The sequence below is a fragment of the Leptodactylus fuscus genome, chromosome 2, assembly GCF_031893055.1.
Source record: "Leptodactylus fuscus isolate aLepFus1 chromosome 2, aLepFus1.hap2, whole genome shotgun sequence".
Lineage (NCBI taxonomy): Eukaryota > Metazoa > Chordata > Amphibia > Anura > Leptodactylidae > Leptodactylus > Leptodactylus fuscus.
The window spans coordinates 222748645-222876085 of NC_134266.1; the positions used below are offsets into that span (position 1 = coordinate 222748645).

Here is a 127441-nt window from a genome sequence, read left to right on the forward strand (position 1 = left end):
CATAAAGATGGTACCTGAAGCCAAATCTGGCGATGGTTTGTCCAATGGGGGCTGTGTAGAGAGAAAAGAGCAGGGGGCCGAGGACCGAGCCCTGAGGAACCCCAACAGCAAGGGAAAGAGGAGAGGAAACAGAGCCCGCAAATGATACACTGAAAGTGCGGCCTGAGAGATAAGAGGAGAACCAGGAGAGCGCAGTGTCATTGAGGCCAACTGAGCGGAGCATAGTGAGGAGAAGTTGATGGTCAACAGTGTCAAAAGCTGCAGAGAGGTCCAGAAGAATAAGAAGAGAGAAGTCACCATTGGATTTAGCCTTTAGTAGATCATTAGAGACTTTTGTGAGAGCTGTTTCAGTAGAGTGCAGAGCGCGGAAACCAGATTGTAAGGGGTCAAGCAGAGAGTTAGCAGAGAGATAACGGATTAACCGAGAATAAACCAGGCGTTCCAAAAGTTTAGAGATGAAGGGGAGGTTAGAGACGGGTCGATAGTTAGCAGCACAGGATGGGTCCAGGGAGGGTTTTTTCAGTAGCGGGATTATAACAGCATGCTTGAAGGAGGATGGGAAGATTCCAGAAGAGAGAGAGAGGTTAAATATTTTAGTAAGGTAAGTAGTGACAGCAGGGGACAGAGATTGGAGAAGGTGTGAGGGGAAGGGGTCACTACTGCAGGTTGTGGGGCGAGATGAAGAAAGTAGCTGGGAAACTTCCTCTTCTGTGACAGGTTCAAAAGATGAGAATGGATAGTCTAAAGTGCGGCTGGTGAGGGGATCAGTACTATCGTAGGTGTGGGAGTCCATGCCACCTGGGGCTTGGGCAGTAATTTCCTGACGGATCTTATCAATTTTATCATGGAAATACATGGCCAGGTCATCAGCACTAAGGTCTGTGAATGGCGTCTGCACCTTGGGTGTGAGTAAGGAGTGAAAGGTTTTAAAAAGCCTTTTAGGGTTGCTGGAGAGAGAAGAGATGAGGGCGGAGAAATAGTCTTGTTTGGCAAGGTAAAGGGCAGAGCTATATGTTTTAAGCATAAACTTGAAGTGGAGGAAATCTGCAGGTGAGCGTGATTTTCTCCATAGACGTTCGGCACACCTAGAGCAGCGCTGAAGAAATCGTGTCTGTGGCGTGTGCCAGGGCTGATGCCTCCTATGTGGGACTTTACGAGTGGAGGGGGGAGCAACCTCATCCAATGCATTTTTGAGGGTATCATTATAGTGACTGGTGGCCAGATTGGGACAGGAGATTGAAGAGATGGGGGACAGGGAGGACTGTAGAGTATCTGAGAGGTGCTGGGTGTCAATAGCACGCAAGTTCCTATATGTGTGATGGGTAGGGGCGTCTTGTGAAGGGGAGAGAGCACTGATGGTGAGAGATAGAAGATTGTGGTCAGAAAGCGGCAGAGAAGAGTTAGAAAATTTAGAGACTGTGAGGAGTCGATGGAAGACTAGATCAATCGTGTTACCGTCTATATGTGTGGCGGAAGAAGAACATTGTGAGAGACCAAGAGAAGTGGTTAATGAGAGAAACTGTGAGGCAGCCGGGGAGTGAGGGGGGGCAATAGGGATGTTAAAGTCACCCATGATGAGGGTAGGAATGTCACTGGATAAAAAGTGGGGAAGCCAAGAAGCAAAGTGGTCCAAAAATTGGTAGGGTGAGCCAGGTGGGCGGTAGATCACAGCTACACGTAAGGAGAGTGGCCGGAAAAGTCTGATAGCATGGACTTCAAATGAGGAGAATGTGAGTGAGGGGACCGGGGGAATGGACTGAAAAATGCACTGCGGTGACAGCAGTAATCCTACCCCACCACCCTGCCTGTTGTCAGGCCTAGAGGTATGTGAGAATTGTAGGCCACCATGAGACAGAGCAGCAGGGGAGGCAGTGTCTGCCTGCTGGATCCAAGTTTCAGTAAAGGCGAGCAGGCCGAGGGATTTACTAAGGAATAAGTCATTAATATATTCTAGTTTGTTACACACTGAGCGGGCGTTCCAGAGAGCGCAGCTAAAAGAGACAGGGGAGAGATGAGGGGAAGGAACACGGTAAATATTGATGAGGTTTGTAGGCCTTCTATGTGTGCAGGAAGAAGAGTTAGTGAAGGAAGGAGGGCCGGGGTTAGGAGAGATGTCCCCAGCAGCAAGGAGGAGTAACATGTTTGTATTCCCAATATATTCTTTGAATTCCCAGTCAGACAATGGCACTGTATACCAGTAGTAAAAATTGTGGGTGCACGTAACCCCAATATATTCTTTGAATTCCCAGTCAGACACTGGCACTATATGGCAGTAGCAAGAAATGAGGGTATTTGTATTCCCAATATATTCTTTGAATTCCCAGTCAGACAATGGCACTGTATACCAGTAGTAAAAATTGTGGGTGCACGTAACCCCAATATATTCTTTGAATTACCAGTCAGACACTGGCACTATATGGCAGTAGCAAGAAATGAGGGTATTTGTATTCCCAATATATTCTTTGAATTCCCAGTCAGACAATGGCACTGTATACCAGTAGTAAAAATTGTGGGTGCACGTAACCCCAATATATTCTTTGAATTACCAGTCAGACACTGGCACTATATGGCAGTAGCAAGAAATGAAGGTATTTGTATTCCCAATATATTCTTTGAATTCCCAGTCAGACAATGGCACTGTATACCAGTAGTAAAAATTGTGGGTGCACGTAACCCCAATATATTCTTTGAATTACCAGTCAGACACTGGCACTATATGGCAGTAGCAAGAAATGAGGGTATTTGTATTCCCAATATATTCTTTGAATTCCCAGTCAGACAATGGCACTGTATACCAGTAGTAAAAATAGTGGGTGTATATAGCCCCAATTCTATTGCTAGGGGACTTGCAGGGTATTTCTGGGGTGAAGGTGGGGGGGCACACCGTTGGAACGGGTATCGGGGTATATATCGGGTATACGGGAATACACTGACAGTGTATTCCATTCAGGATCCTGGGAAAGCTGGGTTGCGGCGATTGAGCCCGTCAGTGCCACGTTACACTGACAAGCTTCTCCCTGGAATTTAGCTCTTACAAGAGCTGTTGGTTGTCTTCTCCTTCCTATCCTAGCCTGTCCCTGCCTACCCAGAATCTAAGCCCTAGCTAGCTGGACGGAAACCTCCGTCCTCGGTGAATTGCAAGCTCAGAATGACGCGAACCTGGGCGGCGCTGTTCTTTTAAATTAGAGGTCACATGTTTTCGGCAGCCAATGGGTTTTGCCTACTTTTCTCAACGTCACCGGTGTCGTAGTTCCTGTCCCACCTACCCTGCGCTGTTATTGGAGCAAAAAAGGCGCCAGGGAAGGTGGGAGGGGAATCGAGTAATGGCGCACTTTACCACGCGGTGTTCGATTCGATTCGAACATGCCGAACAGCCTAATATCCGATCGAACATGAGTTCGATAGAACACTGTTCGCTCATCTCTAATCAGAACCCCCTGCCAGCATGGGGGGAGAGAGGAGACACGTGGCAGGCCGCGGCCAGGAGCGTCCACAGGGCCCGGGTGCCAGGAGGGGAGCCAGAGGCGTCAGCAGCAGGTGGAGGTATAGCTCGAGCCGTCGGGGAGCTGGGAGCCGTTGGTGAAGATGTTGTGCCGCGTGGTGAAGACCTGGAAGCAGCTGCCATCTTAGAAGTGGTGCCGGGGGCCGTGGGAATCTTTCAACGGAGGCGTCCCTGGAGGTCCGGGGAGGGGTGGATGTGGAGCGCTGGGCATTCCACCGGGACTTGTCACAAACTTGTCACAAACGAGCCGGTCAGCTGTGCAGCCGCAGTGATCCGGAGGCCCAGGATGGAGCTGAAGTGAGATGCGTCCTCACTCCCTGATCGCCAGGCCACGCCCCCATTTATTTATGGGACGTTTAGCACTTTGCTGCCACCTACTGACCAAAGTTAGTTTCTGCAAATAACATATGAATACTGAAGATGTATTGCTTCACATCTCGCACAGTCTCCGTGGAGAATACCTAGCAGTCACCATTATTTCTCAAGGAAACTTGTCCCTGCTTGATGGCCATGTGGAGAAAGATGCACACTTTCCTCAATACATGGAGTATCAATTATGGGAAGGGGACAATACATTAGCTGTCATGGTCCACTGGGTCAATGCTTCTCTGTTTATACCTTGTATATTTTTCCAGGTCTCTCTTCATTACTTTACTCAGTAAACGTTGCAGCAGCTGGATAGAGAATCCTGACATAAACCTTGTGATGAGCCAACCTGAAGACTCCAATATTTTAAACTGCTCTATTGCACAACAGACAGACAAAATGAGATCATTGGCAATGAGAGGTTTTACTGCTTGTATAATCAGCAGAGGAAGCACAGAATCCCCCAATCACTATGTCTATGTGATCCTATCTAATCTCTATTGAATTCAAGTACAGATCTGGTTGTGTAATTGCTTGATTCTTTAAGTTATCCTAGTCTTCTAACTATTGCTGGAATTCCTATTACATTTTCATAACTGTGCTAGTCTATGATGTCTATGATGCAGTGAGATGGATTTAGTTGCATGTAAGCCATTGCAGTTAGCAACTAAAGACTGAGAACAAATGCACAAGCTATTATATTCCATATGACATCATCACTGTAAAGTCAACTTACCACTATCACCTAGTGCTACAACATAATAGTGGCTCACTGATTATGTCATTCACACCTTTCTCCTCTGTATTTCCTGATCAAACACATGGTGGTGGCCATTTTCTAGTAGCCATGTTTGTTCTCCTAAAGTGTATCACCATTTGGCGAACAATTTGAAATATTTAAGTTGAATCCAGAATGAATTTACCCTTATATTCTTCTGGAGGAATTTTGGCCCACTCCTCTTTACAAGAATTCTTCAGTTTATTGAGGTACGTGGGCATTTGCTTATGTGCAGCTCTTTTTTTTTTATAAGAAGAATTTTTAAAACCATAAAATAGAACCAGCCATAACTAAAGGCCAGTAAAAACAGCAAAAGTAACACTGCAGAAAATCAAAGTACATGCACAGTGCACTCAATGGGAAGCTTTTTACCCTTTGATTTCAATGTGTTACACGCGACACATTGTAATCAATGGGTAAAAAAGCCTCCCATTGAGTTTAATGTGTAGTGCGAGTAAGACGGCACTACATGGGATTTATTGTTGTTACATTGTAACAGTGAATTATTTGTACTGAAAACGACAAGTTCAGAGGATTTTCAGCTTCTATTGGAATTGTGCACTGCCTCATCTCTATGCCCTGAGACCAGTCCTGAATGGGTTAACTACTCCTGAATTATTTACTGTGTCATCAGAGGTGTAGTTAGAGGTATGGTAAAAGCAGAAAAAAAAAACCTTTGAATTGAAATCCATTTTCCTCTTTACCCTACTGCTGAGATTAGACACTGCAACCTTGTGCCTTAAAAGGGGTTTTCCGGGCAAAAATATTTTTTTTATAAAAAGGTCTGTTCGTGTTATAAATGGGTTATTAGGTGCACCCATGTAACTTTAGCAGTGTTTTGAGTGATTTCTGGGTTTCTATGGAAAGGCCTAGCATCTTCTGTATTTGTTTACATGGTGTGTGTGTGTGTAGCTTCCTGCCACAATGCATTCTGGTAGTTGTAGGCTCTCACACTATCCCCAGCTCGCTCCTCCACCCCCACCCCCCCAGGCCCCTCTAACACCTATCCCTGTCTCCCTAACTGTCTCCCTAACTATTCCTCCCACTGCTGGCCTTTCCTAACTCCCAGCTTGCACAATAGAGATGTATTATCGGCTTCAGTGCATCTATTGCACGTGCGTGCACCAACATCATCATCGGAGGAGGAGCCATCCCTCAGGAAAGGAAGCCCAGACAGGCGGTCACATGGATAAATAGGCATTTTTTATTAATAATGTCATTTAGAAGTAGGAGGGGGGAGCGTGTTTAGATTAGTGCATGGTTTTAGGGTTATCCCGGATAATCCCATTAATATTGTCTCTTGCAGTCTATGCCAATTTCCGCTTTTATGCACATCCCTTGTGTGATGGTGCATTATATCATATGCATACTGTTTATTATTATATTAACTTGCTTACATGTTTCTCTTGTTTTATTGAAGACTGCGCACGAGACATAATGTATCTCTTGAAATTGATGTAATATCTATTTGTATGCTATGTGTATTTGCCATGTACCGTCTGCCACACCAAAAACTAACTACAGTGGGGGAAGTGAATTCACTCAGCTTTATATTTGACCATCTACACCTAACTCCTCGTTCACATCTGCATTTGTATTCCATTCGGGCGAGTCCACATGGGGACCCCCCGAACGGAATTCCAAACACAATTGCAAGTGGTGTACAGTGAAAGCACACAGATCCCCATAGACTATAATGGGGTCCGTGTGCTTGCCGGCAGATGTCCGCACAGAACATGCAGACAGGAAAGTCGTTCACAAACGACTTTCCTGTCCACATGATTCATGCGGGTAGCGCGTGGCCAGCACATGGACCCCATTATAGTCTATGGGGATCCGTGTGCTTTTACTGCACACTGCTTGCAATTGTGTTTGGTATTCCGTTCGGGGGGGGGGGGGGGATAAAAACGCAGATGTGAACCAACCCTTAGCTGATGTCAGCTCCCCTTAATGACCACCAGTGCAAACTAGAAGATGCACCTCTGGGATTAACCTTTGTGCCATGTCTGAATCTCCATAAGCTGCAGGGTCTACATTCTTCTCAGCTCAGTGGGAGATGGGAAGTATATCAGGTTGTCCCCCCACTTATGGATTTAAGGAGCTAACCTAGGTGGTAAAGAATAGAGTTCTGAATGTAGAACTGAAGGACAGCTGTGTTAGGGGCAGAACACAAAGGTAGACAGGTAGAAGATCCCCTGTCCTGAGAGAGAGGGATGAACTCTGAAAGAACATTTGTAGCTGTAGATGCCTGTTCTTGTCTGTTGGAGCATGGAGTAGTTTAGGAGCCTACACCCTTCCTGAGGATCCCTAAGGAGAGCTGAGGCTAATAACCAAGGGATACAGTAACCAGTGGATGAATCCCTACAGGAAAGATGAGTTGAGATTGCAGCCAGGCCTTCAGAAGGACAATGTTATGTACTGTGAGAAGGTGACAGGTAAAGTTCTGGAAGGTCACTATGTCTCCCACAGATTCCTCACTTCTGTAAGGTAAGTGAGGTTACAATACAGGTAACTGTAACAATACCTTATCTTTGAGAATGTTTCTTTCTGTTAGTATATAACCACTTGTTCTACTAGGGAGGTGCCCTCAGGTACAGGTAGGAGCTGGGCCTCGTTAAAGGCCTATAAAAGGCTGTAAAGTCCTCAGTCTTGGGCAGTTCCTGTGGAGAGAGGAGGAATTGGGTTCTGTCCCAAACTTGTCAAAACTGGTGAGACTCCAGTGTGAAATTTATTCACAGAAGACTATTGTTTCAGTTGGTGACACTCATATCAAGGACAAAAATATATATAAAAACTTCACTTTTAGGTTTGAGGGATCGGAATCTTTTCCGGCGGATTGAGGTTGGAGGATATTTCCCACAATGCTTGGCTACTGGCCAAACGTTGTAGGAACAGCTATAGTATCAGATGAGCGAGTACTATTTGAAACTCCAGTTTCGAATAGTATGCACCCATAGGAATGAATGGAAGCGGCCGGCACGCAGACTCTGCCGGTGTCCGGCCACTTAACCCCCTGCGTCCATTCATTCCTATGGGAGTGTGCTATTCGAAACGGGAGTTTCGAATAGTACTCGCTCACCTCACAGCAGCGCAGCACACAGTGATTTACCGCAGCCTGCCACTCTTCTGCCACAGCAGGCTTTCTGTACAACATTGTATCGACAGTTTTATTGATCACATCACCTGATAAAGTTAAATCCAAAAAATTAATTTGGTGAAAATGAAAATGAACTGTAAGTTAAACAAATTGTGATTTGCATCAATCCACAAAGGAAATGTCTCCTCCTTTAGATTCTTTGGAGTGGAGAAAGTTAATAAACCATGTAGAGGAGGGGATTGGCACAAAGCGCTATTAAGAAAGGAAGCAACGTGGATTCTGAAATTTAACTGTTGGGTGCCATATGGCATGAACATTAAATTGGACCTTTCCTATATTTATTAGGTTGGTATTATACCATTTAATATTTACATGTTATACATATGTTGCTATATATATTGTCTTGGCATGTGTTGATCCGGTATAACAACAGCAGTTTTGAAGTGGCACTGCTGGTGTGCCTTGGTGGAAGCATATGATGTTTATTTTTCTATAATAATTGTAACATACTATAGTTGTAGCATACTATATAGATGTAGATATATTTACATACCAGTCTATGATTGCTTCTGTACTGTAGTTTTGCATTCATATATTTCTTGGTACTTGTGGTTCATTTGCGATGTTGTTCGTGTTCAGGTACGAACGGGTTCGTGGAGTTTGGTCACGTGACTGGGTCTGGACTAGCTATTGGACATATCTGGTCATGTGGTCTTCTAATACGGAAGTATGTGGACATTGTGTCCTGCTGGTCTTCATGTTTAAAACACAATCGGCAATATGGCATGATATTTATTGTCTTTAACTGTTGTCTAATTATAAAGGTTGAATAAAATCTAATTTATGTTCACAAGTTAAGACATAGATGGGTTTAGGTTAACATCAGGGTAATGAAGTTTAAAAGCATGTTCGGAATTTAGGTACAATTGGTAAAGGGAGAAGTAACGCATCTATGTCGCAGTGTTTCTTTGTGTCAATGTGAATGAGTAGGTATTAAGATATATATAGAAGGATACAAGATAGGGTTAAAGCTCAGATGGTGACTAAATTCATTACAGGTGATTCTAATAATGTGAGTTTCTGTGGATACTACATAAAAGTGGCAAGTTTGTTCATTTGTATTTGTATGCTCTGATGAAGAGATGTAATATCTCAAAAACGTGTCTGCAGCGTTTTTTAAGGATTTTTTTTTGTTATATGTTTTTTGTCACTTTTTGATACATGGATCTTACTATGAAGAAGTAAAAGTTATATTTTAATTGAAGTGTTGCTGGATTTTTTCCATTTTTTCGCTAGTGTTAGAGATGCTGGGAGAAGGTGGGGCTTGTGGCTTACGAGAGTGTGGGCGGGTACTGGGAGGGGAAACGTGAGTGATACACTCGCATCTCCCCTCCCACAGTCTCCTAAGCCACAACAAGCCCCGCCTACTTCCATCATCTCTAACACTAGCCTATGGAAGTGGGGCGTGCACGGTGCTCTGAAGGCATGTCAATGAGAGAGGAGAGGACCGGACCGAGAAGAACGGGGAGTGGCAGAGGATCTGTGCAGGTAAGCGGACACCAGGGGGGCTAAGTAGCCTGGGGATTTTTTTTTAATCACTATTCAGCATGGAGTCCAAAAATTGAAACAATTTTTGGACTCCATGCTGTGTAGTGAATAGGATCATTTTTAAAATCCGATCTTCGATTATTAAAAAAAATCCCATTGACTTGCATTAGGATCGGAATTGGTTTCGGGATCGGGTTTGAATGGAAAATGATCGGAAATCGAATTTTAAAAGCAATCCTGAAATTTCAAGATCGGGTCAACTCTATTCACTTTTAGTAAAAAGCCAAGATAAAAAAGAGAATTCTTCTCACACAACAAACCGCCAATAAGTAAAAGTATAAGTAGACCCACCCGTCGTTGTTTTTTGTCAAAGGAAGCTGTAGTTTTACAGCAAATGATCAGGAAATCCAGTGGTGTATTCTAATCTAACCCTGCACCAATAAATAATTTCACCTCCCTCAATCACATTTGCATGTAAAAATTAACTCTGAAATGGCTCCTTTCAAAGTCTATGAGCTGATGACAAAAAAGTTTGGCAGACATCTCCTCCCGTTGCCCTGAGGCTACTGGCCTAATGCCACCCCAACAGGGCTCAGAGGAGGAAACAACTAGGAGGAAACACAAAGTCCTGCATGTCCAACTTTGTGTCTGTGCAAAAAAACAGTGGGATATACATTCTAATTTCAGGCTATATATGCTTCACCCAGGTTGTCACGGTGTGTACCCAAAAATAAACTGTGGGATATAAATTATAATTCTCTGGCTATATACGCTTCATCCAGGTTGTAATGGTGTGTACCCACGAAAAAACAGTGGGATATACATTCTAATCCTCAGGCTATATATGCTTCATCCAGGTTGTCACGGTGTGTACCCATGAAAAAACAGTGGGATATACATTCTAATTCTCAGGCTATATACGTTTCATCCAGATTGTAATGGTGTGTACCCACGAAAAAAACGTGGAATATACATTCAAATTCTCAGGCTATATACGCTTCATCCAGGTTGTCACGGTGTGTACCCACAAAAACACAGTGGGATATACATTCTAATTCTCAGGCTATAGATGATTCATCCAGGTTGTCACGGTGTGTACCCACCAAAAAACAGTGGGATATACATTCTAATTCTCAGGCTATATACGCTTCATCCAGGTTGTCACGGTGTGTACCCTCAAAAAAAACAGTGGGATATACATTGTAATTCTCAGGCTATATATGCTTCATCCAGGATGCCACCGTGTGTACCCACAAAAAAACAGTGGGATGTACATTCTAATTCTCAGGCTATAGATGATTCATCCAGGTTGTCACGGTGTGTACCCACAAAAAAACAGTGGGATGTACATTCTAATTCTCAGGCTATATACGCTTCATCCTGGTTGTCACGGTGTGTACCCACAAAAAAACAGTGGAATATACATTCTAATTCTCAGGCTATATACGCTTCATCTAGGTTGTAACAGTGTGTACCCACGAAAAAACAGTTCGATATACATTCTAATTCTCATGCTATATACGCTTCATCCAGGTTGTCATGGTGTGTACCCACAAAAACACAGTGGGATATACATTCTAATTCTCAGGCTATATACGCTTCATCCAGGTTGTCACGGTGTTTACCCACAAAAAACCAGTGGGACATACATTATAATTCTCAGGCTATATACGCTTCATCCAGGTTGTCATGGTGTGTACCCACAAAAACACAGTGGGATATACATTGTAATTCTCAGGCTATATACGCTTCATCCAGGATGCCACCGTGTGTACCCACAAAAAAACAGTGGGATATAAATTATAATTCTCTGGCTATACACGCTTCATCCAGGTTGTCACGGTGTGTACCCACAAAAACACAGTGGGATATACATTCTAATTCTCAGGCTATATACGCTTCATCCAGGTTGTCAGGTTGTGTACCCACAAACAAATTAGTGGAATATACATTCTAATTCTAAGGCTATATACGCTTCATCCAGGTTGTCACGGTGTGTACACACCAAAAAACAGTTTCTCCTGTTGATTTTGTGATGGTTGACCAGCAACCCACCCTCAGTGATGATGACGCCATCAGGGCAGCCTGTTGCCATGTGCGGTGTGCAGGAGGAGGAGGTGAGCGAGGAATTGGAAGAGGAGGTGGTGGACGACGAGAACACTGACCCGACCTTGACAGGGGGGATGTCAAGCAGGGAAAGCAGTGTCGATGTTGAGGGAGGTGCAGCACCAAAGAGGGTAGCTAGAGGCAGAGGCATGTCCAGAGGCAGAGGTCAGCTGCTTTGCCGAAGCCAGGCCACACCCAGAATGGCCCAAGATGTTCCCTATCATAGCCAGCCCAGAAAAACTCCATTGAGGACACATTCCTTGATGGTGTGGAGATTTTTCAAGGAATGCGCGGAGGACAAATATAGTGCGATTTACACAATTTGCCACTCAAAACTGAGTAGGGGCTCTGAAAAGAGCAACCTTTCAACCACTTCCATGCGCTGTCATTTGGAATCCAAGCACTGGACTCAGTGGGAGAGAGCAAACACAGGACAATCGTCGTCCGGCGTTGCCACCACTGCCTCTCCCACTGTTGCCAGTGCTGGCGCTGCAGTCCAGAGTACCAGCCAGGACACCGCAACATCTGGCTCCACCACTTTGGGGACTTCTCCCTCATGCTCGCCTGTTCCTGTCTTAGCTCCTTCTCCTGCATCATCATGCGCCTCTTCCCAGCAACCCACCATCTCTCAGACATTTGAGCGCAGGCAAAAATACAGCGCTAACCACCCACATGTACAAGCCTTGAACGCACACATCTTCAAACTCCTGGCCCAGGAGATGTTGGAGTTCCGGCTTGTGGAAACTCCGGCACTTCCGGCAAGTGCAGCACCTCGCTATCCCGTTCCTAGCCATCACTACTTCTCCTGGTGTGCAGTCCCCGCCTTGCACCAGCACGTGTGACTCAACATCAGGCGGGCCCTAAGTTCCGCGCTTTGCACAAAGCTCTACTTGACCACTGATGCGTGGACAAGTGCATGCGGACAGGGACACTACATTTCACTGACGGCACACTGGGTGAATGTAGTTGAGGCTGGGACTAGGTCACAAACTGGGCCGGTGTACCTCATCTCCCCGCCTAACATTCCTGGCAGGGGCTCTGAAACAACACCCTCCTCCTCCTCCTCCGCTGCCGTTAAATTGACTCCAGCTACGAGCTGGAAACGTTGCAGCACTGGCATGGGTAGACGTCAGCAGGCCGTGCTGAAGCTCATCAGCTTGGGGGACAGACCGCACACTGCCTCCGAGGTGAGGGGTGCCCTCCTCAATGAGACAGCAATATGGTTTGAGCCACTGTACCTGGGCCCAGGCAAGGTCATGTCAGATAACGGCAGGAACCTGGTAGCAGCTCTGGATCTTGCCAGCCTCCAACATGTTCCATGCCTGGCCCGCATCTTTAACCTAGTGGTACAACGTTTTTTTAAGACATACCCAAATGTGCACGAGCTACTGGTGAAAGTGCGGCGCTTGTTCGCCCACTTTCGCAAGTCTACAGTAGCCACTGCTAGTCTCAAAACACTCCAGCAATGCCTACTTCTGCCTGAACACCGGCTGTTGTGCGATGTCCCCACACGCTGGAACTCAACATATCATATGTTGAGCTGAGTGGTTGAGCAGTAGAGACCTTTGATGGAGTGCCATCTCCAAAACAATAGGGTGCCACAAAGTCAGCTCCCTCAGTTTCTCAACCATGAGTGGCCATGGATGGGAGACCTATGTGAAATCCTACAGGTGTTTAAGGAGTCCACCAAGAGTGTCAGCTATGATGATGCACGTAACAATCCCGTAACAATCCCGCTCTTGTGTATGATGCGAGAATCCCTCATTGCCATCAGGGATAACGCAGATCACACTGAGGAGTCAGGGATAGCAGCAGAACCGTCACAGCAGGAGAGTAGTTCCACACACCTGTCTGCTTCTCAGCGTTTAATGACAGAAGAGGAGGAGGATGAAGACGTGGCAGATGATATGATTGTGACACAGGAGGCTACCGGGGAAGTTCAATGCGACCCATTCTTGCAGCGCAGATGGGGCGAAAGGGAGGAGGAGGAAGAGGGGGAAATGGAGAGTGACCTTTCCGGTGGGGGCAGTGAAGTCATGCCAAGTAACACTCTGGCACACATGGCTGACTTCATGTTGGGGTGCTTTTCAAGTGACAAGCGTGTAGTCAAAATAATGGAGAGCAATCATTACTGGATATTTGCAATCCTTGACCCCTGGTATAAAAATAATATCTTGTATTTTATTCCGGTAGAGGGGAGGGCCAATCGCATTAATGATTGCCACAAGCAATTGGTGCAGAATGTAATGGAGATATTTCCATCAAGTGTTGTTGACGGCAGAGAGGACAGTTCCTCCATGAGGTGAACAAGTGCCGTCCGGTCCACACCCACAAGGGGTACACTGTCTAAGCTCTGAGACACGTTAATGGCACCCCCTCACCAAACTCCCGCCACTGAGGTGCCTAGTGTCACCAGGCGGGAAAAGCATAGGCGCATGTTGCGGGAATACCTGTCCGACGCCAGCCCTGTCCTGAAGCTTGAACTTGCCCTATACGCCTTGGAGGTGCTGTCCTGTCCTGCCGCCAGGGAGCTATCTGTAAGGGTCTTCAGCGCAGTCGGTGGCATCATCACGCATAAGCGCAGCCGGCTGTCAGCTGAGAATGCTGACCGGCTGACTTTCATCAAAATGAACAGCCACTGGCTAGACCCATCATTTTCGTGCCCACCAGTGTCAAGCACCCCAAACATGAATTGTCATGTCTGTGCTCAACCTCTACAATTCCTCCTCATATTCCTCCACCATCTGCGTTGCACAATTCTGATCCTTCTAGGCTCAATCCACCCTGATTTCCCCAAACTCTGCTGCTTAGAGGCTGAATCCACCCTGATTTCCCCAAACTCTGCTGGATAGAGGCTGAATCCACCCTGATTTCCCCAAACTCTGCTGGATAGAGGTTGAATCCACCCTGATTTCCCCAAACTCTGCTGGTTAGAGGCTGAATCCACCCTGATTTCCCCAAACTCTGCTGGTTAGAGGCTGAATCCACCCTGATTTCCCCAAACTCTGCTGGTTTGAGGCTCCACAACAAAAAAAAAGTGCAAAAGACTAAGCAAGCCCAAAGCTCAACTCCATTGAAGGTGCAACGTTTAGATTGGTTCTTTCCAAACCAAGGGTGATACCTTTTGGAAAGATCTGATGCATCCCAAAACTAAGTGGGATACACTCAAATTGTCAGCCTATATACCCTATACAGTGGGGCAAAAAAGTATTTAGTCAGTCACCAATAGTGCAAGTTCCACCACTTAAAAAGATGAGAGGCGTCTGTAATTTACATCATAGGTAGACCTCAACTATGAGAGACAAAATGAGAAAACAAATCCAGAAAATCACATTGTCTGATTTTGTAAGAATTTATTTGCAAATTATGGTGGAAAATAAGTATTTGGTCACCTACAAGCAATCAAGATTTCTGGCTCTCACAGACCTGTAACTTCTTCTTTAAGAGTCTCCTTTAAGAGTCTTCCTCCACTCATTACCTGTAGTAATGGCACCTGTTAAACTTGTTATCAGTATAAAAAGACACCTGTGCACACCCTCAAACAGTCAGACTCCAAACTCCACTATGGTGAAGACCAAAGAGCTGTCAAAGGACACCAGAAACAAAATTGTAGCCCTGCACCAGGCTGGGAAGACTGAATCTGCAATAGGCAACCAGCTTGGATTGAAGAAATCAACTGTGGGAGCAATAATTAGAAAATGGAAGACATACAAGACCACTGATAATCTCCCTCGATCTGGTGCTCCACGCAAAATCTCACCCCGTGGGGTCAAAATGATCACAAGAACGGTGAGCAAAAATCCCAGAACCACGCAGGGGGACCTAGTGAATGAACTGCAGAGAGCTGGGACCAATGTAACAAAGCCTACCATCAGTAACACACTACGCCGCCAGGGACTCAGATCCTGCAGTGCCAGACATGTCCCACTGCTTAAGCCAGTACATGTTCGGGCCCGTCTGAAGTTTGCTAGAGAGCATTTGGATGATCCAGAAGAGTATTTGGAGAATGTCCTATGGTCTGATGAAACCAAACTGGAACTGTTTGGTAGAAACACAACTTTTCGTGTTTGGAAGAAAAAGAATACTGAGTTGCATCCAACAAACACCATGACTATAAAAATGGTCTAGTAGAGCCTGTGGCTAACCCCCCAACCCCTTTTACCTGTACCTACCCATTAAGGACACGGACACAATGGTTGGAAGGAAAGGCCACAGCGGCATTTTATTATTACATCCCTTATATTACCATAAACCACCAAAACCAATAATACACATTTACATTAACATATTGTCATCCTGACATTTGCATATTATTAACATATCATTAACATCTCATTAACATATGTATTACCACCACCCACTACTATAACACTGGAATCCCAAACAATCATGGAAACAGAATCTCCTCCCCTCCTCAAAGGAGGGGCCTCTGAAGGCACCAACCCCAAGACACAGCCAGAACCTCCGCTTATTACCCCCGGCCGTAATGCACCTAGCCCAAGGGCACCGCCATCGGAGGGCAACTCCATCCTGTATCCCCTTACTACAGGACTTGTTCACTAAGCTGGTTTCCCAACCAGTAACCATCTTAGCGAGTGGGTGAGGATCACCCCTTAGTCCTCCACCCCCGTAGTGCCTCCAAAGACCCCTCCTGTGCACGCCGCCATGACAAATAAAACCATATTAAAGGGAGGGTGGGCGGGACAAGTTATTCCAACAGCCTCCTGTCACTAAGTGAGAGTCTGCCAGCATCTATTGTTTAGTAAACAATAACTAAACCCCACCTATTGTCCCTTTTCTGACCCCCCTCTGTCCTTTACATGAACCTGTCTGCTCTGCATTCCATTTTCTGTCATGTGCCCCCTACACTATCCCTTTGGGTCCGTTCCGTGGGCTTTCTTGACTATAAAAATGGTCTAGTAGAGCCTGTGGCTAACCCCCCAACCCCTTTTACCTGTACCTACCCATTAAGGACACGGACACAATGGTTGGAAGGAAAGGCCACAGCGGCATTTTATTATTACATCCCTTATATTACCATAAACCACCAAAACCAATAATACACATTTACATTAACATATTGTCATCCCGACATTTGCATATTATTAACATATCATTAACATCTCATTAACATATGTATTACCACCACCCACTACTATAACACTGGAATCCCAAACAATCATGGAAACAGAATCTCCTCCCCTCCTCAAAGGAGGGGCCTCTGAAGGCACCAACCCCAAGACACAGCCAGAACCTCCGCTTATTACCCCCGGCCGTAATGCACCTAGCCCAAGGGCACCGCCATCGGAGGGCAACTCCATCCTGTATCCCCTTACTACAGGACTTGTTCACTAAGCTGGTTTCCCAACCAGTAACCATCTTAGCGAGTGGGTGAGGATCACCCCTTAGTCCTCCACCCCCGTAGTGCCTCCAAAGACCCCTCCTGTGCACGCCAAGCCGAGGGCGTATGACACCTTATACGCGCTCGTCACCCCACACCCGCACAGCCCGGTCTATGCCGTCCTGAATCCCCAACAACCAAATGTCCATCCCAACCGCATTAAGATGAACACCATCAGAGCGAAAAAGCTCAGGCGAAACAGACTCCAACTCACGATGACGCACAACCAAACCCCCATTCCTAGCCACAAAACGCCCAACCCCTCTGTTAATCTTCACTCTCGCCCTATCAAGGCCCGCGACCGAACGGGCATTGCGCCAGTGCATTCTGGCCACAATGTCCGACCAGACGACAAGCAGCCCAGGCATAGACGACCACAGGCGCAGCAGATCCAGCTTAATGTCACGCATCACCTCCCTCGAGGCTCTGACACCCAAGTCATTGCCCCCTGCGTGCACAACCAAAACATCAGGGGGACGATCCATCTCGGAATAATACTGCACCTCAGAAAGAAGACGGGACCACAACATTCCCCGGACCCCCAGCCACCTGATCTGCGCCACGGACCTATCAAAACCAAGTTGCCTCCCTGAAGGACGGACAGCAGCACGCGCTCCACCCCAGTAGACGTATGAGTGGCCTACGACCCAGACCAAACATGAAGCCGGATCTGAAAAACACAAAGAAAAATACACCAAAATACAGTAGGCAGCTAAGAAGCCGAACCAATGCGCAAAGAAAAATCATCCCACCCTACAGGAGCTGAGGCCGAACGTAAATCTTAAAACGGTCCGACTCCCATCTCCCAATTCGTCGTATCACGTCTGGCGGCAATCCCCAACGCGCAGCCTCGGTCGCGGCGCCTATCCGGAATGAATGTGAGCTATAGTCCCTAGAAGGCAAACCAAGAACCTGAAGCCCCCGCCTCAACACCTGGACAAATTGAAAACGGGACAGACAAGAAGAATCAGCGTGCAATAACAGGGCAAGTCCCCCTTCTGGGCGGACCCGCAGAAACGACTCAAAGTTAGCAACCGGACAAACGGCCGACCCCGGTAGGTGTTGAAGCCGCACCAACAAACCCCTCCCCAGCTGATCCGTTTTGGATTTCCGAATGCGACACACCAACTCATCCCCGGACCTCCAACAATCAGAAAGCAATAAACCGCCGGGACGCCCTCTGCTCGGAGACACCAGTTCAGACACACGAAACGCCCCGAAAAAGGCCAAGGAGAAGGCCAAACCAAACAAAACCGCCTCGTATTCTGAACTGCACACCTGTCCCAAAGCCCCCACTAAATCCACTAAAACACGAAATGATATAGGTCGGCGAGAATCCCGAGACCCTGAACCCCTCCGAAAACCTTTAACGGCCTGTCGGACTAAAAAGGACTTAGTAAAATCCCTAAAACCCCGAAACTTGAACCAAAAGGCCAATGCAGCCAACCGCTTAGCCAGGCCCGATGGGGAAACCCCGGAACCAAAAAGAGACCCTACGAAAAACAACAACACCGATTCCCAGTCCCCAGGCACCCCATCCCCATAAACCTCCCCCACCAACTGTTCCCATTCCGTCCACACCTGACTATAACCCTCCCAAGTCGAGTCCCCTAGGGACCGCCTCACCAAAGCCATAGCCGTCCTCACACCAACGTCCACAGCTCCCCTGGACAAGGGACGCCAACCGGGTCCGCCTCTGGCGCCACCTCCCGAAACCGGTCCCACTGGAAACGAGAGATGGAATCAGCAATTACATTCTTGGTCCCCGGCAGGTGTACCGCAACAAAATGAGAATTCAGCTCCAAACCCCGCAAAACCAAGTGACGCAACAACCGTACTACCGGCGGCGAATTAGCAGTTTGGGAATTGATAGCCTGGACCACCCCCATGTTGTCACATTGAAAGCGGACCTTGCGGTTACGCAGCCGCTCACCCCAGATGACAGTAGCCGCAACAATCGGAAAGAGCTCGAGTAAAGCTAAGTTCCGTACCAAACCCTCCCGCCGCCAACTATCAGGCCACCCGCCGGAACACCATTGACCCTGAAAATAGGCCCCAAACCCAAACGACCCAGACGCATCCGTAAACAGTTCCAGATCCGAGTTGGTGACCGGCGCGGCCCGAACCAGTGATCTCCCATTATAACGCCCCAAAAATTCCCCCCAAACAACCAAATCCTCCCGCAACTCAGCACTCAAACGAATAAAGTGAAAGGGCCGCCGAACACCCGCCGTAGCCGCAGCCAGGCGACGGCAAAACACACGCCCCATGGGCATAATGTGGCACGCAAAATTAAGACGCCCCAGCAGAGATTGTAGATCCCGCAAGCGGATCTTCTTCTGCCGTGCCGCCCGCCCCACCAAATCACGCAACTCCACCAACTTGTCCTCCGGCAGCCTGCACTCCATCTGAACCGAGTCTATAACAATACCAAGGAACTTGACCACAGTAGCTGGACCCTCCGTCTTCTCCGGCGCCAACGGTACGCCGAACCAGCGACATAAATCCTCCATAGTTCGCAACAGCAAAGGACATACCCACATCCCTGGGGGGCCAATGAACAAGAAGTCATCCAGGTAGTGCAGCACCGAATCCACCTGAGCCTGCTGCCGCACTACCCACTCCAAGAAGGTGCTGAACTCCTCAAAATAAGCACAGGAGATCGAGCACCCCATGGGGAGGCACAAATCCACATAGTAACTATCCTGCCATTTGCACCCCAGTAAGTGGAAGCTATCCGGATGCACAGGGAGAAGACGGAACGCTGCCTCAATATCAGTTTTGGCCAACAAGGCCCCAGGACCATAACGCCGCACCCATGCCAGAGCCGCATCGAACGAAGCGTAAGACACCGCGCACAACTCCGGATCTATACCGTCGTTGACCGACCCCCCATGCGGATGGGAAAGATGGTGGATGAGGCGGAATTTGTTAGGCTCCTTCTTGGGCACCACCCCCAAAGGGGACACCCGCAAACCCTCCAACGGGGGCCGAACAAACGGCCCCGCCATGCGGCCCAATTCCACCTCTTTCACCAGCTTTTCCAAAACTACTTCAGGATGTGCCAACGCCGACGCCAGATTTCGCGGCTCCCCCCCAGACCCAACATTAGAACAAGGAATGCAAAACCCGTCAGAAAACCCCTGAAGTAAACGCGCCGCCGCCGCCCTATCTGGGTAAAGCCCGAGAAACTCCGCCATCCTTGCCACCCTCACCAGCGTCGCCCCTCTTTTGGTCAGCATCTCCCCCCTTTCCCTTACCTTTCTTAAAACAGCGGGTGAGGGCATGTGCCCCGCCGCATCCGGAGCACTCGTGTTTAAATTTACAGTCACTGCCGAATTTACAGTGCCCCCCATTGAATTGCCAGCAGCAACCCTTACCTCCGGAGCCCGAACGCCCAGACCCCGTGCCGCCGGCGCCATCCCGAAAGGACTGCCCAGTCGTACTCTTAGGGGCAGCCATCAGCTTCATCCATGAGCTAATGTCCTTATGGTCCCACCGCAAGGAAGGACGAACCGCCATACGCTGCCGAAAATGCTCGTCGTACCGCAGCCATGCATTACCCCCATACACACGGTACGCTTCGCCTATAGAATCTAAATAGCAGAAAAGGGCCGAACAGCTCTCCGGCGCCTTTTCACCCACGACACTGGCCAAAATGGCAAATGCCTGCAACCAATTAGAGAAGGTGCGGGGGATCAACCGATAACGGCGGCGCTCCTCCTCCTCCTTTTTGCACTCGTCCGGTTTAACCCGGTCCAAGTTAAACTTTTCCAAAGGGAGCAGGGAGAATATCTCCACGTACTCCCTCCTCCAAATCTTCTCCCGTACCTCCTGCTTTAAATGGGCACCCAAGGGGCCCTCAAAGCAAACATACACCTCGCCCTGCGCAGAATCAGCCATCCGAACGTCATCCTTAACCTTATCCGGCGCCGCAGCCTCCCCAGAACCACTCACAGGCACACTCCCAACCGCCGCAGGAACCGCTGACTGCCCACTAAGTGTCCCAGACCCAACAGACCCCTGCCCGAGGGAACCCCACACCCCAGCCGGGGAACCCCCACCACGCCCAAGCAATAAACGGACATCCCTAAGTAAAACCTGCATAGTCTCAAACAATTGTCCCCTACCCTCCCCAAAATCCTCCCTCCCAGAAGGGGTGACGTTCAACTCACCAGCTCTATGGGGTTGCGCCCCAGCAGCCGTCCCTTCACTGATGCCGCTGCCTCCAGGCAGTGGAGGAAGTCCATGGGGATCGTCGACCCGAGCCGGCATCAAGCCACTCACGGAGGCAGGAGTATGAACAGAAGAGCTGCGCCTGCACCAGGCCCGCTCCCCGGGCGTTCTCCGGCTCTGCGCAGCATCAGGATGTAGCAGGGACAGAGGCGCCGCCCCTTCCTCGTCAAGGGAACACTCATCCACGTCGCTTCCGGATCCGGGGGCGGAGCCAGGAGACGTCGGGCCCGCCCCACTGCCAGCCGCCCGAGGGGAAACCAAAGATGGCCGCCGGCCCTGTACTTCCGGTGCGGCTGCAGCGCAATCCGCATCACTGGAAGCCCGGCGCTCCGACCTAGGCGCCGGGCTGGAGCAGGCAAGAGGCTCCGGCCGACTGCCGGACCTCCGGGATCTACTGGCCCGCCCCCCGCTTGGAGCCTCAGCGGGGGAAGCGGCCGCCTCCAGGGATTCACGTCCACGTCGCCGGGGGGAAGGGGACTCGCGGCAGGACCCCCCCGGTGCCGCCCGCCTAGGCCGCGGGGCCGGATTCCTCCCAGCGTTGCCCCCAGCTGAGGAAAGGCGCCCAGCGGAAGCACGCGCTGAAGGTTCCCTTGCGGGGCTCCGTCTGCTTCTCCTAGGCGGCGGGGAGAGCTCCGGGCTCAGTCTCTCCGGCGGCCGCGCGCGTCTCCTGCGCGGCTGAAGTGCTCCATCAGATGCAGGAGGAACATCTGTACGGGCGGTCCCCAAGCATTCCTGCAGCCATCCAGGACCACGGAGCTCCGCAGCCTGCCGAACCTGCCGCAGAAGTGCATCGATATCCTCGGATAAGGACATGGTGAGTAGGAACAAGTTATTCCAACAGCCTCCTGTCACTAAGTGAGAGTCTGCCAGCATCTATTGTTTAGTAAACAATAACTAAACCCCACCTATTGTCCCTTTTCTGACCCCCCTCTGTCCTTTACATGAACCTGTCTGCTCTGCATTCCATTTTCTGTCATGTGCCCCCTACACTATCCCTTTGGGTCCGTTCCGTGGGCTTTCTTACCTACTGTAAAGCATGGGGGTGGAAACATCATGCTTTGGGGCTGTTTCTCTGCAAAGGGGCCAGGACGACTGATCCGGGTACATGAAAGAATGAATGGGGCCATGTATCGTGAGATTTTGAGTGCAAACCTCCTTCCATCAGCAAGGGCATTGAAGATGAAACGTGGCTGGGTCTTTCAACATGACAATGATCCACAGCACACCGCCAGGGTAACAAAGGAGTGGCTTTGTAAGAAGCATTTCAAGGTCCTGGAGTGGCCTAGCCAGTCTCCAGATCTCAACCCTATAGAAAACCTTTGGAGGGAGTTGAAAGTCCGTGTTGCCAACAACAGCCCCAAAACATCACTGCTCTAGAGGAGATCTGCATGGAGGAATGGGCCAACATACCAACAACAGTGTGTGCCAACCTTGTGAAGACTTACAGAAAACGTTTGACCTCTGTCATTGCCAACAAAGGATATATAACAAAGTATTGAGATGAAATTTTGTTACTGACCAAATACTTATTTTCCACCATAATTTGCAAATAAATTCTTACAAAATCAGACAATGTGATTTTCTGGATTTGTTTTCTCATTTTGTCTCTCATAGTTGAGGTCTACCTATGATGTAAATTACAGACGCCTCTCATCTTTTTAAGTGGTGGAACTTGCACTATTGGTGACTGACTAAATACTTTTTTGCCCCACTGTATGCACTGAATTCAGGTTTCACCGGTGTGTACCCACCCAAAACTAACTGTGATACACATTATTTGGCAGCCTATTGGCAGGCTTAATCCAGGTTTTAACAGTGTTTTACCCAGCCAAAACTAAGTGGGAGACACATTATTTGGCAGCCTATTGGCAGGCTTAATCCAGGTTTTAGCGGTGTGGTTTAGAGAAGCCATGATTATTTAATTCTGGGAAAAATATGCAAATGTGTTGAGGCTGGAACTGGTACACAAACTGGGCCGGTCTACCTCATCTCCCCGCCTAACATTCCTGGCAGGGGCTTTGAAACTACACCATCCTCCTCCTCCTCTGCTGCCATTAAATCGACCACAACTACGAGCTGAAAACGTTATAGCACTGGCGTGGGTAGACGTTAGCAGGCCGTGCTGAAGCTCAGCAGCTTGGGGGAATGACAATACACTGCCTCCGAGGTAAAGGATGCTCACTAATCTGGTGCAAGGCTCCACTCACAGAAAGGGCCTAATACTGTGACGGTGCAAGGCTCCACTCAAAGAAAGGGCCTAATACTCTGCTGCTGCAAGGCTCCACTCACAGAAAGGACCTAACACTCTGCTGGTGTAAGGCTCCACTCACAAAAAGGTGCAAAACTCTGCTGCTGCTGCAAGGCTCCACTCACAGAAAGGGCCTAACACTCTGCCAGTGCAAGGCTCCACTCAAATAAAGGGCCTATCACTCTGCTTCTGAAAGGCTCCACTCACAGAAAGGGCTTAATACTCTGCCGGTGCAAGGCTCCACTCAAAGAAAGGTGCAAAACTCTGATTATCCTGGTTGAACTTGTTCAGTAATGAGGCCAGCTCAGCATGAGGATCTTCTACATTAGGTTGTCCCCTTCAAACATTTCACTGTTCACTCATCTCTACTTATTACCTATTTTTTTTGGCATTATAAGGCTCTCACGTTTTTTCCATCCAAAGTGGGGAAAAAAGTCAGTGCGTCATGTAAAGCAAAGGTGTTCATGATCAAGCTGGCACTTTTGCACATTTGCCACCCACAAACCCTTATTATATTCTGGAGTCTCTTCAGACCCCAGAGTATAATGATTGGAGGCTCCAAGGAGATGTTAAAACATAATAAAGGGTCCATTCACACGGAGTAAACGCACGCTCATTTTGGCAAAATACATGTGTAAAGATAAGACTCCCATTGACTTCAATGACATGCTTTTTTTCAGTGATAAATAGGACTTTATTTTAAAGTTACTTTTATTTTTCCATGCTTTTTCTTTATTTTAATATTCCAGAAAATGTAAACAAAAATCTGTTTTTTAAAGTCCTCAGGGTTTTTATTTAGCAGCACAAGTGAAACTAAAAAAAAGTCATTTTTCCCTTTCCATAACAATGTAGGTGTAGTTATGGTGTTGCTGGTGGTGGGGCTAGTACGTATGCTTAGAGATGAGCGAGTACTATTTGAAACAAACAGTAGTTTCAATTAGCACACTCCCATAGGAATGAATGGGAGCGGCAGGCGTGCAGGGGGTTAAGCGGCAGGATGCCGGCCCCGGCTGCGTGCCGGCTGCATCCATTCATTCCTATGGGAGCTTAGAGCCTCCTCCATGTTTTACAGTAGGGGCAGTGTTCTTTTCAAGATATGCTTCATTTTTCCATCTGTGAACATAGAGCTGATGTGCATTGCCAAAAAGTTAGATTTCTGTTTCATCTATTCATAGTACTTTCTACCAGGAGCTTTGTTGCTTTTCAACAATTTTTATTCTTTACTACTGTTGTCAGATTCAAGTTATTTCTGTGACCATTGTGGGTTTTTCTTTCATTAAACGAGGAGTACCAACAATTTTGTCCATGTCTGTATATACATCATTGCAGGGTTAAGAGTGGACTGCCTGGACATAAAAAATTATAAATGCTAGGAATACAGTGTACAACTTTCAATACCAAATGAAAAGCCTTAATAATGCAAAGTTACCAAAAAAGTTCACCTAAATTCTGCTGTATTCAGCTCATATATTTGACAAGTGTCCTTTAATATCCAAGACTATTGTGATCTGGTTTCATTTGCATTCATTGTTTTTACTTCCGCTGTAGACGTCTCCTTACGGTGCACTGGCAGCCATTGTGCAGCATCTGGTAATGGTGGACGGTAACGATATCGGTATCCATAAGGCCTCAGGTGGTACACAAGGTACTCTAGAAGGTGCATATCTGGTGGAGAAATGTAATGGAAGGATATGGCCAGGTCTGAGCAGCACTGGGGACCCTGCAGAACAAATAATCACAGAAAAAATATGAGATTAAATCTTGCTAATAATATATCATACTTTGCACTTTCTTATGCTCAAAAGTTTCCTTCTGAAGATTTTCTATTGAAATAGATGGGCGTTTCCTCTGGGCCCTCTTCCAACCTGGGTGAGGTTATATGCCCTAGGGGCACTGAGGAGGCCTGTGATTGGCCATCACTAGTCACATGGGGCTAACATCATGACACTTTAATGCAAGCAGCACGATGTCGGCACACCCCATGTGACTACTACAACCCTATGTGTCATGACGTCAGCGTGCTCCATTTTATCTTTGGGTGCATGACTTCACCCAGTGGTTGTTGGCTCAATAATACCTAAACACTAATCATGTGCCTACATTAATCACACCAGTTATCCCTTTAGATGCTGTAATCCAGTGCGACCACGGCATCTAAACAGTGTCAAACCATGGGTGGTGCTTCCGCAACATTGGACTGGTTGACCCTCACCTCTAGCATCCTCAATAGATCGTAATCCTTGCTATGATGATCAAGAGACTATTGTAGTGTACAGGATCAATGGTGCCACACTTGCGGGCTGCAGGTGGAGGCCGTGACTTCATTCTGGTCAGTTATCTTTAGGTTCTGTGTTTGGGAACAACACTTCATGGTGAATGGTTGTGGCCTGATGTTTGGTGCTTTTTGTGGGGTAAGTCCATGGTACAGCGTGGATTAAACTGTTTATTCTGGCTATTATTTGCCAACATATATGTATTATATAAGCACTTTTTTTGTATATGAAATATATTACATTTCCACATTGTGCTAGATACGTCCCTCACATGTTAATTAATTAATTAATTATATAAATATACACTGCTTGTACAATTGGTAATTATATTATTTGGGATATATATATATATATATATATATATATATATATATATTTTATTTATTTTTTTGGATGATTTTTTTTTTTATTACTCCTCAATGAAAATTGTTATTGATGTATTAGTATATCATTTGGCAACTAAGAAACAATTTACACATTAGCACCTTACATTTTCATTTTATATTTAAGTGTATGACTTTTGGGTGTCGCCATGACCTCCACCTCTAATATACTTTAATTATGTTTTAATAATGGTGTGTTTAAATTATTTAATAAATGAAATCAATTATTTGATATTACATATAATGTATATACTCGAGTATAAGCCGTCCCGAATATAAGCCGAGGCTCCAAATTTTATCACAAAAAACTGGGAAAACTTATTGACTCAAGTATAAGCCGAAGGGGGGGAAATGGAGCAGCTACTGGAAAATTTCAAAAATTAAAATACACTGCTCAAAAAAATAAAGGGAACACTCAAGTAACACCTCCTTGATCTGAATAAATTAAATATTCTCATTGAATACTTTGTTCTGTACAAAGTTGAATGTGATGACAACAAAATCACATAAAAAATCATCAATGGAAATCAAATTTATTTACCAATGGAGACCTGGATTTGGAGTCATCCCCAAAGTGTGGAAAACACACTACAGGCTGATTCAACTTTGATGTAATGTGCTTAAAACATGTCAAAATGAGGCTCAGTAGTGTGTGTGGCCTCCACGTGCCTGTATGACCTCCCTACAATGCCTGGCCATGCTCCTGATGAGGTTGCGGATATCTCCTGAGGGATCTCCTCCCAGACCTGGACTAAAGCATCTGTCTTTTTCAAGCCAAATCTGATGAAATGTAAGCCCCAGGGTTTTCCAGAAAATATACACATAAATAACCAAAGTAGTGTAACAGCCCCACTTCTCGTCAAACTAAAAAGTGACAGGTGCCCCGCCCCTTTTATGATGTAACCACACCCCTTTTATTATATGACCACGCCCCCTTTTTATATGATTATTTTGACGTCACTACGGCCCATTTTATAATTAACCCCCCCTCCCCACTACCCCCACCCCACCCCTTTATTATGATGCTCTGCCCCTTTTTATATACGCTCTCCTTTTGCGCTGGCATAAATGATATTTCTTTGATAGAAAGGAATATCATTCATTTCAGCGCAAAAGTGCCCGCCCCCCCTTTTTATATATGCTTCTCCTTTTGCACTGGCATGAATGATATTTCTTTAATATTAAAGGAATATCACTCATTCCATCGCAAAAAGTGTCTATAGTTTTATTTAAGATAAATAATATACCTATTTATTGTTGATGTAACCAGCTATGTACTTCAGCACAGCTGCGTGGCGTCATGAGTCAAGCTCGTACACATCCACCCCAGAAGACGGCAAGACATATTGTGACATGTCCGTACAAAGTTCCCCTAATACAATTACGGGCCGTGCTTCTGCGCAGGCGTGTAGCGCAAAAACATGTCTTGACATGTAGAGGACCTGGCCACAATGAGCGATTGGCATGACCGCACATGTCTTTTCAGCAGGACTTACGGTACATTCTGCGTACGAGCAAAAAACCACAAACACACAGCATTTATTTTTTTTAAAAAATATATAATAATTTTATTCAGAATACCAAAAACACAGTACATATTATTATTATTACAATGTTAACCACGCCTGCTGTAATAGTGGAAAAGTTCTCACTTTAGGTAATAAAGTCGCATGGGGCAGTCCCGAGGCTGTGGGTGATGAGGGGAAAATGTGGGATCTGGACCGAGGTAGTTCTGAAGTTGAGGGGTGAGTCAAATTCATTTTTAAACGGTCCAGATTTTCCCTTCTGGTCGGATTACCCACCACACTGGAGGGTATATTTAATTTGGCCATCGAGCTGAAAAATACGTCCCAGCCGGGAGGCGTATTCTTTTTCACCAAGCTGTGACTCTGCGTGGCGTGTTTAATGAGATCCAACATATTAGATCCGGGGATCGGTTCCCCTCTGTAAATAAATTCACCTTTGTCATTCCAGGCTGTGACATCAGATTTCTGATCCATTTTGCTCAGTATAATTTCTGCTCTCCTTTTAAAGCGCGGGCTGACACTGTCCACAATTTCACGGATTGAAGCATTTTTATCAGGTAGTGTATTTGACAATTGCTGGTGGTCGGTGAGAGGAGGCACAATAAGGTTCAAACTAGATAACTCGGTCGTCTCCTGTTTTACAAGATTCAAGTACCTCGCTAGCACCTCTGTGTATCTCTTAATCTTCACATTGTCAGGGAGATCTCTACGCTGTAAAATGTTGTTAAGCTCCTCCTCAAGAGTATGCAGGGTATTTTGGCGCATAGTGGGTGCTGGTGTAATAGTCTGTTTTAGTTTGTTAAGTTCACTTTTAGGAACCAGGTACATTTTCTCTGCGTGTTCCATTATATATTAGCAATAAGTCCAGCTATTAGCGGCATAGCAAAACTCAACAGAGGTCCTATAAATCCGCCGCATTGGTTCACTATGCGCTTCTTTTTCTTTGCGTCTATATATTTATCCCCCAGCTGTCTTATAGCCTTACGCCATTTCTTGAGTATATTCTTCTGTCTTTCTTTTAGAGGAATTCTACCTTTCAAAATATTTAAAGCAATTTCACCTATGGCCAGTATTAAATCTCTACTGGCATTGCGTAAAATTGATGTCCTGAGCGGCGGGGGTGCCTTCACCAGAGTTTTTAAGAGGTGCCAGTTACGGCGTAATCTCTCAGACATCTTGTCGACACTATGCGCAGGACATAGAATGTGACTAGACCTCTAAGTTTTTGTCTTATTAACCTTTGATTTTCTTTTGAACATAGGAAACTGGTAAATCTAGTGGAAACAAACCCACTCTTAATCGCATATCCTCAGGAGTAGAACCTCTTAAGTCTACTAACAAATAACCGTAAGGGTTACGTGTCGCGTCTTCAAAAGCTTCTAAAAAGAAGCGTGTATTCCCCGGGTACATCTGCCGTGCTAATGTCATAACTCAGGAAAAATATTGTCTGGTTTTATGCATGTTGGCAAAAATTATATGATGATCTGTCTCGCACCATTCCTAACATACGTTTTATTGAAGGCCTGCCGGCAACTTTTATAGATGATGAGCTTTTTCCACCTGACAAGGTAAATTTGACAAGTACATACATCACAGAAATCTAAGCATTTTCTATTTAGTCCAGAACATATTTTGTCAGGGTAAAAAGAGTAGAACGATAGCTTTAAACACAAAGTACATGGTTCTCTTTAATAATGCTCGTGATAAATTACAAGTTATGACATTAGCACGGCAGATGTACCCGGGGAAAACACGCTTCTTTTTAGAAGCTTTTGAAGACGCGACACATAACCCTTACGGTTATTTGTTAGTAGACTTAAGAGGTTCTACTCCTGAGGATATGCGATTAAGAGCGGGTTTGTTTCCACTAGATTTACCAGTTGCCTATGTTTAAAAGAAAATCAAAGGTTAATAAGACAAAAACTTAGAGGTCTAGTCACATTCTATGTCCTGCGCATAGTGTCGACAAGATGTCTGAGAGATTACGCCGTAACTGGCACCTCTTAAAAACTCTGGTGAAGGCACCCCCGCCGCTCAGGACATCAATTTTACGCAATGCCAGTAGAGATTTAATACTGGCCATAGGTGAAATTGCTTTAAATATTTTGAAAGGTAGAATTCCTCTAAAAGAAAGACAGAAGAATATACTCAAGAAATGGCGTAAGGCTATAAGACAGCTGGGGGATAAATATATAGACGCAAAGAAAAAGAAGCGCATAGTGAACCAATGCGGCGGATTTATAGGACCTCTGTTGAGTTTTGCTATGCCGCTAATAGCTGGACTTATTGCTAATATATAATGGAACACGCAGAGAAAATGTACCTGGTTCCTAAAAGTGAACTTAACAAACTAAAACAGACTATTACACCAGCACCCACTATGCGCCAAAATACCCTGCATACTCTTGAGGAGGAGCTTAACAACATTTTACAGCGTAGAGATCTCCCTGACAATGTGAAGATTAAGAGATACACAGAGGTGCTAGCGAGGTACTTGAATCTTGTAAAACAGGAGACGACCGAGTTATCTAGTTTGAACCTTATTGTGCCTCCTCTCACCGACCACCAGCAATTGTCAAATACACTACCTGATAAAAATGCTTCAATCCGTGAAATTGTGGACAGTGTCAGCCCGCGCTTTAAAAGGAGAGCAGAAATTATACTGAGCAAAATGGATCAGAAATCTGATGTCACAGCCTGGAATGACAAAGGTGAATTTATTTACAGAGGGGAACCGATCCCCGGATCTAATATGTTGGATCTCATTAAACACGCCACGCAGAGTCACAGCTTGGTGAAAAAGAATACGCCTCCCGGCTGGGACGTATTTTTCAGCTCGATGGCCAAATTAAATATACCCTCCAGTGTGGTGGGTAATCCGACCAGAAGGGAAAATCTGGACCGTTTAAAAATGAATTTGACTCACCCCTCAACTTCAGAACTACCTCGGTCCAGAACCCACATTTTTCCCTCATCACCCACAGCCTCGGGACTGCCCCATGCGACTTTATTACCTAAAGTGAGAACTTTTCCACTATTACAGCAGGCGTGGTTAACATTGTAATAATAATATGTATTGTGTTTTTGGTATTCTGAATAAAATTATTATATATTTTTTAAAAAAATAAATGCTGTGTGTTTGTGGTTTTTTGCTCGTACGCAGAATGTACCGTAAGTCCTGCTGAAAAGACATGTGTGGTCATGCCAATCGCTCATTGTGGCCAGGTCCTCTACATGTCAAGACATGTTTTTGCGCTACACGCCTGCGCAGAAGCACGGCCCGTAATTGTATTAGGGGAACTTTGTACGGACATGTCACAATATGTCTTGCCGTCTTCTGGGGTGGATGTGTACGAGCTTGACTCATGACGCCACGCAGCTGTGCTGAAGTACATAGCTGGTTACATCAACAATAAATAGGTATATTATTTATCTTAAATAAAACTATAGACACTTTTTGCGATGGAATGAGTGATATTCCTTTAATATTAAAGAAATATCATTCATGCCAGTGCAAAAGGAGAAGCATATATAAAAAGGGGGGGCGGGCACTTTTGCGCTGAAATGAATGATATTCCTTTCTATCAAAGAAATATCATTTATGCCAGCGCAAAAGGAGAGCGTATATAAAAAGGGGCGGAGCATCATAATAAAGGGGTGGGGTGGGGATAGTGGGGAGGGGGGGTTAATTATAAAATGGGCCGTAGTGACGTCAAAATAATCATATAAAAAGGGGGCGTGGTCATATAATAAAAGGGGTGGGGTTACATCATAAAAGGGGCGGGGCACCTGTCACTTTTTAGTTTGACGAGAAGTGGGGCTGTTACACTACTAACCAATGCATTGCCTAGTGTGTTTTTGACTTCAAGGCTAAACAGTTCTGACCTTTCTTCCCTGTAGTGATCATTGAAGTCAGTGCAGTTTTTGGAACATACATGATAGAGCATACATGATCTGGTGGCTGCTCACTCATATATTCCTTTTCAGAGCGAGGAAGAACATGACTTGCAGAGACAGGTACTGTGCATACAAATGGTGTACTTTGTGTCTGACACTAATGTTGATAACTAGCCTTAAAGGGGTTGTCCAGGATAAACTAAAAATTAACCCCTAAACTAAACCCTCTCTCCTGCCTAACTTCTATTTTACTTCAATTAAAAAAAATCTATAACTGCCCACATTCCTGGAGCGGTCACGAGACTGCTCCAGGGACACTTTCTGATAATCCAGTGACGTTCTGTTTCCCCGTTTCCGAAACGGAACGTCACCATTACTCTTCCCCCTCCCTTATCCCCATCAATACTTACCAAGCCTTTCTGTGTCCGGGACAGCTCCTTCCCTCTTCCTGTCTACTAGTAGTGGGCAGAATAGGTTAGCTAGGGAGGCAAGTGGGAGGGGGCTAGTAATGGGAGTGATCACTAGGCTACAGAGAGGCAGGGGAGGGTGGGAGGGGCTAGTAATGGGTGGGATTGCTTGGTTAGTGAGACAGGGAGGGTGAGTGTAGGAGTGAGAGAGGTGTAGAAGCTACACAGGAAACTACACAGCAGAAAGCTAACTAGAGATGAGCGCATGCTCCCATAGAAATGAATAGAAGCACCTGGCACGCAGACTTTGCCGGCGGCCGGCCACTTAACCCCCCGCGTGCCGGCCGCTTCCATTCATTTCTATGGGAGCGTGCTGTGAGCGTGCTGTTCGGAACGGCTGTTCCGAACAGTGTTTGCTCATCTCTAAAGCTAACATCATGTAAACAAAGCCAAAGAATGGCAACGGCAACCAGAGGCACCCAGAAATAACTCCAAACACTGCTGAAGGTATATAGCACTAATACATCTTTAAAAAAAAAAAAAAAAAATTCTACCCAGAAAACCTCTTTAATAGACGACAATATGTGACTGTTACTGTTATGTGCAGCACTGTATTTCCTCTGATAAAGGGGGCAGTGTGTGTGGCTGTCTGTATTGAAAGGCATTATATAGCTGGACACCTCATCTACTCATCACCTAAGACCATACCTATAAGACATTTATTGCATATACTGTTACTAAGTTATGAAAGTCAAACAAACAAGGGAGTGCCCTGCAATATGGAAAGTATGTGAATAATAATAAGCAACTTCAACAATGATGCTCGGTTGCAGAAAAAAACAAGCGCTCTTTTGATTTTGCAAGTAAGAGTCATAGTCTTAGCAACTTCTGGGTGGAAGTTGCCACTTTTACTTACATTGTGATGGTTAAGGAATGAGTATAGGCCTAGCCAAGATGATGATGTTACAAATAGAAAATAATATAGTAGTTACAAATGTAATAATCTATGAAACACAAAATGGAATGAAAATAAATGAATAAAAAAGACAAAAGTAGAACAAGTGTACTATAACTTCTATGAACTTACCTCTACAATGGGATACATACAGTAGCTCCAATACCAAAAACTCTTATCAAAGTGTCCTGTAAGATGGTATCCGGTTGAAAATGGATGAAAAGTCTCCCTTTTTTCAGTGTCTCTAGAGTCTCCAGCTATCACCCCCATTTTCTCCATACATTGGCCCAGTGCCAGGTCCTCCACAGATGTTGTGTGTTTGCAGTCGCCAGTACGAAATCCTTCCACAAATCTGTTAAGAGCTTCCTTACTAAGTACATATCCAGCTCCACCACTCATGTAGCCCTGCTTGGCAAATGGCTTGAAACGTTTACCAAAATACACTGGCTGATCGGCAGTATAATTCGAGAGCAACCAACGCAAATTTTCCACTATAACATAGGTGTCATCATCTGCTTTAAAAAACCAATCGGCTTGATCATAATAGTGTTTGTGTACGTACTGAAAAGCTTTGATAGTTTTCCAGTAAAGCTGATCCCGTCCTTCCCCGGTGCCTAAACCGACAGTAGGGAAGCTGTCATTGGCGGTGGAACTCATGAAGAGAGCTACGTTGCAGTGGCGGGTCCAAGAGTACTTCACATGAATGGCTTTAGTATCCAAGTTTTGTGGTGCAGTCATGACCCAGCAAAGCACTCTGACTTTCTGTGAAAGATCATCATTAACATTGCTTCTACCTACAACAACCAGATACAAAAGATATAAAAAGTTAGAAATGGATGAGATAATTCTATCATAACGTATCTTCTGGTCTATGAGAATGAAGTAGTTTGAATTCCAAAAAGAGCTCACCCGAAAATACTTCTGATCTTAAAAGCTTCCTATGGCTCGGACCCCATCAATTGTAAAGCAGGGGTATTCCCATCTCTAGGATCATATATAGACTTGCACTTTGTGTATTTGACTACGTGCTGTATTTTGTATCTTGTACCATGTACCATGTACTTTTCAATAACAAGAGTTTTCAAACAAACATATACAGACTTGTAGCTTAGGTTAATTGATTAATGATATTTGTTCCAACTACACAATATAGAACCGCACTCCAGACCAAGGTTATACTTCAATCCTTTATTAGAACTTGGTACAACGTTTCTGGAAAAAAATCCTTCATCAGGCAAATGAATAGCGCATGAAACCGGATATCTGTAATATGGTCCCAACAAAACAATAAGATTCCACACGGTATGCCGAGCGAATCAAATTAGTACATAGTTGCAGGATCAGTATAAATGCATAAAAGTAGCATACGGGACGCAATATCTGAAAAGTGGTCCAATGGTCATCTGTATCCCACACGCAGTGGCGCAACTACCGTGGTAGCAGCTGCCAGCCACAGGGCCGGGGAAATTAGGGGGCCCGGCGACAGCCACTACCGCTGCGGTTTTTTCTGTTTTCTTAATAGGCCGTTACCTGCTGGAGTTACTCCAGCCAGTAACAGGCCCTATGTACTTACCAATGCTGGCTGGGCAAGTATAATGATCGGAGGCTGGAGAGAGGTAAGAAACATAAAAAAACATTGTTACTTACCTCTCCACGATCCGGGCAGGCTTCAGGCCTAGTTGTCTGATGTCACATGAACCTGGCCTGCGTCCCAGGTCATGTGACATCCGACATCATTGAAGAAGGACGGCAGCAGAGGACAGCAGCGAAGACAGGGGACAGGTAAGTAACAGTGTTTTTTTTAATGTTTTTATTCCCCATGGGTCTCCGGTTATTATACTCTGGGGTCTGAAAAGACCCCAGAGTATAATAATTGTTTATGGGTGTCCACAATGGAGCATAATACTGAGTGCAGGGGTGACTATGGGACATAAGTGTGTGTAGAGGCCACTAAGGGACATAATACTGTGTGCAGGGACCACTAAGGGACATAATACTGTGTGCAGGGACCACTAAGGGACATAATACTGTGTGCAGGGACCACTAAGGGACATAATACTGTGTGCAGGGACCACTAAGGGACATAATACTGTGTGCAGGGGCCACTAGGGGCATAACAGAGCGCGCAGAAATGTGGAGGAGGGGGACAGTGGAGGTCTTTGGCGTCGGTTTCGGTCGAGAGGGGGAGGCCCATGTCATAAGTGTGCCACGGGGCCCCGCCATTCCTAGTTATGCCACTGCCCACACAGTACGGCAGGCGAGACAATTAGAGTATAGCCGCTGGGTTAGAGAGGACACATTAGGTCAGCTTGTAGTGGTGTGGATGCAGAAGCAACATCTGTCATGGTGTAAAATCTCATTTTGTTAAGTTTTTTTTTTTTTTTTGCAATAGTGTGTTTGGGTTAAAGGGGCTCTATCATTGGGAAAGGTCATTTTTAGATAAGCACATCTTTGTATAGCCTTTAGAAAGGCTATTTCACACCTCCCTTTTGTATGTAAATTGCCTCAGTAGTCTTTGAATAAGTCCGTTTTTAATCATATGCTAATTAGGTTTTCCCGCTGCATCGGAAGTCTCACTGTGCACATCTCTCTGCTATTCTCTATGTGTATGTACAGCAGAGGCTGCTGTGCTGATCACTCATCTCCCTGCTAACATACACAGAGAATAGCAGACACAGACACTTCCGGTGGACGCAGAAATCTAATTAGCATATGAATAAAAACGGACTTATTCAAAGACTACTGGGAAAATTCACATACAACAGGTAGGTATGAAATAGCCTTTCTAAAGGATATGCAAGGATGTGCTTATCTAAAAATGACATTTCCCAATGATAGAGCCCCTTTATCCAATACATAAAAGGTGCCATTATTAAAGTATAAAAAGAAACAAAAAAAAACAATCTGACCCATGTAGTGTGTTGGAGGGTCTATAGTGCAAAATCTCATTTTATTAAGCAATTTTTGCAATTGTTTTTTTTTTGTTAGCCAATACAGAAAATGTGCTGTTATCACAACAGAAAAACAAGCTAACTTACAAGGTGTGTAAGGTCCAGTTCACATTAGCGTTCGAGTTTCCGTTTGGGGGGTCCCCTGCACACAGTATTGTACCCCATAGTGGCCCCTGCACACAGTATTGTACCCCATAGTGGCCCCTGCACACAGTATTATGTCCCATAGTGGCCCCTGCACACAGTATTATGTCCCATAGTGGCCCCTGCACACAGTATTATCCCCCATAGTGGCCCCTGCACACAGTATTATCCCCCATAGTGACCCCTGCACACAGTATTATGTCCCATAGTGGCCCCTGCACACAGTATTATGTCCCATAGTGGCCCCTGCACACAGTATTATGTCCCATAGTGGCCCCTGCACACAGTATTATGTCCCATAGTGGCCCCTGCACACAGTATTTTGTCCCACTGTGGACACCCATAAACAATTATTATACTCTGGGATCTTTTCAGACCCCAGAGTATAATAATCGGAGACCCAGGGGGAGAAAAACATTAAAAAAAAACTCTGTAACTCACCTATCTCCCGTCTCCTACGCTGTTGGCCTCCGAAGTAGTCCATCTTCAATGATGTCACATGACGCAGGCCGGGGTCATGAGACGTCAGATGACTAGGCCGAAGCCTGCCTGGATCGTGGAGAGGTAAGCAGTTTTTTATGCTTCTTACCTCTCCCGGGCCGCCAATCATTATACTCGGTCCGAAAAGACCCCCGAGTATAATGATAGCAGCGGTAGTATATTATATCTTATAATTTTAATTGATAGCTGGTGTGAACCCAGCCTTATTTAATCTTAAGGGGTTTTTTTATCACCATGCGGCCCCTTGCAGACGACCGTATTATTTTTCAGTGTGTTATCCGTGTTTTTTTCCAGATTGCCACTGAGCCATTAATTTCCTATAAGCCCAAGCACACTATCGTGCATTTCGGGGATCCATGTGCGGGCTGAGAGTCTGTACTGAAAAACTCAGAGCAGTTCCTATTCTCAGTGTTTGCAGCATGGACTCCCCCACAGAAACCTATGGGAGAGTAAAAAGCACCTGTGGCACATGGATGTGTATGGAACAGTTACCTAGGTACTCACAGGATTTTTTTTGCTTCAGTATGTAATCCATACTTGCGGACATATGACCCTGATGCTGAAGACACACTGATGACACATGGTCCGCAAAAACTGAGCGCTGAACATTATTACAGTATATACTCGAGTATAAGCTGACGACCCGAATATAAGCTGACCCCCCTAATTTTACCACAAAAAAACTGGGAAAACTTATTGACTCGAGTATAAGCCGAAGGGGGGGAATGCAGCAGCTACTGGAAAATTTCAAAAATTAAAATGGCCGGAATTTTTGGGTGCAGTAGATTCTGGGTGCTGGGGAAGGGGAGGGGGTGTTTTGGTTGTCTGTCTTTTCCTTCCCTGAGCTTGAGGACTGGGTTTTTCTTCCCCCACTTGGAATTCAGTCTGGCTGAATATAGGGTATCTGCAGTGCTCCTATTAACCCCTTTCCGACGGAACAGGAGCACTGCAGATACCCTACATTCAGCAGACCGGGCACTTTCAGACACAGGGATACCTAATGTGTTTGTGTTTCACAGTCATTTTCTACTTTAAGGGTGCATTCACACTAAGTATACGCTGAGCTGATTCTGAACATTAAGCACGTTCAGAATCAGCGCGTACAAAGCAGATCCTATTCATTTCAATGGGAGCCGGTATACGAGCGCTCCCCATTGAAATGAATGGGCTGCTTTTTTCCCTATTGGTTTCAATGTGATACATGCGGATCACATTGAAACCAATAGGGAAAAAAGCAGCCCATTCATTTCAATGGGGAGCGCTTGTATGTCGGCTCCCATTGAAATGAATGGGATCTGCTTTGTACGCGCTGATTCTGAACGTGCTTTATGTTCAGAATCAGCTCAGCGTATACTTAGTGTGAATACACCCTTATATGTATTCTAGGGAAAGGAGTGATTTACAACTTTTATTTTTTAATTTTTTTTTAAAGCTTCTTTTTTCCCCCACTATTTTATGGAAGATTCTATATATTGATATTGTGGCTGGTCATAGACCCCCCTACTTAAAAAAAAATAATAATTTTTTTTTGCTGACTTGAGTATAAGCCGAGGGGGGATTTTTCAGCACAAAAACTGTGTTGAAAAATTTGGCTTATACTCGAGTATATACGGTAAGCTAGATAGATACAGTATATTGAAAGATAGATGGATAACGTAGAAATATAGACTTTCTATTGAGAGGCAAATACCTGTGTAATAAGTGAATCTCTTTAGTACATCTGGCTTTAACATCATTTCTCTATTCTTCACTACTATGATGTGATGGTGTTGCCGTGTTTTAAGAGATTGATATGGGTAGATGACACCAAAGTATAGACCGATTCCAACAAGAAAGCCACAAAGAAACCTAATCTTCAGCATATTGGTGCAGATATGTATGCGTGACATTTGGACCATTTCTAAAAGGAAAATAGAAGTATAAGACATCTTACTAGTAGAACTGAGTAAATGAGAAATTCAATTCTAGATTTTGAGATAAGTTACATTTTAGAAATAGCATTGATTTTCATCATTTTATGCATGAACACTATTCTCCTCCCTACCATAGTATTTCCATCTAAACATTACCTGGAGTATTTAGGGCTTCAGTCCTTTTCTTCAGTCTCAGACTTTGTTCAGCTGCTTATTATGTATATCTGTTTCATCTCTTGATGGCCATTAAATGTTGCAACAGCTTTTATAAAAGTTGACACTCAGGTTTACTCGGCTTGTAAATGTCAAATCTCCATATGTAAGTCGTAATATGGCCGACCTTCAGTGGTGTTAGGGGATCCAGGTCTTCTTAAACCAAATGATTTCTCCTCCAGACTTGAAAGCAAGTTTAGAAGTTTTGTGTCGTAATATTATCTAGTTTACTGAAATTACCTTTACTTACACATACGATAAGGCCAGTTCTACTGGTTACACAAGTATGCCAAAGAGGCACTTGGATACACGTAAGCATGCCCAAGGCAAAGAACAAGCTCTAGGGCGTACGTATCTCATTGCATTATAAGTCGCTGATACAACATTTTTAGAGTCTGTCAGGTTCAAAATGCCTCCCAAACCAATAATAGTGACATGTAGTGGCTTTTCCACAAAATACAAGTACCAAGGATCTAGGGCAAACAAATTTCAGACACTATTAACATAAAAGGTGCCCCCCATTGAAAAAAGATAAATAAAACTTAACTTTTATTAAATATATTTTAAAAAGGTAAAGGGTCGCAGGGCCCTATATAGCCCCTAGCAAGGGTGACCCTACCTTTTTCGTCCCCCGAGGCGAAAGACAGAAAGGAGCGGAGGGGGCAGAGCGGAGCGAAGGGGGCAGAGCGGCGTTAGCAGGCAGAGAGCAGGCAGGGAGAGCGTGAGGGGAGGCCACTGAAGCAGCGCTGCGTCCACAGGGCCTCCCCAATCTTCCGCTCGGTGACGGTTGCGCTAAGCCAGTCCAGGACAGCTTGTCCTGGACTGGCTTAGGTAAGCAAAAATGCCGCCCTCCCCGGGGCCCTGGCATAGCGCCGCCTGAAGCGGTCGCTTCAGGTCGCCTCATGGGAGGTGCGGCGCTGGCCCCTAGTAGAAATAGGAAGTGTGCACCTATCTCTATTTTCAGCCACTACTGAGCTGTGTACTGTTGGTATTCCATGTTCCTGGTGATGAAAATAGGATACCAAACTATAAATCTATCAGTGCAGAGGTATGGAGGCCGATCTATGTCAGTGGTAAGTATATATCAATCTAATGGTTGTTGTTCATCACTAACATAAATATCAGCTACTCCTAACAAATACCCTGCCTACAATTTTAAAACAGCTGAGGTGGCAGTGGAATAGTATGTCAGCTGACTATGATGGCAGCCAGCTGAATAACATGTCTCAGACAACCAAAGCTACTACATACAGGACCAAGGTGCTCTAATGGTCCCGATCTGCAGCTAAAATTGTACAACATATGCCCGATTCATGGCTATTTCGGGTGTCTGACCGTATCAGTCAGCAGCTATAGCAGTACCTTAATAGCCGCCAACTACCATAATACACAGTCATTGATATCTAGTCTCTCGTCTCTACGTGTTTCTTTATGCATATAACTCATCAGGAGACTGCCAAGTAATCCTGCCTATGGTCTACAGGCTAAAGAAATTACACCTATGAAAATATTTCGGTGTGCGGTCAAAACCGCAGTTCACGGACCCGTATGGTAGGTGTCGCTACTTCCATAGAGACTGACACTGCGTTTAGTGAGCCTCGCTCCTATATAGCACCAGAGCGAAGAAGCCCACCCCCACTGGGTGAAGCGTCCAATCAGATAACCTTAAGGACGATCACATGTAGTCACATGATCAGGGGGAGGTATTGTGGGCATGGCTATGGCTCGGCAAGAAGAGGACTGCGCTTCATCCTAGAGAAGATGAATTATACAGGTAAGTATAAACACTGGCCACAAATTAATCCCCAAATTACGGTTCACTATGTAGCAACACAAAATCGGAACCAGAGTATCAACTGGATACATGGTGTCCTTTACATTACTAGGTGTACTATTACCAGAGTAGTCATAGGCTATGACTAATGGTAATGGCTATGGTAATAGTATACCTCGTAATGTAAAGGACACCATGTATCCAGTTGAAAATAGAGATAGGTGCACACTTCCTATTTCTACTAGGGGCTATATAGGGCCCTGCGACCTTTTACCTTTTTAAAATATATTTAATGAAAGTTACGTTTTATTTATCTTTTTTTAATGGGGGGCACCCTTTATGTTAATAGTGACATACTACATACTACATACTAATAGAAGCAGAAACATATAGCCACAAACCAATGAAGCAATGCAGAGATATCAGCCTGAAACTGCATCAGATTTACCAGAATATTCAGTAGTATCATTTTTGCACTGTCTTTGCCACTTTTCCATAAGTCGCCAAGTAGTGACTACCCACGCCATATTCATTAACATTCATTCCACAAAAGGGGCACAAATGCCAAGCAAGGCAGGTTTTAACAAACTGTGGCCCTGGACAAAATTAAAAGCAGGACCCCAAAAGCTGATATACCAACAACGCCATCATATTTCCAGAGCAAGCCCATTTAATAATGCCCCCTTTCTTCCCTCAAAACAGTAACAACCATCCCCTCTTATGGCCATAAACAATTCAAATAACCACCTTTGTACCGCCTAATAAAATTTTGCTCCCCCTCATCAGTTATTATAGCACCTCCTTATAAATAATAGTCCCTGCTTATAAACAGCGCCCCATCAGTAATAGTTCCCCCTTATCAGTAATAGCCCCGCTCATAAATAATAGTGCTCCAATATAAATAGTTCTTCTTATTAATAATAGCCCTGTCATAAATTGTTTACACTATCAATATTAACCCTCTTATAAATAATAGCCCTCTTATCAATAATACACCTTATAAATAATAGCCCCTTTAACAATACCCTCCTTATAAAGTTTCCCTCTTATAAATAAAAGCCACCATATTATAATGGCCGCCTCCATATACATATATAATGTCCCCCCTTATTATAGGCCTATTATAAATAGTTCTTCCATTATAAATAATAGCTCGCCTAATATCCCCCTTATGTTTGATAGTTTCCATCCTTATAAATAATAGCCCCCTTATAAATAGTTCCTCCCTTATACAGAATAGCACTTAATATATAATAGTCTCCCTCTTATAATAATCCACCTTAGGGTGCATTCACACGGAGTAACATGCCGCGTGACCTGGCACGTACTGTACCGTATACGCTCCCATTGATTTCAATGGGAGTTAGTCTCGTACACGCCGCGTTATTTTGCGGCCGTGATTTTGACTGGTCTGGGTAGGTCATTGGGCCCCAAACCTCGCTGCCATAAAGAAGGATCGGAGCAATGACTGCGTCAAATATCTTCAGCCAGACCCTCACCGGTGGTTTGAGGTGGTACAGTTGTCTTCTGATGGCGTAGAAAGTTCTGCAGGCTTTTTCTTTCAGGGTTTCTATTGCTGCTTTGAAGCTCCCTGATTGGCTGAGCTCCAGCCCCAGGTAGGTGTAGCTGTTGGTTTTCTCCAGTGTGGAGCCGTTCAGTGTGAATTGTGGGGTGGGGGCTTTGTTGTGGCCCTTCTTCTGAAATACCATGACTTTGGTCTTCTTGTGGTAGATGGGTAGAGCCCATGTGGTGCTGAATTTTTCCAGCACTGACAGGCTTTCTTGGAGGTCTTTCTCAATGGGGGACAGGAGTAGGAGGTCGTCAGTGTATAGCAGGAACTTCACCTCTCGATTGTTCAGGGTGAGACCTGGGGTTGGTGAGGCCTCCAGGGCTGTAGCCAGTTCATTGATGTAGATGTTGAAGAGCGTTGGGCTCAGGCTACAGCCTTGTCTGACCCCTTGGGCCTGTTGGAAGTATGCTGTCCTTTTCCCATTCACCTTCACACTGCAATGGTTTCCGGTGTAGGAGCTCTTGATGACGTCATACGTTCTTCCTCCTATTCCACTCTCTAGGAGTTTCAGGAGCAGGCCTGGGTGCCATACTGAATCAAACGCCTTCTTAAAGTCCATGAAGCAGGTGAATATCTTGCCTCTTCTGGTGTTGTGGACGTGCGTCTTGATGAGGCTGTGCAGGGTGTAGATATGGTCTGTGGTGCGGTGGTTTGGCATGAACCCTGCTTGGCACTTGCTGAGGATCCTGTGTTGTGTGAGGAAGGTGAGGATTCTGTTATTGATGATGCTGTTGAACAGTTTTCCCAGCTATGTGCTGCTGACACAGATCCCTCCGTAGTTGTTGGGGTCATATTGGTCCCCATTCTTGTAGATGGGGGTTATGAGGCCTTTGTTCCAGTCTTCGGGGAAGTGTCCAGCATTGAGCACGAGGGTGAATAGTTTTGCCAGTGCCACGTGTATTGCTGGAGGGCTGTATTTGATCATCTCTGGTAGGATACCGTCAGTGCCACTGGCCTTTTTGCCTTTCAGCAGGGCAATTCTTTCCTGTATATCTTTTATGGTGATTGGTGAGTCCAGAGGGTTCTGGAAGTCTTCGATGACTTTCTCCATGTCCCTCAGTTTGGTGGTTATCTAATACTATTCTGGGGTTAGTTCTTCTTCTGGGATGTTTTGGTAGAGACCTCTGAAGTAGTTGAGCCAGATATTGCCATTTTGGATGTGGAGGGAGTTTTTCTTGGGCTTTGTGCCCATGTGGTGCCAGGTCTCCCAGAATGAGCTGTCCTGGAGGGAGTCCTCGAGTTCCTCTTTGTGGGAGAGGTACCTCTGTTTCTTCTCTCTGAGGATGCCTTTGTATTGCTTGCATAGATTGTTGTAGGCTTCCCTCGTCTCTCTGTTGTTGGGGTCTCTGTGTTTCTGGTTGGAGGCTGCCCTTAGAGAATGGTGTAGAGCCTTGCAGTCGCTGTCAAACCATTTGTGAGAATGTTTGTTAGTCGGTCTCTTGGGCTTTGTCTGTTTCAGGCCTGCTAGTTCTGCTGTGGTGTACAGGATGTTACTAAAGTCCTTCACTGCTCGGGTGACCCCTGGCTGGTAGGAACTCATATAGAAGTTTGTGAGCAGTTCCTTGATTTCAGGTCGGTTAGCCGCGTTGGTGTATTCAGTGGCTCGGTGACTGGTCCATTTAAAGGATGGTGGCAGGTTGTAGAGACCAATCTGGTGGGGCTGCTGAGTGAGTGGCTTGTCAGTGGATCTCATGTACAGCAGGATCTGGTTGTGGTCTGACAGGTGTGTCTCAGGGGTGACTATGAGAGCATCGATGTCTGCTGGGTCTGCGTCTGTGATGACATAGTCCTCCACGCTGTTGCCCACGTGGGAGTTTAGTGTGAAGCGTCCCTGAGAGTCCCCTCTGGTATGCCCGTTCATTATGTACAGTCCCAGACTCAGGCACATGTTCAGCAGCTGTCTCCCGCTCTTGTTGACGACTATGTCATAGCTATTTCTTCTTCTCTGTGCAGACTCCAGGTGGTGGAAACCTACACATCCCGGTAGGCGAGGTCCATCAGAGGACAGGAAGTCTTTCTCTGTGCCAGTCCTGGCGTTTAGGTCGCCGCAGATCAGCACTCTGCCTTGGGACTGGAACTGGGCAGATTCCCTTTGTAGGACCTCATAGATGTCTGGGTTGTGGTAGGGGGACTCTGATGGGGGGATGTATACTGCACAGAGATAGATGTCATGTTGGCCATTAAGGATGGAGTTGCTTATTTTTATCCACATGTGGTTGTCACCGCGTTTAATGGCTTTCACATGTTCTTTAAGCTCATCCTTGAACCATATTAGTATGCCTCCTGAGTGGCGGCCTAGTTTGGTGGTCTTGCTTTTCCAGGCAGCGACAGAGAATTCCTTGTAGCCCATGGGTGTTAGGGATTCATCTTCTGCCCGGGTCCATGTCTCTAGGAGGATTTGCATGTCGATATTTTTTAGTGTGTCTATAAAGTCTGGATCATTTGGTTTGGATCCAAAGGCTGAGGCATTCAGCCCTTGGATATTCCAGCTACTGATACAACACATTTATATAACAGAAAAACAAGGTGCAGATTTTCTTGTGCAAAGTAGAACAAGTTTAAAATGGCGTACACTTATGAATTACTTTTTTGTGTACATATTTTGCATTAACTATTTGTCTCATGGGGAAGCTCGACTCTTGTAGTGAGGTGGTGTTTGAATGAGAATTTTGGAGCTTCTAGAAACCCTCCATATTTATGAAGTTCGTACGACAGATTCATAAATACAGTTTAACACTCTTGATAAATGTGCCGCACTGTGTGCAATGTATGGCAGCTATTCTCTTCTCCTTCCACCTGCTCAGAGAGAAACGCAAACTACACGCATAGAAAACTGGAGAATATTAGTCATATAATAACCAGAAATACTGTTAATCCTCGTGTAAACACAGTTCATCTTGAGAAATCAGATGATACGCTTTGCCCAGAACTCAGATTCCAGACCAGACTCCTCCCTCCCAATACTGATCCATATACTCTTGTGGCCCACAACATTGTCTCCAGCAGGTCCCAGAATGAAGGAACAATGACAGGCGAGTTAAGCTTAAAAACAAAGGCCCAGATAGTTTTGCCTTGCACAACAGTTTTCCAGCATACAAGACATAGAACGTTGGCATGATTTATTATCAGTTATGCAAGTCAAGCGTAAGTATAAATATGCCCCATTGTATTCCCTGTGCTTCTGGGGAGCCTTTATGCAGACATATGATATATCAAACTTTGAATCTCTATGCAACATTCGTCATGCTAAATGCTGGTGAATAGGAGCAGGGTGGCAGGCAGCACCATTGTTGAGTGGATGGAGCCTTCAACTTCCTTCTCTGTCCCCTGTATTATACTGTATGAGGCTACTAAAAGGTATTATACTGGGTGGGGCACTAAAAGAAGATTATACTGTGTGGGTGAACTAAGGGGACATTATACTGTATGGGGGTTACTAAAAGCCAGTATACTGTGTGAGGGCATGAAGGGGCATTGAATCCTCCTCATGTCTCTGTTCAATCAGATGTTTGGCTTTTTGACAAAAAATAAATAAAAAAAATAGCCCAGGCAGCTATGTCCTTTTTTACATGAAATTAATACAAGAAAAATACCAAAATATCTTGTCCCAGCCCTGAACATGCTTTTATCTATTCTACGATTGGCAAGTACACTCAGATCCTTCTGAACAAGGGACTCTCCCAGTTTTACTCCTCTAGTAAATATGGGACATACAGATTATTTTTGACCCAGATGCATAACTTTCCATTTATAATAGTATGCTTGTAAGCTATGTACATACCATAATAGTTGACCCAGCACTGTAACCTTGTACAAAACTTATATTCGGGGACTACTGTGAGTAGGAATCGACTGTAATGTTCAGGATATGATCCTTCAACCATTTTCAGTCCAATTACAAAGTAGATGTTCTCAGCCAAAGAACCTGATTTTTCACCATTGAACAATTATAGGGGAGATTGTCGAACACTTTTTATTTTTGCCTATCTACACCTCTAACAGTCTTAACTGGACCACTCAAACTATTCAACCTAATAAACCAACCCCTATCCAACTTACCAGTCTTTGACTTCCTCAATCACATTATCACATAAGTAGGCAAAACTGCACAAATTCTGGACAATTCAAACAACACTGAAGTCCTGTGCCTGGTCTGGGCGCATGCGCAGTAGCCGTAGTAGAAGCTGCATGCTACTGCGCATGCGCCCAGGCCATTTTTTTTAAGCAATGCCAGTTCGCGAGCGCCGGAGGAGGACGGGAACGGAGGACATCGGAGGAAGAGGAGGCATGGATGAAGAAGATGGCGCACCCTGAATGCCCGCCCAGCGTGCACGTTCGGTAAGTTTATCACATTCTGTTTTAGGGTTTTATTTTAAAACAGGGGGGTAGTTTAATATAACTTTTACGGTGCCTGAATAGCCTTTTTAAAGGCTATTCACACATATGTGGGGCTGTATCAGCATGATTTTGCTGATAGAGCCCCTTTAATCCCATAGAAAACTTATGGAGGGAGCTGAAGCTCCAAGTTGCCAAGTGACAGCCTCAAAATCTTAATAATTTAGAGATGGTCTGCAAAGAGGAGTGGACCAAAATTCCTCCTGACGTGCGCAAACCTCACCATCAACTACAAAAAGCGTCTGACCGCTGTGCGCGCCAGCAAGGGATTTTCCACCGAATAATAAGTCTTGTTTGCTGGAGGGATCAAATACTTATTTCTCTATGCAAAATGTTAATACATTTATAAAACTTATACAATGCGATTTTCTGGCTTTTATGTTTGATATTCTATCTCTCACTGTTAAAATTAACCTACCCTTAACATTATAGACCATTCATGTCTTTACCAGTGGGCAAACTTACAAAATCAGCAAGGGATCAAATACTTATTTCCTTCACTGTACACACAAAAAGGTTAAGACTGCACACCCCAGTGTGAACAGGTGCTCACTGCGAAGTAATATAGAAAAAAATACAAAATGCAGCACACTCCACACACAGCAGAAGGGCATAAGAAAACCCTAAAGGGCAATACAGATGTAAATAAAAACACCTAATATGATATAAATTTAGAGATTCTTTGTTATACACATTTAATCAAACAGTAAGAAGCCCTGTACCTGCCACGACAAGGCGACCTCATTGATGGGAACCTACACTAGATAAAATACTTCTCTTGGACTTGGGGTTTTCTTCTGTCCTTGTGCTGTGTGCGGAGTGCCCTGTATTTTTGTATGTTTTTATATATTACTTCACAGTGAGCACTTGCTCATACTGGGATGTGCAGTCTATGGGAGCCTGCACACGGTTTATGCTCACTCATTCTGAAAATAAAACTCATTCATAGTGAGCGGCGTAAAGAACAGAACCCATTGACTTGAATCAGTGTCGGCATACGCGCGCTCCCCATTGAAATCAATGGGAGGCTTTTTTACCTGTTGCTTTCAATGTGATACGCGCAAATGCCGGCACCCATTCAAGTCAATTGGTTCTGTTTTTTATGCTGTTCACTCTGAACGAGTTTTACGTTCAGAATGAGCGAGCGTAAACTCCGTGTGCAGGCTCCCTAACCCCTTATTCACATCTATGTTGGTATTCAGTTCGGGTTCCGATCCAAAAACCGGGTAGCCACGACTGAAAGCCGGTGCACTGCATCGGCATCCAGCCGTGTATTCTTCTCCAGATTAGGCCCAATGACTGGGCCTAGTCTGGAGGAGGGAGTTTCTTCTGGCTAAATCGCAAGGAGACTCCGCCTGAAGAATGAACATCTCACTTTTTTCCGGGAGCCGGAAAAAAGACCTGAGCGGTTCCAATTGATTTCAATGGGAGCTGTCTTTTTAGTCAGAACAAAAAACTCTGTGTGAACTTACCCTTAGGGTTTTCATATGGCCTTGTGCTGTGTGCGGAGTACCCTGTATTTTTATATTTATATATTTAGTTATATATATATATATATATATATATATATATATATATATATATATATATATATAGTTTAGGATTGCCTAACAAATATTTAGAACCATGGTTATTGCATTACACATATTTATTTTATAAAACACTTGAAAATTGTACAAAAATAAGCAAACAATCAAATAAATAATTCCCTTCAGGCATGGGTTGGTTGTCTTTCATTTGCTGGAAACAGGTGCAGTGGTTTTACTAGAACATTGTTACTGAAAAGCAAAATTGTACAGTATTTGTGGTACGTACACCAGCAGTTCTGGATAAGGCCTTATTCAGGCAACCAAGTGTCATCCAAGTATGGATCCCGTCATGTAGTCCAAGCTTAAAAGTCTAAACTCAGATTGCACATAGATCCATTGATTTCCATAGAGCCATAGCCATAGAGCCATAGAGCTTCTGTTTTCAGATTAAAAACCACGTCCTATTCAGATCCTGAGAATAGCACATTTTAACATGCAGTCCAACACTTCCTTAAAAAGTACACTGAAGAACATGTGGACCTGCTTCCCTTTCTTTTTTGTCCTCCGTGGTTTTATACAATTCTGACCACATGAATAGTGCCTATGTAGTTGACCATTTGGGCAAAAAGCAATGATTTGCATAGCTCTACCCACTTTCCTGATAAAAAGACTGTTTTACAATTTGTGATTATGTGTAAATACAATACTAAACTGCTAAAATATAATAGAGGAAGAAAGCTTATCTCTGTGATATATAAGTTTATATTATTTTCAGCACAATTCCTGACCATAAAGTAGAGTAAATCCTAACAGGACTCCTAGGATACATAGTGAGAGTCCTGCTTGCTCCCAAACACACTGTGATTGATAGACTTCTGGTGTGTGGACAAGCTAAGCAGGACTCTCCTAGAAGACCTATCAGAATTTACTCTAAAGGGAGTCTATCATTGTCTACATAGTTTTTTTACTAAGCGTATCTTTACATAGCCTTTAGCAAGGCTATTCTAGGCATACCTGTCTTTCCTTGATCCTCGCAGCCATTTTTGAATTAAACCAATTTTCTTCATATGCAAATGACGCAGGGGTGCTCGGAGCACAGGGATAATGCCCCCTATGCTCCCTAAAGATTAATTTGTATATGAAGAAAACCGATTTCATTCATATGAAGGAGGATCAAGGAAAGACAGGTATGCCTAGAATAGAATTTCTAAAGGTTATGTAAAGATACACTTAGTTAAAAAACGATCTAGGCAATGATAGACTCCCTCTAAATATCACAGATCTCGACTTCTCTTCCCCTATAGTATTTTGTTCTCAGACAGGGAAATGAAAATCACGTGGCTGGTTCACGTAAAGCTTTTATACCATATCCACAGGATATGCCATAACAGCACGGTCGTCTGCATTCCTTTTAGTCTATACCTATCAATGGCTAACAGAATAGCATAAGATGAAGATACATTACACAGAACCCTCCACACTATATTATAAGTGGTAGATACTGAGTGTTGTCTGTACCATAGGTACAAAGTTCACATGTGTAAAATTTAGCAAATGCTGGTCACATGGAATAAGTTCTATTACTTATGTATACTAAGGCACCGTCTGGGGTTTTATATCAACCCATATTGTTACTTAAGGAGTTCATTTGACATTATACAAACATGACTTATTAACTTTTAAAGTGCATTCATGTCTTGCATAAGTATATTATATTTGTGCAACCTGCAATTATACATTGTCCAAGATGGATTATCTTCGAGATGTCTTTAGCAGATTCTACCTCTCCCCTTCTGTGATTATGTAAAATGGAAGTCACTGTTAAGTGCTTAAAGGAAATTGGTAAAATTTGGCCACAAACACATTTCTTTATCAAAGTTTAGTAAGCCAATTTTTAGATTAGCTGTAGAAGTCTTCCATCTTGATTCCAAGCAGTATAAGCTTCATTGTACATATCACAGGTACAGTATACAGTCCAGTTTTCAAAGCAAAAATCTGAAACGTAATAAATTAATCTGATGAGTTTTACAAATTCCCTAGAAAAATTTGACCCAAATTCTTCTGTGCAGTAGTTCACAAAGAAAACAAAATACCTTTAAGGTAAAGGTAATTCTTAAACGTCAATAGTCGTCTTTTCTATAAATGACACCTTCAGCCTAAGGTGAACTTGTGTTATTTGCTTTCAATGGTTTTATTTCAGCTGCGGGCTTCTGCTCATGGTGCACTGGGAGTCGCCCAGCTGCCTCCGGTAACTCCGGCTGGTATCGATGCTGGTATCCATATGCCCTCAGATGGTACACAAGATATTCCAGAATATGCATCAATGAAGGATCAACATAGTGGAAGGAGATGGCCAGGTCTGAGCAGCACTGGGGCCCCTGTAAAAGAAATAATCCCAAACATGAGATAAAATCGTATTCCTAATTAATCCTTTAATTAAAAACACAGTAAATTATTCCTAACTACTTCCTAATTCCTAGGTTTTCCTCAGTCAAGTACTTAAAGAGGACCTGTCATATCCTTGGGCACATGCGGTTTTATATATCGCCAGAAAGCCGACAGTGTGCTGAATTCAGCGCCATCAGCATTCCCGTTATGTGCGGGGGGAGAAATATCTGTGCATTTACCAATATCTCTTCACTGTCAGAAGAACATTCCTGACAGTTGACCTGGGCTGTGAGGAACAATCCCCCCCCCCCTTCCCGACAGTACTGTCCGTAGATTTGTAATATCTGAGGGGGCGTTCCTTACCACATAGCCATGAAACTGAGCGATGAGGAACACTCCCCCAGTACTAGTCTATGGGCGAGTAGTGTCAGGAGGGGGAAGGGGGCCTTCCTCACCCCTCAGCGTCATCGCTAGGTGGTAAGGAATGCCCCTTCTGGCAGAATAGCGCTATGGACTCTACTGTCAGGAAGGGTGTTCCCAGCTAGACTGTCAGGAACGCCCTTCTGACAGTGAAAAGGTATCAGTAAATGCAATGATATCTCTTTCACCAGGGCACATAACGGGAAAGCCGACAGTGCCCAAGGACAATAAAGATCCTCTTTAATACATTTCTAGCTCAGATTTGTATTGCTACTTTTAGTAGTCCTTGTTTTAGGACTAAATGTTGAATACAAGTTCAATAAAGATGTTACTAAAAGAAAGTAGGTAACAGAAATAAACCATGAACCCATTATGTATGGTCATTTTTGGACTTTTATCTGTTTTCTATATAGAGAATAATGAATGAAGAATATATATCAGATATGTAACCCAACTTTCTGTCTTTTTATATTATTTGTTATTCTAGAAGCAAAACCTCCATGAACTTACCTCTACAATGGGATACATACAGTAGCTCCAATACCAAAAACTCTTATCAAAGTGTCCTGTAAGATGGGATTCAGGTGGAAATGGATGAAAAGTCTCCCTTTTTTCAGTGTCTCTAGAGTCTCCAGCTATCACCCCCATTTTCTCCATACACTGGCCCAGTGCCAGGTCCTCCACAGATGTTGTGTGTTTGCAGTCGCCAGTACGAAATCCTTCCACAAATCTGTTAAGAGCTTCCTTACTAAGTACATATCCAGCTCCACCACTCATGTAGCCCTGCTTGGCAAATGGTTTGAAGCGCTTGCCAAAATAGACTGGCTGATCGGCAGTATAATTCGAGAGCATCCAACGCAAATTTTCCACCACAACATAGGTGTCATCATCTGCTTTAAAAAACCAATCGGCTTGATCATAATAGTGTTTGTGTACGTACTGAAAAGCTTTGATAGTTTTCCAGTAAAGCTGATCCCGTCCTTCCCCAGTGCCTAAACCGACAGTAGGGAAGCTGTCATTGGCGGTGGAACTCATGAAGAGAGCTACGTTGCAGTGGCGGGTCCAAGAGTACTTCAGATGAATGGCTTTACTATCCAAGTTCTTTGGTCCAGTCATGATCCAGCAAAGAATTCTCACTTTCTGTGAAAGCTCATCGCTGACTTTGCTGCTGCCTAAAACAACCAGATAAAGGATACATTGTAAAAAATGAAATGGAGCCATGTTAGAAGATATCATCAGTGGAGGTAAGTAATCTAACAAAACACATAGCACATGGTAAAATGCAGTATTTTCCATTTACATTTTTGGAAGTATTGCTGATTTCAGATTAAATCAATGTACAAGTATATCAGACACACATACGTCAGTGGGGCAGATTCACTAATCCTGTCTAGAACAGCCATAATATAAATCAGATTTATCACAGATTCTGATACCGGGTGATAAATTGATAAACCTCTGGCATCTTTAGACTGTTTACTTCAATTTTGTAACTCCTACTAGTTCTCTTACTATGCAACAGAAATGTGCACCAGAATTTGGTACAATTCTGGCACCAGTATTGCACCTTGTGCCACATGACCTTTAGGGCACATTTCACCAATTCACTAATAATCTCTGTCCCTTAGTAGACAAGGTGAAAAAAGGGACTAAGGCTAAGGCCCCACGTTGTGGAAAAAAGTTGCCTTTTTTGTTGCAATTTTTGTTGCGTAAACGAAGCTCTAAGCATTCACACGATGTAATGCGGCACTGATTCTGGCACGATAACTCGAGTAAGGATCAGTGCTGCATAACAGAATCCCATTGAGTTCAATGGGTTTTGTTTAACGCGTGTAACACATTGAAATCAATGGGAGGCTTTTTAACCCATTGATTTCAATGTGTTACGCACGTTAAACGGAACCCATTGAACTCAAAGGGATTCTGTTTTGCAGTGGAGATTCTCACGCGAGTTATTGTGCCAGTGCTGCGTTACATCGCGTGAATGCCCTGTTATACTTCTCCCTTCTACCCAATCCTCTCATGGCTTTGGCTCAAAAAACAAAGTATAATCTGCAACAAAAAAAGATTTTCCGCAACGTGGGGCCTCAGCCTTAAATATAATAAATGTGGAACTTATTAATCAAAACATAAATATTAACAATTGAAAACACCCCCAAAGGAAATAAACAACAAAGAAAAATTGTCAACGTTGAAATTGCAGCATCAAGAAGACAAATTCTTGGAATTGATAGACATCTTTGTGATAAGCAAATAATAAGAAAATGGAAATAAAATATTCAAAACATCTCAATTTATTCAGTATCAAGTTTGAGTCCCATTTGTAGAAATACACACACTTACACTCCTTGGCATACTATCATTGAGATTGTCTGAGGAATGTTATGTGAGAGTAAATGCACTTGGGTATACAAATCATTCTGACTGGCTGCTGGTGGTTATCTTTGCAATTGTCAACCAATGATGTCCCAGAGATTCTAGATGGGAGACAAGTCTGGAGATGCTGCAAGTTATGGTAGCATGTTTTGGCTATACAGGCTGCTTACAGTAGCACGAGCAACATGCGGCCTGGTGTTGTCCTGTTGAAAGACAGCTCCTGGGACATCTTTGAAGTTACCGCACATTATGCAGCTTCACCCTACACCATAATTCTGGGAGTGGGAACGGTATGACATTCCTTTGTGAAGGTCTCTTTATAGTATTGCTCATATGGTCTCCAGACCAATCTCCTGTTATCAATGCGTCTGAGACAAAAGTGGGGCTCATTTCTGAAGACAATAAACCTCCATTCCAATCTCCATTGGTGTCGTGCTGTGCACCGTAATAGCCTTTGAGAGCACTGATGGGAGGTATATGGAAACCTGTAGCTGGATGTCTGGCTTGTAGGCCAATGTTGTACCAATTAGAGATGAGCGAACACTAAAATGTTCGAGGTTCGAAATTCGATTCGAACAGCCGCTCAATGTTCGTGTGTTCGAACGGGTTTCGAACCCCATTATAGTCTATGGGGAACAGATACTCGTTAAGGGGGAAACCCAAATCCGTGTCTGGAGGGTCACCAAGTCCACTATGACACCCCAGGAAATGATGCCAACACCTCTGGAATGACACTGGGACAGCAGGGGAAGCATGTCTGGGGGCATCTAACACACCAAAGACCCTCTATTACCCCAACATCACAGCCTAACAACTACACACTTTACACACTCAATACCACCTCTCTGACAGTAGGAAAACACCTTGAAACATGTGTATTTGGCACTTGCAGTGAGGAGAGCATGTCATCAGCAGTGAATTTGGCCCTTGTAGTAAGTTGAGGTTGGCACCAACATTTGTTTTGAAAATCAGGGTGGATTGAGCCTCTAACCAGCAGAGTTTGGGCAAATTCATGGTGGAGGGAGCCTCTAAACACCCCAGTTTGGGCAAATTCATGGTGGAGGGAGCCTCTAAAAACCCCAGTTTGGACCAATTCATGGTGGAGGGAGCCTCTAACCAGCCCAGTTTGGGCAAATTCATGGTGGAGGGAGCCTCTAACCAGCCCAGTTTGGACCAATTAATGGTGGAGGGAGCCTCTAACCAGCCCAGTTTGGACCAATTAATGGTGGAGGGAGCCTCTAACCAGCCCAGTTTGGACCAATTAATGGTGGAGGGAGCCTCTAAACAGCCAAGTTTGGACCAATTCATGGTGGAGGGAGCCTCTAAAAACCCCAGTTTGGACCAATTCATGGTGGAGGGAGCCTCTAAACAGCCCAGTTTGGGCAAATTCATGGTGGAGGGAGCCTCTAACCAGCCCAGTTTGGACCAATTAATGGTGGAGGGAGCCGCTAAACAGCCCAGTTTGGACCAATTCATGGTGGAGGGAGCCTCTAAAAACCCCAGTTTGGACCAATTCATGGTGGAGGGAGCCTCTAAAAAACCCAGTTTGGACCAATTCATGGTGGAGGGAGCCTCTAACCAGCCCAGTTTGGACCAATTAATGGTGGAGGGAGCCTCTAAACAGCCAAGTTTGGACCAATTCATGGTGGAGGGAGCCTCTAAAAACCCCAGTTTGGACCAATTCATGGTGGAGGGAGCCTCTAACCAGCCCAGTTTGGACCAATTAATGGTGGAGGGAGCCTCTAACCAGCCCAGTTTGGACCAATTAATGGTGGAGGGAGCCTCTAACCACCCCAGTTTGGACCAATTCATGGTGGAGGGAGCCTCTAAACAGCCAAGTTTGGACCAATTCATGGTGGAGGGAGCCTCTAAAAACCCCAGTTTGGACCAATTCATGGTGGAGGGAGCCTCTAACCAGCCCAGTTTGGGCAAATTCATGGTGGAGGGAGCCTCTAAACAGCCCAGTTTGGGCAAATTCATGGTGGAGGGAGCCTCTAACCAGCCCAGTTTGGACCAATTAATGGTGGAGGGAGCCGCTAAACAGCCCAGTTTGGGCAAATTCATGGTGGAGGGAGCCTCTAAACAGCCCAGTTTGGACCAATTCATGGTGGAGGGAGCCTCTAAAAAACCCAGTTTGGACCAATTCATGGTGGAGGGAGCCTCTAAACAGCCCAGTTTGGGCAAATTCATGGTGGAGGGAGCCTCTAACCAGCCCAGTTTGGACCAATTAATGGTGGAGGGAGCCTCTAAACAGCCAAGTTTTGGGAAATTCATGGTGGAGGGAGCCTCTAACCAGCCCAGTTTGGACCAATTAATGGTGGAGGGAGCCTCTAAACAGCCCAGTTTGGACCAATTCATGGTGGAGGGAGCCTCTAAACAGCCCAGTTTGGGCAAATTCATGGTGGAGGGAGCCTCTAAAAAACCCAGTTTGGACCAATTCATGGTGGAGGGAGCCTCTAACCAGCCCAGTTTGGGCAAATTCATGGTGGAGGGAGCCTCTAAACAGCCCAGTTTGGGCAAATTCATGGTGGAGGGAGCCTCTAACCAGCCCAGTTTGGACCAATTAATGGTGGAGGGAGCCGCTAAACAGCCCAGTTTGGGCAAATTCATGGTGGAGGGAGCCTCTAAACAGCCCAGTTTGGACCAATTCATGGTGGAGGGAGCCTCTAAAAAACCCAGTTTGGACCAATTCATGGTGGAGGGAGCCTCTAAACAGCCCAGTTTGGGCAAATTCATGGTGGAGGGAGCCTCTAACCAGCAGAGTTGTGGGAAAGCAGGGTGGAGGGAGCCTCTAACCAGCAGAGTTGGTGGAAATCAGGGTGGAGGGAGCCTCTAACCAGCAGAGTTGGGGGAAATCATGTTGGAGGGAGCCTAGTATTAGCAGAATTGTGCAACGCTTATGGTGGATGAGTATGAGGATGCGGAGGAATTGGAGAGGTTGAGTACAGACATGGAGTTTCATGTTGGGGTGCTTTACACAGGTGGGCACAAAAATGAAGGCTCTATCCAGTGGTGGTTCATTTTTATCAAAGTGAGCCGGTCGGCACTCTCAGCTGACAGACGGGTGCGCTTGTCAGTGATGATGCCACCGGCTGCACTGAACACCCTCTCAGATAGGACGCTGGCGGCAGGACAGGACAGCACCTCCAAGGCATATAGGGCAAGTTCAAGCCACAGGTCCAACTTCGACACCCAATACGTGTAGGGCGCAGAGGGGTCGGAGAGGACAGGGCTGTGGTCGGAAAGGTATTCCCGCAACATGCGCCTATACTTCTCACGCCTGGTGACACTAGGACCCTCCGTGGCGGCACTTTGGCGAGGGGGTGCCATCAAGGTGTCCCAGACCTTAGACAGTGTGCCAGCACATGCGCCGCACTTTCACCAGTAGCTCTGGAACATTGGGGTAGCTCTTTAGGAAACGTTGCACCACTAGGTTGAAGACGTGGGCCAGGCATGGAACATGTTGGAGTCCGGCAAGCTCCAGAGCTGCTACCAGGTTCTGGCCGTTATCACAAACGACCATGCCTGGGCCCAGGTGCAGCGGCTCAAACCATATTGCCGTCTCATCGAGGAGGGCATCCCTCACCTCGGAGGCAGTGTGCTGTCTGTCCCCCAAGCTGATCAGCTTCAGCACAGCCTGCTGACGTCTACCAACGCCAGTGCTGCAACGTTTCCAACTCGTAGCTGGGGTCAATCTAACAGCGGAGGAGGAGGCGGTGGCGGAGGAGGAGGCGGTGGCGGAGGAGGAGGCGGTAGAGGAGGAGGAGGAGGGGGGTGTTCTTCTCGTGTCCCTGCCAGGAATGTTAGGCGGGGAGACGAGGTACACCGGGCCAGTTTGGGAAGCAGTCCCAGCCTCAACTACATTCACCCAGTGTGCCGTCAGTGAAATGTAGCGTCCCTGTCCGCATGCACTTGTCCACGCGTCGGTGGTCAAGTGGACCTTTGTGCAAAGCGCGGAACTAAGGGCCCGCCTGATGTTGAGTGACACGTGCTGGTGCAAGGCGGGGACGGCACAGCGGGAGAAGTAGTGACAGCTAGGGACGGCATAGCGAGGTGCCACAGTTGCCATCAGGTCCAGGAAGGCGGGAGTTTCAACAAGCCGGAACGCCAACATCTCCTGGGCCAGCAGTTTAGCGATGTTGGCGTTCAAGGCTTGCGCGTGTGGGTGGTTAGCAGTGTATTTCTGCCGCCGCTCCAATGTCTGAGAGATGGTGGGTTGTTGTAAAGAAACGCCTGATGGTGCCTTTGATGGTGCAGGAGAAGGAGATAAGACAGGACCAGGGGAGGATGAGGTAGAAGTCAACAAAGTGGCGGAGGCAGATGAAGTGGTGTCCTGGCTCGTCCTCTGGAGTGCATCGCCAGCACAGTCAGCAGTGGCAGTGGCAGAGGCAGAGGCAGTGGCAGTGGCAGTGGCGTGAACGGCAGGCGGCCTTTGTCCTGCCGTTGCTGCCTGCCACTGATTCCAGTGCTTGGATTCCAAATGACGGCGCATTGAAGTGGTGGACAGGTTGCTCTTCTCAGAGCCCCTAATCAATTTCGAGAGGCAAATTGTGCAGACAACACTATATCTGTCCTCGGCGCATTCCTTGAAAAAACTCCACACCTTCGAGAAACGTGCCCTCGAGGTGGGAGTTTTTCGGGGCTGGGTACGAACTGGAACATCTTGGGAGATTCCGGGTGTGGCCTGGCTTCGCCTAAGCTGCTGACCTCTGCCTCTGCCTCTAGCTACCCTTTTTGGTGCTGCACCTGCCTCAACATCCACACTACTTTCCCCGCTTGACATCCCCCCTGTCCAGGTCGGGTCAGTGTCCTCATCATCCACCACTTCCTCTTCCAACTCCTGTCTCATCTCCTCCTCCCGCACAATGCGCCGGTCAACTGGATGCCCTGACGGCAACTGCGTCACATCATCGTCGATGAGGGTGGGTTGCTGGTCATCCACCACCAAATCGAACGGAGATGGAGGAGACTCTAGTGTTTGAGCATCTGGACACAGATGCTCCTCTGTTAGGTTCGTGGAATCGTGACGTGGAGAGGCAGGTTGAGGGACAATGAAAGGAGCGGAGAACAGCTTTGGGGAGTAGGGACAGTTTGGGTTATTGTTCTGTAAAGCTTCGGAATTTTGGGAGGAAGGAAGACAAGACTGTTGGGTAATAGGAGGAGAGGAGGCAGAGTCTGACTGGCTGCTGGACAATGTGCTGTAAGCGTTCTCTGACAGCCATTGCAAGACCTGTTCCTGGTTCTCGGGCCTACTAAGGTTTGTACCCTGCAGTTTAGTTAATGTGGCAAGCAACCCTGGCACTGTGGAGTGGCGCAATGCTTGCTGCCCCACAGGAGTAGGCACGGGACGCCCTGTGGCTTCACTGCTACCTTGCTCCCCAGAACCATTCCCCCGACCTCGCCCACGGCCTCGTCCACGTCCCTTTCCGGGAGCCTTGCGCATTTTGAATTCCTAGTTAGAAATTGGCACTGTATACCAGTAGTAAAAATTGTGGGTGCACGTAACCCCAATATATTCTTTGAATTCCCAGTCAGACACTGGCACTATATGGCAGTAGCAAGAAATGAGGGTATTTGTATTCCCAATATACTCTTTGAATTCCCAGTCAGACAATGGCACTGTATACCAGTAGTAAAAATTGTGGGTGCACGTAACCCCAATATATTCTTTGAATTACCAGTCAGAAACTGGCACTATATGGCAGTAGCAAGAAATGAGGGTATTTATAACCCCAATATATTCTTTGAATTCCCAGTCAGACAATGGCACTGTATACCAGTAGTAAAAATTGTGGGTGCACGTAACCCCAATATATTCTTTGAATTACCAGTCAGAAACTGGCACTATATGGCAGTAGCAAGAAATGAGGGTATTTGTATTCCCAATATATTCTTTGAATTCCCAGTCAGACAATGGCACTGTATACCAGTAGTAAAAATTGTGAGTGCACGTAACCCCAATATATTCTTTGAATTACCAGTCAGAAACTGGCACTATATGGCAGTAGCAAGAAATGAGGGTATTTGTATTCCCAATATATTCTTTGAATTCCCAGTCAGACAATGGCACTGTATACCAGTAGTAAAAATTGTGGGTGCACGTAACCCCAATATATTCTTTGAATTACCAGTCAGAAACTGGCACTATATGGCAGTAGCAAGAAATGAGGGTATTTATAACCCCAATATATTCTTTGAATTCCCAGTCAGACAATGGCACTGTATACCAGTAGTAAAAATTGTGGGTGCACGTAACCCCAATATATTCTTTGAATTACCAGTCAGAAACTGGCACTATATGGCAGTAGCAAGAAATGAGGGTATTTGTATTCCCAATATATTCTTTGAATTCCCAGTCAGACACTGGCACTATATGGCAGTAGCAAGAAATGAGGGTATTTGTATTCCCAATATATTCTTTGAATTCCCAGTCAGACAATGGCACTGTATACCAGTAGTAAAAATTGTGGGTGCACGTAACCCCAATATATTCTTTGAATTACCAGTCAGAAACTGGCACTATATGGCAGTAGCAAGAAATGAGGGTATTTATAACCCCAATATATTCTTTGAATTCCCAGTCAGACAATGGCACTGTATACCAGTAGTAAAAATTGTGGGTGCACGTAACCCCAATATATTCTTTGAATTCCCAGTCAGACACTGGCACTATATGGCAGTAGCAAGAAATGAGGGTATTTGTATTCCCAATATATTCTTTGAATTCCCAGTCAGACAATGGCACTGTATACCAGTAGTAAAAATTGTGGGTGCACGTAACCCCAATATATTCTTTGAATTCCCAGTCAAACACTGGCACTATATGGCAGTAGCAAGAAATGAGGGTATTTGTATTCCCAATATATTCTTTGAATTCCCAGTCAGACAATGGCACTGTATACCAGTAGTAAAAATTGTGGGTGCACGTAACCCCAATATATTCTTTGAATTACCAGTCAGAAACTGGCACTATATGGCAGTAGCAAGAAATGAGGGTATTTATAACCCCAATATATTCTTTGAATTCCCAGTCAGACAATGGCACTGTATACCAGTAGTAAAAATTGTGGGTGCACGTAACCCCAATATATTCTTTGAATTACCAGTCAGAAACTGGCACTATATGGCAGTAGCAAGAAATGAGGGTATTTGTATTCCCAATATATTCTTTGAATTCCCAGTCAGACAATGGCACTGTATACCAGTAGTAAAAATTGTGGGTGCACGTAACCCCAATATATTCTTTGAATTCCCAGTCAGACACTGGCACTATATGGCAGTAGCAAGAAATGAGGGTATTTGTATTCCCAATATATTCTTTGAATTCCCAGTCAGACAATGGCACTGTATACCAGTAGTAAAAATTGTGGGTGCACGTAACCCCAATATATTCTTTGAATTCCCAGTCAGACACTGGCACTATATGGCAGTAGCAAGAAATGAGGGTATTTGTATTCCCAATATATTCTTTGAATTCCCAGTCAGACAATGGCACTGTATACCAGTAGTAAAAATTGTGGGTGCACGTAACCCCAATATATTCTTTGAATTCCCAGTCAGACACTGGCACTATATGGCAGTAGCAAGAAATGAGGGTATTTGTATTCCCAATATATTCTTTGAATTCCCAGTCAGACAATGGCACTGTATACCAGTAGTAAAAATTGTGGGTGCACGTAACCCCAATATATTCTTTGAATTACCAGTCAGACACTGGCACTATATGGCAGTAGCAAGAAATGAGGGTATTTGTATTCCCAATATATTTTTTGAATTCCCAGTCAGACAATGGCACTGTATACCAGTAGTAAAAATTGTGGGTGTATATAGCCCCAATTCTATTGCTAGGGGACTTGCAGGGTATTTCTGGGGTGAAGGTGGGGGGGCACACCGTTGGAACGGGTATCGGGGTATATATCGGGTATACGGGAATACACTGACAGTGTATTCCATTCAGGATCCTGGGAAAGCTGGGTTGCGGCGATTGAGCCCGTCAGTGCCACGTTACACTGACAAGCTTCTCCCTGGAATTTAGCTCTTACAAGAGCTGTTGGTTGTCTTCTCCTTCCTATCCTAGCCTGTCCCTGCCTACCCAGAATCTAAGCCCTAGCTAGCTGGACGGAAACCTCCGTCCTCGGTGAATTGCAAGCTCAGAATGACGCGAACCTGAGCGGCGCTGTTCTTTTAAATTAGAGGTCACATGTTTTCGGCAGCCAATGGGTTTTGCCTACTTTTCTCAACGTCACCGGTGTCGTAGTTCCTGTCCCACCTACCCTGCGCTGTTATTGGAGCAAAAAAGGCGCCAGGGAAGGTGGGAGGGGAATCGAGTAATGGCGCACTTTACCACGCGGTGTTCGATTCGATTCGAACATGCCGAACAGCCTAATATCCGATCGAACATGAGTTCGATAGAACACTGTTCGCTCATCTCTAGTACCAATGCCTTCTGATGGTTTGTATTAATACTGTTTGCCACCATAGGCTTGGAGTGTAATGTCTAATCTCACTTGCAGACAGAATAGATCACTGCACACCATTATTCCCGTCAAATGATCCATCCATGCCGAGGTTCACCTCTGTGCACTTATTCCTGCCATTCCAGTTCTTTCTCCCAACCACTAGGACAGGAAACGTAGATCTGTGATGACATCTTGGCCAATGTGCGTAGTAATCTGCCGGGTAATAAACTAAGGTCTCACAGTTGAAGGATTCTGTCCGTCTCAATTTGCAACAAGTGGTGATAATTGGCACATCGATGATCATATCACACACCTTGATCCAATTTTTGAGGTTTCACGTGGATAAACATCTTTGCTTTCAGTCTGATTTCTATGGCCTTCTCACGTGCCACAGATTGGAGATAAATGCTTGAAAATTTGATCACTTGCAGATCTTAGGGACATCTGCCACTTTCTCAATCTGCATAACCTTATGGCTTGTCCTTTTTGGTGTTGCAATTTCAATATTGAAAAGTGACAATAAACATATTAGGTATAAGTACATTAGAAAATTCCCTCAATATTAAAGCACAAAAGCAATTTTTCTGTATGGTGTATGCTATAATGGGAAAACAATCAAATGCCCAAATCACAGTTTTTTCACTTCTTTCACTCCCGAAGGACAATGGAATTAAAATTTGATCAAAAACTCGCATGTAAAACTACACAAAGATAAGAGCCATTTCGCAACGTACATAAAATATATATATATGAATATCTTACCAGTGTCAGAATATGGTAATGTAAAGGATTTTTTTTTTTCAAACTTCTCAATTTTTTTAAAAAGATATTAAAACAAAAACTTGATACAATTGGTATTATTGTACTTTTCGCAGATTAATGATAAAGTGTCAAAACCCATTCCTAATTTTTTTAAGCCTCTCAGAACATGGTAAATATTAGATGGTGCTACTAGGAAACCCAACTTGTCCTTCAAAATACAAGCTAGTGTATGGGTATTTTGAGGAAACAAAAAAAAATGTTATGGGTCTTGGAAGACTGGAAGGAAAAAAAAAGATAAAATGGAAAATCCTTATCCTCAAGAGGTTAAGTAGTTTTGATCTACAAATTTTACATGTTTTGTGATATATCATGATTTTCTTTAATATACATTGTGTAAGCTGATGGCTGGTCAGGTAATGGAGGGGTGTACATCTCACCCAGACTACTCAGGTGGGTGAGATGAGAAAACTCCAGGAATGTTTGTTCTCAGCAGACAACTTTCGTCTGCTGAGCATTTTGGTAAATGCTCAGTATTGGGCTGGATTTTTAGGAATGGCAGGTAGGTTGGCAGTGGGACCTGTCATTCCACCCCCCTCCAGTCCACACTTTGGGGATGTTACATTACAGCAGTGACTCAGCTGCAGAGAGTCTACTCTTCAAGGAAGCTTAAGAAGCCAGCTCCAACAGCAACACTTTGGGCAGAGCTTGGCTGGAGTGCCAAACAGAGAGGTCATGTTTTTGGAGCTGTGTCCTGAATGATTCTACTGGCTTTTGATTTCTGTTATCCTAGATGAGGTAACCTATTCTATGTTTAGTTAGAGACTAGCCGGGCAGGTATTTATTTTTGTATTGTTTCCGTTTGTTGCTGCACTATATTTTTGAGTGAAAATAAACTCTACCTTTGTTTTGGACTAAAGAATCTGGACCTGTGTGTCTATGCCACCCCACCTAGCAACCCCAGACCCTGACAATTGACACACGTGGACAAAATTGTTGGTACCTTTCATGCAAGAAATAACCCACAATGGTCACTGCAATAACTTGAAATTGACAAAAGTATTGATAAATTTACATTTACTTAAAATCAGACATTGCTTTTGAATTGTGGTTCCACAGAATAATTTTAATAATACAAACTAATGTAACTGGTTTGGACAAAAATGATGTTACCCCTAGAAAAGATTGAAAATAATTTGACCATAGGGACATGTTAAATTAAGATGTGTTCTGTAATAATCATCACAGGCTTCTTCATATTTGTAAGACCTGGGTCACATCTGCGTTCAGTATTCAATTCGAGTTATGCAGAGAGAAGTCATGAAGTACTGTCCTCTCTGCATGTTCCATGCAGACACCGCACAGAAAACACACGGACCCCATTATAGTCTATGGGGTCTGTGTGCTTTCATAAGCTCACCGCTTGTCAATGCTTCCAGGATTCCGTTTCAGGGTCCCCATGTGGACTCACCAAATAGAATAGTGAACACAGATGTGAACCAGGCTTAACCGTCAGTCTGCATATTTAGAGGGTGAAACGTAGCCCCTGCGCTGTTTGGTATCATGGTGTGCACCACACTCAACATGGACCAAAGGTAGCTGAGGAGGAGTTGTCTCAGGAGATTGGAAAGAAAACTATAGACAATCATGTTAAACATAAAAGCTAGCGGACCATCTCCAAGCAGCTTGATGTTTCTGTTACTACAGTTGCACATAGTATTCAGAAGGTTAAAAGTCTACATGTTTGAAGAGACAAATGGTAACTAAAGAGCCCAGAGCAGCTTCCAAAGGTCAAAGATCAGAGATAAACTCTAAGGTCAAAGTACATCAGTGTCAGATTGCACCATCCATTGCTTTCTTTGCCAAGGTGGACTTAAATGGGGTGGTCACTTTAAAACCAATAATGAGAGACCAATAGTATTGTTTGTAGAATAAAAAGTTGTACAATTTTACAATATACTTTCTGTATCAATTCCTGATGGTTTCCTAGATCTCTGCTTGCTGTCATTCACCCTGCTTACAACCAATAGATGAAAATTAGTCCATGGTCACGTGATGAGCAGAAAGGTGCACAGCTCGTTACCAGGCAGAGATTACTGATTACTGTCCTGTGATTGTAACGATGTGCACCTATGTGTTCATCACATGATCATGGACTGTAAATCACATGACCATGGACCGTAAATCACATGAGCATGGACTGATTTTTATCAGAATGAATGACAGCAAGCAGAGAGCTAGAAAACCATGAGGAATTTATATAGAAAGTATATTGGAAAATTGTATAACTTTTTATTATACATTCAATACAATTTGTTTCTCAATATCGGTCTGAAAGAGGTCAACCCCTTTAATGAAAGACGACCGATGAAAGAGAATCATAAAAAAGTGAGACTGGAATTTGCCAAAATGCATATTGATAAGCCACAAAACTTCTTGAAGAATGTCATTTGAACAAATGACACAAAACTGGAACTGAGTCACATCAGCTCTGTTCACAGATGCAAAAATGTAGCCTACAAAGAAAGCAACATTGTAAGTATTGTGATATATGGGGAGCCTTGATTTTGGGGCTGCTTTGGCACTGGCACAGGGTGTCTTGAATTTGTGAAGGGTACAATGAAATCTCAAGACTATTAAGGCATTTTAGAGCGAAATGTGCTGCCCAGTGTCAGAAAATTGGTCTCAGCCACAGGTTATGGATCCTTCAACAGGGTAATGGGCCAAAACAGTCAGCAAAAAATAACCAAGAATGGCTAAAGGTTGGTTCACATCCGAGTTGGTATTCCGTCCGGGGGAGTCCACATGGCGACCCTCCTGAACAGAATACCAAACACAATTGCAAGCGCTGTGCAGTAAAAGCACATGAATCGACATAGACTATAATGGGGTCTGTGTGCTTGCTGCCAGATCTCCACACAGAACATGTGGACAGGAAAGTGCTTCGCAATCTACTTTCCTGTCCGTATGTTCTGTGTGGAGATCTGGCAGCAAGCACACGGACCCCATTATAGTCTATGGGGTCCGTGTGCTTTTACTGCACAGCGCTTGCAATTGCGTTTGGTATTCCGTTCGGGGGGGGGGGGGTCCCCATACAAACTCCCTGAATGGATTACCAAACATAGATGTGAACGAAGGGTAAGAGCAAAGTATTGGACAAATCCAAAGTGGCCTTGTATGATCCCTGATCTAATCCTATTGAACATCTGTGGTTGAGCTGAAACATGCCGTCTAGAGAAGTCACCCTTCAAACCTGAGACAGCTGGAGCAGTTTGCACACGAGGAGTGGGCCACAAGACCTGTGAACAGGGATAGAAGTCTCATGGAGCGCTACCAAAATCACTTTGTTGCAGTGATTGCCTCAAAAGGTTATGCAACAAAACATTAAGTTAAGGCAACCATCATTTCTGTCCAGGCCTGTTTTATTAGTTTATTTTAATTATTTGATTGAACCACAAATTAATTTTAACGCAATGTATGACCTTTATTCGTTGATTTTCAGCAAATTTTAATTTATTAATAGAGATGAGCGAACAGTAAAATGTTCAAGATTCGATATTCGTTTCGAGTAGCCCCTCAATATTCGACTACTCAAATCGAATATCGAACCCCATTATAGTCTATGGGGGGAAAATGCTCGTTTCAGGGGTAGGCAACGTTCAATCAAATTATACTTACCAAGTCTACGAGTGAGGGTCGGGCTGGATCCTCCGAGAAGTCTTCTCCGTGCAGCGTCCCCGCGGCATCTTCCGGCTCTGAATTCACTCTGCCAGGCATCGGCAGAGTCGATGCCTGGCAGAGTGAATTCAGAACCGGAAGACGCCGCGGGGAAGCTGCACGGAGAAGACTTCTAAAGGTAGAAGAAGAACCAGCGTTGATTGGCCGACTGTATAGCATTCGGCCAATCAATGCTGGTTCTGCATTGAACTTTTCCATTCGAATAGCGAGTGGTACTTGATCGAGTACGAGTATTTAGAAAACCGTAGTATTCGATCGAATACCTACTCGATCGAGTACTACTCGCTCATCTCTATTTATTAATAATTTTATCATATTTAAGTTATTTCAATGACCATTGTAGATGTTTCTTTCTTTAATGGAAGGGTAGCAACAATTTTGTCCATGTGTGTCTATACATGCACAATATCACGATGTACCGCCTATCATCTAATGCCTTTTATTAGACATGTCCCTGGTATCCAGTCTTAGACCAGTCAGGTCTTCCACATCAGACTAGAAAGGCTCTGAATAGGGAAGGTGAGGGGGCAATAAGACATGGACGGACTTGTCGTACTGTTCTCTGCAGTATCTTTTACTGTTAATTGATTCTTTTTAAATAAACTAGAAGTAATGACGTTATATATACCTGACTCGTGAGTATGGGGAATCTTCTCCAGTAGAGACATCTCCTCAATTCTTTTCCAAGAGCGAATGGCTATAGGCGACTTAATTTTGACACTGTTAGTGATGTTGTTCAGCAGGAGAAATATGGTGAAAAAGCCAATAAGTATGCCAAGGTTGAATGCCATCCATGAAATTTTGCCAGAAATGATCGCCATTGCTGTAAGGAAACACATGCATATAAAGACCGATGATATCAACTGGCCCGGGTCATTGCCAGGAACTTGTATAAAATGCTCTAGAGCAGACTAGGATTAGATAAATATGGCCACTTCCCTTCAGAAACAGTGCCTTACCCTTTAAATGGATGTGGCTGAGCTGTAATACTATACACAGCCAGGTGGGGCACTGTTTATGGAAAAAGGCAGCCACGTTTTTGCAATGTCATAGAACACCTTTGAGGCTAAACTAAATTTATCTACAAAAAGAGGCGCAAATGTCAAAAGTAACGTCAATATATCACTATCCTGCACTACTTATTTACTTAAAGGAGTGATCCTACTATCACAAAGTATGACCAATTCACAAGATAGGAGACAAGAGTGTGATTGTTGGAGGTGGTGTCCCCCACTGGAAAGAAATAATGGTTGCCCTTGTCTGTCTGTGGGACGGACGCTGCACTTGGGTATCTCAGTCAGTTCCATATAGATTGAATAAAATTCCAACGCACATGAACTGACATTCTGGTCCTCCATCTTGGTTTCTGTTTACTTTCCTGCAGCCTTTCACTGTTTAGTGGTGTTAAATACGACTATCACTAGGTTCACACTAGTATTTGAGTCTCAGTATGAGACTCCATCCCCCATCCCACTTAAAACTGTAGCAAAGAAAAGTCCAAGTGAAAACCCAGCAAACCCCATTATAGTTTATCAGGTCTTAGGGTTTCTGTGGGTAACCACTTTTTAAGTAGAGAAGCCAGGTTTGCATTTTTTAGGTCCCCAAGCCGACCCGAAGGAATGGTATTCCAAATGCTAGTGCCAACCTAGTGTAAGGCCAATGTGGGGAAATGGATCAGTGGTGGATATAGACAGTAAAGTGTCCCTGTGCAGGGAGCATAATGGGTCGGATGTACTAACACTAGCTAAAAGTAAGACTGATCAAACTGAAGTTACATTCACAGAACTTGATTAATGAACATCACACGGCAGCATTGAATATCAGTGAGGGCTATTCACATTGTAACGGACTGTCAAATGTAGGTCATGTCCTATTTTTATTCAGTTTTGCATCCTTCTATACACTGAAATGTATGGGGGATCCATGAAAATGGATAGTAATCCGTTTGTGTCCTGTTTGTGGCTGGGCAATGTCATTTCTTTTAACAGACTTCGCTTGGAAGCAGTAATGTCACTGTCAGTAAATGGGGGCTATTCACATGCCCGTTATTTTGCCAGTCCATTGTCACAGCCCTTAATCTATATTCACATATCAATTAATAATGGCAGTGTGACATCTATATTTTTAATGTCTGTAGGTCAATTATACCTACGGAAACGCTGGCGGTTTCCCCATAGGAATAATTGTAACAGAAAGTCCACGGAGGGAAACTCCAGGAACTTTCTGTTTAAAGCACTGCAGGAAGAATGGAGATGCGTTGCTGCTGCTTTTTAGCTGCGGGATTATCCCGTGGGGTCTTAACCTTAGGCTCCATGCGCACAACCTTTGTAGTTTTTCACTTCTAGCACTCTGACCAATTATTTTCGGACCTATGCATGCATCAGTGAGGGTAAAACTCAGGACCTGTCCATTTTCTAGCCTGGGCTCACTTAGAACAGTGAATGGGGCCATGGAGGTTCAGATGGCACATGGATTTCATTTATCTGCCACCCTGTTCAAACACGGCCTAGCCACATGCACACAGGTATGTACATATTGCCTAAAAGTGTACCTAGGGGGGCCCTTGAGGAGCTATTCAGGCATTCGCCCCTGATATGGGCACACTCTCCTATATGCCACTCACCAAACCATTTTTGTAAAATGTCATGCACATATATGCTAACATTACTATGAACTGTATGTATACATTAATAAATAAAAAAAACCTCAAAGAAAGAATGGAAAAATTCAGAAAAAAAATTAGAAAGAGAACGTGGCACCAGGATGACCTTCATATGTTTATTTACATCTATAATAGTAGGTAAGTGAACAGGTAAGAGTCAGTGTGAAACATGGTTCATATCAAAGAGGCCTAATAATTGATATTATATACTGTATTAGAATAGGCGTGTACATATGATATTTCCTACTTTGGCCATTCTGGCTAATCCCATCGCAGAAAAAAATCTGCAGCGGAAACCGTTGCGTTTTTGTAAATCACAGCATGTCATGTATACCTATGGAAATGCCAGAAGATTCCCTATAAGTGTAATAGAAGCAGAAAGTATGTGAAAAACGCTGTTGAAAAAACTGCGATATGTTTATGCCGTAGTCTTTTCCACAGTTTTTCGGCTGCGGCTTGCTACTTCGGGCTTAGCCTTGAACTCAGTTTAAAAATTTCTAAACAAAGAGCATTGTTTTTCTCAATCTGACATATGATTTTTTGGAAGAAAAAAATGGTCATATTCCAATTTCTATTCATAAATATCTACTTCTTTACATGAAATCTGATATACATCTCCATTTTAGAAAACAGAAATACTTTAAAGAGGACCTTTCATCAGATTGGGCACAGGCAGTTCCATATACTGCTGGAAAGCCGACAGTGCGCTGAATTCAGCGCCCCTGATCTGTGCCCCGGGTAAAGCGCTATTGGTCCCGGTACTGTAGCTCTTTACAGTCCTTCTACACAGCAGCGCCTATCGCACTGTACAGTGTGAGCGGGGAGGAACACCCCCTCCCTCTGCTTACAGTGCTCGTCCATAGACGAGTATTATCAGGGGGGGGAGGGGGCGTTCCTCCCCGCTCACACTCTACAGAGCGATTGGCGCTGCTGTGGAGAAGGAGGTTCCTGACAAACTGTCAGAAATGCCCTTCTGACTGTAAAGTGCTACGGTACTGGGACCGATAGCGCTTTACCCGGGGCACAGATCGGGAAAGCCGATAGTGCGCTGAATTCAGCGCACTGTCGGCTTTCCAGCAGTATATGGAACTGCCTGTGCCCAATCTGATGAAAGGTCCTCTTTAAGCAGCACACAGTGTAAATACTTACTTTTACCAGTAGGTGTCACTCAAGCACAAAGGTGACAACTCAGCACACTAGCCTGAAGAAGGTAACAGCCCGGAAGTAAGAGCAATCACTATTGCAGATGAAATGAGCAGGTTCCTTCTCACCGGTCTGAATTGGGATTTAGTTCTTTCTCATGCAGCATCTGCCAGAAGAACATTTTTGTCACTTTTTAACCTATAATTATAATAAAATACAAACAGGTTAACTGAAGTATAGAAGATGTTTCTACATAGCCATCTAGTGAGATAATGCTGGTGTTAATTCACAGGCAGAAGAATTTTTGCAGAAAATCAGTTTAATTAATCTGAATGGGATATTTTTGGCGGTAAGCATGTGGATTTTTGCAAGGCCCATTCAGATGAAGTGTTATATTTCTGCAGTAAATCTACCACAAATGAATATACCCATAACCAGGCAAAGAGCAAAAGCATGGCAAGCAATGTACAGTAGTCAGAAGGTAAGAAAGTATATAATGACAGTATATACGGACAGATAACCCCACTACATAACACTATAATGTGGGCTATACTGGATACTATACTATTAGGTCACTATATGGTGTGACTATTTGTAATGACGTTATGGAAATACCCTATACATGTAGTTTGGGGTGTGTGGCCATGATATATGTACTGCATGACAATCCTTCATTCTAATATTAATGATTGTGAATTACGCAGAGTCCATCCCATCCTTTACCCCAAGGCTGTGATTGTGATGTAATACTTTAACGAAGCCCCATTGTTCTCTCCAAGATGAGAAGGTAACACATAACAAGAGAAGAGCATTAGAAGATGACTTTATCCTAAATCACTGCATTCACATCCCAGATATAAAAGTTTTAACATAGAGATCACACTTTGGGCTCTGTTCACATTTGCATTTTTTTTTATTTCCAATATTCTTCTCTATAGTAGGAACAGAACAACACAAATGATGGCAGAGCTGGATTTGTGATAGAACAGCCTGATAGACTCCATTGATTATAATGGGACCTGTCAGGTTTCCGCCATGGTGTCTGTCCTTTAGTAATGCAGCATTCTGCTGACTGACACAGATCAATACATTTAGCATAAGCATTCTGAGTTATTTAAAGGGATCCTATCATTAAAAAGCAATTTTTTTGTGACTAACATAAAGGAATAGCCTTAAGAAAGGCTATTCTTCTCCTACCTTTAGATGTCTTCTTCTCCCCGCCGTTTGGTATAAATACTGTTTTTTGTCGGTATGCAAATGAGTTCTCTTACAGCACTGGGGGCGTCCTCAATGCTGTGAGAGAACTCTCCAGCGCCGCCTCCATCTTCTTCAGGAATTGTTTCTTCACGCATCTTCTTCCGGAATGGGGGTCAAACTTCTAGGCCTCGGGCAGAGCCGACTGCGCTTGCCCGCGTCCACAAGAAAAATAGTTACTTACACAGTAAGTCAGCTCTGCCCGAGGCCTAGAAGTTTGACCCCTAGCGCTGGAAGAAGACGCGTGAAGAGGCCGTTCCTGAAGAAGATGGAGGCGGCGCTGGAGAGTTCTCTCACAGCACTGTGGACGTCCCCAGTGCTGTTTGAGCACTGGGGCCCGCCTCCAGTGCTGCGAGAAAATTCATTTGCTTACTGACGAAAACCAGGATTTCTACCGAGCGGCTGCGCAGAGAAGACATCTAAAGGTAGGAGAAGAATAGCCTTTCTTAAGGCTATTCCTACCTGTTAGTCACAAAAAAAATGCATTTTAATGATAGGATCCCTTTAAATACAAATCTAAAACTTCAATGTATTAAACCATTAAACCATGTGCTTCCAAAAATAGACCTTTTTTTATAGTTTGATACATCAGTCACACAAGCCTTATGTTTTATCATATTTGAGTCACACAGGCCATGGTAGAATCATATCTGCTGATCTTGGCCATAGGGATAGATAAGAATATGTTCATACACCAGGGATGGAAGAGGAATTTGAGGGGGACTTCAACCTCAAAATCCTCTTCCATTCTGCTCCCTCCGAGTTTTCGGCCACGGCTTTCACCTGCTGATTCAGTTCAGATGAATGAGCCTTATCAGTGTCTTTCCCCATGGATTCCCCATGGAACCAGCTTACAATATCTATATGGAAAACGCCAGGGTTTCCGTACGTATAACTGACAGTCTGCCATTTTTGAAATCGCAACATTTCTGCTCCAGATTTTGTCTGCAATGTGTGGCTGGGATTCGTCACGAGTGGTTACAAATTGGAAAACATAAAGGAATCATCTGTCTCCCTAATGCTCAACCACTCCTGGCTTTGGCTCAAAAAAAAAAAATGCAGCAAAATCTGCAACAGAAAAAAAGCAGCTTTTCCACAACATGGGGCTTCAGCCTGAAGCCCCACATAGCAGTGGTGGAAAAAAAACACAGCATTTTACAGTACCAGCAAAGTGAATGAGACTTCATTAATCTCATCCACACACTGCGGAAAAAAATCTGCATCGAAAAAATCTGCATTTTTGAAAACCAGAGTATTTTAGCTGTGGAATCGCAAGTTATTTTATCTAAATATTTAACATGGGAAGAAAAATGCAGCAGAAATTCGATGGAAAACACTGCAGAATACGCTATGCATTTTGCTGTGGTTTATAGCTGTGTTTTGCTACATGGGGTCGTAACCTAAAACACTTGCATAGTATTTTTTACAGAATTTTTCACAATGAGAAAAATGTTTATACAGGAATCCTAACACGATGAATATTCATCTCAAGAGACCACTATATGAGATAAATGACTTAGACTCAAACTAAAAACTGCGGCATTACAGTAATATATACGCCTGTAAGAAAATATCAAGTATTTCTGGAGAATAATCTCAGTAGGAGACATGTATGTCAGTGATATACAAAGCAGACGTGAGTTTGTCACTTGGCACTATGCATTGCGACGTCCTTGCTGCAGTTTTACATATAACTTCATGTAAATTTACTGCCTTATTTAAAGTTAACTCAGTACCACAATGATGCAGCCCCCTCCATGTTTAATGACTGATTCAGCTCTGCTACATCTGTACACACAGACGCCTTGCCTTCATACATTCATTGTACTTACCTGAGGTTTGTAGTGACAGGTGGTGAAGAAAGATACAGCCAGATATTAATTGTCTTTGCGGTGCCCAAGGCTGCTTACAGTCACTAGGGATTCCCTTGGAATAGATGTGTTATACAGATGATGCACATCACGACTCCTGAAAGGACAAATGAAAATGAGAGAATATTAGTAGTATTAAGATTATTGCTCTTCTGCATTAGGATCTGAAGCAATGAGCGCTGTGCATCCACCCGATGACTGCAGAGCTGCTCTGCCTGTACTCACACAAGACATGTCACACACTGTGCACTCACTGTCAGTGTCACAGCCTATGAGCTCCGCACAGCGACAATGCTGCTTCCTACACCACGTCAAGAAACAGGCAAGGAGAGAGCCAATCCAACCCTACAACCTCACATTTCCAGCTCTCATTGAACACACCCAGCCAAGGCTTAGAGTCAAAGTGCAAATACCTGAACTGCTTCTTCTTAGGGATGATTCACAAGATTGACAGGAAAAGCAGATACTTGGCGAGATACGGTATATACCAGTATAGTCACTTACAGTAAATGTTTAGATCACAAACATTCAGTAAATCATTTCCTGGGACACAATGAGAGTTCACGCATCTGCCTAGATTACATGTAAAGATGTGCATGTGGGTGCTAATACTCTGCCTGCGCAATATCTATTAGTGCTTATTCACACAGGCTTAAACAGCCAAGTGCTACACGTGTTTTTAATGGACAGCATGAGGCCCCATAGAATGGATCTTTTTACATTTTTTTTTTTTTTTAACGGTCCATGTGACTGATCCATTAAAGGGATTTTATCATTAGAACCCATCCTTTGACTTACCACCACGTTGGAATAGCATTAAGAAAGGCTATTGTTCCCCTACCTTTATAATTCTGCTCCGCACCACCGTTTCGTTGATATTCCCGGTTTTCGCCATATGAAAATGAGTCTCCAGACAGCACAGGGGGCTTCCCCTGTGCTGCCTGAAGACTCTCCAGTGACTCCCTCCATCTTCTTCTCTGCGTCTTCCTTCAAAAGCGCCGACTGTGCATGTCTGTCGTCCATTTTCTTGTGGCCTCTTACATGAGCATCCGTTCGCCCACAAGAAAATGGCCGACGGACATGTGCAGTCAGCGCTTTCGGATGAAGATGCAGCAAATATGCGGCTAGTAAGGCTATTTTGATGTGGCGACAAGTCAAAAAGGGGTTTTAATGATAGAATCCCTTTAAGTAATAGAACATGACACTTATTGGGCCATTTTCCCAAATCCCTCAATAGACTCAAATCTATGAGGGGTCAGTGAAAACAGATTACTCTCGGTTGTGTACTTTGTCCCTCACCATGTGCACTTTGCCCCTTTTTGGTTATAAAGGCGCCTTTTTTTTTTAAATGGCACAAGTCATAAATACAACCTGAAAAGGATCTTCATTTAGGCTATACACCTTTCCCTCGCCAAGAAGCAAAAGTGGTCAAAGCGGCATTACAGCGTGAAAAAAAGCACAAATGCTTCATAAAATATGTGTAGCGCAGAAAAAGACCTAAAAAAGCTGCAATTTACACCAAAAAGGTTTAGCACCAGACTTTGGGCACAGTTAGGTTTTTGCATGGCAATTTTTACAATAACGTCAGCAGCAGTATCTCTCTTCAATGATACTACAATTCTGTCCTTGCGCTGTTGGCTCTGCCATTTTGGCTTCGGGCTTATAGGCTATTCCAACGTGGGTTAATGAAAAATTAATTTTGTGAAGGATTGAGTCCCTTTAAAGTCCTGTCCAAAAGGTAGGACATCACATTCAGATTGGCTGAAGACAACTGTTTGTTTGTTTTTTTATCGAAGGCCTCTAACAGTGCCAACGTAAACACCACAGTGCATGAAAAAAGTGGGAGTGCCACTAAAAAAAACATGCCCAGGATGCTTGCCAAAAACGTACCCTTTCCCAAAAGGGAAGGGGAAGGGGGTTCCCGACATTATTCTTCCCCACAAGGTCCAAAAGGCACCAAGTGGGGTTGAGTACCAGCGGACAAGCTACTGAAGCAGCAAGTCCTCAAACGTCCTTTTCCCCTTGGGCTGCCACCACCTAGGGTATTAGGGACTGACCTTCATCTAGTTTCTCCTTGGGCTGCCACCACCTAGGATACTCCTGGACTCAGACCAAATACCAGTGTCCGCCCCAGTTGACCCAGGGCGGATCACCAAAGATACAGGAGGGAAGCTCATTACAGACTTCATCTCCCAAACGACCGTCGGGGGCGTCCCAAAAGGGTACAGCATCCCTTCGTCAACACACAAAACAGTGACGAGTGACAAAAAAAAGTGAAAAACAGTTAAATAAGTGGTAAAGTGCCCATCAAAAGCCCGGTTTACCGCCGGATCTATAAAAATTCTCCTGCACTGGTAAACCAGGCATAAGGAGTGGGGTGCTCAAAAAGGTGTGAACTAGTGCCACGCAATGTGCCGAAAACCCGTGGGTTTCCCACACCCAGTGGTCTAAGGCACCCCGGGGGCCACTCTACCCCCAGGGCACGACACTAGAGGCCTTCAAGCGCTTCCCCGGCCCCCAGCCAAGATCCACCGAAGCACCTGGTGGCCGTCTTGCCAGCGTCTGCAGCCTTTACCAGTCTCCTACAGTGGCTGGAGGTGACCACTGGCAGAACCGGTTACTAACTGCGTCCCCCTGCAACATGTTACTGTACTTTTTTCTAGCAGCCAATGTGAGTACTGCAGCAGTTGTCCCACAGACTTGAATGCCCTAAGGATAGGATAGCAATCTCACAAAGCTAAGGATAATCCTTTTAAAGCCTGTATGTGTCATAATGTGATAAAACAAACTTCAAAGTAAATGCAACATGTAAACTCTGCTTTCACATATAATAGAAGAATGTAACAGGGCTAAACATTGAGGACCTAGAACACTAGACTGGAACATTGGCCTTAACACGTGCCCAACCACCTCTGTTACATCTACAACTCTCAGCATGCAGTGGCAGCCTGTGGATATCCTGGAATGGGACAAAACATCATCTGTAGAGTCCGTCACTGGTACAAACCCCACAGATAAGACGCAAAAAAAGAAAAAGATTCAATATTAAAGGGATGGTCCAGTTTCAGCAATTAGATGTTATTGTTTGTATAATAAAAAGATATAACATTTTCCAGTATATTTTCTGTATCAGCTCCTGACGGTTTTCTAGATCTCTGCTTGCTGTCATTCTGTGTTTACTTCCAGTGGATAAAAACCAGTCCATGGTCATGTGATGGACACACGGGTGCACAAGTCGTTACAGTCATCAGACATCTGCCTGGTAACGATCTGTGCACCTGTGTGTTTATCACATGACCATGGACTGTCTATCACATGACCATGGACTGGTATTTATTAGAGATGAGCGAGTAGTTAAATACTCGATATTCGATATTTGTTTCGAGTAGCCCCTCAATATTCGACTACTCGAATCGAATATTGAATCCTATTATATTCTATGGGGGAAAAATGCTCGTTTCAGGGGTAGACAATATTCGATCAAATTATACTTACCAAGTCTACGAGTGAGGGTTGGGCTGGATTCTCCGAGAAGTCCTCTCCACGCAGCGTCCCCGCGGTGTCTTCCAGCTCTGAATTCACTCTGCCAGGCATCGGGCCTGGGCAGAGTCGACTGTGCATGCCCGCAATACTAGAAAATGGCCGCTTACAGTCAAAGCAGCCATTTTATTGTAGCGCGGGCATGCACAGTCGGCTCTGCCCAGGCCCGATGCCTGGCAGAGTGAATTCAGAGCTGGAAGACACCGCGGGGACGCTGCGTGGAGAGGACTTCTAAAGGTAGGAGAAGAACAGGCGTTGATTCACCGACTGTATAGCATTCGGCCAATCAACGCTGGTTCTGCATCGAATTTTTCCATTCGAATAGCGAGTAGTATTCAATCGAGTACAAGTATTTCGAATACCGAAGTATTTGATTGAATACCTACTCGCTCATCTCTAGTATTTATCAAAGAACAACAGCAAGGAGAGATCTTAAAAATCATTAGGAATTGATACAGAAAGTACATTGGAAAATTGTAGAACTTTTCTTTAAACAAGCAATAATATTTTTTTGCTCACATTGGACAACCCTTTTAACATACACGAACAATAGAAATTCTAACTGGATCTTTCATATGAGTTTCATGAATCATTGCTCCTTGTGAATAGAAACTCCCAAACAGGTAGAATTGATGTAGTGATGAGTGAAATTACATTGTGAGCAGAACCAGATTAACAGGTTGGAAAAATGACATTAGCCAGAACCCTAGGTGTGGTGACGGCTCCACCACTGGTTTGTGTCTATTCATAGATAGATATTGGGTATTAATAACTTGCTCTACATCGTGAATCAACTATGTACTAACAGAAATATACTACATGGCTGGCACAGTCCTGCTTCTTGTTTCTTTATAACACTGAGACTATTGATCCTTTTACATTTTTGTAGTTCAGGAAATAAACTCAAAATGGATTTCTTTTGCCCTGAATTTCTGCTTGCCAAATACTTAGACAAAGGCTAGAGTTTTTGTAGCGCTGCTGATTTTAGTGGAATAATAAACCTAGAAATATATGATAAAAGTAAACCGCAAATACAATAATCCTGACTGCTTGTCAGTCTGTACTTTTTTGTTGCAGACTTACGCTGGGTTCACACCTGTGCCTCGGTCTCCGTTCTCAGGTTTCTGTCTTCTGCAGATAGAAGACGGAAACATGTCATGCCGACTCCGGCCGTGAGCGCCGGTGAGCGTTTTGTGCTCTCCGTGGCGAAACCGTTTTTTTTTTTTTTTAACTGGACACAAATTCCTGCATGTCCGATTGTGTCTGGTTAAAAAAAAAAAAAAAAAAAGTTTCACCGCGGAGAGCACAAAACGCTCACGGCCGGACACTTTTCAAACCCATTCAAATGAATGGGTTTGAGAAATGCCTGCAGGTTTCCGTCTCCTGCCAAGTTCCAGGCAGGAAACAGAAACCTGGAAAGCGGAAACACGGGACGCAAATGTGAACAAGCCATAAGTTGTAGTTTGTTGGGCCAAACCCAGGAGTAGATTGAGCAGAAGGTAGAAGTATAAGAACTTCATATATATTTCCCAGTCCTTTTGTAGCCATTCTTGGCTTTGGCTATAAAAAACACAAGTATGCAACAAAAAAAGCTCTACTTACGCAACGTGGGGTGTTAACCAGAATCTGCTTGTTTTCAGCATATCGTGGCATGTTTGTGGGGAACATGGGCTCAAAATGTGATTGTTCATCTTATTAGCCACATGAGACTAGCCTGCTCCCAGTTTATGGCATAGAGAGTCCATATGTCCTGACCTGACCACAACATCAGGGCTATAGTCAGAATTTTTCAAAATTTCCTTGTCTCTACTTTCCAATACATGTGATCAGGTTTTGTCATACAAAAGCAGTACACCATTGAAGGGGAACTGCGCCCTGCTGTGATTTGCAGACTACATATGAGCTCTGATATATACAGCAGGGTCAGTTGCAGTATAGCACTCATGAGCAATGTCACATGAAATAAAGATTAAATCTCTGTGTTGACTGAACTAGTTTGATTTCTTGAATAGGATTAGCAGATATGGATGGACTACAAGGTCATGAAAAAATTTCACTTCCCCTGTGCCTTTAAACAACATAAAATTATAGCCTTAGAGGGGAGCATAACCATATTTAGATATGTAGACAATTAGTAATTAAACAGTTATGCAAATATAAGTATGCATACAGGACCTTGGGGGTTCCGGGCTGGTTCCGACACCAGGTCACATGATCAGAAGCAGCAGTAGCCCCCTGGGTAACTCCGCCTCCTCTCCTGCTTTCTCAGGTAGTTAACTGCGCCATGGAGGATGGTCGAAGACCCCTGGTCCTGCATGAAAAAGCCTTGACGCATGTAAATATAATAAAACTCCCTGGACAATCCCTTTAACAAGCATTACCTATACATTTAATAAGTCATTGGTGTCCTAAGGTCATACACTATGCTGAAGTCATTTTCCACATGTATTTAGAACATATCAGTCAATAATTTGGTTTAGATTCTCCCTTTTAGATGCAAAAACACTACATATTGGTTACCTGTCATTACTGACCTCTTCCCTGGGCTCTTTACATTGCGAATAGCCATGTGCTTTATACTGTATATCTGTACGATACAATGCTGCTCTTCCTTCTCATATGACAAGAATTCTTTCTTCAGGAAGTGAGACAGATAGACGCATAGCAGTCTTTTACAACATCTTAAAACTCACATAGTATGCAGAAAGATGTGGCAGCGCTTCCTGTTTTCATGAACTGAACTTATTACCAGAGCAGAGGTCGACACATAAAGTGAAAGGCTGATTTTCTGGACTAAAACTACAGCAGCTTCCTAACATAAATTCTTATGTAACTTTCTGGTCTGTACAAAGTATCAGTTTACTACATATAAAATATGAAAGCAATATACTGTATATTCTATACAGAGCGCAGTACTTGCAATTCCCACCACTCCCCCCTCCCAATAATATAAGCACTGTGAAGTGTAAGGCTGAGTTCACACAGGGAATTTTGGTCAGGATTTTGAGGCCGTATCCGCCTCAAAATCCTGACCAAAAAGATGGCTCTCATTGAAATCATTGGGAGCCGGTCAGTTCTATTTTCCGGGAGCTGTTTGTTCATTCTTCAGGCGGATTCACTTCACAAATCCGCCTGAAGACACTACCTCCTCCCAACTAAGCCCATTCATTTGGGCCTAATCCGGAGCGGAGTGCGCGACTGGGCGCAGGTGCACTGTATCGGCATCCAGTTGCAGATACCTGTATTTTGACTGGAACCTGAGGCAGCCTCCGTGGCAAATTCCAGTCTAAAATACCCAGTGTAAACTCAGCCTAAGGGGGAGTTCACACGGAGTAACGTGCCACGTGATGTGGCACGTATACAGCGTATGAGACTTTGAGCGCCGTAAACGCTCCCATTGATTTCAATGGGAGAGAGGATCGTATACACCGCGCTATTTTGCGGCCGTGATTTTGCGTGATGTGGCATGTATTGGTGTCCTAAGGTCATACACTATGCTGAAGTCATTTTCCACATGTATTTAGAACATATCAGACAATAAATTGGTTTAGATTCTCCCTTTTAGATGCAAAAACACTACATATTGGTTACCTGCCATTACTGACCTCTTCCCTGGGCTCTTTACATTGCGAATAGCCATGTGCTTTATACTGTATATCTGTACGATACAATGCTGCTCTTCCTTCTCATATGACAAGAATTCTTTCTTCAGGAAGACTGGGCGTTCTCAGTTGGAAAATGCCTGAAGAAGGAGCAGGATTCTTACTTTTTCCGCTAGCAGAAGAAATGTAACTATTGTCTCCCATTGATAAGAAGGGGAGCCAGAATTCAGGTGGAATTTGAGGTGGATTCAGCCTCTAATTAAGCATCAAATTTAGTATGTGTGGCCACTCCCTGAGGGGGAGTTCACACGGAGTAACGTGCCGCGTGATGTGGCACGTATACGGCGTGTGAGACTTTGAGCGCCGTAAATGCTCCCATTGATTTCAATGGGAGAGAGGATCGTATACGCCGCGTTATTTTGCGGCCGTGATTTTGCGGCCGCAAAATAACGCGTCGTATACAATCCTCTCTCCCTTTGAAATCAATGGAGCGTTTACGGCGCTCAAAGTCTCAGACGCCGTATACGTGCCACATCACGCGGCACGTTACTCCGTGTGAACTCCCCCTCAGGGAGTGGCCACACATACTAAATTTGATGCTTAATTAGAGGCTGAATCCACCTCAAATTCCACCTGAATTCTGGCTCCCCTTCTTATCAATGGGAGACAATAGTTACATTTCTTCTGCTAGCGGAAAAAGTAAGAATCCTGCTCCTTCTTCAGGCATTTTCCAACTGAGAACGCCCATTGAAATGAATGGGAATGAGAGCTTTTCTATCGGCGTGGATGAGGAATTTGAGGTGAAATCTGTCAAAATCTGCTTGTGGAAATTTGGAATTTGTCCCTGCCCAATAAAAGCAAAATACAGTGGCTCTATTCTTTAAGTTCAGTGACAAAATCCTTGTAAGTTTTTCATTTTTCAAATTCATGTAGCAGAAATTTTCTGCTGGACAAATTCAACTTCAAATTTCTACATGTGAACATACCCTAATTCCTAAGTATCAGTGCAATATGTAGTACAAATAAAAATCCTGTACAGAACCATCACCACTATTTTGTACCAGCCTAAGTAGTAGGGCTACACAATGATACCATACATATAAATGCCACCATGCAGTACAGTAAATTAATATCAAACTTTAGTGACCAAATAATAATTGTATACATAAAGAAATCTCATAACTGTGCTATATCAAAGGGAAACCAGCATGCTTAGGCTAGGTTCTCATTTGAGTCTCCGTCACAGATTCCAAACCGTTGGAGAGAAAAGTCCTGCACGGATACCAAGTGGTCCCCATTATAGTCTATGGGGTTCACAGGTAACTACTGTTTTAGTGGACAGGCTCTTTGTCATTAGGGTCCCGAACGACGGAGAGCTCAGTGCTTGTGTGAACCTAGCCTTAAAAAGGAGACCTATAGGATTACTGGCATTCTGTGGGTTTCCCTCTTGAGGTAACTTTTTGGCAAGTTAGATTTGTCGTTTACATAGTGACAGCTGCCGTTCAGGTTGCCGGGAAGGATTCACCCCTATACCTGGTAACAATAGCGGATTAGAAGAACCCGAAGAACGGAAACCTAATTGTCTTAAAAAGTGGTTACACATGGAAACCCATGGACCTCATAGACTATAATGGGATCTGCCAGGTTTCCATCAGCTTTCTGCCCGAAAAATGTAGAGAAAAGTCCTGCTGTGGTTCCATAGAGTAGAGCAGAGTTGGTCATGTGGCTGAGAGTTGGCGCAGAAGACTGATAAATGACTAGGGTTGAGCTGACCTTGAGATTTCAGGATCATTTTTAAAATCCGATTTCCGATCATTTTCCATTCGAACCCGATCCCAATGCAAGTCAATGGAATTTTTTAATAATCAAAGATCAGATTTTAAAAATGATCCTATTCACTACACAGCATGTAGTCCAAAAATTGAAACAATTTTTGGACTCCATGCTGTGTAGTGATTAAAAAAAAATCCCCCTGGTGTCTGCTTACCTGCACAGATCCTCTGCCGCTGCCAGTTCTTCTTGGTCCGGTCCGGTCTTGGTCTCTCCTTCACAGGCCTTCAGAGCGCTGCCACCTCCCTAGGCTAGTGTTAGAGATGATGGGAGTAGGAGGGGCTTGTGGCTTAGGAGAGTGTGGGCGGGGAGATGCGAGTGCATCACTCACGTCTCCTCTCCCAGTACCCGCCCACACTTTCCTAAGCCACAAGCCCCGCCTTCTCCCAGCATCTCTATATACTAGTCTAGGGAGGCGGGGGGGCGCAGGGTACTCTGAAGGCATGTAAAGGAGAGAGTTCCGGACCAGAAGAGGGCAGCAGCAGCACTTCTGTGCAGGTAAGTTGAGCGAAGTTCGCAAGTAGATAGGTACTAATGTACATTGACTTGTCTAGTAGATAGACAAGTCAATGTACAGTAGCATCTATCTACTCACGAACTTGCCTCGTCGTCCTCACAGCAGCGCAGCACACAGTGATTTACCGCAGCCTGCCACTCTTCTGCTTTGTCCCTGTTTTACCGTATATTCAACTGAGTATACGGTAAAACAGGGACGAAGCAGAAGAGTGGCAGGCTGCGGTAAATCCTTTGGAATGAATGGATGCAGGAGGCACACAGGGGGTTAAGCAGACAGCCGCTTCCATTCATTCCTATGGGTGCTAAGCTTTTCCCACAATGATTGGCCAGTAGCCAAACATTGTGGGAAATAACCCCCAACCTCCTGAAAAGATCGGGATCGGAATTCCGATCGCGATTGTGAAATTTACTCGATTGCCGATCGGAATCCGAACATTTCCGATCCCGATCGCTCAACCCTATAAATGACACTACCAACACCCCTGCTGATGACTACACATATAATCATTAGAGCATCAGGGACCATCTGTAATATACTAAGCAATTGTGTACAGTGGAGTGAGGTCATTGTAAAACAAATTCAATCCGCAACATCCCTTTAATAATAGTGTATTACAATATTATATTTGATCAAGCATTTTTTATTATTAGAAAATTTGGCAAAGGATCCTTGATAGCCAATATGGCTATTACATCTGCTTTGAGGCTGTTGCCTATTAATCCCATTGCCTTGAACTGTCTGAGGTTTTTTATAGATAAATGTCTTTCTATGCGGTAAGCTTTTGTAAACTTTAGAGGTAGTTTGCTCTGACTTTGGTATTTTGCTTTCTAATGAAATGAATGGTTCTAGCACTGTCACTAAATACCTAGTGCACCGGTGTCTTGGCATCAATATTTAGCAAGGTACTACATTCTAACAGTAAGGGAATATTTAATCTGTGAATTTATTTTTTTGAGAAGAGAAGAAAAAAAGGTTAACAGAAATCTGTTCAAATTTTTGCCTTATTTGAAATCATGGGAGGGGGGTAACCATGGCGTAACTACTGGGGTAGCAGCTGCGACAGCCGCTACCGCTGCGTTTATTTTTTTATCACAGTAGGCCGTTACCGGCTGAAATTACTCCAGCCGGTAACGGGCCCTATTTACTTACCGATCCTGGCAAGGGCTGGGATCTTTAATTGATGCCACGGGCCCCACAAACACTGTTATTATAATTGGGTGTCTTTTCAGACCCCTGAGTATAATGATCAGAGTCCTGGGAGAGGTAAGGGAACATAAAAAACTGTTACTTACCTTTCCACACTCCTGGCAGGCTTCGGGCCTACTACTGTAAGGTCCCTGACGTCACATGACCGGGGCCTGCATCCCGGGTCATGTGACGTCCAAACATCAAGAAAGATGGCCGACACCACCGAGGACTGCAGTGAAGCCGGGGATAGGTAAGTGACAGTGTTTTTTATGTTTGTATCCCCCTCCCCCCCTTGGGTCTTCGATTATTATACTCTGGGGTCTGAAAAGACCCCAGAGTATAATAATTGTTCATGGGTGTCCACAGAGGGCATAATACTGTGTGCAGGGGCCACTAACGCACTAACGGGCATAATACTGTGCACTGGGGCCACTATGGGGCATAATACTGTGTGCAGGGGCCACTATGGGACATAATACTGTGTGCAGGAGCCACTATGAGTATAATACTGTATGCAGGGGCCACCATTGGTATAATACTGTGTACTGGGGCCACTATGGGGCATAATACTATGTGCAGGGGCCACTATGGGGCATAATACTGTGTGCAAGGGCCACTATGGGGGATAATACTGTGTGCAGGGGCCATTATGGGGCATAATATTGTGTGCAGGGGCCACTATGGGGGATAATACTGTGTGCAGGGGCCACTATGGGGGATAATACTGTGTGCAGTGGACACTATGGGGCATAATATAGCGCACAGGAATGTGGGGGAGGATTGGTCGTCGGGCTCTTCGGCGTTGGTCTTCCCTTTCTCCTACTTTGCAAATACAAAAAATGGTAAAGAGGGGGCCACACGGTGGCTCAGTGGTTAGCACTGCAGCCCTGCAGCGCTGGAGTCCTGGTGTTCAAATCCCGCCAAGGGCAGAAAACCATCTGCAAGGAGCTTGTATGTTCTCCCCGTGTTTGCATGGATTTCCATCCCATATTCCAAAGACATACTGATAGGGAAAAAATGTACATTGTGAGCTCTATGTGGGGCTCACAATCTACATTTAAGAAAAAAAAAAAAAAATGGTAAAGAGGATATATAAAAAGGGTCTTCAGAAAATGAACTGCACTTGCTGAGCCTAGGTAGGAATTCTTCTAATAACGCAGTGCTGGAGGGAATTTGATGCCTGCTGCAAATTTTTATATGCACGCCCAAACCCAATCCAGCACTATGCGGAGAAGCAGCTATGGCCATTGCAAAAATCTGCCAACTGGATTAACACAGTGCTACGGATTCCACAAAATGGAGTTGTTGAGAATATTGAGAATGACTCTGCAGGAAATTCACTAAGGACTCCATATTCCTCTAAGGAGTGCTGCTCAGTGATATACCTCTCGCCTGCTTCTTCCTGACACGCACAAGAAGTCAGGTGCGAGAACCTTCTATAACTTCTAGCCTATCTAGGATTTACTCCTGATCAGGTAAATGGATCCCAAAACTTGTCCCTAGTAGGTACCAATTACCATGGCACAGATGATAAATGAGATTAATAACTGACTTAAAGAAGTATTAATAACTATGTCTTACCTCCCAAGGCTATTACATCTTTTTGGATTTTACAGGACAGCTTGCTGTTACTGTCAGGTTTTCATGTCAGATATGGTTTAGGTGAATCCACTCTGTGGTATCTCTGCATACTTACTCACTAATGTTTATCAAGGAAGATACAATACGGTAGACTACATATCTTCCTTTTACTGGTCTCAGACGTTGTCTCATGGTATAAACTGGAAGTAGCCATTTTGTACTATTGCAATAGGTAGCGACCGATAATTTTTACTCACCTGTCCGCGCTCCTATCCAGGCCGCCCTCTGCTGCATGCGCTAAGCAGTTCTGCACTTATGTCACAACGCTGAAGAACGAAAGGACGCTACGCTATATATAGAGGATCCTAAAATGTGTTTGGGGGACATATACTGCATAAGATCTATAATAAGGAGTCACATACTGGGGGGGGGGGTAAAAAAAAGGGCAAGGGCGCAACTTTAGGGGGTTCAGAGTGTGAAGATGCACCAAGGCCCAGGAGCCTTAGGTGGCCCATAATCACTGGCATCAGTATTGAGATTGCAGCTTCCTCAGGCCCATAAATGAAGGAGACCCACAGATTACCCTAACCACACTAAGGTGGATTAAACTCCTTAGCACCCAAAACCCACCCTCAGAATTGGCTGTAGGGATGAACAGGGCCGCCATCAGGAATTTTGGGGCCCCATACAGCCTAAGTGTCTGCCCCCCCCCCCCCCCCCCCGGCCGCCATTTTAAAACTACTTTAATTTGCGACATACCAATTCTGTATTACATTTCCCTTTATTTAGCAGCATTACAAGGCTTAATCAGATTCTATTTGCAGGTATAATCTGCTACGTGTGACAGCGCCTATAGAGAGCCAACACCATCTACAAGAGCCCTCCTAATAAATCCTCAGGGCTTATTCACATTGCGTTTTTGGCCTCCCTTGCCGGGATACGTTGGTAACCATTCAGAATCAGCTGTCAACTTATCCCTGCACGAAGAACTGGCCATTAAAAAAAAGGCGGGCCTGCAGTGGTGAGCTGATTGTGACTGGTTACCAACGTATCCCGGCAAGGGAGGCCAAAAACGCAATGTGAACACTCCTTTATATTGAAAGTCCCACCCCAAACAGGCTGCTATGCTAGTAGCATAGCAGCCTACATCATTATTAATACAAAGCACACAGACCTTTGGAGCTATTGTGTGCTTTGTAGTTCTCCAGCTAAAAACTTATATATTATATATTATTGCCCCAGACGTTCCCTCTCCACAGTGCCGCACACCTGATGTCCCAACAATCCCCCCCCCCTCCACCTTCTAACATCTTTCCACTGCCCCCTGTACCCATACCTCCCAACTTTTGAAGAACCAAAAGAGGGACAAAATGTGCGGCGCGGCAAATTTAGCCCCACCCACTGTTATATTGACTCCACCCATTCTCATTAATTTTTCATGTGCCCGCACACAGTATAATCCTCCTACAGTCACCCGAATATTATATGTCCCCCCTCTATCTCTCCCCCAGCTTCATATACACCCTTCATCTGCCCCCAGTTTCATGTCTCCCACCCAATCTCTGCCCCCAGATTCATGTCCGTCCATCCATTTCTGCCACCAGTTTCATGTCCCCCCCTCCATCTCTGCCCCCAGTTTCATGTCCCCTCCATCTCTACCCCAAGATTCATGCCCTCCATCTCTGCCCCCATATTCATGTCCCCTCCATCTCTGTCCCCATATTCATGTCCCCTCCATCTCTGCCCCCATATTCATGTCCCCTCCATCTCTGCCCCCATATTCATGTCCCCTCCATCTCTGCCCCCATATTCATGTCCCCTCCATCTCTGCCCCCATATTCATGTCCCTCCATCTCTGCCCCCATTGTCATGTCGTCCTCTCCATCTCTGCCCCCATATTCATGTCCCCTCCATCTCTGCCCCCATTGTCATGCCGTCCTCTCCATCTCTGCCCCCATATTCATGTCCCTTCCATCTCTGCCCCCATATTCATGTCCCTCCATCTCTGCCCCCATTGTCATGCCGTCCTCTCCATCTCTGCCCCCATATTCATGTCCCTCCATCTCTGCCCCCATTGTCATGCCGTCCTCTCTCTGCCCCCAGTTTCACGTTCCACATTACACTGACTGACTTACCTTCTCCTTCGTTCCCTCGCAGCTCTCTGCGCGCCTGTCTCTCACTGGCGCACAGTTATAGATGCGATGTGACGTCATCACATCGCGTCTACAAGCCAGTAGCGGAGGCGGCGAAGCGAGGAGCTGACACAGGTCAGCTCCTCGCTTCAGCCGCATATGTGACAGCGAGAGAGGCGCACAGCGGCGAAGCAAGGAGCTTTTCCTTTCTTTTTTTTTTTTTCTTTTTGGTAGAGTTGGAAGGGACCTCAAGGACCATCTGGTCCAACCCCCTGCGAGTGCAGGTTTTCCTAAATCATCCCAGCTTGTGACCCGGACGGCTGCCTAAGCTGTCCGGGTCTTGACCGGGCGTGTGGCTCCCCCTCCCTCCTCTCTTTTCCCCTCCCGGCGGCTGTTGCTGTCCGGGGCGGGGTTTTCGGAGGAGGCGGGGTTTCGAGCCCTATGTAACTTCCGGCGCTGGGCGGGGACTTCCTTTCGGATCCCCGCCAGCGTCGGAGCAGGACGTGTTTTCCTGCAGCGCCGATGGACCCGACGGCTCGTCAACAGCAGCTCATGGAGCTGCTGCAACAGAGGGTAAGGGACGAGGGGACGGCGTGGTTGGAGACGCTGCTCACTGCGAGCGGCGGCTCCAGCCTGCCTCCCGCTCCACCGATGCCGCAGCGTGAGGCCTCTACCCGGCCTAGCAGGACGGCGAGGCCTCCCGTGCGGCTGTCCCCTGATGCGGCCCCCTCTAGCCGGAGCAGGGCTCCGGCGCGGGGGGTCGCCCGCTCAGTATCGCGTGCCGCCCGGGCTCCTGCGCCCCCCGGTCTCCGTTATGGCAGCCAGTGCGGGGGGGGGGCGCCCCCCCTCCTCCCCTATCCCCCCCACCGGTCTCCAGTGGCAGTGCCCCTTCGGTTAGGCCGGCGATGGGCCCCCCGCCCTCCTCCCAGCATGTTTTAAGGAGTGCTCCCCCTAGGGAAGCCTCCCAAGAGGCCTTAGTTGTAGCGCCCCCTGTGGGGCCTAGTGCAGCTGCGGCTGCGGTTCCTCCTGAGGCACCCCCACCGCCGCCGGGTAGATTGGCGCGGTGGTTTGGGAGGGCATCTACCACCCCTGCGGGGGTTGACAGTGCTGCACCAGCCCAGGATACGGCGGCTGGCGCTTTAGATCTTGTGTCTGCGTTGGCTCCGTTGCCGGCCGCAGCCTCCCCAGTGTTATTTCAGGAGAGCGAAGAGGAGTTCTTTGATATAGAGTATGTGCCTGGAACTCCTCATGTTTTGCCGCCTGGTCACTCCCGTTCCCTGTCTAGTCATGCGCCGGGGTCTGGGGCCCGCTCCTACAGGAGTTTTGGGCCGGAGGATGATGTGTCGATGCGTTCTGGGCGGTCTCGGCGGTATCGTAGTCGTTCTAGGGCGCGAAGTCGCCGGAGGCATCGTGGGTCTCGCTATAGCCGGCGTCGGTCGGAGTCTCGTTCGTCCTCCTCCTCACGTGATTCCCGTAGGTCCCGGCGTTCGCATTATAGCAGGAGTTCCAGGAGGCGGAGTGGGAGGAGAGAATACGGTTCCGCCCAGGGCGTTCCAGTCGTGCCTGCTGTTGTGGTTCCTGAACCTCCTCCTGTTGTGGCTCCGTTGCCTCCACCCCTGGTCGCTTCGTCGCAGATCCCAGTGATTCCGGCTGGTGAGTTGTCCTGTTCGCAGGCTTGGTCTTCGCAAACACCACCGGCTGGTGGTGATGTATTGGATGTGTTAAAAGCAATGGTTAATCAGTTGGAAGGTAGGGGGCAGTCACTTGCTTCTCCAGGGGCAACTAGTGCACAGCCTGAGCCGGTTCCCCCTCCTTCCGGTTTGAGGTTCCGTGATTCTTATTTTTGCGCGGTGGCTCCGTTGGGTACCCATGTCCCTGCTGAGCTTCGCCACAAGATCACGGCTAATGAGTATATTGATATCTGGCTCTTGTTGTCCCCCGATCAGATGACGGTAGATAAGGAGAGAGGGTTTGGTCGGGGTGAAGATAAGAAGCCCAAAGTTGCTAAGACATTTTCTAATTGGTTACAAGCTTTTGCTATTTATGCTTGTATATTGTGTCAGTCAGCACCATCTTTGGCGGCTGATCTTTTCGTGTATTTGGAAACTATCTTTACTGCTCACAAGCTCTATGGTGGAACGGCATGGTGGAGATACGACGAGGAGTTCCGGCGTAGGTTGGCGCTTCAGCCGGAAGTTGGTTGGGCCTCTAAGGCTACCGACATTTGGATTCAGTTGATGCTCTCGCCGAAGCCGGTTTCTTCTCCCTTTCCATCCGCGGCCGCTGGGGGAGCTGGTTCTCCCTCCGCGGCCGTTCGCAGGCCAGGTGCCTGCTGGATGTTTAATGAAGGACACTGTCGTTTCTTCACCTCATGCCGTTTCAAGCATGAATGTTCGATTTGCGGAGGAGCACATTCCGCTCTGCGTTGCGCCAAGCGCGGCAGAGCCGCCAAATCTGGTGCGGGTAAACCCGAGGACGCCGGTGAGCGCAGTAAGGATGCGCCCCTGGCTCGACAGGTACCCCAAGAGACAGGAAGCAGACCTACTGTTTAATGGTTTTATGTTCGGTTTCTATATACCTCACGTTCCTAGTTGTTCTGTTATGTTTACTGATAATCTACGGTCTGTTCAGAAAGATTTAGTTGTGGCTCAGGCCAAAATTGATAAAGAAGTGGAGTTGGGCCGTTTAGCCGGCCCATTTGCGCAACCTCCTTTTCCAAATTTCAGGGTGTCCCCGCTGGGTTTGGTCCCGAAGAAGGAGGCCGGCAAATACAGATTGATACATCACTTGTCCTTTCCTCCGGGTGAATCCGTGAATGATGGTATCCCGAAGGAGGAGACGGTGGTGTCCTATGTTTCTTTTGATAAAGCGGTCTCTTTGGTGGTCAATGCTGGCAGGGGTGCCCTCATGGCGAAATCGGATATCGAATCTGCGTTTCGCCTGTTGCCGGTACATCCCGATTGTTATCATCTTTTGGGTTGTCAGTTCGGGGGTTCTTTTTACTATGATATGTGTTTACCGATGGGGTGCTCCATCTCTTGCCGGTATTTTGAGTTGTTTAGCACATTTTTAGAGTGGGTGGTTCGGCAGGAGACGGGGTCTCAATCGGTAATTCACTATTTGGACGACTTTCTTTTTGTTGGTCCTGCTTCTTCTCGTCTGTGTGAATACTTGCTTAATACGTTTCGTTTTTTCACAGGTTATTTTGGTGTTCCCCTCGCGCTTGACAAGACTGAGGGTCCGGTGTCGTCACTCTCCTTCTTGGGGATACTCATTGACTCAGACCGTATGATCCTTCAGCTCCCGCAGGACAAGTTGTCTCGCCTCCGTGCGGATGTGGATTTTTGCCTGTCGGCTCGTAAGGTCCAGCTGTCCCGTTTGCAGTCGTTGCTGGGGCAGCTGGCCTTTGCGTGTAGGATTTTTCCTATGGGGCGTGTTTTTTCTCGCCGCCTGTCTTTGGCCACGGCTGGAGTCCGCATGCCGCATCATTATGTGCGGATAACGAGCGTCCTGCGGGAGGACTTGAAGGTTTGGAAGTCCTTTCTCTTAGATTATACTGGCGTTTCTTGTTTCCCCGAGAAGGAGTTGTGCAATTCCGACTTTCAGCTTTTCACTGATGCTGCGGGTTCGTCTGGTTATGGAGCCGTTTTTGGTTCTCGCTGGTCCGCTGCTCCATGGCCTCAGAGCTGGTTGTCCGAGGGTTTTACCCGTAATCTCACTTTGTTGGAGCTGTTTCCTATTGTTGTGGCTTTGGAGTTATGGGGCGCGGACATGGCGAACCAGCGGGTTTTGTTTTGGTGTGACAATGAGAGTGTGGTATCTGTGATTAATAGCCTCTCTTCCAGCTCTTTACCTGTTTTAGCTTTGCTTCGTCGTTTAGTCTTGAAATGTTTACAGTTTAATTTGGTTTTCAGGGCTCGCCATGTCCCGGGTGTTGATAATACTGTTGCTGATTCTCTTTCTCGTTTTCAGTGGGAGCGCTTCAGAGACCTGCACCCGAGAGCGGATTTGGTGGGCTGCCCGTGCCCTCCTTTGCTGTGGGACCTGGTTCTGCGGTCTTGAGCCCGTTATTACACGATTCTGTTACGCCGGCGACGTGGTCAGCGCATGGTAAGGCGTGGAATGAGTGGCTGTCCTTTGGTTCCCCGGAGAGATTGTTAGATCCTGACTGCTGTAGGGACTTAACGTTTGCTTACTTGGCTCGTTTGAGGTCAGATGCTGTGTCGGCCGCTACCGCGGCCAGACGGTTGTCGGGTGTAGCCTTTGGGCTTAAGTTGTTGGGTTTTCCGGATGTGACGAAAGAGTTTGCTTTTCAGTTGATTTTGCGTGGTTGGAAGAAGGTGGCCCGCCCGGTTGATAAACGTCGACCGATTTCGTTTTTCCTGTTGCGTCGCCTGGTCGGGATATCTGAGTCGGTTTGTTCGTCTCCGTTTGAGGCGTTGTTGTTGAGTTGCGCTTTTGTTTTAGCCTTTTTCGGTGCCTTGCGTGTGGGTGAATTAGTCGCTCCGTCTCGGCGCGCAGCGGGTGGGTTGGCTGCAGACGATGTGGTGGTGTTGCAGGATTCCATTCGTGTTCGGGTTAAACGGTCTAAGACGGATCCCTACGGGCAAGGTACTTGGTTGACTATTTCGCGTTTAGACGGCCCCTTATGCCCCGTTGATAGAGTGCGTTGTTTTGTTGCGGTTCGCCCCTTGTCTAGCCAGTTCTTAGTTCATGCTGATGGCTCATTTTTTACGAGGTTCCAGTTCGAATCGTTGTTTAAGCGCTGTCTTTCCGCGTTAGGGGTTCCGTCTGAGGATTTTGGCACCCACTCTTTTCGCATCGGGGCAGCTACCGCGGCCGATGCGGCGGGCCTCACTGAGGAGGAAATTAAGCGTATTGGCCGCTGGCGGTCTAATTGTTATCGGCGTTACGTACGCCCGGGTCTCCTCACGGCTTAGCTTTGTTTTTTACCTTTTTGCGGTTTGTGGTGTTTCTTTTCTTTTATAACTTATAAAAAAAAAAAAAAAAAAAAAAAAAAGGGGGTCATTAACTTTGTTCTCTATTTTAGGTCCATATCCGGTGGTTTGGATTCTAGGCCACTCGTACATCTATTGGGCGGCGCGGCGCGCTGCCATCCGGCCTGGAGGTTTGCAGCTTGGTTTTCAAGAGGCGGAGCTGCGCTGGCATGGAGTCAGAGGGATGAGTTGGTCGGAAATGTTGCCTCAAGTTGTCGAAATTGGAAGGACCTCCCAGGCCCCAGTGGTGCTGGTGTTTCATGCCGGGGGCAACGATTTGGGCGTGATACGCTTGTCCGAATTGATTTCGTTGATTAGATCTGATATTGACCGCTTTCCTGCCTTTTTTCAGGATGTTGTTATTGTATGGTCCGAAATTGTTCCCCGGGCCAGATGGCGTGATGCTCGAGACCCAGCAGCTTTGGAGCGTGCAAGGCGCCTGCTCAATTTGCGTGTTTCGCGCCACGTGCGCTCCCGATCGGGAGTCGTGGTTCGGCACAGGCAGCTTGAGGGTGATAACAGGGCGCTGCTCCGGAGGGATGGTGTCCATCTGTCTGACATCGGCCTAGACATTTTCTTGTCTGGGCTTCAGGATGGCATTGAGCGTGCGCTCTTCATGCTCTTGGAGGGGGGTCGGACCCCTTTGTAGGTTTACGTCGGGGTCCGGTGGCGGGACCTTGCGCCTTTCCCCTCCCTTCCCCTTCTGGTCATCGGTGGTAGAAGATGGAGCGCGTCACCCGTTGAACATCATACACATGCACACCGCAGGCGGTGGCGGGGCATTCTGGTGACGCGCTTGGTCCAAGAGTAAAGGGGAGGGGGATAGCAGGGCCTGCCGATATGTTTATAGTTTAATAAAGCTGTGGCCGACCCCCACTATTTAACCATCCAAGTGCGTGTCAGAGTTTTTTATTGTATGTTGGGGTTAACAGCCGTGGGAGGAGGTTTCCCTTTTGTTGTTGTACCACATTCCGCCTGGTCTGTGACCCGGACGGCTGCCTAAGCTGTCCGGGTCTTGACCGGGCGTGTGGCTCCCCCTCCCTCCTCTCTTTTCCCCTCCCGGCGGCTGTTGCTGTCCGGGGCGGGGTTTTCGGAGGAGGCGGGGTTTCGAGCCCTATGTAACTTCCGGCGCTGGGCGGGGACTTCCTTTCGGATCCCCGCCAGCGTCGGAGCAGGACGTGTTTCCCTCCCGCCCTCCCCACTGTTGTTGGTTCTCTGTGTATTATTACGGTTGTTTATTATTTATTGGTTTCGTTTTTCTTTGCCTTGTTATTTATTCGGGTTTATTTTTTCAGGTGTCACAGCTTGCATGTTGGCGGGACCTTGCGCCTTTCCCCTCCCTTCCCCTTCTGGTCATCGGTGGTAGAAGATGGAGCGCGTCACCCGTTGAACATCATACACATGCACACCGCAGGCGGTGGCGGGGCATTCTGGTGACGCGCTTGGTCCAAGAGTAAAGGGGAGGGGGATAGCAGGGCCTGCCGATATGTTTATAGTTTAATAAAGCTGTGGCCGACCCCCACTATTTAACCATCCAAGTGCGTGTCAGAGTTTTTTATTGTATGTTGGGGTTAACAGCCGTGGGAGGAGGTTTCCCTTTTGTTGTTGTACCACATTCCGCCTGGTCATATGTTTATCCAGATTCCGCTTGAAGATTTCCATTGATTGAGCGCCCACCACCTCCCGTGGCAGCCTATTCCACTCTCTCACTACCCTCACTGTCAGAAAGTTTTTCCTAATGTCTAATCTGTATCTCTTTCTGTCACGGGATGGTTAGAGTCTATACTATAGGCAATGTGTAATATATATTTCATGTGGAATGTATTCTCTAACCTGTTATATACATCAATGTGTAGTTGGCTGATTAGGGTCTAGTGTGTTAGCACATTGTATGCAGATACATCTAACTAGTGAGGACCAGTGAGGACAATGGATGGAGATAATCTGATCAGTGTCTCCAAGAAGATGTTGGATGGTGCATTGTCCATAGTAGACAGGGAGTCTACTCTCCTTGGTATAGGTGAGGGGGGAAGGATCTGTGACTCAGCTCTTCCCACCCACTGATATAGGTGTAACAGTCTTAGTATATAGTTGTAGCTGGAGTTAGTATGTGTTAGCCGGCCTGTGCACAGCTCTGCAGAGAGCCAGGATTTAGTTACAGGACCAAGGAACCAAAGCTATCATTGGATTGTGACTTCTGTGGACTTATTGTTATTACGGTTGATGTGACCGCCGCCGGCTACTAACTTTGTGGATTACAATAAATTGCTGTTGTCTCCCGACCTCTTGCGTCCGTGTTGATTCAAAAGACCATCCGGAGGAAGACGTATACCTTTGCTCCATGACAACTGGTTGGCAGCGGTGGGATCAACAGCGGACAGCGAGATGGACTACAGCAGCTCAGCGATTAATGGAGCCACAACCTCAGAATACAGGAACTGGACTATGGCAAGTCTACAAGTAAGGGCCCGGGAACTAAACCTGAGTTATCAGGGAAGGACGAAAGAGCAACTGATCGAGGCACTGGAGGAGATGACCCTGCAAAGCGACCATGAGGAGGGCTGCCCCCAGGAGACAGTAGAGATACGGGAGTGGCAGGTACAGACCCAAAAGAGCAGATGGCTTGTTTTGTATGAGGAGGAATTGGCAGTGCTGGGGCTAGAAGCAACTGCAGAGCAAAGGAGTAGAGCATTACAGAGGGCTCAGGAAACGGAGAAGGAGGAACAGAGAATGGCGCATGAAAAGGAAAGAATGGCGCATGAAATGCGAATGGCTGAGATAACTACACGGAATTATAATCAAACGTCGACCCCCAGCCCAACAGTGAGAGAACCACCATATGTCTCCCATAAACACTTCAAGACCTTTGATGAAGCGGCTGGGGATGTTGATGGATATTTTCAGGACTTCGAACACCAGTGCCGCCTGATGGAAGTCCCAGAGAAGGATTGGGTCCGGTATCTGGTGGGGCACCTACGAGATGGGGCTGCGGAAGCTCTCAGAGCCATGGACCCTAGTGATCAGCGGGACTATGAGGCCATTAAAAGAGCGGTGCAGAAGTATTATGCAGTCACTCCAGAGACCTACCGAGTTCAGTTCCGCTCTTTGTCTTACAATGGGGGAAGCTCCTTCCACATGTTCGCCCACAAGTTGAAGCAAGCATGCAAGCGCTGGCTAGAAGGAGAGGGGGCTGTCACAGTCGATAAGATCCTCCAAGTCATACTTAAGGAACAGTTCTTTTCCCAGTGCCCCGCTGAGATCCGTGAGTGGGTGCTGGAACGGAACCCAGCCACAGTGGAGCAAGCTGCTTCCCTTGCAGATGAGGGCCTGACCATCAAGCCGCAGTGGAAGAGGTTGTTTGCAGAGGAGCGGAAAACTACCACAGTCCGCCAGACACCCTTCATCCAGCCACCCACCTTTCGTGCCCGGCCTCAGGATTACAATTCCCCCTCTACCCCTGCCCCAGCCCATCGGCCTCCAGCTATGAACAATCCTGTCCCTAGACAACGACCTACTGGAAGAATGCTAGAGCGCAGATGTTTTGGGTGCGGGCGGCCTGGACATTTGCAAGCTAGTTGCCCTGTTAACATGGGGGCACGGGCCACCGTGGCATCCCGGCCTATTCACTACCTGGGAACCACCCCTAGGACAGGAAGTTTGGCCCCATTTCCAGATGACTCCATGAATGACCCATCTGTTCCACCTCCAGGGGTCTATGGGATTCAGCCTTCCGCCACACATCCCGCAAACCTTCAGCGGAAGCACTTGCAGGAGGTCCTACTGGATGGCCGAACAGTTGTTGGATTCCGGGACTCGGGAGCTTTCCTAACGGTAGCGGACCCCCGAGTTGTGCGACCCGAGGCCCTAGAGGAGGGCCCTGGCATTTCTATCAAGTTGGCAGGAGGTACTCGGAGACGTATTCCTAAAGCTACCGTGGAACTCGACTATGGTTATGGACCAAAACGATGCACAATTGGTGTGATGAGCGGGCTGCCGGCTGATGTTCTGTTAGGCAACGATGTTGGAAATCTACAGTGCCACTTTGTGGGAGCAGTGACCCGAAGCCAAGCTCAGAGAGACGCCAACATGGATCGACCGGATTTTCTGCCAGATGCCAGCCCTTCAACTCTACAACTTTACCATTCAGTACCGCCGAGGGAACCAACACCAGAACGCAGATGGGTTATCCCGGCAGGAGGACATATGAGCTATAGAGACTGATGTGCATTCCCCAATTTACCTGTGTAGGCCAATTGTGTCATGCACATGTTTTGAGAGGGGGAGGGGTTGTCACGGGATGGTTAGAGTCTATACTATAGGCAATGTGTAATATATATTTCATGTGGAATGTATTCTCTAACCTGTTATATACATCAATGTGTAGTTGGCTGATTAGGGTCTAGTGTGTTAGCACATTGTATGCAGATACATCTAACTAGTGAGGACCAGTGAGGACAATGGATGGAGATAATCTGATCAGTGTCTCCAAGAAGATGTTGGATGGTGCATTGTCCATAGTAGACAGGGAGTCTGCTCTCCTTGGTATAGGTGAGGGGGGAAGGATCTGTGACTCAGCTCTTCCCACCCACTGATATAGGTGTAACAGTCTTAGTATATAGTTGTAGCTGGAGTTAGTATGTGTTAGCCGGCCTGTGCACAGCTCTGCAGAGAGCCAGGATTTAGTTACAGGACCAAGGAGCCAAAGCTATCATTGGATTGTGACTTCTGTGGACTTATTGTTATTACGGTTGATGTGACCGCCGCCGGCTACTAACTTTGTGGATTACAATAAATTGCTGTTGTCTCCCGACTTCTTGCGTCCGTGTTGATTCAAAAGACCATCCGGAGGAAGACGTATACCTTTGCTCCGTGACACTTTCCCTTTAGTTTCATCCCATTGCTTCTTGTACTTCCTTGTGCTAATGAGAATAGGGTAGATCCCTCTGCACTGTGACTACCTTTCAGATATTTGTAGACTGCTATTAAATCTCCCCTCAGCCTTCTCTTCAGCAAACTAAACAATCCCAATTCTTTTAGCCGCTCCTCATAGAACATGGTTTGCAGACCTTCCACCATTTTGGTTGCTCTTCTCTGGACTTGCTCCAATATATTGATGTCTTTCTTGAATTGAGGCGCCCAGAACTGTACACAGTATTCCAGGTGTGGTCTGACCAGGGAAGAGTACAGCAGAATAATGACCTCTCTTGATCTAGATTCAATGCTTGTCTTAATACATCCCAGAATTTTATTAGCCTTTTTTGCAGCAGCACCGCACTGTTGGCTCATGTTGAATTTGTGATCTACTATTATGCCCAAGTCCTTTTCCCCTATGCTATCACTTAGTTCTATTCCTCCCATACTATATATGTTTTTTACATTTCTGTTACCCAGATGTAGAACTTTGCATTTGTCCCTGTTAAATACCATTTTGCTCGCCTCAGCCCATTGTTCCAGTGTGTCTAAGTCCTTTTGAATACACTCTCTCTCCTCTCTAGTGTTGGCTATTCCTCCTATCTTCGTATCATCTGCAAATTTTATGAGTTCCCCAATAATTCCATCGTCCAGATCATTTATAAAGATATTAAAAAGTACTGGGCCCAGAACAGAGCCCTGCGGCACCCCGCTTTTGACTTTCTTCCAGTTCGATGTGTAGCCATTTAGTATTACTCGTTGTGCCCGATCATTAAGCCAGTTGTGAATCCACCTAACTGATTTTTTGTCAAAGCCATACTTAATCATTTTTTCAATAAGAAGGTTATGTGATACTTTATCAAATGCCTTACTGAAGTCAAGATATACTATGTCCACGGCATTCCCTTGGTCCAACCATTCAGTGATTTTGTTGTAGAAGGAAATCAGGTTAGTCTGACAAGATTTATTGGTCATAAAGCCGTGCTGGCTCTGGTTAATTAATGCCTTCCCATCCAGGTACCGAAGTAAATGTTCCTTGACAATTTGCTCAAAGATTTTTCCTGCTATCGAGGTCAGACTTACCGGCCTGTAATTTCCTGGATCGTCCCTTTTCCCCTTTTTGTAGATGGGGACAACATTTGCCCTTTTCCAATCTAAAGGGACCACTCCTGTTTCCCATGACTTACCTGTGTCAGCTCCTCGCTTCGCTGCTACCGCCGGCTACTGGCTTTTAGACGTGATGTGATCACATCGCGTCTACAAGCCAGTAGCAGCGGCGGCAGCGAAGCGAGGAGCTGACACAGGTCAGCTCCTCGCTTCAGCCATCGCGTCTACAAGCCAGTAGCAGCGGCGGCAGCGAAGCGAGGAGCTGACACAGGTCAGCTCCTCGCTTCAGCCGCATATGTGTCAGCGAGAGAGGCACGCAGCGGTGAAGCGAGGAGCTGACACAGCTCCTTGCTTCAGCCGCGTATGTCTTCAACTCAGATCTGCGTCCTCTGGATGCAGATCTGAGTTGAAATAGGACATACACAATGACTGCTACGGGCGCCAGGGGGCCGGCACACGGTGGCGGGCCAAAACCAGGCCCCCCCCCATTTTTCAATTTGGCCGGGCCCCTGACGCCAGTACCAGTAGTACTGCCCTATCGGCGGCCCTGGGGATGAAGTAGGGGGCCCCGGACAAAAGATTACATCGGGGCCCACAAGACTTTAGTTACGCCACTGAAAAAGGGGGTCAAAAACTGTGTGGGGCCATAAAAGGGAAATCCTAAACTGTGGGGGGGCCATATACTGTGGGGAGCCAAAATAGGGAGTCATATACTGTGTGGTAGGCTATAAAAAAGGGGTCTTATACCATATGGTGGGCCAGAAAAGGGGGTTGTGTAACATGTGCAGGGTCAGTAAAAGGGGGTCAAGTATCACATTAAAAGCAATAGGGAAAAAAGCAGCCCATTCATTTCTATGGGGAGCGCACGTATGCCGGCTCCCATAGAAAGCAATGGGATCTGTTTTAACGCCACTGATTCGGAATGTGTTACACGTTCAGAATCAGTGAGCGTATACTCCGTGTGAAGGCACTCTTACTCTACCTGGTAATGGCCTACTAAAAAAAAAAAAGAGGGCAACCAGTATTGGGGACATGAAATTGAGGGCGCAACTGGAGGGGTACATTATTATATAATGTCTGAGGGGCCAATGGGGGGACAATTTAATATCTAGGGGGACAAGTTAATGTGTGGTTCCACTTCAGGGGCTTTATACATTGTGAGGGCCACTAAGGGGCAGTATAGTATGTGGAGGCCACTGAGGGGGCATTATAATTTGTGCAGGTCAGGTATGTATAAGCATTGGTGAGGAGGGGCCCACTTATGAAACCATTGCACTGGGCCCACCAATGTGTTAAAACGGCACTGCCACTGAGACTAATCAGTGACCTCAGCGGTACCTCTCCAATGACCACTAAGGCCACTGAATGATCTTAATGGTCACACGAGTCACAGCCCCAGCATGCAATGGAAAGGGGTCTGGCAATGGAGAATGGAATGCAAAGGAGAAATGAGTATGCTTTTTATGTTATTACAACCCCCAGACCATGTCACCGATTGCTCCAAATGCTGGACAACCCCTTTAACAACTATCCTTCTATAAAAGTCAACCGTGTTTAGGTAGACCACCATAATTGTAAGGCCCTGCACCGCTTTTTACAATTGTGTTGGAAAAGTGGTCATGAATTCAGAGATTTAATTTATCTATCAGAGATAAAGCATGTTCTACATTTATTAATGGTAACGTGTTACAAGACAGTTGATAAAATATTACGTTACAATTAAAAATAACAGATAAATGGGTTAGATTGTGGGCACATTTTTAGTTACAGAGATATTTTTATCTAGAATATCACAAAGATTTCTGCCTTGAACAAATAATACATGAGTTTCCTAAAGTTGCTCATAGTAGAAATGTACGACAGTATTCATCCAAGTACACGAAGTTTATATTTGTCCGCTGACGGAGATGAATGTGTGAGGTCAGCACTTAGGCGTGTTTGTTTAAAAGATCCAGGATCTGGCTTTCTCACAAAAATTTATCACAGTTGCATAAGCTATGCCAGCCCACTAAATAAAGAAATAGAGTCACTGAGGCCACTGCAAAATAATCACGGCGTCTATTGTATTTTCCAATGAGTTTTTGAACACGTAATTCCTTTGCTGTCATGTAATGTGTTGCAATCTCACTAAGAAGATGGTTATCTACAACATTCATACTGTATACTTGGTATATAAAATTGGTTGCAAGGATTACAGGGGGGGTTTTATATCAGAATAAAAGTTAAGTTTTTATAGCAAACAGCGCCACTCTTATCTATAGGTTGTGTCTAGTATTGCAGCTCAGCCCCTTTCAAGAGAAGGAGGCTCAGCAACAAGTTATTTTTGTATTTTTTTTTTCTTTTCTACTCTATTCTCCACTTAAATTAAGGGTTATATTTTTATGTTTTTCACTATTTGGAGGCATTTGCCTGTGAGACTAAAGATGGTGCCCACAATAGATATGGATATTGTCATTTGCAATTTCCTTGTGTTAGTCAGGGGTGGATTATAATATGTGTGAAATGTGGAGTCTATTGGAGGTAAGTATGTGTTGGGTGAACCTTGTGAGATTAATCTTGCAAATATTCTCGAGGTTCGTCTGGCAGTTTCGTTTGGACTCAATACAGCCAAACTGGAACTGCCATTATTATACTTTAAGGTGTCTTCAGAACCCAGAATATAACAAGCCAAGGCCCAGGGGAGGTGAGCAAACATAACCAACAGTGTTACTCACCTCTCCTGGGCTCCAGCATGTCCTCTTCAGGCCCCCCTGAATGACATCAGGGACCATGAGCGGACACTTGCACCTGTGTGTTCAGCTTCTAGTCATTCCAAAAGAACACTGGTCTAGAATCTTGATGGAAATTCATTACAGATTGTCTCTTGTTGTATGCTGTCTGGATGGTGGATTGGCTTTCCAAGACATTTGGTTTTGTCCTGTCACTTGACCTTTCTGGTCTCCAACTGGCTGAAATCTTCTTCAAAGAGATCTTCCAACTCCATGGTCTTCCAACCCCTTCAAGATTTTTTTTTTTATTTTTATTAAGGCATATAATTTTTTTCAAAGTTCTGAAGAACATTATGCAACATTTTGTAGGGTCTTTTTCACAAGTAACAGCCAGACTAAAAAATGATTCAAGCTCTGGAACAGTATTTTGAAATCTACAATACTGCTTAATAGGACAACTGGCATAATCTGTTATGCTAAATTCAGATTAGCATTGGGGTGTCCATTGTTCTGGTCCGTCGGAGGGCCAGAACAACAATCAAACAGACCGCTAAAATAGAGTACACATAAGAAGCCTAACAGACCCTACTGACCATTTGTCAAGACATCCAAAACATCTTGAGATAAGTTCACATATATCTGGAGTTCTCTGCCGCAAAGGGCAAAAAGGTAGTTGAAAACTCCCAACAGCCAGGTTCCAAGATTGTTCCAGGAGATGTCTGAAACAGTATCTATACAGTATCTTATTTAAAGGGGGTTTTCAGCCCCAAATCAAATTTTCATACTGATAACCTATCCACAGGATAGGTCATCTGTAAGTGATCTGTCAGGGTCAACACCCAGAACCCATAGACGCACTACAAATGGAAAATGAAGCCAGGAACAACAGCAAAAAACTCATAAAGCAGGTCAAACCAAGAAAGTGAATATAAAGGAATAAATGTGTGCAAGCCAAGGTTAATAACAGTCAAAGCCAAAATCAGTAAGCAAGTGAATATCCAGTAAGCAAGCCATGGTCAGAAATACAACAAACCAACTGATATATTCAGGGCACAAGAACCTAACTAGTGTTAATTAACCAGATTATGGGGATAACGTCCATCCTTAGGGAGAGACCACCTTTTTAGGTGTGTGGAGACTTATACAGCCATAGTTGCTCCACTGCAAGGGAACATGGGAAGAATATGCAAATCTGTCTCCCAAGATGTAAACAGGGAGACAGTGCCTCTGTTATGCTGCCCTCTATAGCAAGCACCGTGAACACCATGCCTGACTTCCCAGAAGTCTTCACTGCATGATGCGAGGTTATAACCAAATCAATTTCTCAGCTACGGACGGCGCCGTTTCTGTCTCTTTGGACTTCATCAGCGCAGCCTAGAGAGAATTGATTTGGTTTAAGTGAGAGGTTGAGAGACCAGATTGTGGGGATAACGTCTATCCTTAGGGAGACACCACCTTCTCAGGTGTGTGGAGACTTATACAGCCATAGTTGCTCCACTGCAAGGGAACACGGGAAGAATATGCAAATCTGTCTCCCAAGATGTAAACAGGGAGACAGTGCCTCTGTTATGCTGCCCTCTATAGTGTTAATTAACTAATATAGGCACATTTGGGGGGGTTCAGAACAGGCTTTAAATATCCCTCCTCAGCTGCTGATTGGTTCAGTATCTCAAAGCACTAAAAGCTGCAGGAAGCTTTAGTCTAACAAGATTAAGGCAACAGCTTTGAGGAGAATACACACTGAGAATCCTAACAATTCTCAAGCTTTCAGAAGAAAGGTCCATAAGAACGGAGGTATTGTAACTTACCACTACCGAGTCCACCACCTGGCTTTTGCTAGTGTACGCAGTCCATGTCTCCTGACGCATCAGATTGCTGTGCAAAATTTTAAAAAAACATAAATAGAATAAATACATGATTTATATTATATGTCATTTTCTGATGATACATTCAGTGACATGAACATAGAATTATTAATAATCATAAATATTAGTGGAATAAATATCAAAATAATGACGAAAAGTGAAGGAACAGCTAGAAATGAAACATTACCTTAGACTAACACATTCAGGTGGTTGATCATCGGCTAGAACAGACAGACATGGACCACCCACCTGACAATAGGGAGCATAATTGTGCGGACACAGAAATGATTGTAGGGCCCGTAAAACAGGAGGATATTCTTATGCATGCATAACAAAGCAAGGCGTGCTGCCCTCGGCTATAATGGCACTAAATAGAGTGAATGCCAAGGCTAGCAGGTGTGGGCCCCTAAACCCCAACAGTATACAGATAATATAGTGGTATAGTGATCCCAAATCTTGTGACAGGTTCCCATTAAGACCAGTTTAACAAAAGTTTTATTACTGTTTATAGGGTGTGTGTACATATAAACTTCAGTGCTTTATTCAGTTAGTATTTGTTCTTCTTTGTTCATATAAAAATGAGCGATGAGGTATTGATCAACACCATGACTTCCAGTCTTTAAACACATTTGGCACAGGGCCCTCGCCAACAGCTGTGCGATGTGAATGCAATGCTCTACCTTCACACACAGTTTATAGAAACATTCAGCAATAAACAGAATAAATTAACTCATAACATTATATTTACAAAAAAAAACCAACCTATAAAAATTCATTTGTTAGGATATAAGAATGACACTGGATATAGAACTTACAATTTATAGAGCTTTGCTCATTCTTAGAACTCTTATATTGTGCCAGACACAACTGTTCAATTGCAATAATAAAAAAAAAAAAAAAACGGTTCCTGTGTCAAAATATTGTTGTTACAGACTTTCTGTAGCATTTCTTTTCAGAATGTCCACCTAAGGAGTCCAGTGATGGTGAGAAGGAGTCACTTCTCCACTTTATGTATATTCATAGGTTTGCATGATCCTCAAATCATACAAAACGATACTGAGCATGTGCGACCACCAGCACTGGCCATATTAGGAGGACTTTCGGAGTGAATATAAACAACACTAGAGGGTGCTGTAACAAGTATTAACTACAAACATAGGCACAAACAATTCGAATAAATATTTTAGTTTAATAATTGAAAGGTTATGACTAGAGATGAGCGAGTAGTATTCGATCGAGTAGGTATTCAATCGAATACTACGGTATTCAAAATATTCGTACTTGATCGAATACTACTAGCTATTCAGAGTAAATATTAAATTCAGAACCAGCGTTGATTGGCAGAATGCTATACAGTGTATATTTTAAATATGATTTTTATTGAATAGAAGAAAACTTTTACAATATAATAGAAAAACAGTTACAAACATAAGAAGAATCGGCATGGGTCCAATCAGTAAAACAGGAGTTACAAGTTGGAACTTCGGGCTGCAACCCAAATACATGGGTGACACAAACATGACCAAATAAACAAAGACCAAAGAACCAGATATACAAACACTACAAAGACACCAATTCCACGAGACGGAAATGAAAGGATGGAGAGGGGAACACAACCAGAGAGGTACAAGAAGGGAAAAGGGAAGAGAAAAAGTAGAGGAGATAGAATAGAAACAGAAGAGAACGAGAAGACCAAACAATAACATGAACAACATAACCACATACCTGAATACAATACTGAAATGGACAAAAAACAGAAACACACATGGTACATCCAAAAAAGAAAAGAAAATAAAGCCACCTGGGATAACAACACAGAATGCTATACAGTGTATAGCATTCGGCCAATCAACGCTGGTTCTGCAGCAGGCTCTTCCTTGATAGTTGGGAGAACTGGCAGCTTGCTGTTACGAGGGAGCTGACTTTTTCTCATAGGAATGAATTGACCAGCGTTGATTGACCAGTGTACAACATTCGGCCAATCAACGCTGGTTCTGCCGGAGGCTCGTCTGTAAGGAGGCGGAGTCTAAGGTCGGATCACAGCAGTCACAGATGCGGAATAACAGCATCGCTTCTGCCGCTGCTGGCTTCATGCAGGGCAGAAGCATAGCGATGTTGCAGGCATCTGTGCATCTGTGCCGGCGTCTACACTCCCCGGCATCCGCCTCTCTATTACAGCGGATGCTGGGTTTGTATTCACATATGTAAAGCCAAGCGGCGAGATGCCGCTGGCCCTGCGTGCACACTCATAGACCAGTCTAGCCTTCACAATGCGAATACAGACCCGACATCCGCTGTAATAGAGAGAGGCGGATGCCGGGTCTGTATTCGCATTGTGAAGGCTAGACTGGTCTATGAACGTGCACGCAGGGCCAGCGGCATCTCGCCGCTTGGCTTTGCATATGTAACCCCGCCCACCAATGACGCAACAAAGCCGGAAGACAGAAGATTTTATAGCAACGAAGAGTGGTCAGTATGCGACGTGGGAATACCCCTTTAACTGCACAGCGCTCCTCCTAAACACTCTCCTCCTGCTATTCGTGGACTTGGTGACTCTCCTTTAGTCGAATAGTGGTTTCCCCTGAAACAAGCATTTTTCCCCATAGACTATAATGGGATTCGATATTCGATCGAGTAGTCGAATATTGAGGCTCTACTCGAAACGAATATCTAATCTCGAATATTTCACTGTTCACTCATCTCTAGTTATGACTGATGGAGAAATATAATATTCAACTGTGGGACATACCTTTTAATATTTCTGAATTTGCCATATTATAGTTTATTCATCCAAGTCTTTATTTTTTTGCTTATAGCTTTACTATACTGTATATTTATAATGATTAGAGATGAGCGAACAGTGTTCTATCGAACACATGTTCGATCGGATATCAGGGTGTTCGCCATGTTCGAATCGAATCGAACACCGCGTGGTAAAGTGCGCCAAAATTCGATTCCCCTCCCACCTTCCCTGGCGCCTTTTTTGCACCAATAACAGCGCAGGGGAGGTGGGACAGGAACTACGACACCGGGGGCATTGAAAAAAATTGGAAAAAGTCATTGGCTGCCGAAATCAGGTGACCTCCATTTTAGACGAATAGTGGATTTCAAATCCGGGTCATATGAGAATGTGAACTTTGTGACTATGAGACAGGGATAGCTGTACAGGCAGGGATAGCTAGGGATAACCTTTATTTAGGGGGGAATGTTATTAAAAATAACTTTTTGGGGCTCTATCGGGTGTGTAATTGTGATTTTTGTGAGATAAACTTTTTCCCATAGGGATGCAGCGCTGATTGGCCGAATTCCGTACTCTGGCCAATCAGTGCTGGCCAATGCATTCTATTAGCTTGATGAAGCAGAGTGTGCACAAGGGTTCAAGCGCACCCTCGGCTCTGATGTAGCAGAGCCGAGGCTGCACAAGGGTTCAAGCGCACCCTCGGCTCTGCTACATCAGAGCCGAGGGTGCGCTTGAACCCTTGTGCACACTCTGCTTCATCAAGCTAATAGAATGCATTGGCCAGCGCTGATTGCCCAATGCATTCTATTAGCCCGATGAAGTAGAGCTGAATGTGTGTGCTAAGCACACACATTCAGCACTGCTTCATCACGCCAATACAATGCATTAGCCAGTGCTGATTGGCCAGAGTACGGAATTCGGCCAATCAGCGCTGGCTCTGCTGGAGGAGGCGGAGTCTAAGGTCGGACCTGAATGGAGACTGGTGTGGAGCGATCTTAGACTCCGCCTCCTCCAGCAGAGCCAGCGCTGATTGGTCGAATTCCGTACTCTGGCCAATCAGCACTGGCTAATGCATTGTATTGGCGTGATGAAGCAGTGCTGAATGTGTGTGCTTAGCACACACATTCAGCTCTACTTCATCGGGCTAATAGAATGCATTGGCCAGCGCTGATTGGCCGAATTCCGTACTCTGGCCAATCAGCACTGGCTAATGCATTGTATTGGCGTGATGAAGCAGTGCTGAATGTGTGTGCTTAGCACACACATTCAGCTCTACTTCATCGGGCTAATAGAATGCATTGGCCAATCAGCGCTGGCCAATGCATTCTATTAGCGTGAACTGAGTTTGCACAGGGGTTCTAGTGCACCCTCGGCTCTGCTACATCAGATTGCTACATCTGATGTAGCAGTGCCGAGTGTGCATCAGATGTGTAGTTGAGCAAAACTGACTCAGCACTGCTAAGTCTCTGCATTCGCATAGGAATGCATTGGCCAGCCTTCGGCCAATCAGCGCTGGCTCTGCCGGAGGAGGCGGAGTCTAAGGTCGGACCTGAATGGAGACTGGTGTGGAGCGATCTTAGACTCCGCCTCCTCCAGCAGAGCCAGCGCTGATTGGTCGAGTTCCGTACTCTGGCCAATTAGCACTGGCCAATGCATTTCTATGGGGAAAAGTTAGCTTGCGAAAATCGCAAACTGACAGGGATTTCCATGAAATAAAGTGACTTTTATGCCCCCAGACATGCTTCCCCTGCTGTCCCAGTGTCATTCCAGGGTGTTGGTATCATTTCCTGGGGTGTCATAGTGGACTTGGTGACCCTCCAGACACGAATTTGGGTTTCCCCCTTAACGAGTTTATGTTCCCCATAGACTATAATGGGGTTCGAAACCCATTCGAACACACGAACAGTGAGCGGCTGTTCGAATCGAATTTCGAACCTCGAACATTTTAGTGTTCGCTCATCTCTAATAATGATATTTTATAGAGCTGCCACTCAGGGGTTAAATATCCTTAGGGGATTTCTCATATCAACGCTATTAAGTATTGTCTGTCTTCTTTATTTAGCCAGTAAGGTAGATATACTTCCACATATACATTTACTGCAAGAAATGAAAATACCTTGAAATAACATAAAGGTGACCATTTATCATAGACAGCTCTGTGTACACTCCTTCGGATGAAAGCTACTCCTTCTAACCGCTCCATACACATGAAGACTTTGGTTGTCCATGCATGCTTGTGTTCTCAGTAAGGAAAGAGGAATAAGTTGCTGTTAGGTACCTCTAGTAGTGGCTTATCTCCCCTACAAATATATGAAATGGATAGTTAAAATCTAACGTGCTTGACTCTAATTTCGCCAGACGCAGGGTTGAGATGCAGCAGGTTCTCCCCAGTTCTGCAGTCTGGCTGTATTTTTAGCAGTACTGGGGAGAACCAGCTGTATCTCATCCCTGCCTCAGGGAAAAGTAGAGTGAGGGTTTGTAGCCCCAACCTGGTTCTTATACTGATAGAGCAAGAAGCCATATGCTACTTGTCCTATCATTTTGTGACTTGTAGGTCTTAGGCGCGGTAAACCTGCAGCAGACAAGTGGAGCTAGAGGCAAGTGTGAATTTAGTTCTTACCTCTCTATTACCGGACCCTCCCATTTCCCCTCTGCCCATTACGTCACAGCTCTGTGTTGAACCACTGTATGGTGGACACTGATGAAGGCCATTGTAATAATGGGGGCATTAAATTGTATGGAGGACACTGATGAAGGCCATTGTAATAATGGGGGCATTAAATTGTATGGAGGACACTGATGGAGGTCATTGTAATAATGGGGGCATTAAATTGTATGGTGGACACTGATGAAGGCCATTGTAATAATGGGGGCATTAAATTGTTTGGAGGGCAATGATGAGGGCCATTATATTGTATGGGGACACCAATGAGGGGGTTAATATCCTGTGGGGGGGTGGGGAGCAATACACTGTGTGTAAAATTAGGGGAGAATATTACTTTCTACAATGGATGACATAGCGGAGTAAGGGTACCACAGGTCTCAGGATGTTCAAAAAGCAGGGGACCCCCCCACCCACCCATAAACATCAAAGATCTGCACAGTATATTGTGCCATAGCGGCACATACTTAGAAATGAGACAAGCGATTCTCTATGAATTTTCCAAAAATTTTGGGTTCTGCCAAGCACAAAATTTGGGGGGTTTACCACCTACAAACTACTATTGCAGTCTTAGGTTACTCACCTCCTGTGGGGTCTGCACTCTGACCTTTTGCTATTTTTTTCATTTCTCATGGTGATATATTCATTGCTTGCATATCAGTGTCACTTTTGTGTTATTGTGGGATACTTATTATTATTTCAGAATTATTGTCTCAATATTTCCCTTGGGTCCATGACGCCGGTGTAAACCACATCTGTGACATCATTAAAGAGGACCTTTCACCACTTTTGGGCCCATGCAGTGTTATATACTGCCAGAAAGCCGACAGTGCGCTGATTTCAGCGCACTGTCGGCTTTCCCGATCTGTGTAAAGAGCTTACGGTGCCGGTACCGTAGTGCTCTATGGTCAGAAGGGCGTTTCTGACCATTACCCAGAGACGTCCTTCTGCCTCACGCCGCCTATCGCGCTGTACTGTGGAGCCGGGAGGAACGCCCCCTCCCTCTCCTGATAATACTCGTCTATGGACGAACAGTGTGAGCAGAGGGAGGGGGCGTTCCTCCCGCTCCACAGCACAGCGCGATTGGCGCCGCGAAGCAGAAGGATGTCTCTGGCTAATGGTCAGAAACGCCCTTCTGACCATAGAGCACTACGGTACCGGCACCGTATGCTCTTTACACCGGGCACAGATCGGGAAAGCCGACAGTGCGCTGAAATCAGCGCACTGTCGGCTTTCTGGCAGTATATAACACTGCATGTGCCCAAAAGTGGTGAAAGGTCCTCTTTAAAGATGGCTGAAAACAGCATGGAGTTACACTGGAGCCCAGGACAGGTGAGTACCAATGGTTTTTATGATTGTTACTGCCCCTGGGCCTATAGTAATATTTTGTTGGTGGGGACATTATACTGTGAGGAGGGGCCACTATGGGATATTATACTGCCTGGAGGCTACTTTGGGACATTATAGTGTGTGAAAATGTGGGGACCAGGAAAGGGAGTGCTATGCCTGGGGGGGGGGGGGGGGCACAAGTGAAAAGTTTACTATGGGGCTTAGTCTTTGCTAAAGGATTAGAGGTTACCACTCAATTAGAGAATTAGAGCTTTTTACATATAACCATCTGAAGGCCAAATCTTTTGAATGGATGGTCAGATTTTTCAAAAAGAAACATTGATCGGGGCCACAGCGGCACGTGTATGGGATTTTACCATTTTGTACATTTCCACTTGAAGTTGAAGCTTCTAATTACTGCATTTAGAAAATATGATCTTCTTAATTGAAATGTAAACACAGCCTTAGGCAATGAAGGACTCATGCACATTGGCACAGAGCCTTTAATAAGTTTGCACAATCTTAGAGACTGTTGGATACATAACGTACAGAGATCTTTGCTCCAAAAGTGCTTTAAAGGACCACTAAACCCACATTCCAAATAAAAAGAATAAATATTTTTCTTGCCATCTTTTCTTTTATATAATAATTACAAAGCATGAAACTTAATTAGTAAAGCAATATATTCTTCTCTATGGCAGCAGTCATGCTTTTCCCCCTTCCCTCTAATGCTATTATATGTGAGCCAGGAAGTTTAGAAGAAGAGGGCATAGTTAAAGAGGTTGTTCAGGCAATTTTTTTTTTTATTTTAAAAATGCCTTGGGAGGTGAAAAAAAAAAAATCATACTCACTTGTCCCCAGTGCTCCGGTGTCCTCCCAACAAAGTCTCGTAATTTTGCTCCGGCGTCTTCTCATGGGTCTGTTCTGGAGTTCTGCTGAAGCAGATTATTGGCCTCAGTTGTTATGTGACCACTGTGGCCAATCAGCAGCCTCAGGAAGAGACCTGTGATGTCACAGGAAATAACATCGCATGCACTTCACTGAAGCCGCTGATTGGCCACAGCGGTCACGTGTGGCTGGGACTTCCACCACATGTCAACGCTGGACCAAGAAGACCAGACTGTGTTGGGAGGCAGCAGAGCAACATGGAAGGGTGAGTATGATTTTTTTTTTTATTTCTTTCACTTCTCCCCGCCTATTTAAATAATAAATTTAATGTCCATTTTTGCCCAGACAACCCTTTAAGGCTTCACACTTTTTGGAGAATTCTTCAAGTAACTGACAGTATGTCAGATGTGATTTTCAGGTTCCCAGAAAGCTGGGTAGCATGCCAGTAATGGTGTATTAAGGACTGTTGATTACTATACAGACTTAAGTAAATCCTCCTCCTTGCTTGGTAATTATTTCTTAACATGACAGATGTATTTTTCAAGGTCCCAAGAAGGCTGAGTAACATACCAGTCAGCGTTGTAAAACAGAACAGAAGCAAAATCTACCTATATATAAGCCTCATTCTAAGTTATAACACAAATAGCTAGTTTTTCTAGTTTTTAGGAATTTGAGAAAACTGGGTGATATGCATAAAGCAGATGAAAACCGCACACTTGTAATTCTCCCCTGTCCCTTGTACTATTCATGCTCTGGAGCTGCACCGTCTCCATTACATCATTAGACTGAACTGGGTCTAAGCTCCCCTCTGTGATAAGCCCTTCAACTTACTGTGATGTCATGCTAGTACTTGGCCAGTAATATCTACCCAATCCATGTCTGCAAGATTTCTGCTAAACTGCTCAGAGCTGCAGTTTTACAGTTAGTCCTGCAGACATAGCTAGAGTTGTTCTTTATCATGCATATTTTTGGTCTTATCCTTGGTTTTCAAGGTTTAGTGTCTGTTTAATCTCATGAATCAATCCCTTTGATCATGATTTGAGCTGCTATGCAAAGTTTAGCAAAAAAATTAAAAAATAACATAACTACTGGTAAAGGAAAAACTGCACCGAGCTTTGAAGTGGCTGCAGTATTTCTATTTTTTTTTTTCACACCTGTGCAAACTTATTTTAACACTAACCTGTCAGGGACCTACAAGGTCCAATAATAACACAGCAGGATAGGGTCACAATGACACTTATAGAACACTAGTGACTTTAGTGATTAATAGTCGAATGAAACAATAGTCATTTATTCTGGAATCAATGGACAAAAATAAAGGTGTTATATCAGTGTAAATCTATACTAGACTGTAAGCTCATACTGATGTTTTATATACAGTAGTTTATTTCTAAAGATTCCAGAACTGCGCTGATGTTCAGTGGCTTGCAAAAGTTTTCACACCCCTTGAACTTTTTCACATTTTGTTACCTTACAACCACAAACTTAAATGTATTTTATAGAGCTTTAAGTGATAGACCAAAACAAAGTAGCAGATGATTGTAGCGTGGAAGGAAAATGATACAGGGTTATCAAAATTTTAATCAAATAAAAATCTGAAAAGTGTGACGTGCAAAAGTATTCAGCCCCCTGTATTCTGATGCCCCTATATAAAATCCACTGCACACGATTGCCTTCAGAAGTCACTTAATGAGTTAGAGTCCAACTGTAATTTAGTCTCAGTATAAATACACCTGTTCTGTGAAGGCCTCAGTGGTTTGTTAGAGAACACTAGTGAACAAACAGCATTATGAAGATCAAGGAACTCACCAAACAGGTCAGAGGTAAAGTTGTGGAGAAGTTTAAAGCAGGGTTAGGTTATAAAACCATATCCCAAGCTTTGAGCATCCCAAGGAGCACTGTTCAATCCATCACCCAAAAATGGAAAAAGTATTCTGCAAACCTACCAAGACATGGTCGTCTACCTAGATGCCTAAAAAAAACAAAAAAAACACAGCACTCCTAATAACTTGGTTGGTGCACTTGATAGGGTTTCACCCTAGACTTATGTAAAAAAGCAGCTTCTCTGACGTGCGTCTATATACTCATTTGGAGATTATTCTCCTAAACTACTGCTACACTGACACTTTCTTTTCTTCTTTGACTCTTCTTGCATGGCAATCCAGGTCTGATGAAGGTCTAATATAGACTGAAAAACGTTTTACTCTATTTTATTGGATTGCATATTTCCGTAATAAAGCTCCAATTTTTTGCACAACCAAAGAATTCTGGTTGATTTTGAGTGCCTGATATATTTTTCTACATATGCCGTCTACCTAAACTAAGAGATCAAGCAAGGAGAGCACTGGTCAGAGAAGCAGCCAAGAGACCCATGGTCACTCTGGAGGAGATGCAGAACTCCACAGCTCAGATGGGAGAATCTATCCACAGGACAATTATAAGTCTTGCACTCCACAAAATCTTATGGATTATAACAAATTTACTGCTGACAGACTCCCTTTAAATTGTCTCTAGCTTGACACACTTCTGGTGTCTCTGAGCATTAATGTTTTATCATTATCAATATAGAAATTAGCATTGATTCAGGATCACAGGAGAAGCTGATAAAATATATGTAAATAGCATTAGCTGTAGTGTAGATAAATGGCTTTTGTGTTGCACAATCTAACTACAAAGTAAAATTATGCAATGAGAGGTCACTTCATGCCATGGATACTGTGCAATGAAACAAAGGCTGGGCAAACATGAGTCATTCCGGATAGAAAGGTTCTACAAACTTTCCACGTGTAGCAAGGCCGAGTTCACCAGCCACGAGTATTATATGGTTTAAAACACTTCTGATAAACATCTTACTCTAAATGTAAAATATATGTACAAAAAAATAAAACATTTCAGGAGGATGCCGGGTGTTTAACTATGGCGGCCGCCCAGTAGACACTCAGCGTTAATGCCCCTGGTTGGTGCCCGCACCGATCGGGGGCATTGACCCCTCCAGCACCTGGGTTAAAGCTGACTGAGGCGCCATTTTCCCGGCGATTGCCAGCACCTGGAGCAAGCTCCGGGATCACATTACCATGACAGCAGGGAGCCTTGTGAAGGCTCCCCGGCCTGTCATTCACTGTCTGCTATTGCAGACTACTCTATGTAGCCTGCAATCGAAGCCTCGGTATTTTGCAATGCATTGCAATGTATTCTATACAAAGCTATAAAAATATTTTTCCTGTACGATAAATGCCATAGCGGGAAAAAAAGTCAAAAGTGCCAAACTGCTGTTTTTTCACCATTTTGCCTCTGATAAAAATTTGAATAAAAGGTGATCAAAGCAATAAAGATTCCCCAAAATGGTATAACTAAAAAGTACACCCAGCCCCGCAAAAAAAGATGCCCTATGCATCCCCATACATGGAAGTATAAAAAAGTTACAGGTGTCAGAATATGGCGACTTATAGATCATATAAAATTGGTATCCCCGGAATCGTATCGAAACATAGAATACAGGTGACATGTCATTTTGGCTGCACAGTGAACGCCGTAAAAACGAAGCCCATAAGAAAATTGCACAAATGCAATTTTTCTTCAAATCCCCATTCTGAATTTTTTCCAGCTTCTCAGTTAAAAAAAGTTAAGCGGTTTAGAAGGGGAAGTGGGGGGAATCAAAAACAAAAAACGAAAATCAAAAAATGCCGTCGGCGGAAAGGGGTTAAAAATTCACCTTAACAGAATGAATAAAGACATATGCTAACTGGTGCACTTTGCCATCAGAACTCAATAGGGCATGTAAAAACTAAACCTAATGCAGATCTGTAGTTTATAGTTGTATGATACTTGTAGGAGATGTGTTAAGGAAACTATATTTGCATCCACTGGTGTAACTAAGGTCTTGTGGGCCCGATGCAAACTTTTCTCCAGGGCCCTATAGCCCCACCCTAGCCCCACCCTAGATTCTTGATAGTGACGGTTATTGGTGCTGCAGCAATATCTCAGATACTTGAAAGGGGAACAGCTTTAGCACCCACAACTGCAGTTATCAAGATTATGGTGAGTGAGCAACACAGCACCCAGCAACTAAACAATACTGGAAAAGTATAATATGCTCCACAGTGGCCCCCACACAGTATTATATGTTCCAAAGTGACCTACACAGCATGACTTGCTCTGCAATGGCCCACGCACAGCATTATATGCTCCGCAGTAGCCCACACACAGTATTACATACCTCCCAACTTTCAAAGAATAGAAAGAGGGACAAAATGTGCGATGCGCTATTCGTGACATGGCAAATTTAGCTCCGCCCACTTCTATATTGACTCCACCCATTCTCATCCATTTTTTTTCCATGTGACCCCACACAGTATAGTGCTTCTACAGTCACCCTAACGGTATGCCCCCACATTATGATGTGTCCCTCCAATTGCCCCACAGTAAGAAGTCCCTCTCCTCGTGCCCCAGTTTAAACTGGGGGAAAATAGGAATGGGGTAGTTGGAGGGGACAAATTAATGGCAGCTGGAGTGAAACATTAAACTGGGGCAACTACAGGGGGAGATTAAACTGGGGTATCTGGAAGGGAGACATTAAACTGGGCGTAACTAGAGGCGCACATGCTGTCCCCAGTTTAATGTCCCTTTCCAAGTTCATACTTCCCAACCGTCCCGATTTCCGTGGGACACTCACGATTTCAGTGTCCTGTCCCGTGGTCCCGGTCGGCGGGAGTTATGTCCCGATTTCAACTCATCGGCATCCTACGGACGCCGATGAGCTGACTACATAGGCGTTTAAAGCAGGAGCTGTCACAGCTCACCTCCTGCTTTAATGCTGCGCTCCGGCATTTGTGGCCGCAATGTGATAACGTCACATCGCACCTACAACTATGTGTATGAGTGAGAGAGCGGTCGGGGAGCGGTGGAAGTTGAGTGTGGTTTTTTTTTGTGTTAAACATTAAGGTGGAACATAATGTAGGGGGCCCATGAAACTGGGGGCAGATGAAGGGAGGGGGAGAACGGCATGACACTGGGGCAGATGAAGGGGGAGAATGGCATGACACTGGGGCAAATGAAGGGGGGAACAGCATGACACTGGGGCAGATGAAGGGAGAGAATGGCATGACACTGGGGCAAATGAAGGGGGGGAACGGCATGACACTGGAGGGGATATCACTCTCTCTGTTACACGCACAGACACTCCCACCCAGTCATGTGATGTCTGTCGTCAGCAGGTCCTTATCCCGGGAATAACAGCCAATGGTGATCTGGAAAACTTTATTAATGAAGACATGCTTCAGGGGCAGAGCGGGACATGCAGTAAGGGACGGTTGGGAGCTATGGTATTATATGACCCACAGTGGCCACTTCACAGCATTATATTCTTTACAGTGGACTCAACACAGTATTATATGATCCACAGTGGCCCCAACACAGTATTATGTGCTCCACAGTGGCCCCAACACAGTATTATATGATCCACAGTGGCCCCAACACAGTATTATGTGCTCCATAGTGGCCCCAACACAGTATTATATGCCCACAGTGGCCACCACACAGTAATATATACTTACAATGGTCCCCAAACAGTACTATATGATCCACAAAGGCCCCTCAAGCCCTTTTCAGCTAATTTGCACAATAATATAGAGCTGTTTATATACATATGTGCTCCAGATGGCGACTGTCAGTAGAAGCTCTGTATTTGAGCTCAGTAAAAACTGCCAATTGAAAAGTGGGTCAATCCTGTCATCTACACCCCTGCATGCAAAAGTTGTACTACTTTCCAATATTATAATTTATTTTAATTAATATGTTGGGAAAATGCTAGTGTGAACAAGGACTAACATGGTGATAACCAGCTTCTGGGCTTTCATTTATTGAGCAATCACACAGAATATGAAGACTGTAAAAACAATGATGAATGCACAACTTAAGACAAATAACATTATACATATGTATCATAGATGATTTGGACACTTTAACACCACTGTGGCACAGAGCGTTAACATCACTCTTTCAATGGCTTTTATTGTTGCCTGGTTGTGAGACGATACCAGACGGCGGCGAGTTATCACGCTGCAGAAAGATAACCTTTCATAGATCTCTATATAGAAATTAATATTTATTAAGATAGTGTTTCATATGTCAATCGGAGAAAAATTTGTTACATTTAACTCCTTCCGTCAACATTTTCCAATCCTACGTTTTATTTTTAACACCTTCCTTTCCTCCTAAAAGCCATAACAAATTGTAGTGTAATACAAATTGCATTTCCTAATATTCTGCAAAATGTTCTGGAAAGCTGGGAAAAAAAAATTTAAATTAGCTCCAAGTCTTGTATCACATATGTAAACGGGTTTCCCCAAGCGGACCCCCCTGAACGGAAACCTAATCCACATAAAAAAGCGGTTTTCTTAGGAAACAAGCAGACCCCATACACTATAATGGGGTCCGTGTGGTTTCTGTTCAGTTTTCGCCCGAAAAGAGCAAAAATGCAGAGAGAAAAGCGCTGCTTGCGCCCCATTTTTCATGCGGAGAGGCGAACGGAATGCCCATACGGAGACCAGGCGCAGATGTGAACCAAGCTTAAGAAGTGATTTAGTACCTTATGTCTATATAGATCTTCTACACTGTAAAGGTAAAGACCTGACGGAACAAGTACAAGACAAAAGTACAAACGGAAGATCAGAGAAACCTGTTCTTGCCACATTTTTTCCTGTGCAATGTAGGTAATAAAATGATTCATTGCTGGGGGCACCTTCACTAGTACTTTCCCCTCGATTACTTAGTTACTCTATTAAAGTAAATGCTTCTAATTAAGAATCTGCAGCAATGGGCAGGAATATTACAGTAGAAGGCAGACAAAAGATTCACTAAACCAAGAATTCCGGTTACAGAGTATTACAAGTGATGACGTTCTTACCCGAATCCAGAAACGAAAGAAGACTTCTTATCCTTCCATGAGGTGACGTATACCAATAGCAAATGAGTGCAAGGGATTAAAAGGTGACTGAGTGCACATGTTCTTCATGCTCAGTCACAGAGCTGTCAGCAACGTCTAGCACGAGAATGCCTTGTTCCATTCACAGGTAGACTACACTGAATGGCTATGTAACAGGGTTGAATAAACTTTGGTGGGTCATGGGTCACAATGTCCCTCTTAAGGGAGTAGGAATTTATCTTGTATTATTGTATTGGTATCTACAGATTACAAAATCTATAGACTGTCGTAGACAAAATAAAGGGTGCTCTATTAATAATACTGCAAAACTGGGGTTAAGATATTGCTAAATATGCTCCATGTCAGATCCTCCTGCAAACAAATGGCACAAAGGGACTATACTCTGTACTATGTACTATGGCAGAGAGATAGCTAGGCTTTCCTTAACTTGGGGCAAATATTTATTTTGCTGGCATGGTCCTATGCATGCATTATTTTTCCAGGTGATCAGTATCATTTTCACTGACCCGACTGATCCATTGAGGTGAATGGGTCTGTGGAAAAAAATGGGGCCCGCACGGATATGGCAATCACACAGCCAGACTTGGTCATGTGAAAATAGTCTAAAGCAAAAGTGCTGAAGAACTATTCTTAGGAAAGATTATCAATATCCGATTGCTGGATTTCGGATGTAAATCGAGGCAGATGCAATAAGTGAGTACTCTGCTACACCATTGATCTAATATTTATTGACCTATCCTAAGGATAAGTCATCAGTACAAAAGTATTATTAACCACCTTTAAAGAGGACCATTCATGTCCCCAGGCACCAGCAGTATTACAGTGTTGGCCAAAAGTATTGGCACCCCTGCAATTCTGTCAGATAATACTCATTTTCTTCCAGATAATGATTGCAATCACAAATTCTTTGGTATTATTTTCTTCATTTAATTTTTCTTCAATGAACCACAAAAAGAATTGTCAAAAAGCCAAATTGGATATAATTCCACACCAAACATAAAAAAGGGGGTGGACAAAAGTATTGGCACTGTTTAAAAAAATCATGTGATGCTTCTCTATTTTGTGTAATTAACAGCACCTGTTACTTACCTGAGGCACATAACAGGTGGTGACAATAACTAAATCACACTTGCAGCCAGTTGAAATGGATTAAAGTTGACTCAACCTCTGTCCGGTGTCCTTGTGTGTACCACATTGAGCATGAAGAAAAGAAAGAAGACCAAAGAACTGTCTGAGGACTTGAGAAGCAAAATTGTGAGGAAGCATGAGCAATCTCAAGGCTACAAGTCCATCTTCAAAGACCTGAATGTTCCTGTGTCTACCGTGCACAGTGTCATCAAGAACTTTAAAGTCCATGGCACTGTGGCTAACCTCCCTAGATGTGGACGGAAAAGAAAAATGGATGAGAGATTTCAACGCGAGATTGTGCGGATGGTGGATAATGAACCTCAACTAACATCCAAACAAGTTCAAGCTGCCCTGCAGTCCGAGGGTACAGCAGTGTCAACCCGTACTATCCGTCAGCGTCTGAATGAAAATGGACTGTATGGTAGGATACCCAGGAAGACCCCACTTTTTACCCAGAGACATAAAAAAGCCAGGCTGGAGTTTGCCAAAACTTACCTGAGAAAGCCAAAAATGTTTTTGGAAGAATGTTCTCTGGTCAGATGAGACAAAAGTAGAGCTTTTTGGGAAAAGGCATCAACATAGAGTTTACAGGAAAAAGAGGCCTTCAAAGAAAAAAACACGGTCCCTACAGTCAAACATGGCAGAGGTTCCCTGATGTTTTGGGGTTGCTTTGCTGCCTCTGGCACTGGACTGCTTGACCGTGTGCATGGCATTATGAAGTCTGAAGACTACCAACACATTGTGCAGCATAATGTAGGGCCCAGTGTGAGAAAGCTGGGTCTCCCTCAGAGGTCATGGGTCTTCCAGCAGGACAATGACCCAAAACACACTTCAAAAAGCACTAAAAAATGGTTTGAGAGAAAGCCCTGGAGACTTCTAAAGTGGCCAGCAATGAGTCCAGACCTGAATCCCATAGAACACCTGTGGAGAGATCTCTTGATGGCAGTTTGGAGAAGGCCCCCTTCGCATCTCAGGGACCTGGAGCAGTTTGCCAAAGAAGAATGGTCTAATATTCCAGCAGAGCATTGTAAGAAACTCATTGATGGTTACCGGAAGCGGTTGTTCTCAGTTATTTTGTCTAAAGGTTGTGCTACCAAGTATTAGGCTGAGGGGGCCAATACTTTTATCTGGTCCATTTTTGGAGTTTTGTGTAAAATGATCAATGATTTGACTTTTTTTTCATTCTCTTTTGTGTTTTTTTTATTGCAAGCAAAATAAATGAAGATATTAATACCAAAGAGTTTGTGCTTGCAATCATTTTCTGGAAGAAACCGAGTATAATCTGACAGAATTGCAGGGGGGCCAATACTTTTGGCCAACACTGTATATACCTGAATTCAGCACACTGTTAGTTTTGTTGGTATGTGTCCCAGTGCTGTTAGTTTTGGCACCGATTTCCCTCCACTTTCAGAAAAGCAGACTTTCAGCCTAGCGCCATCTCTGGGCTGTGAGGAAAGCCCCCAATGACAATACAAGGCTATAGAAGAGTACTTTTTTTAATGCTCAGCAAATATAAATATTGGAAGAGAAAGCTATATGTGCAGTTATTACATGTCGTGTGCAGTCTTAATAGATTTTGCTTTTCCAGTTTCATCAAGGAATACACACAGAGGTGATAAAACTTCCATTCAACCCTTCAGACCCATCCATTCATGTTCCCTATACGTTATAAATACACTGTATTATGTTGAACTATTCATAGTCCCTACACATAACCACAACTTTAAGAGGGACATAACGTGAGGCGCACTAGGTGTGCAATGGCAAATTTAGCTCCACCCACATCTATGTTAACTCTGCCCATTCTCATCCTCCTACAGTCACCCTAACATTATGTGCCCCCACAGTATGCAGTCCCTCTCCTGGTGCCCCACTTTAAGGCCCCTTGCATACGACCGTGGTGTATGTCAGTGTGCTATCCGCGTAGTTCACAGATAGCATTCTGACCCGTTCTTTTCTATGGACCAATTCACACAACTGTGAATGTCACAGTCCTGTGTGCGGGCCACATCAGTAGGACAGGTTTTATTCCCATCTTATTTTGCAGCCCATGCTTCTGTGGCTCCTATTCATTTAACGAAAGGAGCCGCGGAAGCATGGCCGATGCACGGGTGGCATACGGGGACATCCCCATGTCCCCTGTGTGCGGCCCATCCTTTTAATTCACGGCAGGCCAGTTGCAGCATGGTCACCTGCAACCAGCCTAACCTGGGGGCAACCAGAGGGGAACATTAAACTGGAGGTAATTTTGCTGAATCTGGGACAGTTGGGAGGTATGCCCTACATGTTATATATACACTGTATCACATTAATCTGTTCATATTCCTACATCTATAAATACACTGTATGATGTTGATCTATTCATGTTCCTTATATGTTATATATGCACTGTATGATGTTCATCCAGTCATATCCCTATATGTTATAAATACACTGTATGATGGTGATCTATTCATGTTCATTATTCAATCCTTTAATGTCCTCCCCGTCCTTCCATATACTGTTTCCCACAGTGAGAGGACTGTAGGTACACAACATTTGCATTCTCACATGTGATGAAAGAATTAATGGTGTTTGTTTTACTATTGTTGAACTTGAATTTCATTCCTTCCTTTTGTTGGTTTTATTTTACATGGTTTGCATTTCCTTCAAGGAAAAAACCTTTAACTCTATATCTTTCCCTTCTGTTCTCAAACATCTGATCACTATCTTCTATTTAGTCATGGCGCCTTCCTATATACCACCTGTGGTTATCTGGAGTTATATGACGAGGGTTGAATCATGTTAAGCGCCTGCCAATTTCTGTATCATTTTCTGGACACAGATATGGTCTCTATTGTAACCAGTAATACATAGGATAACTTCATTATTGTGTTATTTTATGTCATTTGGTTGTAACCACAAATTATTTTCATTCCTATATCATTGCTTCCTTCATAATCTTTTTCAGATAACATATTTCTTCTAGTCTCTTCCTTAAAGGGAGTCTGTCCTCAGAATACGGAATAACAACCCAACCCTATAGATTGATTAAGGTGACCCTAACCCAACAGAGTTTCCCCATTGTGAATCAGAGCATCCGTTGCCTCCAATTGCTTATTAACAAATATGGTGATATTTCAGTAACTGAGGCCCCAAATCACAAGGTTATAAAACCATTTCATTCAGGTGACCCAAACCTATCTATGTGCAGTGCAGACTGATATGCTAGGTTCTGGTCAAAGATTCCCTCTAAAAGTTGGCCCTGGAGCTCCTTGAAGTGCAAATCCATTGGATTCTGATCAACCGGTATTTTAGCTCGACATCGGCAACCAGGGCTAGTGATGGTGACAACGTTCCCATGTTGTGTAATTATTTGTATCCATACTTTGAAGAAAGTTTCCATACACATTTTTCCATTCTCCATAGATAATGTCAAATAGAAGAAAATTAATCCAGAAATTTCGTGAAAAGTGACATTCATTATTAGACAAGCCTTAATAGAAACTTCAACCAGCTGCCCATTGTCCTCCCAAGGAATAGACAACTGTCGATGTATCTTCAGCATTCCTTCAAGTTTTGGCAGATGATCAGTGTAGCTCCTTCAACCTCCTCACAAGGATATTTTCATAGGCAGGGGCGAAACGTGAGCCCATTGTTGTGCCTTTCTCTGCAGATAGAAGATGCCAAGAATAATTGTGCTCCAATATATAGTTAATACACCAACAAAAAGTGCTCTGTTCTTCCATTTCCCCATCTTGTCCTATTGCCTCTACACCTTTCTCACGGCATAATAGTATATAATGAGAATAATACAGTACCTGTGCAGTACAGAAATACATATCGTCAGTATATCAGTCTGTTATTGATAAAATCTGAAGGGTCGCTCATGAAGTAGAGCATCTATTACACATCTTTTTTAGCAAATCCTATCAAGGTATGCTTACAGATTGGCTGTTATTGACCCTATTCACACTTTTGCACCTTTCTATATAAGATAAGATAATCCTTTAATAGTCCCACAGTGGGAAATATGTCAACATGTTACAGCAGCATAGTAATACAGATACAGGATAATACACAGTAATATATTACTTACCCCTTGAGAGCAACAAGTTTTCTTTTGCTTTTTTGGAGTAAGACCTGCCACCTCTATTATAAATTCACATTTTTATCTTCACTCTTTCCCTTCCTCTCTACATTAAACTGTATTCCCGGGTGATATCCTTAGAATCCACCATAAAACATATGGATAATGGAATAATGGATGAAACCAATATAATAAATCAGTATGGAAATGACACCTACAATACTCACCACAAAATATTGTATTTTAGCTCAGCTCTAATCAAATGAATGGGACTGAGCTGCACCACTCACAAATCATGGACTGGTATAATATTGCATTTGGAACAAATAGCTGTATTTCTCTAATCCTGGTGACCCCCAGGACACAGGGCAATTGTGCAGCAGATAAGTCCCCCCCCCCTCCCCCCCAGCTCTGACAGGTAACCTGCTGCGATGTGCAGTAACATAGTGAGTGAACTGTATCTAAGCTAAAACCTGATAAATACAGCCGTAACAATAAAACCAGTAACACCAAGTACATCTGCAGGTTCAGAGGATCAGTGTAAGATCTATTAAAAAAACAAAAACAAAAAAACCCCACCATCTTCCAGTCAAACTATAATACTATTATTTCATCATTCTCATTGGTCCAAGCTAATGTCAGAAATATAAAAAATACTAGCATATGCCCGCGACTTCATCTGCAAGTTGGTGTTGGCGCTGAGCCATTAATATTTAGCCAATTGCTGTTGTGGATGATCCGCCTGCTCCCGTGTCTCGGCACTGGTACATTGCAGCATATGCACAGCATACTCGGTTGTATGTACATCTCTGCATATGGAGAGCATACTCAGCTGTGCTACAGCACTGCCTAAGCTCTGCTACATCTGGCCATTTGGATTAGAGGGGTGTTCCTATGTCAGTGTCTGAGCAGCTTCTGTGTTACAAAGGGCTGAACAGATGTTGCTGAAATGTGCCAAAGTCCCCCCCCCCCTCAGAGGCACAACAACACATTCCCCATCGTACTCACTGAAACTCTACACCCGATATAATCCTCTTGCCCACACACATCCTGCATGTTCTGTAATCTCCTGATCTTCCATGAGACTCCATTTTTATCAGCTTTCACTGTCCAGCTTCTTCCTATATAGCTCCGCCCACAAAATAGTGTGTAGCTCCACCCACTGCCTAGCATCACTGTTATTTACATGCAGTGAATCTGAAGAAACTACAGTTCCCATGATTCATCTGCCTGCTCTCACTCTGTGTTTGTGTCTCACAGAAGGGGAGGGAGGAGCGAGCTTGTACGAAACATCACAGTGTCATGTGACCTCAGATATGGGAGTAATTTATTATTTGTGATATCATTGAAGGGGAGAGAAGAGAAAGGAGGGGTACACAGAGGGTGAGAGCAGGAAGATGAATCATGGGAAATGTAGTTCACAGATTCACTTCAGAACAGTGATACAAGTGAAATAAAGCCACAAAAAAAGCAACACAAAGGAAACTGAGTATTTAGCACTGCTGTGGCTGTATTTGCACATAATTTTTGGAAGCTGAATAAACCCTTTAAATTCTGCAAAATATGTTTGCCAGGTTTACATCATATGTAAATTATCGTAAGTAGTCATGGTGGGCGGGGCAGCTTTATTCTGGTCTCGCTGTCTGCTTGCTCATCCGACCGCCTGGTATGATCGACATCTCTGTTACAGTCCCTTCCTTGACCATTTAGGGTAAGTTACATAGGACTTTTTAGACTTCCAAACATTTATAACTTTACTTTGCTCCAGCAAAAATATTACAGAGGATACTAATAAAAATCTAAGTATTCCCTCCTACACATGGCGAGACTTTATGGTGGAAAAACCACCTGACAGGTTCCCTTTAAAGTCAATTAATATAATTTATCATAGTAATATTCTATTGTCATCATTTCCCTTTGCATATGAGGACAGTTCATTCAGAATGAAGAGCAGCTAACATTTACTGTCTGTCTGTATCATCTAAGAGTCAAGATATACCACGTGCATCTAACAAAGTGGAGGGGGAGGGGAGAAAAGGACAAAGGAATGTACGGTATATGTAAAAGCACTTTATTGTAATAAATATTTCTATAGGGGACACAATTATCATAAATTATTCACAACCTCAGAATAGCGAAACAAAAAAAGAAATCAGAAACAAAAAACTCTTACACATGGGGGGGAAAAAATTCTAAAAACACAACTTGCAAAATTGCACAATTTTTTTTTCAGCAGTAGTGCAAAGCTTTTTCTTTTTCTCTCCTCGGTTCTCTTTAGAATAAATGTATAATACACAAAAAGCAGTTGTGTCTCCTATAAGCATTCCAAGCCCAAGACAATTGATGGTCTCAGTTTATTACATAAGAGAAGACGGTATTTAGTGTGGACTGTGCCAAGTCTTTTCACACCATAGAAAATGTTGAAATAATTCCTGAGCTATACGGTAGCAAAGCTTACATTCTTTAATGATGAAATTGCTACCCTTGCCTTACAGGAAAGCAGTTTTAATGGAAAAACAGTTCTTGTATAACCACATTCTTCTCTCAAGCTAATGTTATTCACAACAATGGAGGGTTATCTGTACCTTAGCAAGTCATAGCCAAGGAAAGAATAACTGGCTGCAAGAGCACTGACTAAAGGAGCGTTCACACTACTTTTCACACGGACTTTTCAAGTGGACAGCAAAAACCTACATGTCGGGTTTTGCTGTCCGCTTGAAAAGTCGGACATCTTTGGGAGTGGACAGTTAAGGACAGGCATGGACAGTAAAAGAACGCACCCGATGTCCATTTAAATCAATGCAAAATGTCACGGACACAGCTAGTGTCCGCTGCTAATGTCCGCACAAGACTTTAAACGGACACTAGGAGTGGACACTAGCTGTCGGACACAGATGGTAGTGTGAACGCCCCTTACAGATACAGCCAAGGGGGCGCTGCTTTACCGTGTTTCAATAAACCTCATAGAGATCAATGGGAGCTACGGAAACAGCATAGCACAGCTGAGCTACTAAGTCCTTAGCTCCAGTGTTACAGAAACAGCTCAGCTACATACACTACGCTTCTGTAGCTCCCATTTACTTCTACTGCTGTAGGGGCAGTGCTGTTCACCTTTTTCGGTAAATGCCACCACGTTGGTCAGGTTTTGCGACAAGTTATCCTCACCTCAGCCATGATGAGAATAACAAATAGTGCAAAGGCAAACGGGAGAGTATGCCCATGGCCAACCACAAATAGGCTCTCATTTTCCAAACTGCCTCAGGAACACAGTAGCTATAAAATCGGACAGTCCTGTTCACTACAGTTACAGTTTTCCTTTGCACATTTACATACATTGCGCTGGAAAAAGAAATAAAAAAAAAAAAATCTTAATTCTGGAGAAAACAGACAATGGAAACAGTTATTGCTATCTGACATAATACCCCAGTTAGGGGATGTTCACACTACTGTTATTAATGCCCGTTGCTCTCATCTGTCATAGGATGACAGCAATGGATTTAGCAGCGATAGACTGACGGACACAGACAAAGCCTCCTCCATCTAATGTAAACCTCATGAAGGACGACACTTTCTCCTGTCATGTTTGTTCACTTTTGGAACCCAAGACACTTGTTCACATCAAAAAGGTAAAAGTGAGAGAGAAACCTGGTGGAGGGGGCTCGGTCTGTATTGTACGGTTAGGGTCCATTGCTTTCATTCGTCATAAGATAACGGTAGTGTGAAACTACCCTTAAACTGAAAAGGTCGGTCCAGTTTTATGTGAAGCTTATTCAATGTATAATCAAAAGTTCTGCAGTTTTTCAACCTACATTTTGAGTTTCAAATTCTTACCATTTTTATAGTTATCTGCTCACTATCAGTGACTAGAAGTGCGTTTCCATTCAGTGGCTGAAAACCTGCTAACAGCTAGTAGCTGTCGCAGATGAATTTAGGCAATCCTCTGTGAGCTGTGTCATACACATCCAAAGAGCACACTCCCTATTGTTCTGAGGGTTTGCTGCCATAAATATCAAAGCAAACGCTTCTCAATAGGTACTATGCATGTGCTCACTTGTGGAGATCCAGCTAGTAAGGATAAATATGCAACCTGGACACCAGGGAGACTATCGGGAGAGATTTACTAAGATGGCCTACACTCTTTGTAGTTCATTGAGTATATATTGTAAACGGAATCTCTCTAGAAAAGGGGTGCAGCTTTCCGGAAAGGAGTTCTGGCTTAGGGTTGCTTCACCCTAGCACTGGGGGCCATTCCACTTAAAAAAGGCAAAGCGAAAAGTCTTGCAAGCAGGAAACTGGCGGACTCCATTATAGTCTATGTGGTCCACGACTAAGTACTTTTTAAGTGGATAGTGTTTCCGTTTTTCGGGTCCCCAAGCGGACCCAAAGAACAGAAACCTGAACACTAGCGTGATCCTAGCGTTCGCCAGAAAAGGGTTTGGCTTAAAATGGAACTCAAAATGCGTATTGCAGTCTTACTGCAAAGTGCGTGAATCAACAGGCGGTGTAAACATGCTTGTAAACAGGAGGTGCAACATGCACCAAAATGTATCAAACAGCGTGAGCCACCATGATATAGCTAACAGACCTTCGGATGGCCTGGTCAAAGTTTACCATGTTGAAATATCTGTATCTTTAGTAAATCTGACCCAATTTCTACCTTTTGGGGCAGAGCCATTTAGCATTACATTGTAGCCAAGCTTGGAGTCCAGGTTGTTTAGATCACAGAGGATTGCCCAAACTGCACCCAAACCCTTTGTTGTGGGAAAATCAGGTTTTCGGCATCTGGAGTCAAATAAATGCTTTCAGTCACTCACATACAGATTGGGGAAACTGGGGTGGAATTAAAACGAAGAACATTACAGCGTTGCACACGTTTACAGCATATAATAACTATGACCTAGTTATATAATCCTCCCCTTAA

The 127441-nt window shown here is 44.7% G+C and overlaps 2 protein-coding genes across 2 annotated transcripts; both read right to left on the reverse strand.

Annotated features, from left to right (window-relative positions):
- Positions 1-24780: 24780 nt before the first annotated feature.
- On the reverse strand, positions 24781-33476 carry LOC142193858 (glycoprotein-N-acetylgalactosamine 3-beta-galactosyltransferase 1-like). Its single transcript, XM_075262871.1, has 2 exons — positions 32856-33476; positions 24781-25002 (listed from the first exon to the last, which is right to left on the reverse strand). Exons 1-2 carry the CDS (start codon positions 33459-33461, stop codon positions 24781-24783), a joined length of 828 nt encoding a protein of 275 aa, XP_075118972.1. The 5' UTR covers positions 33462-33476.
- A 16057-nt stretch (positions 33477-49533) lies between these two features.
- Positions 49534-69712, reverse strand: LOC142193859 (glycoprotein-N-acetylgalactosamine 3-beta-galactosyltransferase 1-like). Its single transcript, XM_075262872.1, has 4 exons — positions 69665-69712; positions 66482-66676; positions 51032-51693; positions 49534-50091 (listed from the first exon to the last, which is right to left on the reverse strand). Exons 2-4 carry the CDS (start codon positions 66672-66674, stop codon positions 49870-49872), a joined length of 1077 nt encoding a protein of 358 aa, XP_075118973.1. The 5' UTR covers positions 66675-66676; positions 69665-69712; the 3' UTR covers positions 49534-49869.
- Between the last annotated feature and the right edge of the window lie 57729 nt (positions 69713-127441).

Bases quoted from the DNA above. Each gene is read 5' to 3' on its own strand.
- LOC142193858 (XM_075262871.1), bottom strand. From the start codon at position 33,461: ATGACTGCACCACAAAACTTGGATACTAAAGCCATTCATGTGAAGTAC. The intron at 25,003-32,855 runs GTAAGTTCATAG...TTTGTTCTGCAG, and splicing joins GTATGTATCCCATTGTAGAG to GGTCCCCAGTGCTGCTCAGA.
- LOC142193859 (XM_075262872.1), bottom strand. From the start codon at position 66,674: ATGGCGATCATTTCTGGCAAAATTTCATGGATGGCATTCAACCTTGGC. The intron at 51,694-66,481 runs GTATATATAACG...TGGTTGTTTTAG, and splicing joins TCCCCATACTCACGAGTCAG to GCAGCAGCAAAGTCAGCGAT. The intron at 50,092-51,031 runs GTAAGTTCATGG...TTTCTTTTACAG, and splicing joins GTATGTATCCCATTGTAGAG to GGGCCCCAGTGCTGCTCAGA.